The sequence below is a fragment of the Loxodonta africana genome, chromosome 1, assembly GCF_030014295.1.
Source record: "Loxodonta africana isolate mLoxAfr1 chromosome 1, mLoxAfr1.hap2, whole genome shotgun sequence".
Lineage (NCBI taxonomy): Eukaryota > Metazoa > Chordata > Mammalia > Proboscidea > Elephantidae > Loxodonta > Loxodonta africana.
The window spans coordinates 27,511,874-27,656,052 of record NC_087342.1 but is presented as its reverse complement, the minus strand read 5'-3'; positions in this window follow the sequence as shown (position 1 = coordinate 27,656,052).

Here is a 144,179-nt window from a genome sequence, read left to right as displayed (position 1 = left end):
ATCATAACCACCAAACCACTGAGAACCATGGCCCAGGCAAGTTGACACACAACTTTAACCATCACAGCTCCCAAGCTCAAACATCTGTTTTGTGTGTGTATGTATATGTCGGTGGGTGGGGGTTGGGGAATGATTCATGTAGTCAAAATCCACATTGAGCAGATTAAAAATTCTCAATTAAAAATGCAGTCATCACTGAGTGAGATTTTGTTTCCTTAAACAGGCTTACAGGGCAAACAATAACACACATGAGGAATGTACTTCGTAGTTCAGTCACGTATATGAGACTAAATGGGCACACCAGCCCAGAAGCAAAGATGAGAAGACAGGAAGGAACTGGAAAACTGGACAAATGGAAACAGGGAAACCAGGGTGGAGAAGGGGAGAGTGTTGACACACTGAGGAGTTGGCAATCAATGTCACAAAACAATTTGTGTATTAATTGTTCAATGAGGAACTAATTTGCTCTGTAAGCTTCCACCTAAAGCACAATATTAAAAAAAAAATGCTAAAATTAAAAAAAAAAAAAAAGGTTTTGTTTCTTTCCTACTCAGCCTAGGTCTCTGCTAGAATCATAAAAGAACAACATTAGCTTTTAACTGCTATTCTTTTTATTAGCTTGTTATCCAGAAAAGTGCCCCAGACTGTTAATTCAGTGGTCCCCACCACCAACCACACATACACACACACACACACTATACCTTTGATGGGATGTGCTGGCTCCCTCTTATAACCTGCACCCACCAGTAATGATTTTCCCCTGAAGATACAGACAAGGTCTAATTTATCTTTTATGAGACACTTCCGTGTATTTCAAGATAATTATCATGTCTTCCACAAGTCTTCTATTCTCTTAGCTAATGATTGAGACTAACTTAATAATATGTTATCTGACCAATGCCACTTGATTGAAGCAAAAAAAGGTAAGAAAACGTATTCGCCTTCACTCCTATCATTTTTATTCTAGATGTTTCAATAGTGAATCCAGAAGAAATCCAAATGATTGGACACAAGATACAGATAATGCATTGGATATGGAACATAGAATATTAAATCATTAATTCTGTTTCTATTTATTTTCTTCTGTGTCCAACACATGGTCAAAAAATACATGGAGGAAGGAAAACTGTAGAAACAGATACTATGTTCAGTCTAACAATTCTTTTCCCAAACTGGGCAAATTCTACAAACCCATTTGTTGTTGTTAGATGCTGCTGAATTGGTTCTGAGTCGTAGCGGGCCTATGTACAACAGAACAAAACCCTGCCTGGTCCTACGCCATCCTCACAATTGTTATGCTTGAGCCCATTGTTGCAGCCACTATGGCAATCCACCTCATGGAGGTTCTTCCTCTTTTTCGCTGACCCTCTACAATACCAAGCATGATATCCTTCTCCAGGGACTGATCCCTCCTGATAACATGTCCAAAGTATGTCAGACGAAGTCTCACCATCCTTGCTCCTAAGGAGCATTCTGGCTGTACATGACAGGTCTGTTTGTTCTTTTGGCAGTCTATGGTCAATATTCTTTGCCAACACCATAATTCAAAGGAATCAATTCTCCTTAGCAAATCCATTTATGAAGTATTAACAAAATTCGATAAGATTTATTAAACACTGTCAATCACTGTGCATCTAGCACCTCACCTTGAAAACTCTAAGCAAATGCATATTGAGTGAATACTTGGTACCACTTAAATTATACAGCCCCGTGATATAGAAATTATCCCCATTTTTTAGATGAGGAAACTGGAATTTGAGGAGGCTAAGTGATGGGGCTAAGTTCTTACAGGTCCTTTGACTCCAGACTCAGTACTTCTCCCAGATCATCCATCATTCAACTCAGTGAGTATGCTGTCCTGCACACTGAAGGATGTGGGACAGAGATGGTACAAGAGGCTTCTGTCTTTGTATCCAACTTTCTTTTCCTTCTCCTGGAGCAAAAAGCACGTGGGCTGGAGCCACCATAGGCCAAGCCCTCTCAGGAAAGCTGTCTAGAAATGCAAAGCATTTTCACAGTTCTCCCACCAAAAAAAAAAAAGAGAGAGAGAGCATCCCCTTCCAGGCTTAGCACGCTTGCAGTAATCTGCTTAGTATTTCTTTAGCTTATACCTCCAACCATATCATGTGTTGTACCAGCTCCCCTCAAAGTCTCATTAGAGTGTTTCTGAGATAATTTAACATGTTCTTATGTAACCTCTCTGGCCTCAGTTTTCTCATCTGTACCAAGAGACTGATACTTCTTTTTTGGAGGCAATATAAAAATTAAATGATACTACGTTACTAATTTGCTAAACATGATACCCAGCTCCTAGGTGGCACCAGTTACAGTGCTATTAGTTTTTTTATACTGGTCTCATATCATCACACCCAGGATTCCATGTATATATATGGAAACGCTGGTGGCATGGTGGTTAAATGCTATGGCTGTTAACCAAGATATCTCCAGTTCAAATCCGCCAGGTGCTCCTTGGAAACTCTATGGGACAGTTCTACTCTATCCTATAGAGTCACTATGAGTCAGAATCAACTCGACGGCAGTGGATTTGGTTTTTGGTTTTACATATATATATTTCAAATGACCTATTTTATAAGAAAAATTTGGTAAGAAATGGAGGGAGAAATTATTATTAATTACTAACATTTCCCCCCAGTCAGGGTTTAAGTTCTTTAGGTTATTCACCTCAAAAACTTAAGCTGGGAAGACGCTCAAGTGAGACGGTGCGTTGGAAAAAGCACTTTGAAAACTATTAAATACCCTTTACATTTGAGGGGTCATCTTAGGGCTGAGCAGTGCTTGCTCTGCTTGCTTTGGGAAAATGCTGGTGTCCCCAGGTCAGCACCACTGCGTGGAGAGGCCCTCGTTATCATTCCTGTGCACTTGTTAATGATGATCAGAGCAGTCTCGAAGAGGTTTTCCATCATCAAGCCTTCTTCCAACTCCAATTTGTGCAGCCTATGTGGCTAGACCCAGAGGCTGTTAACAGACAAGGTCAGCGGGGTGAATCTCCCTGTGTTTCCTGTCAGTGTTACTCCGACTTCCCAAGAGAAGATAAGTGAATGACAAGCCTGTGGAGAGGGGAGAGAGAAACTTCTAATTAACAGTCCAGGGCAGGCAACAGAGCAGAAGGCTGGGCAGAAAGGACGCAAATGGCACTGCTGGCCCTGCGGCTGCTGCCACTCTTTTTCCTGGCACTGTCATGGAACAGGTTGATGGCAGCTTATCTCACCGAGGACTTTTCTGAAGCTGTTTCTAGAGGTGCTTCTGGGAGGAGCAGAGGCAAATTCTGCCAGAACTTTCTGATACCAATTCCATCATATGCATCTTCTAGACTATGAACTGGTGCTACAGCACAAGCCATCATGGATTGAATTGTGTCCCCGCAAAATATGTGTCAGTTTAGCTAGGCCGTGAGTCCCAGTATCATGCGGTTGTCCCACATTTTGTGATCTGATGTAATTTTCCTATGTGTTGTAAATCCTAATCTCTGCCTCTGGTTAATGAGGCAAGATTAGGTCATGTTAAAGAGCATTTGGGTGGGATGTAACTCCCTAACTCAGGTCGTATCCCTGATCTGATGTAAAGGGAATTTTCCTGGGGTGTGGCCTGCATTGCCTTTTATCTTACAAGAGGTGCAAGGAAAGAGAAGTTAGCAAAGAGCTAGGGGACCTCATGCCACCGAGAAAGAAGCACTGGGAGCAGAGTGCGTCCTCTGGACCTGGAGTCCCTGCACTGAGAAGCTCCTGGAGCAGGGGAATATTGATGACAGGGACCTTACCCCAGAATCAACAGAGAGAGAAAGGCTTCCCTGGGTGCTGGTGCCCTGAATTCAGACTTCTAGGTTCCTAGACTGTGAGAGAATAAATTTCTGTTCGATAAAGCCATACGCTTGTGGTATTTCTGTTATAGCAGCAGTAGATAGCTAAGACAGAAGCTTTGACTTAAATTTGCACCTGGAGGAACCACCTGGAAATGGACTCATTTGAGCTTCTTATTTCTTACAAGATATACACACACACATATGTTGTCATTAGGTGCTGTCGAGTTGACCCCCGACTCATGGCAACCCCATGCACAGCTGGACGAAATGCTGCCAAGTCCTGGGCCATCCCCATGATTTGTTGTGTATCAGACTATTTGTGCCGTTGTGACTCTGAAGTAGATCTTCAGGCCTTTTTTCCTCATCCATCTTAGTCTGGAAGTTTCCCTGAACACATGTTCAGCACCACAGCAACATGCGTGCCTCCGCTGACAGATGGGTGGTGGCCGTGCACGAGGCGCATTAGATGGGAATTGAACCCCGGTCTCCCATATGGAAGGTAAGAATTCCACCACTGACCCACCAATGTCGTATACATCTATGTATTGTAACTATTATTCTTCTAGAGCATTGGATGATTTTGAAACATTAGTATGCATCAGAATCACCTGGAAGAACTATTAACATGTAGGGCCCCACCCAGAACCCAGACCTGTGAGGCTCAGGAGTATTTTAACTAGTTTTCCAAGTGATTCTAGTGTAGGTAATTCTCAAACCATACTTTGAGGAGCACTATTCTAGGGATTAAAAATTTAATACAAAATCTATTTCGGAAGGTGTTACAACTGAAAGAGATATCAGAGATGTCTAGAACAACCTTTCATTCTCCTAATGGAGCAGTACATTATAATGGAAAAAGGCACATTCTCCGTAGTCTGAGTTAAAATTCCGGCTCAGCCTCTCACAAACTGTATGATTTGGTGCAACTTACTTAAATTCTTTGTGCTGTTGTTTTTTCATCGATAGAATGGGGATGATATAAAGTGTGGATGATACCTGCTTCGCAAGCGATCTTATGAAATGTAAACGAGTTAATATAGCTAAATTATTGAGAAAGTGTCTAGCACGTGGAAACCATTCAATAAATATCATTTGTGTCGGTGAGTTTGGTCAGAGAAGCAGGCCTACTTTGAGTGGTATAGAATAAGGAATGTATTACAAGGATTAGAACATAAAGCAATTGTAAGTGCTGGTTCAGCTGGCTAATTAAGGCTTGTAGTCTCTGCATTTGATGCTGGATTTAAAGTCAGCAGGACTGGAAATGTAGAAGGAAAGATGGACTTAAGATAGGGATATCAAGGACAGGTTAGAGCCCGAAAGAACTCGCTGGAACTGCATCTGTCTCTCACCCCTTCAATCTCAATGATGCTGTTGACCTGCAAGATGAGCTGGTTCCTTGCACCATCACAGAGTAGCACCTGAACTTGGCCCAGGACTCTGAGAAGTTGAAGGAGGAGATCTGGTAGGAGCTGGAGGAACCGCAGGCCCAGCTGTGCCCTGCGCCAATCAAGTGAGCCGGCAGATCAGTGACAATGTGCATGAGCTGCTACAGTGTCTGCCTACGTCAGTCTTCGGAAAGTATTTAAAGCAAAAAAATGGCTTTCTTATACCTGGCACTTAATTAATATTTGTTGGATGGTTAAATGAAGAAATGAATGCAGTAGAAATACAAGCTAAGGGAAAAATAAATTCTACTTGGAAGAATGGATGAGGCTTTAGAGAAAGTGTGCTTGAAGAAGGAAGTAGATTCTTCTGGGAAGACAGAGAAGGGGATTATAGGAAGGCAGAACAGTGTGAGCAAAGGCACAGAAAGCACAGAAGAGCTAACTGTGCTTGAGAAGTGGCGAAAAGTCAATCAAGGCTGATATTCCGAGTACAATGGGAAATAAGAACAGGTGAGAAATGAACTCACAAACTCTTAGAATGCCATTGCTGGAAGAGTCCTTCGAAATAACCTAGCCAATCTCCTTATTTCCCAGGTGAAAGCCATGGAGCCCAGTAGGGTAATCAACCATCTTGGTTTGTCTATAACCGAGGGGTTTCCCAGGACATAAGACTTTCAGTGTTAAAACTAGGAAAGTCTCTGGCGAACCAGGACAAATTGGTAATCCTAAGACCTAGAGACATAGAGTGACTCACTCAAGGGAAAACAACAAGTTAAGTAAGCAAAGCCAGGTTTGGAACCAAGTACAATATTCTTTCAGCTATTAGGGCAGATTGTAAGTAAAACCATGAGCTGACCCTGCAGCTCTCAACTCAACAAGATCAAGTACCATTTGCAAGCAAGCCAATAAAAGGAAGTAAGACTTTTGTCAATAGTTTCTGACCTCCTATTCTCACTAAAAAACAACAACAAAAAAAACCAAACCCAGTGTTTCTGAAACCCTCTCAACTCTTGCCAATTTTCTCAGACGGTATCAAAGACCATTGGACTTGGTTTTTATGTTGGGCCTTTGTGGCTTTTGACTTTGGGTCTCTCAGGGACTTTGGCTTCACTGCTGCCCAAATACAAAAACCTTGAGGAGGTTACCCCTGCTCAAAGCACCCAGGCCTACCAAGACAGAAGAAGGACCTTAAACAAAAAAAAGAAAACACTAGACTCCATGCTGAGACAGCCACTTAAATCCTCTAGCTATATGGTCGCTATGAGTCGGAACAGATTGGACAGCACACAACAACAACAGCTCTTTGGACGGAAAGTTTGAAATAATCGTGGGCTCCCGTCAAGTCCTTTAGCTCTCACCATGCAAATATCGTATCAGATGAATCACCTTCCGGATCTACCAACCAGTGTCTTTGTTGGCTTGCACAACTAAAATTAGCAGCCCATTCACAGTCCATAATGGCTGGGGAATTATCTTATACACATGGGACAAAGGAGAGGGATCCGAAGAGGGGCCCCTTCACTAAGTCTCATCCATGAGATTCTTCTCATTAAAGAACTCTCAAGCACCCAATTTGCTGCAATTATAGCAATCAAAAAAGCATTCAGGCTCCTTCCGCACCTGACAAGCTAGCTCATGCATTCTCTCCAACAGTGATGGGGTAGATGCTAATGCATTTCTTGTCCCCCTGGTTCCAATTATAGCTGTCTATACCATCCTTCCCACCCCCACAGCTGGAGCTGGTCCACAGTCCAGAGAGACTCAGCATGCTGATATCCCATGCTAGACCTGTGGCTGGCCAGGTTCGCAAGGATTCACTGGTTCACCATAGAAAGGTGCTGATTAGCCTTTGGTGTTGGCTTAGACAGCCCCACTTTCAAAGACTGGAAGAGAGCTGATTATAGGCAGCCTCTTCCATTTTGTAAGTTTCTAAGGGCTGACAAAGAAGTTCCTGCTGTAATAAGAGGCGCAGGTGTAGTGCCAGGGAGAAACCGGGCCTGTCTGATTGCTGCATTGTATGAGCCTCCCTGGCACATGAATGGGTACTTTGTGAGTATACAGTCTCCCCAGATTGCAGGGACCGGCTGCTGCTGGTGGAAGAGTAGGAATCCATTGATTCAAGACCCATTAACAAAGTGCAAATAACTCTCAACTTCCTCTTCTCACCTGCTTCTTTAAGTCTAATGACTCGAGAGAGAGCTGGAAAATGTTATTGAATTATTTTTAACCACCATGCTGCTGCTACCTCGACTCCTTCTAGAGCATACTGTTTCCAGCAAGGCATCTCTGATCATTCTTATAAACTGCTCCAGGCTTACAAATAGATATAAGAAGTCTACAGCTACTCCAAATGGCCAGGCAGGCAGGGACCATCTACATGGATCACCTCTGGGCTGTTTTCATTATGTGCCATTGAGTCAACTGCAATTCATTGTGACCCTATATGACAGAGTAGGGTTTCTAGGCCTGTAATCTTCACAGGAGCAGATCACCAGGTCTTTTCTCCTGTGGAGCCGCTGGTGGGTGTGAACCGCTGACCTTACAGGTTAGTGCCAAGCACTTAAACTTTGTGTTCTGACTGCCCTTCCCATGACATGGGGTCTTCCATCTGTCACCGTGGCCAATCCACCATGAGTCTTAGAATAGTCCTCCCCACACTTTCTCTTGATCTCCTCTGACAGTCTTTGAGAAGCAACATGCAAATCTTTATTGTTACTAAGGACAGACACTTAGCCTCGTGGGAAATTCTCTCACCTTTTCTCAGTGTCCTCATCTGGAGTCCTGGTGGCACAATGGTTAAGAGCTAGACTGCTAACCAAAAGGTCAGCAGTTCAAATCCACCAGCTACTTCTTGGAAACCCTACGGGACAGTTCTACAATGAGTCGGAATTGACTCCACGACAACAGATTTGGTTTTTTATCAGTAAAATGAGGATAACCAGACCTTCCTCAATGGTTTATGGTGCGTCCCAAATGAGATAATGTCTGCAGACTATCTAATGCATAGTAGACTCTCAATGGAAAGTCACTATTATCCCATTACTCTTTCTCATATGTTGCTTGTTAGGTTATTTTTTAAAATAAGTTTTTCAAGAACGTTTTTCTATCTCCCAATGTGATGATAAGTTCTCCCAGAACGGGACACTTCTAGATTTTCTGATTTGTTCACACAATTCCTCAAGCGCCTATTCTGCTAGGCAGCTGGAACATGGAATGAGCAGGAGGCAGGAGGCTCAGGCTGGAGTGGGAAGATTGCCTGTTCTCACGGCATCCCTCTGCCTGGTTCTCCATTAGGTGTCCTTTTGCTTCCTCTCTGCCCTCTTTCCCTCTTCTTTCCATCCTTACATACTCACCCTCCTACCTTGGCCCTGGTGGTATAGTGGTTAAGAGCTATGGCAAGCTATGGCTGCTAATCATAAAGGTTGACAGTTTGGATCCACCAGGTGCTCTTTGGAAACACTGCGGAGCAGTTCTACTCTGTACCGTGGGGTCAAAATCAACTCAGTGGCAACTTTTTTTTTGCCTTGGCCCCAGCTGTTGAAACCCCACTCCTCCTTCACAACTCAAAACAAATGCCACACTTCCCATGAATCCCTTCCCTGGTTGTCCCACGTATACTGGCCTCTCTTTTCCCAGATTGCTGGTCTAAAAAAAAAAATTTTTTTTTTTGTGGCCAGCACCACCAAACCAAAACCAAAGCCACTGCCATCTAGTTGATTCCGACTGGGCCAGCACCACAAAACTTAGTAATTTCTTGTGTTTTAAATACCTTGCATTACTATAGAAAAAGAACCTTAAGGACAGGGACAATCTTTTTTACCTTTCTGCAAAACCTCCTTTCTTGCTGTGTTTTCCTCATTTATATAGCACTTTAGGGCAGGGATCAGCAAACAACAGCCCACAGGTCAAAACTGCCCCATTGCCCGTTTTTGTATGGCCAAGAGCTAAACAAAACGGATTTTACATTTTAAATGGTTGAAAACAAAACAAAACAAAAACAAAAGGGGATAGTATTTTGTGATATGTGAGAATTATATGAAATTCAAATTTCAACACCCATAAATTAAGTTCTATGGGAACAAAGGATCCCTGGTGGCACAGTGGTTAAGAGCTACAGCTGCTAACCAAAAGGTTGGCAGTCGAAATCCACCAGCCAGCCACTCCTTGGAAACCCTATGGGGCAGTTCTACTCTGTACTACAGGTTGCTATGAGTTGGAATTGACTTGAAGGCAATGTTTTTTTTGGAACACAGCCTCACTCATTCCATCATATATTTGCTATGACTCTTTTTGCTTGGCAATGACTGGGTTGAGTCACTGCACAGAGACTGTATGGCCCACAAGGCCTAAAATAGTTACTATCTGGCACTTTACAGAAAAAGTTCGCTTACCCTTGTTTTAGAATACAAAACCCCCTTCCCATTTACGCATTCATTTAATTCTTATGATGGGCCTATAAGACTGATGAATCAAGTTGTTTGCAACAGGTTTGGTGTTTTGGTTTTTGTAAGCCTGATATCTCCATTTTAAGAAGCTCGGAAAAGTGAAGTCATTTGTCCAAGATGAAACAGCTTCAAGGCAGCAGAGCTAGTGATCTTGAACTCACTGTCCTGATGCCCAGACCTGCACTGTTCTCCCAGGCATCTCTTTTGTCTTATAATCCATTCCCCATCACACACCTCACTTAGCCTCCCTGAAGGACTCCCTCAAGGAATCTGAGCATGCTGGAACAGGAGCTTACATCAGCTCTCCAGTCTCTCTGAAAAAAAAAAAAAAAGTGGGGGTGTAATTGTTGGCCCATGGAAGTCATCAATAACCAGTCAACGGCTCTGCTCTTGGAGGATGCTGGAGCTGGCTGGGCCACAAGGGCTGTGTCCTGCCCAACCATCAATCCTTCTTGGCTGACTTGGATCGGGCTTAATTAAGGGATGCTGACATGCTGCTGATAACCACTGGCTGCCAGCAAAATTTACAAATGAGCAGCAGCCAGTCCCTGGGAGGGACAGATGGTGATCACTGGCCTCTATCCAAGTCCCTCTTTACCAGTCTGGCCCATTCCCTGATCCACCACTACCCTTATTCTTATTCCAAACTCATAGTAGGTGTTCATTGGCTCTCCTTAGTTTCTCCGTTGTTCAGTCTTCAGCTGCACTCTTCCCCAGGGATCGCATTCCTTTCTCAGGGGCTGAGTGACTTTTGGTAAGCTACTTGACCTGACTGAGCTCAGTTTCCTCATTTGTTAAATGAGAACAATACCTCTAGTTTCAGCATAGTTGGTATGACCATTCGTGGTAATTGATGTAAAATGTATTTAGCCCAGTGCCTGGCACACCTTCAGGACTCAATAAGAGATGTTACAGTGTGTTCAGTGATACTTCTGCATCTTCATTGTGAGTCACAAAACGGAGGCACGAAGTTTTATCTTAGGGGGTTGTTTCTTCTCTCAGGGGCTCTAGGACTTGGCATAACCCTTTCTCTATCCGTACCCTCTTCTCAAGTTCCTCAACGCTTCCTCAGAGCCCATTTGTCAGGAAAGCCAGGAATATTTGTTGATATGCCTCCTGCCCTGAGGAAGCAGTGGTGGTCTGAATCAGAGCTGAGGTCCCTTTGTGGGGATGCCAGGCTCCAGGGAAATCACCCATGTCCTCTGGGGTCACTAACCAGGCTTTGCTTCCTCTCACAAATCAGATATCTCAGGCTTTTAGCAGAAGGTACCTTCCAGAAGCTGCATGGAGCGCCCAGAAGTGGAATGGAAACACCCACTGCTACCTCCATGGAGATTCTCATTAGATGAGGCATAAATACTCTTTCCATGGTCTCTCCCTACAATTTCTATTTTGCTGTCTTTCTAAACAAGCATATTTTAGGAAGTAAAAGAGCTAGAGAACCACATAATGTTTCTTTCTCTGTCCAGGGTGGTCACATAATAACCAAAACCCACTGCCATCGAGTCGATTCCTACCCATGGTAACCCTATAGGACACAGTAGAGCTGCCCATGGGGTTTCCCACATTGTAATTTTTTTTTTTTCTTCTAGTACACATATTGTTTTATGACATTGGTTAACAACCCCATGACATGTCAACGCTCTCCCTTCTCAACCTTGGGTTCCCTATTACCAGCTTTCCTGTCCTCTCCTGCCTTCTAGTCCTTGCCCCAGGCCTGGTGTGCCCCTTTCCAAGGCTACACATTTTTAAGGAAGCAGACTGCCACATCTTTCTCCTGCAGAGCAGCTGGCGGGTTCAAACTGTTAACCTTTTGGTTAGTGGCCGAGTGTTCACCAGAGCACCTTGGTCACATAATCCCAAATCAAAAAGCAAACTGATTCCCAACAAGTTGATTACAACTCATAGAGTAGAAATGCCCATAGGGTTTCCAAGGCTGTGTGTGATCTTTATGGAAGCTGACTGCCCCATCTTTCTCTCATGGAGCAGCTGGTGGATTCAAACCACTAACCTTTTGGTCAGCAGCCAAGCGCTAAATCACTGCACCACCAGGGATCCATAGTGTGAACAATAAAACCAAAAACCAAACCCACTGCCGTCCAGTCGATTCCGACTCATAGTGACCCTATAGGACAGAGTAGAACTGCCCCCATAGAGTTTCCAAGGAGCACCTGGCGGATTTGAACTGCCGACCTCTTGGTTAGCAGCAGTAGCACTTAACCACTATGCCACCATGGTTTCCTTGTGAACAATACATACACCTTATTTTCCCATGCTGTACTCTGTCCCACACCTCACTCAAAGCATAAATTTAAGCTCCTGTGAGCTTCTAAACATCATGGAGAGTAATAGCTAGCTCATTCTGTAAACTACTTCAGCGTTTACGATGTGCCTTCAATTTCATCATCTCCTCCGTTTGCTACAACCAGTCTGGACTGCAGCTATTCCCATTTCACAAATGGGGAAAATGATGGTGGGGGGAGTGGGGCATGTTTTCTCAAACCAAGGAGGCACAGCTAATCAGGGCAGAGCCTTGAGCTCAGGATGTCTCCTGTCCCTAAGTCTATGCTCACCTCCCCATCGAGCTTTGTCTTCTTTCTTAGTGAGAGATGCGGGGGTCTGGCTGCCAAGAACCAGTGGGAGAGCTGCTGCTTCAGAAAGAAAGGGCCAGGGATTTCGGATGCCATGGAAGTTTTAAGAAGTCACAGTTCCATCACCAGGGATGCTATTCAGCCCCCTTTTTCATTTTTCCTCTTGGGAACAAAAGCCCGTTTTACATTTTAATGGGTTTAATTACCGCATGGCGATCTGAACAGATAGCAGACTAACAGGCAGTGGTGACGCAGTGACGGTCTATTGAGCGGCATTTGAATTAATTAGGAGTTTCCATCCCTGTGATTAGTGTGGTTATTAGCGTTAATACTTGAAGTTTGTGTTAACAGCGTGTTACTGTGAATTTGAAGCATTAAAACAGCCCTGATTTCCTAGTATTTGTTTGTTTATTTATTAATCAGTCCGTTCCTAATTGTTAGAGTGCTGACGTATAAAACACCCCCTGCATTCAACTCCTCAGCTTGACTTAATAAAGAATAATATTAGGTCTCATTTAGCCAATGTTTAGCGGTAATTGGTTGTCCTCATCTATTTTGGTCTCTTCCCCTTTGAGGTCTAAACACAATGTGGACATTCTCTCTTTTGTCCTTGGACTACCCTTGAGAGGCAGAGTTTATGGAAATAACCTCACCTGGTTGTTTAGGTACCAGTGGTCTGTTAGCTTAAAAAGACTCCTAAAATGACCCTGGAAAAGCTGTGCCTCCTCTCTGGGTCTCATCCATTTCCCCGTCCCCTCCCCCCACATTGGTGCAGTGGTTAAGAACTTGGCTAATAACCAAACGGTCTGCAGTTCAAATCCATCAGCTGGTCCCTGGAAACCCTATGGGGCAATTCTACTCTGTCCTGTAGGGTCGCTATGAGTCCGAATCAACACAACGGCACTTAACAATCACAGCAACATAAAAGACTTACAGTAGATAATCCCTACTTGATTTTCATCTCTGTACTTCAGGGAACAAATCAAAATGAGAGATGACCAGATATCATAAAAATGCAAAGTTGTTACTGAGAGATTTTAAAACCAAACCAAACCCACTGTCGTCAAGCTGTCTCCGACCCACAGCAACCCTATAGGACAGAGATGGACTACCCCATAGGGTTTCTAAGGCTGTAATTTTTACGGAAGCAGACTGTCACATCTTTCTCCCGCAGAGCAGCTGGTGGGTTGGAACCATCAACCTTTCAGTTAGCAGCCAAGAGTTTAACCACTGCCCTAACAACCTACATTCTACAATAGAGGGCAATGAAATCCACAACAGGTAAGTGATGTCCAAGGTCAGATAGCGGGTTACGGTCAGAACCCGAACCTGAATCCAGGCTTCCTAATTCCTGATCTGGTGCTTTTTGGTTCTTTGTGTGTGTGTGTGTGTATATACAAAAACTCATTGCCATTGAGTTAATTCTGACTCAGCAATCCTATAGGACAGAGTAGAACTGTCCCATAGGGTTTCCAAGGAGTGCCTGGTGCTTTCGAACCGCTGACCTTTTGGTTAGTAGCCATATCACGTAACCACTGTGCCACAAGAGCTCCAACAGGAGAAGCAAATAAAGGACTTTCGGAGGTTAGGAGGGCTGGAATATGGATTGGATGGGGTGCCTGGAATGAGGCAAAATGCAGGAAGGCACTATACAGGGACATTCCAACACACACATTTTTACATTCATAGCCTTGGAAAGTAAAAACCAACAACCCCAAAACAATGCAAGTCGTTTCTGACAATGTCAGCATATTGCATTGTATTCTCAATTTCACAAGCACTTATCATAGACCTGCTATGTGTGGAGAATTAGTCTCACTAAAAGGAAAGCAACTTAACTGTGCAGCTAGCCCAATCTAGTGAAAGGAGCCCTATACTTGAGTCACCAAGAGACCTGGGTTCCAGGCCTAGTGTCCCCTTGGATAATTTGTTTTCCCTTCAGCCTTAGTTTCTTCTTGCACACGTTAAAACCGAAAACAAAACCAGTTGCTGTTGAGTTGATTTCAACTCGTCGCCACCTCATGTATGTCAGATTAGAACTGTGTTCCATAGAGTTTTCAGTGGCTAATTTTTTGGAAGTAGGTTGCCAGGTCTTTCTTCTAAGGCACCTCTGGGTGAACTTGAACTTCCAACCTTTCAGTTAGCAGCCATGCTCTTTACCCATTGCACCAACCGGCAACTAAATTTGCCTCCTCTTTCATTCTCCCCTCTCTTTTTCGTTGTCTTTTTTCCTTCTTTCTCTTTAGGGATGGCCCCTTTTCTTCCCTCCATGGTTATTCTCCTTCTCACGTCCTGTTCTGTGTCCACATCTTTTCTTTCTCATCACCTAAGTACATGTAAATTGTCCATGTTGCTGATTCGGAAGCAATTTTTTAAATTGGTTGAAATGTGCCAACGTCAAACATGACGAATTCTTCCACTTTTGGACTCCTCGTGATTTTAATCATTCAACATCAGCCAGTTAAGAAATGACAGCATGTGGACCAAATTTCCTTAGCATTTTTTTTTTTTTTTTGGTCCTTTGATCGTGTGTGTGAGTGTGTTGTGTTGTGTTCACCAAAATTGATAGTGGGTTTGGGCACTATTTAATTCATCAAATAGCACTGAGCACCTGCTGTGTGCCAGTCACTGGCTGGGTAGCTGGGGATGAGGGAGATAGAAAAAAGGGAACAATATCTAGTGTCTGTAGTCAGAAGAAGAGGGGGGCTTGAGGGTGAGGGAGATAGAAAAAAAGGAACAATATCTAGTGTCTGTAGTCAGAAGAAAAGGGGGACTTGGGAGCTTGGTGGATGAGAAGTAAGGAAGGAAGCTTTAGCTGTAGAATGATGGCATTTTGGCCCATGACCCAGGAACTCCTGGCTCGTGTCTTCAGCACTGGTTTCCTGGGTATCACTGAACACGCAGTAAATTGCAACAGCTTGGGATATGAGATTGCCACTTGGGATATGAGATCGAATATCAGCAGTATGGGAAAAAAACTGCCACTTTGCCACTGAGGCCCAGACCCATAATCCCTGATGAATGGTTTCCTAGAAAAAGCTGATTTGGAGACCATGACTTAGGCCTATTAACTCCCTCCCTAATCACCAGATCTCTATCTTGGGACTCACATACTCAGGCATGCCTGTGGGAACAGAAACGAAGAGAATTGGGGCCACAAAGAGACCTTGAATTTGCTCACTCAATCAGTCGTGAGTGGAAGTCAGAGTCCAACAAGTTGGCCAATCTGGCTCTGGGGCCAGGCTTTGCCAAAGAGCAAGAGCTGCTCATACAGGGTGCAGCAAGCCAGGAGGTCACAAGTAAACTGAGCTCAGTGGACTTCCTGGCTCTGGGCAATGAGTAAATTCTCCTGTCTCTGGCCCAGGAGTAGCTAGAAAAGGAATGTTTTTCCCATCCCACACTGTCATGGATTGAATTGTAACACCCTTGCTCAGGCCACGTCCCTGATCCGGGGAGTTTCCCTGGGGTGTGGCATGCACCACATTTTGTCTTACAAGAGATAAAAGGAAAGGGAAGCAAGCAGAAAGTGTTGGGGGCCTCAGACCACTAAGAAAGCAACGCCTGGAACAGAGTGCATCCTTTGGACCTGAGGTTTCTGGGCTGAGATCCAAGGGAAGACAAGGACCTTCTTCCAGAGTCGAGAGAGAGAGAAAGCCTTCCCCTGGAGCTGATACCCTGAATTTGGACTTCCAGCCTACTAGATTGTGAAAAAATAAATGTCTCTTTGATAAAGCCATCCACTTGTGATATTTCTGTTATAGCAGCACTAGATGACCAAGACACCTACCCTCGCACCATCAAGGCAGGTAGTGTTACTGAATGATGTAGCTTGCATGGATTGGTGAGAACAGCATCTCCTTCTCCAACAAGGGCCTAGAAACAAGACATTGATAACAAGGCTGACAGATGCAGGATGGAGGAGTGGAATCAGCCCCACTTCAGGTTGCATGAGAAAGTGAGAAAGTCAGGGAAATAGGCAAAAAAAAAAAAAAAAAAAAAATTGTATCATGAGAATATGGTGTATTCGTGTAACCTGATTCCTGAGTGAATGGTCAGATGGAGAAAGTGGCTTATCCAAGGTAAAGTGCAAAAGTGCAGGAACAAGGTACATCTTCTGGCTTCACTCTGGGATTTTTTCCATCTCATCACAGTTGTCAGGGTCACAGGTACCAGTCCAGACAATTGGCAGCAGTAGGTTGTCGTGGCAGGTGGGCTGAGAACAACGACAGGCATTCTGGGAAAGGCAAATATAAAGATTCACCTGGGGGTGAACATAGGATCTCTGTTCTTAGGGAGAGGGCAGGACAGAGAAAAATGGAACAAATACACAAGGACCAAATCAAGAGAAGACTGGGGGGCCAGGCTGATCTTCCAGAAAGGCCCAGAAACACAGAGATCAGAGTGAAGCCCAGGTGGGTCTGATTGCTGACCGAGGCAAGAGAGCAGTCATTGGGCCAGGGCCACACGCTGGAAGACCCCTGTAGCCAGCCCGCCTGGGCTGGGCTCTCCAAGCTACTCAGCCGGGGCTCAGGACAGCTACCGGTGTGCCCCGGGTTGTAACATTCATTTAAGAAAACAGGCTGCCTTGGAAGGAAAGCAACCCTCTGGAGGAGAGATGGACCCTTTCAGAAAACCCAAATGACTTGGGAGGCTGTGTGTCTCCAGTACTTCAGCAGGCACTCAGTAAATGTCTGTTTTGCTCAAATCGCACCAGAGAGTGAATGTAAACTTATTTTATATATGGGTACAAAGCTTAGGGGTTATTACAAAGTGTATTGGTAGTGATTTGAATATGAGCAATGCATGTCATATTGTGCCTTTGGAGTTAGAGGGTGGTTTGTATGCTGGGCTTGCCACTCACTGGCTCCATGGTTCTGGGCAAGTATTATTTAACATCTTTGACCCTCAGTTTCTTCATCTGTAAAACAAAGATAACAACACTTATTTCGAAGTGTTCGTCTAAGGAAAAGGTGAAACAATCTATGTCCATAGCATCTGGACACAGTGAGTGATTAGTTAAGGGTACCGTTACTCTTGTTTGTGCCATGTGTTATCCTCTCTGCCATAAAGTATACTAACTAGCTGCAATAGAACAGTAGTTCCTAAACTCTAATGTGCATAATAACTGCCTTGGGAGTTTATTAAAAATGTAGATTCTGGGTCTTAGCCCACACCAAGAGATTTTGAAATGGGGCCCTGAAATCTGCATTAATCAGCACCCCCAGATGGTTTTGATGCAGTGGTTCAATGACCACACTTTGAAAAATACTGCTATGGGATTACGTTTTAAGTCTACAGTCTGACTTCTCATGCTTCAGGGATCTCAAAACTGTCCAGGTTAGACCCATGTCTGAATAGATATCCAACTCCTTCCCCCACCACTCCTCCCCAGCCCATCACAATGGAGGTACCAAACCTAAATTCATTGTCATCGAGTTGATTCTGGCGCACAGCAACCTTATAGGACAGAGTAGATCTGGTCCATAGGGTTTCCAACGATGGATGACAGTACAGGGCTCCACAACGGAGGTAGCAGGCATTTAAAACAAGCTGCTACTGTGACTACACTCCCTTTTGGGTATTTCTTAGAACAGCATCTCTCAAGTTTGGCAGCATATTAGACTCACTGGGAGTTTTCAGCAATCTAAATGCTATGCTACATCCCAGACCAATTAAATCAGGATCTCTGGGTGGACCCAGGCATCAGGGGATTTGAAAGCTTGCCAGGTGATTCCATGGTACAGCCAAGTTGAGAGGAGCCCTGGAATCAAATGAGATGATGAAGTTGAAGATACGTTGTAAACGCTACAGTACTTTCCACAATGACCTATTACTCTCCATGATGTTCAGAAGCTCACAGGAGCTTAAATTTATTGTTTGAGTGAGATGTGGGGACAGAGTACAGCATGGGAAAACAAGGAGTAGGTATTGCTCACACTAAGGAGCCCTAGTGGCTCACTGGTTAAGGGCTCAGCTACTACTCAGCAGGTTGGCAGCTTGAATCCACCAGCTGCTCCTTGGAAACCCTATGGCGCAGCTCTACACTGTCCTATAGGGTGGCCGTGAGTTGGAATCAATGCAACCGCAACTGGTTCGTTTTTTTTTTTTTTTTTAGTTTTCTCTAATAGCAGAGTCCCCAGGTGTTGCAACAGTTAACACACTTGACTGTTAACCTAAAGGTTGGAAGTTCAAGTCCATCCAGAGGTGCCTTGGAAGAAAGACCTGTCGATCTACTTCTGAAAAATCAGCCATTGAAAATCCCGTGGAGCACAGTTCTACTCTGATACACGTGGGGTCCCCATGAGTCAGAGCCGACTTGACCCAGCAACTGGTTTGGAGAATGAACAAGCCTTTTCTCCTAAGGTCAAAGGGAGCAACACAGAATCCTTTTTGTCCAGGAATTCTTTTATGGTTATTTTGTGTCTGAATTTTCTTTCATTCACTACTTAGATGCCATTTACTTAGTTTCTCCAAACTCTGTTGCTCTAAATTTGATTAATTTGAGCTCAAAATGACATTTCCAAATTCCCGATTCCCAAACACATAGCTCATCAGAAACGCCTCTCACCACTTACAGTTTTGCTTCATTGAAATATGATGATGCCAGTCAGACAGCAATGTGTATTCAGTGGAATTCAATTTTCCTGATCACTGGCTCCATCGATCAGTCTGTTTGCGAAGGGCTGATGCAAGCTTCAACCCACCTCTTACAGACTGTGGGTGAGTTGCTTTTATTATTTCTGTAAGTGGAAAGGGTTGTTAGACTCCAGTGAGGGGATTCTCACTTTATTATTGTTGTTGGAAGTTTTATTGAGTTCCTATCATGGGCCAGGCGTTTTTTACTACGTGTTCATATTTGATCTTTACAATTGACATTTGTGGGTGAAGAATCTGAGGCTCAGAGAACTTGGAGGAATTGTCCAGAGTCACAGAACCAGTAACATGGACTGCCAAGAGTCCAGTGTAGTTCTTTTGATTCCAAAGCTGAGTACTATCCAGCAGGCTAGGTTCTCCTTTTGGAGGTTATCTTGGGGCTGAGGCAGGGAAGAGAGAGATAAGGAAGGAACTCAAGAATAGCTGAAAAGGGAGGAGAGTGTCTGTGGTTTATCATTTGATAAATTCACGACTTGTCAAACCTCACTGTGACCCCCATTGTACCTATATAGACCTTATCTCTGCACCTGAAGGCCGAGGTTGGCCATAGGCCTGTTTCTCCCATGGGTGTGAGCTCCTTGAGGGCAGAGCTTACTGAATATGGGTACTCAGTGCAGAGCCAAGACCCAGTGGGAACTTGTAATAGCATAATGAGTGTGTCTTAGTTATCTAGTGCTGCTGTAACAGAAATACCAAAAGTGGATGGCTTTAACAAAGAGACATTTGTTTCTTCACAGTAAAGTAGGCTAAAACCCCAAATTCAGGGTGTCAACTCCAGGGGAAGGCTTTCTCTCTCTGGCAGCCTTCTCATCAATCTTTCCCTGGACTAGGAGCTTCTCTGCTCAGGAACCCTGGGTCCAAAGGATATGCTCTGCTCTTGGCACTGCTTTCTTGGTGGTATGAGGTCCCTCCTCTCTGCTCACTTCCCTTTCCTTTTCTCTCTTGAGAGATAAAAGGTGGTGCTGGCCACACCCCAGGGAAACTCCCTTTACATTGGATCAGGGATGTGACCTTAGTAAGGGTGTTACAATCCTGCCCTGATCCTCTTTAACATAAAATTACAATCATAAAATGGAGGACAACCACACAATACTGGGAATCTTGGCCAGCCAAATTGATACACACATCTTTTGGGGGACATAATTCAATACATAACAGAGTGTCTTGGTCACCTACCACTGCTGTAACACAAATACCACAAGTGAATGGCTTTAAATAACAGAATTTTTTTTTTTCTCACAGTTCTGGAAGCCTAAAGTCAGAGTTCAGGGTGTGGCTTTAGAGGGAGTTCCTTCTTTGCTCCCAGACCAGAGGAATATTGATGACAAGGACCTTCCTCCAGAGTCGACAGAGGGAGAAAGCTTTCCCCTGGAGCTGGTACCCTGAATTTGAACTTCTAGCCTCTTAAACTGTGAGAGAATAAATTTTTCTTTATTAAAGCCATCCATTTGTGGTATTTCTGTGATAGCAGCAGTAGATAACTAAGACAACAGGTACAGGGATTAGAATTCCAACACGTATCCTGAGGGATACAATTCACTCTATAACAGTGTGTAAGTGGGGTGGTAGACATAAGGTGACTATTAGGGCAGAAGGCAGACAACAGAAGGCCAGGAAAGGAATCTTTGTGGATCATGCAATAAAGTGGCTTCCTTGTTGGGTTTACCAAAGGAAATTACCTTGGCATCCAACTCAGACAGAAGAGCCAAAAACGGGTCTAGAAATGACCCACCTAGAATGGCAATATAGCTTATAGCATTACCAACTCAAACTGGCTCAGGATACAACCTGCTCAGAGTGATTCCTTTTCTAATCCAGGCATAGTCAGGAAAGTATCTCTACAGGACCCACCCCAGCTCCATGAAAGACCAAGGACAATAACTGCTTCCTCTTTCAAGCTTCATGAAACATTCCTTGTTGCTTATAATTGTGTAAACAGACATCTGTTTTCTTGTAGCTACCCCTCGATGCATGAAATGCATGAAAAATCTCAAAGGGAATTGTGTCTTTGATCCAGAGGCAAAGTTTGAGAAAGATTGGGAAAATGTTTCTCTTTTTAGATAAGAATTATAGCTGGTATTAAGACCAAGTTGATCAAAATTGGCCTAAATTTCTCTAGAAGCTGCATCATGAATACTCCCTTCTCAAGAATTACTTTCCCAAAGACTTACATCTCAAAGCAATCATTTTCTTCATTAGAAAGTGTGGGTGCTTTTGTAAACATTTGAATTTAACAGCAGGGCCTGATTGATAGAGCATAGAATCTCATAGGACACTCACAGCAACCTGAAGTAGGCAAGGCAGATGCTATTATTTCCATTTCACAGATGAAGAAACTGAGTCTTGGAGAATATATGTGACTTATCTAAGTTCACACAGCTAAACAATTATGGCACTGGCATGAGACCTGGATATTCTGTTCTCCCGTTCAGGATCATGCTGCATATTCAGGCTTGTCTCGTGCCAACATCCCTGTATCATCACAGTCCTGTTTTTATCTTTCAACCATGAATCATATTCTCTCCTAGAAAAAGAAGCCAGGGTATGTGCAAAGTGCTGTGTTGAATATAATCTGACTCCACTATGAATAGAGAAACTCCAAGAACTCATCCTGGTGGACAGCAAAAGGTCATGGTAAATTTTATCCAAGGTTCAAAATTGCCTACCAGCATTTGGGTTTTTAAGCAGAGTCTTAGATAATCTTTCTAATCCTATTAGGGGCTAACTCCTATTCCCATCTTGGCTGATAAAGTCCGATTACATTGTAGGTCAGAATAAACATTCTAAGCCAAAAGATTTGCTCTCTCTCAGGCTAAGTATTTGACTCTTTTTGGACAACATGTATTGAAGCTTCTAAAGTGTGTATGTGTGTGTGTATCTATACTCTTTTCACGTCCTAGTAATTATATGGTAAATTTTAAAGCAATCTTTACTGGAAGCCATTTAAAAAGAACTAATATGCCCACTAGGTTGGATTTACGTTATAATCATGACAATACTAGAAAAGTTATCTAAAAAATAAAAAGAAAACTCTTGCTGTCAAGTTGATTCTGACTCACAGTGACCCTATAGAACAGGGTAGAACTTTCCCATAGTGTTTCCAAGAAGCGCTTAGTGGATTCAAACTGCTGACCCTTTGCTTAGCAGCCATAGCTCTTAACCACTGCACCACCAGGGCTCCAAGAAAAGTTGTCTAGATATTGGTTAATCACCTTGAGTTGAATATTTTGTGTTCCAATTGCTTAAAAAAAAGAGGAAAATGAGAGATAAAAAGGAATATTTGAAAAGAAATGAGCAGATGGGAGGGCATATGGACGCAGATACACACACATCAATAATAATTTCTAAAATGCGTGAAGTATACTACTGTTTATGAAGTGCTTTCTCTTACTAACATCTGCATTTTGACCCTCAACACTACTCTGTTTATGAAGCAAACACAGTAAGTATAAGTATCAGCATTTTTTAAAGAGGAAACTAAAAGGCAAAACTGGGCCTAGAGTCTAGTGTTGGGGCCTCTCATTTTGGAGATCTGGTGGTGCAGTGGTTAAAGCGGCTTGACTGCTAACCAAAAGGTCAGGGGTTGAAACCCACCAGACACTCCATTGGAGAAAGATGTGGCATTCTGCTTCTGTAAAGACGGCAGGATTGGAAATCCTACAGGGGCAGTTCTACTCTGTTATACAGGGTCGCTCTGAGTCAGAATCGACTTGATATAACGGGTTTAGTCCGGGGCTTTCCCCTATATTGTCATTTCCAGCTTCAACTCAGGCACCATTTATACTGGCCTTCACTTATCCAGTGCTTAACAGTACAAAACACCCTTACAAGTGCTTTACGTTGATTCATTTAATTTGTAAATGTACATACTATAACATGGATAAAACTTGAAACATGCTGAGTGAAATAAAAGGACAAATACTGTATAGTCTCATTTATATGAAATAGGCAAATGATAGAGGCCAAATCTTATTAGTAGATACCCGGGGTGAGACGGAAGAGAAAAGATGAAGTCATTGCTCAGAGAACATTGAGTTCCTATTAATGGCAGTGGAATAATTTGGAAATGAATAGTGGTGATGGTTGCACAACGTGAAAAATGTAATAAATGTCACTGAATTGTACACGTATAAACTGTTGAATTGGCAAAAGTTTTGTTATATATATTTACCACAATAATTGTTTTTAATATGCATACTCTGATTTGAAATGTAATTGACCTTTATTAGTTTTATGCAAACCCACTACATATAATACCTGGCAGAGGAGTCTTAATTACCAAAAAAATAAAAGTTAACCATTGGCTATGTAAGTGGTATACTTGTAAATGGTTTGTGCTACATTTGTAGAACACTGAGCATCTTGCAGAACTTTTGCACGCATGCTATCTCTTGGTATCCTCTCCAGAGCCCCATGGCGTGGCTGTTACTACCCACATTTGACAACGAAGAGAACCTGGGTGCTGCCTCTTGGAACTAAGTCATATTAGCAGTCTGGTGGGAGGTAGAGTGGGTGGTGGGTGTCGGGAGGGAAGGGGGAATGGGAAAAGCAAGGAGTGGGGACTAGGGAGAACCTGTGGGGGGGAGCGTAGAAGGTGGGGAGGCGGGAACTCAGAGGACAAAGCCTTGCAAAGCAAGGTGAAGACTTGCTTTAATGGCTGTGGGTTCAAGGGAGAGGCTTTCTTTCCCTTTGTGTTTCAGCCTTTACTGGCATCCATCCCCCTCACTTTCCAGATTTATACTTTTTCATGGGGAATACATTATGTGCTCAAAAGGCTGTGGACTGCAGATATTCTCCTAGCAGGGCCCTCATGATTCTATCTGTACCAACACTCTGGAGCCTGATAAGGAGAAGAAAGCAGGCAGGGAGGGAGCTGGGGACCACAGCCATTGTCTCCTGTTGGGATGGAATAATTTGCAGGGATGCGCAGACTGAAACATGTATGTGACCTCACAATTCATGATGATGGCTCTGCCACATCCACGTTGAGCACTGGGACTTCCTTACCCACCACAGTTCCTCTGATGCTGGTATCCTCGGTCAGGTGAGGTGGTAGACTGTGGGCTAAGACTTCAGGGTCAAGAATGCCCAGCCTTCTTGTTTAATTTTTCACTTTAACAATACATCAGACACTGAAAATGAGCACCTTGTCAAGAGCTGGGAAGCAAAGGTAAACTTTTACTTCTTTAACAAACACATAGGATTCACTATGCCCTAGGCAATGGTCTAATCACTTTGTTGACCAATTTATTTCTTATCCCAACAATACAAAACCAAACCCACTGCCTTGAGTCAATGCTGACTCATAGAGAACCCTATTGGACAGAGTAGAACTGCCCCATGGGGTTTTCAAGGAACGGCTGGTGGATTTGAACTGCAGACCTTTTGGTTAGCAGCTTAGCTTTTAACCACTATGCCACAAGGGCCCCACCCCATCAATAAGAGAGGTGTTATTATCCCCACTTTACAGGTGAGAAAACTGAGACATAGGGAGATTAATAAACTTGCCTGCGATCACACGCTGGTGAGTGTGGGTTCTGAATTTGAATCCATGCTGCATGAATCTTGTTGTTGTTAGTTACCACTGAGTTTGCGCCAACTCATGGTGATCTTATGTATTACATGACTGTTGAGGGTTGTGGCTATTGTGTTAATTCAGTTCTTGCCCAATCATATTTTGAGTGCCTTCCAAACTAGGGGGCTCATCTTCCAGCAGAACTGGATAATATTCTACTATGCTTCATAGGGTTTTCATTGGTTTGTTTTCAGAAGTCAATCACCAGGCCTTTCTTCCTACTTTTAGTTTGGAAGTGCTGCTGAAATCTGTTCACCATGGGTGATCCTGCTGGTATTTGAAATTGAGACATACAGCCTTGATGAATTATAGTGATTGCTGTCTTTTAGATATGTACAAAGTACTATGGAGAAGCAAGAGTTTGAACAAGTTGTACTGGTTGCCTGGGTCCCTCCTTTGCTACTTCCCCAGTCCTGGCAATGCTATGCTGGGTTCCCCCACACCTGTTTCCACAAGCTGCCTATTGAATCCACCCCATGTCTGACTCAGAGACCCATCCATCCTATCACTTCAGGGGGGAATTTAAGGCTTCCTGTGCCAGGAGGGGAAACCCTGGTGGCATAGTGGTTAAGTGCTATGGCTGCTAACCAAAAGGTTGGAAGCGTGAATCACCAGGCGCTCCTTGGAAACTCTAAGGGGCAGTTCTACTCTGTCCTCTATGGTTGCTATGAGTCAGAATTGACTCGACAGCAGTGGGTTTTGGTATGCCAGGAGGCGCAGTGGTTAAGAGCTTGGCCGCTAACCAAAAGACCAGCAGTTCAAATCCACCAGTTGCTTGTTGGAAAACCTATGGGGCAATTCTACTCTGTCCTATAGCGTCTCTATGAGTCAGAGTCAACTCAGTAGCATCAGGTTTGGTTTTTTGGTTATGCCAAGAGCAAAAGGAGCCTTGGTAGTGCAGTGGCTAAAGCACTCAGCTATGAACCGAAAGGTCAGCAGTTTGAGCCCACCAGCCGATCCACGGGAGAAAGATGTGACGGTGTACTTCTGTAAAGATTACAGCCTTGGGAACCATATGCGGCAGTTCTACTCTGTCCTATAGGACTGCTATGAGTCACAACTGACTCGATGGCAACAGGTGTTTTTTTTATGCCAGGAGTGCAGGTCGCTTGGCATCAAAACAAACTGGCTCCTGCTGCTGCTTAGGTCCATGTTCTCTAAGTGGGTGTTTTCTGCCTTAATCTTCTGACCAAATGCCCACTGGCTTCTCTTTGTCTCAGATGAACAAGAAGGAAATCTGGTTGTAACATCTGAGTCCTCATCTAAGACCAAGGCTCATTGCTGTCTTCTGGCTACTCAAGTATGTGGTTGCTTTGCCCCTCACTGCTTTGAGTGTGTCCCTCCGATGTTTGCACATGGGGAATGACCTTCTTTGGTGGAAAAGGGGCACTTCTCAGTTGCTGGAAACTGGGCACATTCCCACTGGAATTTCTAAACAAGCCCTTGAGGTCTTGAACTTCCTTAGGATTGAAGCTCCGTGTTCGCTCTGTAGTTCTGTCTCCAATTCTGTATCTGAGGGTCTGAGACCTGCTGACCAGCATCACGCCCATTGTCTGCCTATCCCATTCACCTCCCTTACCAGTCTCCTTTCCCAGTCACATGCCAGGACCACCATCTGTCTCCACACCCTGCACTCCTATGATCCATTTATCACAACTCTCTCATGTCCTCTGCAGTTGTTTCTGTAAGATTACGTTGATGTCTCCTGCAGCCACCTTGGCAGTGACAAGTGATTTGTCAGCAACCTTCATGCTCAGGGTGTTTATTTGTAACAAAGACTAGCTGTTGGTCTTACCTTGTTTTTTTTAAAATGTTTGTCTCACGTAAACCAAATATTGCTGACTCTCAAGACGCTGTCATTTTTTTGTTAGCTTTTTCTTCTGAGTCCATAAAACAAAGGCTCCCTCTGTGTAATCAAAGGGAGCGGGAGGCACGGTGCTGCAATAAATGTATTCATTTTCTCATCCATTCTTAAAAATAAATCAAAGCCCACTACTGTCTGATTCACAGCTACTCTGTAGGACAGAGTAGAACTACTCCATAGGGTTTCCAAGGCTATAGTCTTTAAGGAAGCAGGCTGCCACATCTTTCTCCCTTGAAGCAGCTGGTAGGTTCGAGCTGCTAACCTTTCGGTTAGCAACCGAGCACTTAACCACTGCACCACCAGGGCTAATTCTTCAGCTCAAAAAAAAAAAAAAATTCTTCAGCTCAAGAAGAAAGTAATTCCAACAGCTCAGGTCAGAGTTTAAGTTTGGGCGGGGTTTGTCTCCTTTGCCTACTGCTTCTTGCGCTTCTCTCTGGAGAGCGAGGAGCACCGTTTTCAAGTATAAAAGGTATAAAAGGGATCTGGCTCAATCTTGGAGGCCCAAAGGAACAGGCACCAGATGAAAGTTATATTTAATTCCACCATGACTTTCTAACAGTTGCAACAAATTTGATAACGTATACACAGTAAATTTTAGGAATGAGTTTAGAGTTTAGGATTTGGGAAACTTGTAGGCAAGAGTAATCTGAAGGTACTTACGCATCTAATTTAGAAATAATCTGGTTTAGAGTTAAGCTGAAGTTTTGAGGATGTTCTACGGCCAGGCCCATGGACCAAAAAAAAAAAAATTAGAGCAGGAAGAACTTTAGAGATCACATTGTCCAAAGCCTTCATTTTCCATATGAATGAACTGGGACCAAGGAAATATAAAGGGCTGCATGGTGACCTAGTCACAGGACTTCTGTCTTCCCATTGCCATACAGTGTCTTGAGCTGTGATTGTCATCTTGTGTTACAGTTGAAAGCACCAGCTCTATGTTTGATGGGTTCTTCTGAATTATTGCATTTCATACAAAAGGTGGAATAACTGAAATCTGAAGGGCAACACCACCTATTGCTCCATGAAGATTTAAGCAATCTTTGTCACTACACCCACTGGGTATGTCTTCCATTTGAACACTTCGCAGGAAAACTCTTCATTTCAAAGGCATTAATTCAGATGGCGCTACAGTTCTTTACAATTTCAACCTATGCCTTTGTTAATCTCCAGCACTTTGAAGAATATATTTAACAGTTTTAAACTCACTGAAGTTGCTCAGCTCCATCCAATAAACGGGATTGGCCATGATCAAAGTAGCATTTCATTGACTATTTTCAATACAATACAAGCTTGTTGAACAGGGATGACAGTATGTCTCAGAATTGATAATGCATTGAATTGCCCTTCAAATTCAAATTCAAATTCAACCATGCTTGAAAAGTGCAAATGGAAATGTGGGCTGACAAAACCAAGGCTCTCACTTCATCTTCATCCTGGGAGAGGGGTATCTTTAAAGTAATGAGAATGATTTGTTTCCACAGCAATTCTCAGAAAAAGTTGCAAAAGAGTCAGAATGACTCTCCCAAAGCTATATTTTGTGTATGATCTTTGCAATCTCACACCAAGGCCCCTGTGAGAAGGTAGTGATCAAGAGGATGCAGTCAGAACCAACCAGGACTATGAGAGCCTCAGTAGCTTGCAAGCTGACCCCCAAGTGCAGAGACTGTCTGTTCAAACTGCACCGTGCAGAGGAATGTAGGAACTCAGCTTGATGTAAGCTAATAAAGCCAAATAGAGCTCCAGCCTGACATGTGGGGCCTGAGGCAGGAGCTCCAGGGAATGGTGCTGTGGACTCAGGTAGATGCAACAACATAGTTCAGATAAACAGCTTGTTTGAGAAGGACCCTAAGACTAATTAGGGGATGAGGAGAAGAAACTGGTGTCCCAAGGAGAGGGGAATGACAAGACACAGAGAACGTGTCTAGGCCTAGTTAAAATGACTAGTATTTACAACTACTACAGTTTCAGCAGGAAATCGGAGTAGAAAAGTCTAGCTGTATTGACTGGACAACCATAGCAGAGTGCAGGTAAAAACTGTAGCTTGAGTGAGGGAGTGCACTGGGTCAGAGTCTACCCCAGGCACAGTGACTACCAAGCTCAGGAAGCAGAAATTATTCCCTATAGATACTTCCAGTGTACTCCAGGCTTAGTTCAGCAAAGAGGCAGAGGAGCATCAATGCCAACAAGACATGGTTAAGAAGGCAGGGACCAGAACTCATGATCTGAAGGCCACTACTCACCTACAGTGCAGTTATAGCATACTAGAAGTGCATGTGGATAACCTGCGGCAGATACAGTTCTCCTGGTTCGGTGTCTGGGCCCCTTTCTGTCACCTTCTAATGGGTTACCTGTCAGGTACTCCTAGAAACTCACCTATGCCAAAGTGGAGATGGTGGTAATCAGGTCAGTGTGTCGCCCCTCCTAGGTAACATGTTTGTATTTAGTAAGGACTTATCCAAGGCCAGGGCCCCTGGGTGGTACAGATGGTTAAGTGCTCAACTGCTAACCTAAAGGTTGGTGGTTCAAACCTACCCTGAGGAGCTGAGATCACAAAATAGTTGTTCCTAAATCCAAAATTGGTACTTTTTCCAAGATAATGTAAATTTGAGGCTTTCATGGTCAGCTTATAAGGAAGAAGAGGAGCAAAATAGATTGGAGAGATGGACATGAGAAACATTTTGTGTCTTGGGTAATTGTGAGTCACTGGTACTTCCTCTTTAAAGATTGTCCTGCTCTAAAAATTAATATTTTTCAGCACTTAAATATTTATAAAGCATTATCAGCTTTATGATCACAACAACCTAGAAGCTCAGAGTCCATTTTAGCATGCCTGCCTTGTAGTTACAAAATTAGAGCTTCAGACAATGGAAGTCATTTGTCCACAATTACGTCCATAAAAGAGGTTGAGCCAGGAGTTGCTCTTGTGTCTTCTGAGTCCCAGACATTGGGCTTGCCACCATCCCATGCAGCCTTTCCAAACCAGGGCTGGGTGAGATAGAGGTGAAACTTCTGGAGATGTGTTCCTTGTCCCAGCCTGAGAGAGAATCCCATTCTTGCCTTGGAATTCTAAAAACCCCAAGCCCTCATATAAGGACCATGACTGTTCTTGACTTTTTCCTACTTGGATTGAACCCGAAGGATTACTTTCTCTTAGGCTAAAAGATTGTCTGCCTCCTTTTCTGCCTTGGGTCTAAGGAGCACCATTGCCCTGTAGCTATTCAATAACTGCGGCCTTGCCACCCCAGAGAGAGCCAAACTTTCCAGTAAATCTACTCACGGTGGGTTCTGGAAACCTTGCTGAAAGGCTCATGGGGAAGCAAAGAAATTATTATTATTTTCCACTGTTTGATTCATGTAGCATTCATTAGATGATTATAGCTGTTGCTATTTGATGGATGGAGCAGTCTTTCTTGTCACTATATTTCTGAGCTTGTCTGTAGCTACTCAATAATTACCACGCAGCAAAGAGGGGCACGCTCAAGAATGCTAATGAATTATCCATTTTCTTTAAGCCTCATTAGATTTCTTGATAGCAAAACCTCCCATTGACAAGATTTCATCCAACGTGATTTTCCAAAGTCCCTTGTTGCTTGTCAGGCACAAGGCTTTCTCTGCATGTGTGAGGCCGTTTGGAAATCATGCTGATTCCCTGTAATGCCATTGCTTCTCTCATTTGTTTTTGTTACAGTTATTTGCGTATGTATCTATGATGTATGTGTGTTGGGGAGGTGGGAGAAGGTAGACTACTGTGTCTAGAGAAAGTAAAACAAAAGCAACAGAAAATTCTATTACAGAATTGAATTTTCTGATTGAAAATTATTTTAGACTCATCTTGAGCTATTGCCTTTTACCCCAAATCTGCTTTTCTCCCAGTCTTTCCCACAGTAGATTGCAAAAATGATCTATCCAGTTCTTCAGGCCAAAAGCCTACACACCATCCTTGACTCATCTGTCTCCCTTAGTCCTCACCTTCAATCCATCAGCAAATCCAGTTGGCTCTACCTCCAGAAGGTTTCCTAACTCCATCCACTTCTGTCTCCATTACCATACCTCTAAGCTAAGCCATCACCATGTCTCTCCTAGCCTTGTGCATCCACGTCATCCCTTGGTTTCCTGCTTCCCTTCTTGCTTACTTAAAATCCATTATGCCCAGAATGATGGTTGTAGAGAAGAAATGAGATTGTATGAATCACGCACGTGCTTTTAACTCTGCAATGGCATCTCACTTTAATGAGAATGAATTCAAACTCCTTTGCATGGTCTCCAAGGTCCCAAAGGAAGTGGGCCTTACCTACCCCTCAGACTTGATCTCCTGACAATCACCTCTTTATTCACCACCCTCTAGACAGGCCAAGTCATGCCCAGCTCAGAGCCTTTGCACTTCTCTTCTCTCTGCCTGCATCCCTTTTCCCCGTGAGCGGGGCATGGCTGGCTCCTTCCATTGCTTTGGCTTCTGCTCAAATATTATCTAAGAGAAATTCTCAGAGAACAGCCTCTTACCCTCAGACACTTTCCATAAGATAACTTTTTAAGATTTTCTTCATGGGATTTATCATTGCTTGGATTTTACTACATTTTTATATTTTTTTTGTTGTTTGCTTCCTACAACTAGAATATAAACATCCAGAGGGCAGGGGCCTTGTTTTTATTGTTCCCTGGTGGCACAATGGTTCAAGAGCCCAGCTGCTAATCAAAAGGTTGGCAGTTCAAATCCATCAGTTGCTCCTTGGAAACTTTACGGGGCAGCTCTACTCTGTCCTACAGGGTCACTATGAGTCTGAGTCAACTCAGTGGCAACCGATTTAGTTTTGTTTGTTTGTTTGTTTTTTGGTATATCCTTAGCCACCTAAAAGAGTGCCTGACACAGAGTAGGAAGTTAATAAAAATTGGTTGGGTTAATGAATGAGTCTAGTAAAACTCCTTTCTTTTTACAAATGAAACCAAAGCCCCAGATTAGAAGTGACTTGTCCAAAACTCCAAGGAGGCAGGCCTATAGTTCACCTGGTGCTCAGTGCTGTGATCATCTTCCCAACATATCAGACTGCCTTTGGAAGTAGTTCTCCACCCTGGGGTGATTTGCCTGCCAGGAACATTTGGCAATGCCTGGAGAGATTTTTGATAACTACAAACTGGGAGGGGATGCTATGTCATCTTGTAGATAGAGACAGATGTTATTACTTCTTGTAGATAGAGACCAGGAATGCTAAAGAAGGCAATGTCCTACAAGGCACAGAATAGCCCCCAACAACAAAGAATTATCCGGCCCCAAAATGTCAATAGTGCCGAAGTTGGGAAACTCTGACCCAACACTTGGAAAGGCAGGATACTCCTCTTGTGTGCTTTTCCACCAGGGAATCTGACATAAAGTCGTGTTCCTAGTCTGTTTCCCTCTCTGCATCTGAAATGTGCCACAGCCCTCCAAACAGGAAGGATGTTAGCTTTGATCACCCAATTCCTTGTCTCCCTCTCTAAAGTAAATCCTCCAACATCCAGTTAGCATAGGACATGCCACAGAATTGACATGGAATTAATACTGGCTGTGACAGTTCAAACCCACCCAACAGAACCACAGAAGAAAGGCCTGGCTGTCTGCTTCTGTAAGGGTTACAGCCAAGAAAACTCTATGGAGCACAGTTCTACTCTGTAATGCCTCGGATCAACATGAGTCAGAATTGACTCGATGGCATTGTTTTTCTTTGTTGTAGTTTATTAGGATGTTTCTTGGAAGAATTACTTGCCTGAACCATCTTTTCTGCTCGCTCACTTTCTACCTATCTTTCAACGCAGTATAGTCGACCACTTCCAGCAAGCCTTTCCTGAGTTGCAGGCAGAGTTCCTATCACCCTAAAGCCACATTCTCTTAGCACTCTGTTTATACTCATTAAAACACTGGTCTCAGCCTTACAGTTCTTCTTCCTGCTGGTCAGTGAGTTCCTTGAGAACAGGCACTGAGTCTTAAGGCAGAACTGGGCACAGACTAAGTGCTCAGTCCATTCTGGAAGGAAGACCCATGTCTCTGACAGGCTGCATAACTATTCAAAGCGACAACAAAGAAAACCTTGCAAAAAGGACACTACAAGAAAGAAGGGGAAATTTCCCTCAACGCAGCAAAAGAAGGTTGGGAGGCAGGCGCATTCGTTGATGTATCTTTTCAGAATATTGCCTCTCTTTTGTGAGCGAACATAAGCATTCATGAGGCATGCAAGTAGAGTCAGCTCCCCGCAACAGTGGAACACCCAGAATGAGTAATTACCTCTAAGTTGGTGGGGAAGGTCCCAGGAGCGGGAGAAACTGTGTAGTCTCTGCGAATCCCTAAGAGGATGACAGGGACAGGGCGGGCGGGCAGTCTGTGTTATCAGCAACCTGAAGGGAGATAAGGAAAACAAAGAAACAACTCAAATGCTGTTTTCTCCGGAAGCTGGTGGGCTTGCCTTAAGCCTGGCGTGCTGTTCAACACAGCTGCAAACAAACAGGATTAGAAACGAATGATAGATTTCCCTTTTTTAAATAGAACATGAAACAAAAGCATTTTTTTTTTGTCACTGTGGGCAAAGCAATGAATGTGTCTGCTTAATGGAAACAATTCCAACACACCAATTTTTCCCACATCAGTGTTAGTTACCTGTTTAAAACACAAAACAGTAAATGTAGAAAGGCTCTTAGGAAAATTGGCACGTCCCCATTTTGTGGATGAGGAAACTGAGACGTGGAGAGGAGAAGGGACTTAAGCAAAATCACACAACACACCAGTGGACGAGCCAGAATTTAGAATGGGAAATCTTGTCTCTTGGTTCTACTCTGTGCTTGTGTGTGTATGTGTGTGTGTGTGTGTGTGTGTGTGTGAGCATGTGCACACACATGTGCACTCACAGGGGTGTGTGTATGAGGTGGAGAGGGGAGAAGGTCAGTGGAGAATCTGAATACTTGAGCCCCAGATCTCATTTTATCAAATGACAAACTTTGTGACTTGGCATGTCACTTCCCCTTGCTGAGCTTTACCTTCCCCATCTGGGAAATAATAAGTTTGAACTAAATGACCTGTAAGGCTCCTCCCAGTTTCAAAGTTATACAATTATGACTTCAGTACGTGCTAATAATAATAATACATGCTAATAACAGTAATAATAATAAAAACCCAAGCCCCTTGCCGTAGACTCATTTCCAATTTATAGTGACCCTATAGGACAGAGTAGAACTGCCCCACAGGGTTTCCAAGGAGTGGGTGGTGAATTTGAACTACTGACCTTTTGGTTAGCAGCCTTTGGTTGAGCTCTTAACCACTGCACCAACAGGCCTCTAGTAATAGTAATACATAAATAAAATTTATGGAGTGCATACTATATACCACACATTTATGCTAAACATTTTTTTCCCATATGATATCTCATTTAATCTTTACAACCCTAGAAAGAAGGAATGTGTGTTACTGCTGCTTACATATGAGAAAGTTGGAGCTCAGGTTAAATAACTGGCCCAGGGTCACATGACTGGTATGTGGTGATAGTGGATTTGAACATCTTGTCTGGCTCCAGATCTGGAAATTACAAGGTAGATGAATGTTCAAATACTTTTTCTGTTCCAATTCTTCTGGAAACTGGGACCTCATGCCTATCAACGCAGAGACCACTTCTGTTTTGGACACTTCGACTGTGACAGAATAAAGCTTGCCTCTTTGTGGCTCGTACCCCTTGATGTTCTAAGACCACCAGGAAGAAGCCTAACACTTAAGTTCTTTAGATAAATGAGAATTGCTTTGATAATCCTTATTCTGAGTCTTCTTTAAATTCAGATTCCCAATTACTTCCATGCTTCTTCATGTGGCGCTGCTTTAATTCTCTCACTACCCCAGCAGAATGCCTCTGCCCACCCTCCGGTGTGTCTAACTCTTTCAACTCATAGTGTCATTACCAATACAAAAAAAAAAAAAGATCCGGTAATTGCGAAGACGGTAGGTGCAGGGATAATGATTTCCATGTAAATTATGGAACAGGAAAACTTTCGTTTGGGGCCATGATGGAGACACAGAAACTGAATTACCTTTAAACGGCTAAAAAGAAAAGACAAAATATATGAAACAACGGTTACAATAGCTCCCCAAGAAGAGGAAGGAAACTAATGAAGTGAGCCCTATGATTAACTCAGCTTAGTGCCTGGAGAAAGTAGATAGGATGAGGTTCAGAGATGGGGACCTCAAACAGAGCCCACTAGTCTCCCTAATTTGAAGAGACAGAATTCAGAGATTAAGGAAGCCAACGTGGCTAGAATTCCTGGAGCAGAATACTTGAAAGGACAGAGATACAGAAGGAGGGAAACAGAGACAGAGAGAAGGACAGGGAGAAAGAGAATGAGCAAGAGCACCTCAGAAATCTGCAGGTTCCCCCGGAGTCCTTAGCCAAGGTCTGATCAGTGTAAGGATGCAAGGGAACTACCTGATTCTGGGGAAAGAATCAATGGAAAGTAGCAGACAAAACAATTCCTGGGGTCAAACAAAGATGAAAATAGTTCCAGTTCTTCCAATCCATACTGGAAAGATCTAACACAGGGGGTATCCAGTAGGGTCCCCAGAAGCGTATTGCCTCAGTAATGGAGACAAATTACTCCTACTCTAAAAAAAAAAAAAAGGTCTAAAGGTCTAAACTCACCAAATACAATGTAAAAAGCAACCCTTAGAAGGATGTCTTAGGCTGGGTTCTCTAGAGAAGCAAAACCAGCAAAGCATGTAAATATACACATACATAGAGAGATTTATATCAAGGAAATGGGTCATGGCGGACAAGATGGCATGCAAGCTGCTAGCTCAAGTCCCAAGAACTGGAGGTCTGATGAATAGAAGCCAGCTGCAGAATCTGGTGTGAGCGAAAGCCCATGAAGCTTGCCAGAAAGTCCACTTATATTCAATGCAGGCCACAACCCCAAAGAAACTCCCTTTTAACTGATTGGCTACGCATAGCAGATCCCATCATGGAGGTGATCACATTAGGAAAGTGATCTCATCATCGGACAACTGCCAAACTATATTATAACTGCCAAACCACTGAGAATCATGGCCCAGCCAAGTTAACACACATTAACAATCACAAGGATCAACCTGTTGTCAATAAATACATTGTATTCCAAAACAAAGTGCAAAATATGTAACAGAATGAAAAGTAATCTGGCACTCAACAATGTAAAATCTAAAAGTTGAACAAAGAAACAGGATAGACCCGTAATAAGGGGATAAAAATCAATTAATAGAAATAGAATCATAAGTGATGAAGATGATAAATCAGAAGAAAAGGACATTGATTAAGATGGCTGTTATAAACCGCATCTGGAAAAGCCTACAGCTAACATCATACTTAATGATAAAAGACTAGGTATTTTCCCCCTAAGGTTGGGAACAAAGCAAGAATGTCTGATCTCAGCATCTCTATTCAATATAACTGGAATACCTACCCTGTGAAATAAGGCAAGGGAAAGAAATGAAAGGCACACCAATTTGAAAAGAAAATTATCTTTATTCACAGATGGCATGATTACCTATGTAGAAAAATCCCCAGTAGTGGACAAAAAAAGTCACTAAAACAAATAAGTGACTATAGAAAGGTTGCAAGATACAAGGTCAACATACAAAAATGAACTGCATTTCTATACACTTGTCATGAAAAATTGGAAGGCAAAATTTAAAAAAAAAGTATTTACAATAGCTCCAAAAAACATGAAATGCTCAGGTATAAGTTAATTAAACATGTATAGAATATTCATGATGAAAAGTACAAAACATTGAAGAAAGAAACCAAAGAAGAATTAGATAAATGGAGAGACCTATCATGTTCATTGATTGAAAGACTTGGTATTCATAAGATACCAATTCTCCCAAACTAAACTATACATTCAATACAATTTAAATTAAAATCTCAACAGGCTGCTTTTTACTAAAATGTATAGGGAAAAGTTGTCACTGAATTGTGGGTATAGAAACTGTTGAATTGGTGTATGTTTTGCTATGCATATTCTCAACAACAAAAATAAACTATTAAAAAATGTATAGGGAAAGGTAAAAGATCTAGACTATATAAAAAAAAATTGTGTGAAGGAGAACAGAGCTAGAGGATACACACTACTTATTTCCTGACTGACTTACTATAAATCCACAGTTGTAAAAATAGCATAATTGGAGAAAGGATAGGTGGATAGATGAGTGGAACAGAATAGGCAGTCCATGAATAAACCCTCAGATATGTGTCCAGTTGGTTTCTTAAAAAGGCTGCCAAGGCAAACCAATGGAAAAAGGATAGTATTCTCCACAATGATGCTGGGACAATTGGATATTCATATACAAAAAAAAAAATAAAGAAGAGCCTCAATCCATACCTCACATTCCATACAAAAATTGATCCAAAATGGGTCACAGACTTGAATGTAAAACTTAAACTTATAAAATTTCTAGAAGAAAACATCAGAGAAAATCTTTGTAAACTTCAACTAGGCAAATATTTCTTAGATGTGACACCAAAAGTATAACGTATGAAAGAAAAGCAATAAAAACATCATTCCAAATACTGACATGGATCCGGAACAACTGAAACTCTCATATACTACTGGTGGGAACATGAAATTGTACAACCACTTTGGAAAACAGTTTGGTAATTTCTTAAAAAGTTAAACATATATTTGCCATGAAGCCCAGTGAATTCATTCCTAAGTATTTATCCAAGAAAAATAAACGTGTGTGTCCACACTGAGAATTGCACATGAATGTTCATAAAAACTTTATTTGTATCAATCAAAAATTGGAGTCCATTAAAATGTCTACCAACAGGTAAATGGTAAACAAATTCTGTCAAATCCATACAATGAAATAGTATTCAGCAATAAAAAGATATAATAGGCCATTGATACATGCAGCAACATGGGATAAATTTCAAAATAATTAGACTGAGCACAAGAAGCCAGACCAAAAATACAGTACATACTGTATGACCTCATTTGCATAAAACTCTAGAAAATTAGAATTTTCTCACTCGTTAGCAAACTAATCGATAAAGACAGAAAGCAAATCAGTGGTTTCCTAGGATTAGTGGTAGAGAGAGGGAGATATCACACAATGGCCTGAGAAAACTCTCTGGGTTGACAAAAATGTGATTGGTGTGTGGTTTCAAGAGTGTATGCATGTGTTAAACTTGTCCAAATTTGCATGTTAAATATGTGCGGTTTATTGTACATCAATCAAACCTCAATGACATTGCAAACAATTTTGAAAACTGAAGAAAAGAGGAAGGGAAGGAACACTTAAAACTTTTTAACAGGGAGCTAGACAGACTTCTCCATGAGGAAAACATAGAAGAGAGAAATAATTGAAGAACTGGTGGAAAGAGAATTCAAGAAAAAAAATCCATCATCTCTTAGGCACAGGGCTTCGAATCAACAGCATTGTATTAACCATCTTTTAAGTCCTAGGCTGACTCAGGTGGGCTTTATGGAAGAAACATCTGAGAAGAGGCTTAAGCAGTGGTTTTAGAGTGTAGGCTGTAGGAGGACACCTGATCCATGTGCGAGTACAAGAAGAAAGAATATTAAATCATAGTCTTAATAACGTCACCTGTCACATCCTCTGTCTCCAAGCAGGGTTTATGTCAAGGACATTTGGAGAAGAGAACAGTTGCATGGCCTATTTCTCTAAAGTATGTTTATAACATCAAGAAATGTCTAGTCACCCAGCCAGGAGCCTTGGGCTCATCTTTGACTTCTATCCCTCTCACGCCTGTGGCAGCCATGGAAGAGAGCCTTCCAGATCTCCCCTCAAGAGGCAACCTGCTACAAGGAGAGCAGTCAGCTGACAGCCTCCAACTGCAGTGACTTAGGATCCATCTCAGTATTCAAGCCAAGGCCATTCTCTTCCCAGCAGCTTCTACTCAGTGAATGAACTTACCATTTTTGTCCAATGTGGGAGGCCTCTGCAATCTTTTTGTTAGAGCTTCCCCATGTGTTAGCTAAAATTTTCTTAGAATTTCACAACAATCTGAGAGTATTTATTCACCCTCCTTTCCCCTTCTTCTTTCACAGATATCAGATCTGTGTTGGGTCTGAAGGCTTTCCCTATCCACTCCTGTTTTGTTTTTCTCTATTTTTATAGGCACTAAACCCCACTGAGGTTAAGTCGATTCCGACTCATAGCATTACTACCAATAAATCTCTTGCGCTTGTAACTCCATCTTGACATCTACTTCCTGGAGGACCTGAATTGGCATGCACCCCCCACCCCCATCCCTTCTCATCATCTAAATCCTCAAGTTTTAGTAGGTCTCTTCTCAAACTCTCTCTTGAAGGTGTTTTCCTCTTCCAAATTCATGGCCACTGCCCTAGGACAGGCTGCCGTAGTGCGACTATCTAAGTACTTGCCTGTTATGGATTTAATTGTGTCCCCCAAAACTATGTGTCCTAAACTCTAACCTCTATGCCTGTGGTTGGCTTTCTGTTCTCAATCTGCTCTGGAGGAAGGTCCTTGTCTCTTTAACCCTGCTTCCTGGTTCCTTGGAGATCTCCACATGTATCTTCTCCCATCTCTCCTTCTTTCACCTGCTTGTTTAATCTCCTTTATATCTCAAAAGAGAGTGACTCAAGACATGCCTACACTAACCCTGCCTCATTAACATAACAAACACAACTCATTCCCAATAGGACTATAACCACAGGCATCCCATTTTTTTTTCCCCTAGCAAAGATTAAAATGAGGTAGGTGACAGAGTAAACTGCTCCCTAGGGTTTTCTAGGCTGTATTCTTTACAGAAGCAGATCGCCAGGTCTTTTTCCCGTGGAGCTGCTGGGTGAGTTCGAACAGCCAACCTTTTGGTTACCAGCCAAGTGCTTAACCTTTTGCCACCAGGGATGTGATAATTAGCAGGCATCTAATATTCCATGCTCATATGTTACCTTCTGAGAAAACTTATAGAGCCAGGGATGCTGGTGGAAATCTTTTCAGTAAATTTCTGAGAACTCCTTAGAAGCTCTGATAATTTCTATCAATGGATGAAATTGCCATTATTCCCACACATACCTTTCATTTTGACTCCAAACAAAGCCTGGATGCCTTAGTCTGGCATGTAAGGCCCTCTGATCTTGTCTCTCAATTCCTGCTCTCATTTAACATATGTTCCAGCCAAACAAAACCAATCACTTATCCCCAAGCACAGTCTGTGCTTTCTCACTTCAGTAGTTTTGCTCATTCTCTCTCTTCTGTCTAGAATCCTGTCCCGTCTCATTCCCAACACTGCATGTCCAAATTCTACCCATCATTTAAAGCCTGTCTGAAATGTGACATCCCCTAAGAATCCTGATAAGAATCTGTCTTGAAAGAAGTACAACCAGAATGCTCCTTGGAAGCAAGGATGGCGAAACAGCGTCTTACATATTTTGGCCATGTTGTCAGGAGGGATCAGTCCCTGGAGAAGGACATCATGCTTGGTAAAGCACCGGGTCAGGGGAAAAGAGGAAGAATCTCAATGAGATGGACGGACACAGTGGCTGCAACGATGGGCTCAAGCATAACAACAATTGTAAGGAAGGCGCAGGACCAGACGGTGTTTTGTTCTGTACGTACGGTCGCTATGAGTTGGAGCCAACTTGATGGCACCTAACAACAACAACAAGAATCCTGATACTCTCTCCCTCTGCCACCATTTCACACTATTTTTTTTTCTTGTGTATTTCTTATGGCACTAATTGTTTTCCACCTTGTCTTGCATTTATCAAGTCCATGTATTATAACCCCCTACTAGACTATAAGCTCCTTACCCGTTTCTCTGATCCCCACCTTCTTCCAGGGCCTGGCATCTAGGGGCCACTCAATCCCTTGGTTCTGAATCAGTACATTGTTTTTATAGGTGGTAATGGGTTCCTTAGTGTTCCATGCATTCTCCTATGGTGCCTCCCTAAGATTCAAGGCCAGAGTCTGGCATGACTTCTGGGCAGCTTTGCTAGGAAGCAAAGAATTTTCTTGAGCAAAACCCACTGTGAAAGCCTGTGAATCTTGCATTGTTAGCATGGGTTTCTGATCAAACTGGCTAAAAGGGTAAATAAACAGAATATCTCCGAGGCTTCAAGGACGTGAGTAGCCCTCATTGCTAAAACAGACTACCTCTCTCCAGTGCCTGAGCAAAGGGTTTCAGAAGGAGCTGTTGCTGGTGAGGAGGGACATCAGCATTAGTGACCTCTGTCCTGCCCCTGAGATCTACTCCGTCTGTGTTCTCTGTGTTTATCTCATTCTGATTCTCAGGCCTGACTCCTGGGCACCCAGCACTTACTCTTTACAGTCACAGCCAGCTCGGACAGAGTCCAGATGCATTTCTTAAGAGCTTTGCACTGGTCATGACTTTGCCCAGGTGTTTTCTCTTTCTGTTCTGTGTATCCAAACCATCTCCTGCAATCCCTTCCCAGGCCAGTAAACATTCAACAACAAGCATATCCCACCGTGTGCCAAGAACAGGGCTGAGCATACAGAGGAAATAAGACCCAGGTTCTGCACTCAAGAAGCATCCTTGGGTGGGCCAAAACATACTTTATTTTTAAGATACAAGTGTTTTGTTCTGGTTCAAACTTTTATGTCTTCCTTGGACTCTCCAACTCTGTCAATTCTCATTTTATGGTTCAGACCTAGCATGGTTTTTACAGAGGCAAACAAATCTTGATTTTGAGATTCGGCTCTGCCACCTGTCTACTGCAATGAGGCTCCAACCATCTCCCAGAGAAGAGGTTTCACAAAAGCCCTGATATAGATCATCAGCATAGCACATGCATTAATCCCTATGTATGAGAGTTCATCTCTTCTTTTATGAGTTAAGAGCAGGTCCCTGGGTGGTGCAAGCAGTTCGAGTTTGACTACCAGCCAAAATGTTGGTGGTTCGAACACTTCACCCAGCACCATGGAAGAAAAGTCTGGCTGCCTGCTTCTGTTAAGATTACAGCTTGGAAAACCCTCTGGAGCTCACTTCTACTATGTAACACATGGGGTCACCATTTGTTAAAATTGACTCAACAGCAACGGGCTTGGTTCTTGTTATGAGTTAAGACACACGCATAAAGAGGAAAGTTGCCCTCCTACACCTTAGTCTTCCTTGCAATGAGGAAATTCCTTGGGTTTTTTCCAAATAATAAAGACAGTGGAGCCCTGGTGGTGTAGTGGTTAAGAACTTGGCTGCCAACTGAAAGGCCAGCGGTTCAAATCCACCAGCCGCTCCTTGGAAACCCTATGGGCCAGTTCTACCCTATTCTATAGGGTTACTGTGAGTTGGAATCAACCTGAGGCTTGATGGCAACGTTTTTTTTTTTTTTTTCCAATAAAGATGGCTGAGAACAGGAAGTTCTAGAAAGTAGTTCAGAGAAGCCTCTGGCCAATCATCACCTCAGATGGCAATTTTCTTAGGTATGGCTAATTAAGTCTAGCTAAAAAGGCAAAAGTGTTTCCCTCAGCAGAGCAGGAACGAAGCTGGTGTTTGTTTTAATTTGCAAAAGATTTCTAACAGAAACATTTTTAATCGCCAGACCGAATATCCTACAGCTGCTACCCGGCCAGGCCCCGAGGCCGGGATGCAGCCCAACTATTAATGTCCTGAAAGCCTGGCAAAACAAACTTGGATTAGATGCCAGATTCTCAAGAAAAATATCCTCTTCTAATAACAAATCTTCTTCTAGCTTCTTAACATTTTCCCGAGGTCTCAGCCAAGATAAAAGAAACATAAAAGCATCACCTTGGATCCTATCACACCACCACTGAAAAACCTATCACCGCTTGCCAGCAGGACCAAAGCTGCTTCTTATCAGCAGCTCAAATGCCCTGGGATTTTCCATTCTTCTGATCGGTCGTTATCAAGACACACACACATTAATTAATTAATTGTTTCTAATTTTTAAAGAGCTGCTCCCGAAACAAGATTGAAAACTTAGAGGTTTTCAACTACGTGACCTGGGCCCTAGAATCAGTCAGGAGACCTGCATGGTGGACTTTGTTATGTGATGAACTGACTGTATCCTTGAGAAAATTATTCTCTCTGACACTGCTTCTCCACCAGAAATACAGGGTGAATTGTGACACTACAGGATGTTTGTGGCACTCCATGAGATAATGCATATGAATACACTTGTTAAAAGGAAAACAAATTATTGTACAAATGTAAAGAAGTAATATAGCTGTTGGTTAATCTGCTCATCTTGATGTATTGCTTATGCAGACCACATGGGCATAAATATTTAAAATAAAAAAAAACCAAACCCATTGCCGTCGAGTTGATTCCGACTCATAAATATTTAAAGCCTTTATTAAATAGCAAAAGAAAAAAGGGGAAATAAATGTTAGATTTAAGAATCAGCAGGCTTGTATAAAAAAATAATAAAAGATACCAAAAACCAAACCATCACCGTCGAGTCAATTCTGACTCATGGTGACCCTATAGGACAGAGTAGAACCGCCCCACAAAGTTTCCAAGGAGGGCCTGGTAGATTTGAACTGCTGACCTGTTGGTTAGCAGCCATACCACTTAAACAGGATTTCCAATATTTGAGTTTTAACACAGCCTGAGGTCCATGACTTTTTCTGAATAAAAATCTGTGTGTATGAGTGAGGGAATGAAATCTGGAAATCACCTCCAAATTCACTCCATGTTAGCCTGTGGAAAGCATCTAAACCAGGAGCCTACACCCCCAGAAGGCATAGCTAACTCCGGAAATCACCCTTGAAGAGGCTCGTACCAGGAGATTGGAGATCAGTGGAGGAAACCAACTGGGTATCACTCTACCTAAAAGCCTGTGACTTTTTCAAGTGGAGAAATTACATTTGAGAGAACAGATTAAAACTATGACCACATCTTACTCCTGATAGTCACCTCTGGGTGGTAGAAAATCTGGATAATGCCTCCTCTTGTTAAGGTTAGTTTTGGAGCCCAAGAGAAGCCCTGAGTTCCCACCTTTAATGTGGCAGGTTCTCAGCCTGTCTCTGATCATATGACTTTCTAGTAATCAAAAGAGGTGTTACTCTCACATATTAGTTCCTTGCGACTGGCATGTCCTACAGTGGATATTTCTGCTCCAAATACTATCTTTTTAAGCCTGGGTTGTGCAAGTGGTTTGTGATCAGCTGCAAACCTCAAGTTGGCAGTTCAAACCCACCCAGAGGCTCCACAAAACAAAGGCCTGGTTATCTGCTTCTGTAAAGATCATAGCCAAGAAAACCATATGCGCAGTTCCACTCTGTAACACATGGGACCGACTCAACACCAGATAGCAACAACTACATCTTTCTTGGCCATAGTTTCTTGGCCTATGGGGGCTGCCCCATTGCTGATTACCTTTGATATCTGGCCTCTTTGGCCTCTCTGACAGTCTCTACCAGTCGCCCATAGTCACCAGTTACGGGTCCACTTCTACCATGTCCTTCTGCTGTTCAGGCTTCCCAGAAAGTAGCCACAAGCAACGCCTTGGTAACAAGTGATGCTTGAGGAAGCTGCTCCACCACCACCACCACCTGGAGCTCAATCATTACTTATCTCCAGTATTCCAAGCTCTCATCTACAAGTCAGGGAAACATTTTCTCCTTTCTCCATCCCACTTGGATCCCAGGGATAGGGTTCTTTCTATTTTCACATGTAGTTCTCTCACCCAGTACATAGGTACCCAGAGAAAACTAGTTAGGGTGGATTAAAGTAGTGATTCAAGGGTAATCAAAGTCCCAGTTTTACCAGGAGTGTCCCACTTTTAGCTCTGAATGTTCCCCCACTTGAGAACCCATCAGTCCCCTACGACAGCTTCTCCAATTTTATGGGCATTTGAACTCCTGGGGGGTCTTGTTAACATGCAGATTCAGATACCATAGGTCTGGAGTGGGACCATATTCTGAGCAGCAAAAGTTTATAGTATAGTATCATTGATTCTTAGATATTGAATTCCTTCCCGTTTGGGCTTGCTTCTGAGTCTGAGCTTCCATGCTAGGCTCACTTACGGTGACTTTTCTTTACTTCACAGGCTCATTGTCCCTCACTGCAATCTGGCTTTTGCCAGAGACCTCTCCAACCTATCAGACATCCCATTTGCCATTCTTGGTAGAGGACATTGCTAATGTTAGTATCCAACATTGATTCTTTGCATCTTCCTTCCTACAGGGGCTAAGAGATGCATAAAAATGGATCCAAGAGCTCTTAGAAGCCTTGTTTGAAAGCTCTTATATCTGTAACGTGAGAGCACTGGCTTTTATTGCTCATCCCTGATCCTCACAATAAGAAGCATGGTTCCTTGCTAAGAGCAGCCATTCCATAAACACTTGTTGGTTCCTTCTCTAAGCTCCCTTCCCATTCCCTAGGGCCTAATTAATATTTGGAATCTTCTAGAAAATAGAAGATTTCAAATACTATTGCATTGGGCAACTCTGCTGCGAAAGACTTCTTTCCAGTGTTAAAAGGCAAAGATGTCTCGTTGAGGACTAAGATGTGCCTGATCCAAGCCATGGTACTTTCAGTGGCCTTATTTGCATATGAAAGCTGGGCAATGAATGAGAAAGACCAAAGAAGAATTGATGCATTTGAATTATGGTGTTGGCAAAGAATATTGAATATACCATGGACTGCCAAAAGAATGAAAAAATCTGTCTTGAAAGAAGTACAACCAGAATGTTCCTTGGAAACAAGGATGGCAAGACTTTGTCTCACGTACTTTGGGCATGTTATCAGGAGGGACCAGCTCCTGGAGAAGGACGTCATGCTTGGCAAAGTAGAAGGTCAGCGCAAAAGAGGAAGACACTCAATGAGATGACCTGACACAGTGGCTGCAACAATGGTCTCAAGCATAGCAATGATTGTGAGGATGGCACAGCGTTTCATGCTGTTGTACATGGGGTCTCCATGAGTTGGAACTGATTTGACAGCACCTAACAACAACAAAAACAGAAAATAGAAAAGTGATCATTGGGCATCTTGAAGTTGTAGGGCCATAAAATTTAGAACTGAGATTAAGAATGTCTTTGCCTTAAAAGTGTTTGTCCTAAACATCAAATGTCTGTTAGGGACATGACACAACATTATGAACTCAGTTATTGAGGTTAACAAACAAAAATATCTTGCAGGGTAAACACACATCAGTGAACACACAAAACATAGTCTTGATGTAGGACACTACATCAATTGAAAAACATGTGTAAAATAGATAATTCTGTCCAACACATTGCAAGTAAACTAAGACTGTATTATGATAAACACATTTTAATGTTCTGTCTTTTCCTTTATGGTGGCTTTGTTGGCAGAGAGGGGAACAAAAGGGAAAGAAAAAAGCTTTAAGGAAAAAGTTGAGCAGCAATACGGCAAGAAAGATGTTTAAGTAAACCTCTCGTGATATAACCCACCTAAAATATAAAAATCATACATTTTATTAATGTGTGAGTGAACTGTTGGGAAAGCAAAGAAGGCCAGAAAGAAAGGAAAGTATAAATCTCTGGGGTTAGTTTGCCCTTTCATGAGTGCTGATCACGGGTAGCCTAGTGTCTGGTTTCTAACTTGAGAAAGTCTGAGCCTGAACAGAGTGGGGGGTAGGATTAAAGACCAGGACATAAATCTGGATTCGCTGAAGGAGAGAAACCCCACATCATGTAGACGGAGATAATGCAACAACATGCTTGGCTTGACTTTGACTCTGGGTGGGACATAAAAAGAGAAAACAAAAGTTTCCTCTGAGAATTCCTAAGCCCAGACTGCATTCAAATGGGATTTTACCTGAACACCGAAGCAAAAACTTTAATGTGGTCCTGGGTGACAGCGCCTCTTGATGGCTGAAAGAAGCAAATACAAAATCTCTTTGGAGAAACACACTTTAAACCCAGACCTCGAAGCACTCAGCATGAACTCACATATAAACACCATGTGTATGAGAATCATCAAAACCCACAAACTATCCAAATGTTATACATGACTATGGCAGATACAGAATTAAGAGAAATAGAATATAAAATAAATATAGCTAAAATGGCTAAAGTAATAAAAGAGGGCATTGGGCTTTGCAATAAGTAAGCAAAGTTTTGTAAAAACTGACAAGGCAGAATTATAGCTATAGAATGTTAAAATATAAAAATCAGCATTAGAAGCTTAGTTAAATAGTACATTAGACCTAGCAGGAGGAAGAGTCAATAAACTCTATGATAAAGGTGAAGAAATTATATAGAGAGCAGAGCAGAGAGGCAAAAAGATGGACTTAAAAAAAAATCTAAGATACAGGAGGATAGAATAAGAATTGCTAATGTAGCCATTTGAATTTCAGAAGGAGGTAATAAAGGGGATGAGGGAGAAAAAATTCTTGAGGAGGTATGGCTGAGATTTTCTAGAATTGATGAAAGACTGTTATGAATTGAACTCCATCCCCCAAAAATGTGTGTCAGCTTGGCTAAGCCATGATTCCCAGTATTGTGTGGTTGTCCTCTATTTTGTGATATGATATGTAATTATCCTATGTGTTGTAAATTCTAACCTCTATGTTTTAATGAGGTAGGATTAGGGGCAGTTATGTTAAGGAGGCAGGACACAATCTACAGGATTTGGTTGTATCTTGAGTTAATCTCCTTTAAGATATAAAAGAGAGAAGTGAGCAGAGAGGAAAGGGACCTCATTAGCACCAAGCAAGAAGAGCCAGGAGCAGAGCACAACCTTTGGGCCTGGGGTACCTGGGCTGAGAAAACCCTAGACCCAGGGGAAGATTGATGACAAGGATGTTCACCACAGCTGACAAAGAGAGAAAGTCTTCTCCTGTAGCTGATGTCCTGAATTTGGACTTTTAGCCTCCTAAACTGTGAAAGAATAAATTTGTGTTTGTTAAAACCATGCAGTTGTGGTATTTCTGTTATAGCAGCACTAGATAGCTAAGACAGACACCAATGCTCAGATTCAGAAAGCCCAGGGAATCACAAGCAGAATAAATGAAGAGAAATCCACATTGAGATCCATTGCAGAGAGACTGTAGAATTCAGAACACAAAGAGAAATCTGAAAACAGTCAAGAAAAAGATTATCTACGAAGCTGATAATTTACCTTTCAACTTCAACAATCGAAGCCAGAAGACACACCTTCAAAATGCTAAGAGAAAACAACTGTCAAAATAATGTTATACATGTAGTGAAATCATCTAGCAAGAACAGTAGAGACATAAAAAATATTTCCAGACAAACAAAAACAGTTTACTTCCAACAAACTCCCAATAAAGGAAATTCTGGGTGATGTTGTTGGTGAAAGGAAAATAATCCCAGAAGAAAGATCTGAGAAATGAAAGGAATGCCAAACAAATAAACAAAAATAGTTGTGAACCTGTGCATAAAACTGAACAGGTAGCGACTGTAAAGGAAATTAGTGATATAGTCTGATACATGCTATTAAAAAAAAACCTAGATAAAGCTTATATCTTGGACAACAGTGGCATATGGAGTGAAGAGAGTGATTGTCTGAAGTCATTTTAATGTCCTTTTTTTGTCTGAAAGGATGATAAATCCGTCGTTTTACTTTGGACTTTGTTAAGCTAAAGGGACATGTTGAAATTTTAAGGGGAGCCACTACAAAAAGAGAAGTGGAAAGTAAAGCTTCTAAACTTGTGGAGGAAAATGAATAGAATGGGAAGGGGAGGGCATGATGGATGCAAAAGATGGAATGAAAAGAGAAGAAAAAAGGTGCATTAGAAAGGCCGAACAAATGGGAAGTATTAACTAAGTTAAAAGAAATTAGTCCACACACATCAGTTACCACAGTCAATATGGGTGAACTAAACTCTTCTTAAAAGAAATATTTTCATGGATTTAAAAACAAGTGAACAAACTCAACTATAGGGTATTTATAAAATATACAACTAAAACATAAAAGCATAGAGATGTTAACATAAACAGATGGGGAAAAAATTCTAGCGAAAAGTGGGACAGGACAGATTTTATGTTAAAATTGTTACTAGAGGGGAAGAGGTTTATTAAATAGTAACAAAAGTTTCAGTTCTCCAAAAAAATAGAGTAAAACCTGTGAGAGCTGGAATCTGTGTAAGGTGGAAACTTGTCAGAGAAGGAAAACGCAAATATTTTCCGTTAAAATGAGCGATAGAAAAGTGGTAAGACTGCACCCTGTTAAAGGCAGATAACTTGAGACCAGGAAAAACAAGGCAGTCCCATCAAGTTCTGGCTCTCACAGGTTTCACAGTAATTCTAGGTTTGTATGCTTAATAACATACATAGAACAATAAGCAACAGGGGAGTATACATCTTTTGAAGTTATATATGTAAAAAACCCTAACCCATTGTGGTAGAGTCGATTCTGACTCACAGCAACCCTATAGAAAGAGCGGAACTGCCCCATAGGGTTTCCAAGGACCTCCTGGTAAATTCAAACTGCCAACCTTCTGGTTAGCAGCTGTAGCTCTTAACCACTACACCACCAGGGTTTCCAAAAGCGACTATATATATATATATATATATATATATATATATATATATATATATATATACATACATATATATATATATATACATATTACATACCTGAATATATATATAATATACAGGTATGTATCTATAAAAAATATATATATATATAATTAAAAAATGTGTGCTGAAATGGCAAATATTTTATACATATGTATATATACAATTACCTTTTCAACATCTTTTACATGTACGATTCAGTGACATGAAGTACATTCATCATGTTCAACTATCACCATTAACCATTATCCATTTCCAAGTTTTTCCATCACAGAAGTTCAGTGCCCCCTAAGCAATGACTTCCTCTTTCCCCCTCCCTTCTAGCCCTGCTAACCATTAATGAACTTTGGTCTCTATAAAACAAAAATAACCAAACCCATTGCCCCCCAGTCAATTGCAATTCACAGCAACTCTATGAGACAGAGTAGAACTGCCCCATCGCGTTTCCAAAGAGCACCTGGGAGATTTAAACTGCAGACCTTTTGGTTAGCACCCTTAGCTCTTAATCACTACACCACAAGGGTTTCCTTGGCCTCTATACACTTGGCTATTCTAGATATTTTATATAAGTAGGATCATACAGTATTTGTCCTTTTATGATGGACTTGTTTCACTCAGCATAATGTTTTCAAGGTCCACTCATGTTGTAGGGTGTATCAAGACTTCATTTCTCTTCATGGTTGAGTAGATCGTTTTTGAACCCACATGGAATCTTTGCAGAAAATTTGCCCTGCTGGTAGATATTTTAAAGAATTTTAGAGTACATTCTCTGTTCATAACACAAATAAGCTAGAAATTAATACCAAAAAGAGATCAGGAAAATAGATTCCCAGAAGCAGGTGTTCTTTTAATAACAAGTTTATCTCAATTCTTTTAGGCTTTGCTGTTTGACAATTTTGATAAATTTGTGCCTTGTCGTTTTTGGGGGCTTTCTTTTTCTTTTTAATGTGCTAAAATGACTGGTAGAAGCATGAACATTTTGTAAATTAGTTCTCTAGTGTCATGCAAGGAGCCCTGGTGGCACAGTGGTTAAAGCGCTCAACCGCTAACTGAAAGGTTGGCAGTTCAAAACCACTAGCCACTCCAAAGGAGAAAGATGTGGCAGTCAGCTTCTGGAAATATTTACGGCCTTGGAAACCCTATGGGGCAGTTCTACTTTGTCCTACAGGGTCACTATGAGTCGGAACCAAGTCGGCAGGGGGTCTGTTTTTTTGTTCACAGTGTCTTGTAGCATGCATGTACACGCACTCTTTGATTCGCTGATAGAACTTGATTTTAAAAACAAGCTGAATTTTAAAAATTCACTTTTCCATGTGAGCTCAGCCATTAAGGACTCTGGCAATGACTGAAATTCACCTCCTGAAAAAAAACCCAAATACCCTTTGATGTAATTTTTTTTTTTTTAAAGATCAGTGGTGTGAGTACAGATTTTGTTATACTCTAAAAATTTTTAAAAACTACAGTAATTGATCCTTATGATAGAATTTTTTCACTTGGGCTTGTGATACTCCAAGATGTTCCCAGTGATCTCAAGGGTATAAATGTAATTTAATTTTAGTTAGTTTTAATAGAAATAATAATGCATGTAATTAGTTTGGAAAAGATATTATGGGGCAGTTCCACCCTGTCCTATAGGGTCGCTATGAGTCGGAATCGACTCGACGGCACTGGGTTACTGGGAGCATCCACGAAACTGAATATGATAAAAACATTTTTTATAATTGCTATGAAAGCAGGCACCGAGTCATTTTTTCCGTCAATATTTTATTTTTGGTGCTTAATACAGTCCAGCACATAGTAAATATTCAACAAATATTTTTTGAAGAAGAAAATGAAAATGTACATATAGGCTGATAATTGGCTAGTTAAGAGACAAGAAATAAGAGGCCTGCATCTAATATGAAGGGAAAGGCATGCATAATCATTAACTATTTTATTATATTCAGCCAACGTCTACTGAGTGCCTACTCTGTGCCAGAAAAATGTCTCAGGAGTCATGTGATATACTGGTGAATACCCGGCATAGTTTCTAACAGCATGGAGCTCACGGACCAGTTGAGGAGATACAGCTTGTTGGAAATATCTCCAGTGCCCATGAAGATTCAAGTTTTGAGCTTCTGAACAGCATGAGGAGGGAATGCGGGAATTTATTCCATCTCCTGTAATAGCCATCTTACAAGGGAGTTTTGATTTTACCCAAAATTTTGCCGTTTGTGACAATTCTTTAATAACCACAGACAATACTTTAATATTCATAATCTTTTTTGAAGGAGAAAGACTAGTGATTATCACTGTCCCTAATTTACAAATGAAGGAAATGAAATCCAGAGCAGATAAATGACAGGATTAAAACCCAGATTTTCTGAATCCAAATTATTGGAGAGGAAGGCTATGTCTCCTTATTGTTGTTATTGTTTTTTCTTTAGTTTGTTTTCAGCAAATATTTGAATAAAGAAGAAAAGCATAGTCTGTCATCTGCAATTTTTCAAAATATCGAGTCATCTGGGTTTAACAAATAAAAACTCTGGATGATTTTTAGAACTTTTTATCTGAGAATTAGTTATTAGCTGAAGAGGTACAGACAGAAAGTTCTAAGCTATATTAGCAGGAGTCCTGGAACCAAGGCTAGCTGGGCATTATATTTCTACACTGAGAACTTCCTTACGCTATAAAGCTTGATTACCATATTTTTCACAAATAGTGTGCCCCATAAATAATGTACTCACACATATAACACGCATATAATGCACACCCATGAAAATACTGTGCTGTGGGCTACCCGGTTGGCAAAACAACGTATCGCGTGTGCATTATTCGCATAAAAATAGGGCGTTCATTTCCGTGGTCTTGGTGTCTCACACTTAACAGTTTTGGCCAAGTGAAGATGGGGCAGAAACAAGAGCATCTCAGTCCTCTAGTCCATTGTGATGGCCACTGCTCAGGCCTTGTGACACTGCAGCCCGAATCATCTTCCAAAACCTGTTCTGTCAGTCCTCTGCTCAGAATCTTAGGTGACTTCCTATTGCCTACTAAATATTTATCAAATTCCTCAGTCTGTAATTCAAAGGTTCCCATAATTATTTTGAGGGTTATTGTGTTCGGCTACTCTCTCCTTCCCTTATTCAACACCTCTCCCTGAATCACAGACATCTTGGTTTCCAACCACTTGACAGTGGTATCAACAAAGCACATGTGGCTTTTTTGCAACTCCATGCTTTTGCTCAAGTTGTTTCTTCCGTCTGAAACACCCTCCCTGGTCATTACGTATCTGTCAAAATCTAGCATATCCTTAAGAACCTCCACTAAAATCTGACTTCTCCTTAAATCCATGACTCGTAATTAATCTTAATTTCCCATTCCACCATTATAAGCCCCTAGTTTGTATTGTCTCTATAACGCTTACCCTATTTTACCTTACATCAGAATTACTGGACTATGTCAGGAATTTAGGAACAACTTGTGAGTAGAGCCAATGTCTCATTCATCCTGTCCCTAACTCAGTTTCTGTCAAATAGTAGATGTTCTACAAACGTTTATTGAATTCAAGCCTGGTTGAATTGATCAATCATGCCACTTAAGTTGACCAGAAATGCCAGAACCTATCTCTGTATTGTCAATTTGACCTTGACAAAGTTTCTTCCACTGAAAAATGAGTGCAATGACATAGAGAAGTGGCAACATTGTCACAATCACAAAGCAAGTGACAAATATAACATGCTAGCTGGCATCTATTTTTAAAAATGAAGAAGGCTTAGAAACTCAAGGCAGGCATTGGGAATTAGAACTGTCTGTTTAAAATTTCCAGTAGTTACTAATGAAATTTCTGTAGTGATTCCAGAATTTGGCAGAGCCAGGGTAAAATGTTTTCCCAATTTTATACTTGTTTTTCCCCATATTGCAAAGGTAATTGTATCTAGCTCTCCTAAACTTTTATCTTGCTGGCTTTCAGGCTCCCAAATTAAAAAAAAAAAAAAATTGAATTGCTCCTGACATCTAGCTAGCTTTATCTTGAATGCATGCATAATTTAAGCTGATTGAATATTTTGCCACATTAGAGTGGAAAATATCTGAATCTCCAAAACAGTAAAAGAAAATGACAAGTTCAAATATCACTTGGCATCACCTTCAGTGACTTCTGCCAGGTAATTAAGGCTGCCTGTGAGGCTGAAATGGAAATCTGCCTTTAGCTACAGGATTCACTCATGAGCACTCAAGGCCCAGAAAGAGATGATGACTCCGGCTTCAACTTATGCAACAACTTCTTTCTTTGGATACAAGATAAAATAAACACATTTCTCAGCTTATTTTCCTTTATTATTTTTTTTTCAAGTTGCTTTTTTGGATTGATTTCCATTTTAACCAAAGAAAATGGGATCTGGAATACACTTTTATTATTAGAATTTACTTAAATTTGAAATATACAAAAAAAAAGCACCTTCCCAAAGCACTCAGATTTTGTTAGAAACAACTAAAGAAGCAGCCAGCTTTCCCTGAGGGTCATAGTGTTCTCAATTTCCCCTCCTCAGCCCAGCTCTCTGCCTCTTCTGACTCTATGTCACCCTCATACTCACAAAGGGCATGAAAATGTTTCCTATCCCTTTATGCTGACCACATTGGGCACATGGCCAGGATTCTAAAAGGCTGATGAAATCCACCTGTAATGAGAGTGGAGATATGGGCAGACTGGGTGCTTTCCAGAGTCACAGTTATAGCAATGTGACTATAGAATTGACAGAACCAAAGAGAAAACTACCAGGAGAGGGGATATGTCAAACTAGAAAATGAAGGTGGATGAACTTCCAGCATTGCCTGAGGGGAGAGAGACGTTGGATCTGGGAGACAAGCGTACTCCAGGTGGAGGTGGACAAATGCTCTCTGTTGTAGGACAGGGACATTTCATCAGGCTCACCAAGCCTGGGTATTCCTTGGGGCTCTCAATTTTCTTTTGTTCCCCTTTCACCCTTATCAATAGCAGTCTGGTCCTGCTTCTGAGATAACTACACCAGGGAACAGAGTGGAGAACATGAGTAATCTGGTCCCTGAGGAGGGATAGTTCAAAAATAAAAATAGCTGTAATTAAAATAATTCCAATCAAAAATAAAATCACAGGCTTTTGGTAAGTGTCAGCCTTTTGTTTGATCAATTTCTTAACCATTTACCAAGTGCAAGGAACTGGCTAAGTTCTGGGGATTCAGCAGGAAAATAAGACAAAGTCCATGTCCTCATGGAGCTTGTATTCTAGAAGAGGGTGACAAACAGAAAACATGTGAACGAGTAAATAAACAAGATCAAGTTATATAATGATGCCTGCTCCAAAGGAAACATTATAGGGTGATTTCACAGAGTGACTGGATGAGGAGAGTAACTACAATGGAATCAGCCTTGGCAGGCTTCCTTGCAATGGTGATAATTGACTTGAGCCTTGAGTGCTCAGTAGGAGGCAGCCAAGTGAAGATCTGGGAACAGAGTTTCCAGGCAGAGAGAACAGAAAAACAAAGGCCCTGAGACAAGAATGAGTTCAGGTCAGGAGCAGAAAGGAGGCCCATGTGCCTGGAACAGAGTGTGTACAGGGGAGAGTGGTGAGAGGTAAGGTCAGAGAAGTTCAACCTTATGCTCCCTGTTGATAGAAAATAAAGAGTGGGGACCTGAGAGATGGGGGAATCAATCAGACCTTGGACCAGAACAATTGTATAAGAATTTCTTCCAGCAGCAAGTGCTAGGCCATAACATCACCATTCAACATCCCTCTTCCCCCAAGAAAACCCTTCTGTCTTCTGAACTACCACTGCTCTTCTCTGAACCCACCCTATTAGTTCATGCTCTGGGCTTTTGCACATACTGTTCCTTTGCCAGAATGCCTTTCCTCAAGTCTCTCCCCAAGGAAATCTCAAGTTTATTCTTCCAAATTCATACCCTCCACTCAGTAAATAATTGAAATAAAGTGAATGCTCTTGTAGAAATTTGTCTAATTCTATTATATATATAAAAAAATTCTATTATAACACCTTTCAAATTGTATTGTTTTTTTCTTTTTCCATCTCTGGACAGAAAGCCCATGGAGGACAGAATATTCTTATTTATTTTTGCATTTTTAGTGCCTAACAGAGTGTGTGGATACATGTTATCAATAAATGTCTTGTAGGAAGGAAGGAAGAAGGGAAGAAAGGAGAAATGGAAACTGCAAAATGTGTAAGTAGATCCTTTATATCAGAAACATTTGTATTTAAAAGTGGGAAATAAATGCATCAGAAAGGATATTTTATAATAAAAGTTACACTCATCTGGGAAAATATTCTTTTGCTCTTCTAAGACAATCAAGGAATATAAAACGCTTCTCATGCTTCTTTTCAAATATATTTGCATGTGAGTTACAATTTCCACCAATTCTAAATTACCACTTTCAGGATTTGTGGGATATATGGTTTCCTACCCACTTTTTCTGGCTCTCAGGTTTCTTGGGACTCTACTTTCCTGCTGAAAGTATTTGCTGCCCTCCAGTGGGGACTCCTGTAAGGGTGAAACGTGAAAGAAAATTTAATCAAAGCAAAATAGCTGGGGTATCAGGATTAAATATGAGGTAGTGCATTCAGGAAGTGTGATTAGGTAAAACTTTTCTCTCCTTTGACTTTTATACAGCTAGATAAGTCTCATAAGCATATTTATGGTTTCCTGTGTGATAGTTAGGGAGCCCTAGTGGGTTTGGTTTCTTTGTGTATGTGTGTGTGCTGCAATACATCCTGCCAGCCATGACCAGGGGGACAGGTGGACACCCCCCAATCATGGCACCCAAGTTTTGTAGTAACCATGTATTCCCACATAATATTTTGCAAAATTCCTATTACCAATCAAAAATTTAAACATACCTCATGACTCAGTGTGCTTCCTTTAGTGAAAATACACTGTATCAAAAAAGAAAAATTCAAAGCAGAAACATTTGGATCTTGAAAGGTTTACATAGATCTGTGCAGAAGCAGTTAGGTACACAAACAGCTAGAGAAGAACTACAGTTGTTGAACTCTGTGGTTGACAGAAAACTGGTGCACAAGGGTTAAATGCTGAGTAGTTACAGAGACTCAATGGCACCTAACAACAACAACAGTTACAGAGAGATGGAGACTCTATAATCAACTTCCAGGAGGCAATCTTTCTGATGTGGATCATCAGGGAACACAGAATTGGACAATGCAGAAATGAGATGATTAAATAGAGGGAAGTATACTAGGCTTAGAGTGAAAGAAACTCCTAACTGTGGTATTTTACTTTTGTGAGGAGAATGGTAACAGAAGTGGGGAAAGGGCCAAGGACAAAGGGCATCTAGCCCAGTCCAAAAGTCCTCAGACTTTAAGCACATCCTGAGTGACAACAGACATTGCTGTCTGTCACAATGGTTCTCAACTCTGGCAACACATTCAAAGTTATCCAGGAGCTTTTAAAAGAAACAATAGTCCCTGGATTTCACCCAACACCATTTTGAATCAGAATCTCTGAAGATGAGATCCTGGCATCAAAATATTTAAAAAGCTCCCCAAGAGAATCTATCAGATACAGATGATTAAAATTTCTTTACTAAGCACCGTTCACAAAGCCTTTTCACATACATCACCTCATTTAATCTAACCAATAGAGAAAAATAGAACCAAGGCTCAGAGATGTGAAGAAAACTTGCCCAAGGTCACACAACTAGTGACAAAAGTTGAACTTGTACCTTCAGACTTCAAGTTCAATGATGTACTCAATAAGTCAGGCTATTTTTTGGAACTGGTACTGAAGAACATCCCGATAAAGACAAATTGGTCTTCAGTGACTCTGATCTCTATGTTTTATACACATTATCCTTCAATCAGCATCTCTCTTTTCTCAGTAGCTTTCTCTTCACACCCTTCTTATCCTCAGGTACTCATTCCTGCTCTTGTTCCTGCTGTGGTGATGTGAGCAATGACTAACCACTCAGTGGGGATCTATTTTGTGGGCAGCCTCCTTTACGGAAAAATGTTCTCTTTAAAAGAACATTGGCAAAAAGGTAAAATACAAACAATTGGTGAATTTAGGAAAACAGTATATGGGAGTTTCTTGTACTATTCTTGATACTTCCCCATATGTACAAGAGGAGGAAGAGGAGGAGGAAGAGGAGAAAGAGGAGGAAGATGACAAACATTGGCAGCATTTAGTATATGTTAAATGGCCTTGGTAAATAAGCCCATAGCCTGGAGGTCAGGAGGCCTGAGTCCTGGTCCTGACTCAACTACCACCCCACTGAGACCTTGGAAAAACCACTCCCTCTTCCATATTTTATTTTCATATCAATAAAATGAAAAGATTAGAATAGATCATCTTTTTCTGTTTATTGCTGCATAACAAACCATTATTCCAAGCTTAGTGGTTTAAAACAAAAATTTATTATTATCTCTCATGGTTTCTCTGGATTGACTAGGTTCAGCTGTGTGAGTCTCACTTGGCAGTCTCTCATGGGGTTGCACTAAGATAGGCTGGGGCTGGCATCACCTGGCTTGAATGGGCTAGACATCCAGATGGTTCACTCACATGACTGCAATTGATCCTGGGTGTTGGCTGGGAGATCATATGGAGCTGTCAACCCTGAGCCCCTACATGGTCATGTGGCTTATTCATGTGGCTTGGAAGCCTCATAACTTGGTGGCTAGGTTCCCAGAGCTGCCTGTCTCTTATAGCCTAAGCCAAAAAGTTAGCCACAGCATCATGTCTACCATATTCTATTTGTCAAGCTGCCAGAGAGCTCACCCAGATTCAAGGGGAGGGGACATGGATCCCACTTTCCAATAGCGGTAATGTCATACAGTTTGTGACCAGTCATCTTTAAATTACTCCAATCATTCAAAAACTTTTCCACTTTGTTGTCTCTCATTTTAAGGTGTTTCCAAGGATTTCTGCCTTTAAAAGAAGGTTTAACCAGCTAGTCTCTACGCTATTTTTTCCCAACTTAAGATTCTAAGAATCCCTAGACTAGTGCTACACAGAGTGGTCTCTCTGCAAACTGTTATAATGAGGTTGTGCCAGAATCTAAGTCAACCAGCCTCACAGTTGAGTTCAGCTGACAAAATTTTCATAGCAAAGGTTTCTCAATGAAGGAAGCAACATAGGCCACACTTTGAGTAACAATGCCCTAGAAATAACACTCTAAATACCCATGAACATCAAATTTTTTTTTAAGCCTAAATGTGACAGAAGGAAGCAAATGAGGCAGGCACCGTTGCCTACATTTCACAAGTGAAGACGCTGAGGACCGTAGTCACACAGTTATCAAGCAGCAACATTGGGATGCAAACCTACTTGCTCTGACTCCAGCTTTATCCGTTTCTTATTCCCAGATTGCCACTTTCTCACTGGCCTTCCGTCTCAGTGTTGGAGGTGACTGATACAGGCCCTCTCTATCCAGAACTTTGACAGGTAGTTATAGCGCACAACAATAAGATTGGGTGGTCTTAGTTGAACCTAAACAATCTGCTATGTTTCCAGAGGCGCCACTGCCACACATGCTGTTTGCTATGAGTTGGAAGGTGTCCGGAAAAGTCAATAAAACAGTCTTTGCCAGACAGGTCATTTCCTGAGTGTCTGTCCTCGGGCACTGGCAATTGTCTCTGCTTTTATAGAGGAGCACCTTGGTTTCCTTAGCTCCACAATCACCTAAAAAGAAGAATGGCAAGACTTTGTCTCATGTACTTTGGACATGTTATCAGGAGGGACCAGTCCCTGGAGAAGGACAACACGCTTAGTAAAGTGGAAGGTCATGGAAAAAGAGGAAGACCCTCAGCAAGATAGATTGACACAGTGGGGACAACAAAGGGCTCAAGCATTGCAACAATTGTGTTTCATTCAGTTGTGCATAGAATCCTTTTACGTACTGGAACCGACTGTACGGCACCTAACAACGACTCCTTTGGGAATGTCTATTTTATCTTCACACCTGATTCCCGGGTTGTCTGGGTATGATATTCTAGGTTGGAAATAATTTCATTCAAAATTTTGAAGTCTCCCCTCCATTATCTTCTAGCTTCTGATGTGACTGCTGAGAGAAACCTGAAACCATTCAGATTCATGATCCTTTGTATGCTACTGATTCTCTCACTCTCTCTCTGTCAGTTCTTCTTTCCTCTCGCTCTCTATTTCTTGCCTCTGCTGAGGCATTTTTATACATTGTGCTAGGTACTTAGCAGACTCTTTTAATTTGGAAATTGATGTCATTTAGTTTTGGGATTTTTTTTTTTAATTATTTGATGATTTTCTCTGTTCTGTTCTTTTGGGAATCCTATTATTTAGGTACTGGACTTTAAGAACTGGTCCTTTCATGTTCACATCTATTCTTTTTGTCGTTTTACTCTATACATCTTCAACTTTAACTTCTTCTACTGAATTTTTATATATCTGCTGTCATATTTTCCAATTTCCAAGTGCTCTTCTCTTCTGTTTTTTAACTGCATCCTGTTTTTTTTTCCTCATAGATGCAATTTTATCTCTTGATTTTCTAAAGATATAATATATATATATATATTTTAAGTTGTTTTCTCCATGTGTGGTATGTTTTTCTGTTTTCTCTAAGGTGTCTATTATGTTTGTTTTGTTCTCTCTATTTCAAGTTAGAGATAGATGGTGACCCTTGGGGCACCATAAAAACTAAATAGACAGGTGACAAGAAAAGTTTCTTAAAAGCTCTGCAACTGATAACTGTTGGATCTAATAGAGAGTTTGACCCGTTTTTTTAAATCAGCATCTGTTAATCTTTCTTCCTAGGCTGGTCATTTTTCCAGGAAGAATCCTTTGATCTTCCTCCGGAGGACCCAAGTCTGGCTGCTGGAGTTCTTGGATCTGTCTTGGCAGAGCCAGGAAGAGAGCCCAGCATTTTGGCACATACATTTTCTTATTGTCCTTGTTTTCAGTATGGTGCTGTACTCTCAATTGTGCCTAGGGTCACCTACTGCAGGAAGCATCTGTTTTATCCTATCCAGAGAATATATTTCCAGTCTTCCACCAGAGTGGGGGTGGGCATTGATCTGTCTGCAAGGTGTGGGGGAAGGGGATCTGGAAGTCTAACTCCAGCATAAACAGACTTTTAAGCAATCCTATTCACTCCCAATTCCTGAGCAGGTTCCAACTCATGACAACTGCATGTATGCCAGAGTAGAACTGTGCTACACAGAGTTCTCACTCGCTGATTTGTTAGAAACAGATCCTCAGGCCTTTCTTCTAAGGTGCCTCTGGGTAGACTCAAAGCTCCCACATTTCAGTTAGCAGCCAAGTGCATTAACTGTACTACCCAGGGGCGTATTCCCAAGGCACTTGGTGCAAATTTCTAAGCTTCCGAGGGTTTCTGCAAGGAAATAGGTTGCTTTGCAGCTTTTACCAGTGCGGATTTAAGATTCAGCTCTCTGTGGGCTGTTAAGTCAGTTACTCGTTCCCCATTCTTTATTCTTGTGAAATTTTGCCTTTTAAAATACATCTTTGCAAGTTTTCTGAATAAACTGAATGCTTCGAAGGTCAGCAAAGCAGGGGCAGGGGTTTGGGGACTATGGCTTCAGGGGACATCTAAGTCAATTGGCAAAATAAAATCTATTAAGAAAACATTCTGCATCGCACTTTGAAGAGTGGCGTCTGGGGTCTTAGACATTAGCAAGCAGCCATCTAAGATGCATCAATTGGTCTCAACCCACCTGGATCAAAGGAGAATGAAGAACACCAAGGGCACAAGGTGATTACGAGCCCAAGAGACAGAAAGGGCTACATGAACCAGAGACTTACATCATCTTGAGACCAGAAGAGCTAGACGGTGCCCGGCCACAACTGATGACTGCCCTGACAGGGAGCACAACAGAGAACCCCTGAGGGAGCAGGAGAACAGTGGGATGCAGACCCCAAATTCTCATAAAAACACCAGACTTAATGGTCTGACTGAGACTAGAAGGACCCCAGCGGTCAGAATCCCCAAACCTTCTATTGGCCCAGGACAGGAACCATTCCCGAAGCCAACTTGTCAGACATGGATTGGACTGGACAATGGGTTGGAGAGGGATGCTGATGAGGAGTGAACTACTTGTACCATGTGGACACTTGAGGCTATGTTGGCATCTCCTGTCTGGAGGCGAGATGGGAAGGTAGAGGGGGTTAGAAACTGGCAAAATGGTCACAAAAGGAGAGGCTGGAAGGAGAGAGCAGGCTAACTCATTAGAGGGAGAGTAAATGGGAGTATGTAGTAAGGTGTATACAAGTTTATGTGTGAAAGACTGACTTGATTTGTAAACTTTCACTTAAAGCACAACAGAAATTATTTAAAAAAAGATTTTAAAAAATACATCTTTGCTGCTGTTTTAATGAGGTTTCAGAAGGGCACAATAAAGGGTGCATATTTTCAGTTCACCATTTTGCCCAGTATTCCCATACCGATGACAGCTTGAATTAGGGAGATTAAGGGCAAGAACGGAAAGATTTAGATTGCAATATTTCCTCTAGCTTAAAGGGGTTGGATTTTGAGGTCAAATCCACTGTTCAATTTGCTTCCCTGGTTTGTGGACCTTGCAAAAGAGTGGAGGACCCCATTATTATCACTCTCACCCCTATCAGGATGATAATGGTGAAGATTCACTGCGTGGTTACTCCATGCCACTTTTAAGCCAAGCACTTTATGAAATTTATTTCATTTAATTTTCACTGTAACTGCATAAGGTAGGTGCTTTTTATTATTCTCATATAAAAGATGAGGAAAGTAATGCTTGGACAATTAAATTATTTGCCCAAGACCATAAAGCTATTAATTGGAGGAACCAGGGTTCAAGCTCAGATCTGTGCGGTTCATAATTGCTGTTTTATGGTGTTTGTGCTTATTTCAGACTTCAGCCACCTTGTCTGATGTAGCTTTGTGCTCCCATTATCACCCCCCCACCCCCGCCAGCATCACCACTGCTGCTTGGGCCTCCCACCAAAATCATCAAATTTTAATCGAATGCCTTTCCGTAATGGTCTCCTACAATGTTTACCCGTTTGTGACTGACTTATTTCGCTTTTGTTTCTTAAGCTGGGTGATAGGTACATGGGCGTTTCATTTATTTTTCAAATTATTATTTTTCAAAATGTACATAAATGCTACAGGCATTCTTTCCTGTATATTACATATACAAAAACATAGAGTAGATGAGAAGAAGAAAAAATGTGTCCAGTCTGATTTCCTTTTCATATTATAGCACTTGAAGTCATTGTCTCTTCTAAGTCTTTTCTTCCTGTTGTTTCATTATTCTTTACATGACTTGCAGACCAGTTATCTTCCCCAGTGCCTAGAATTAGGTCTGTAATATAGTGGGCCTTCAGTAAATAGCTTTTATTGTTGAATGAAGCAATGAACAAATCCAAGGAAAACAGGTTCTTTTGCCGATAATGTAAAAAAAAACCAAAAACTGCAAATCAAAACGAGATGTCATTTTTACCTCACAAATTGAAAAAATTTTTGAAAATGAAATCAAGTGCTCATATAAAGTTGGTAACCTGTTTGCCTCGAGTTCATTACTAACTGTCCCATAGGGTTTCTAAAGAGCGGCTGGTGCATTTGAACTGCCGACCTTTTGGTGGGCAGCTGTATCTCTTAACCACTACACTGCCAGGGTTTCCTTATTGTTGGTAAACCAACACCAAACCCACTGCTGTCCAGTCGATTCTGACTATAGGATAGAGTAGAACTGCCCCATAGAGTTTCTAAGGAGCGCCTGACAGATTCGAACTGATGGCCTCTTGGTTAGCAGCCATAGCACTTAACCACTACGCCACCAGGGTTTCCATATTGTTGGTAGGGATGTAAAATACAAGTGATGGCTAATTTGGCAATAAATTTGTTGTTGTTAGATGCCGGTGAGTCGGTTCTAACTCATAGGGACCCTATGTACCACAGAACAAAACACAGCCTGGTCCGGCGACATCCTTACAATCATTTTTATGCTTGAGCTCATTGTTGCAGCTGGTGGGTCAATCCATCTCGTTGAGAGTCTTCCTCTTTTCCACTGACAAGCATGATGTCCTTCTCCAGGGACTGATCCCACCTGACATGTCCAAAGTATGTAAGGCGTAGTCTCGCCATCCTTGCTTCTAAGGAACATTCTGGTTGCACTTCTTCCAAGACAGATTTTTTCGTTCTTTTGGCAGTCCATAGTATAGTCAGTATTCCTCCCCAAAGGCATCAATTCTTTTTCAGTCTTCCTTATTCATTGTCCAGCTTTCACATGCACACGATGTGACTGAAAACACCATGGCTTGGGTCAGGCACACCTTAGTCTTCAAGGTGATTTCTTTGCTTTGCAGCAGATTTGCCCAGTGCAATGCGTGTTTTGATTCCTTGACTACTACTTCCATGGGTGTTGATTGTGGATCCAACTAAAATTAAATCCTTGACAACTTCAATCTTTTCTCTGTTTATCATGATATGGCTTACTGGTCCAGTTGTGAGGATTTTTGTTTTCTTTATATTGAGGTATAATCCATACTGACGGTGGTGGTCTTTGATATTCATCTCTAAGTGCTTCAAGTCCTCTTCTCTTTCGGCAAGCAAGGTTCTGTCATCTGCATAACGCAAGTTGTTAATGAGTCTTCCTCCAATCCTGATGCCCCTTTCTTCTTCATATGGTCCAGTTCCTCAGATTATTTGCTCAATATACAGATTGAATAGGCTTGGTGAAAGGATACAACACTGACACACACCTTTCCTAACTTTAAACCACCCAGTATCCACTTCTTCTGTCCAAACAACTGCCTCTTGATCTATATACGGGTTCCTCATGAAATAAATTTGGGAAGCCCTAAAAAAAATTTTTTTTAATAAAATGCATTTAATAAGTGCACAAGTAAATAAAATTCAGAATATGGGTGCTAGGAGATCTTTATGTGTAAGAAACTTTCTAGGAATTTAGAGGGGTATACAGTGGAAGCAAGCATGTCTTTAAGGAGAGGATAGTACATTAACAGAAATAAGAAATTGCCTGGTTCTGGTGTTTTTGTATTTTTTAAACGTTTTCTCTACTTCTTTTTGGTAATTGGTCTGTTTAGGCTTTCTGTCCCTACTGAGATCAATTCTCATAAGCTATATTATATTAGCTATATTGTCAAAGTTTTCTAATTTATTTGCATAGAGTTTACATAAGTTTGCATACGTTTTTAAATTTCGTGTTTTGTTGATTATGTATCTCCTTTGTTAATTCTAATTTTATGTATTTATACTTTTCCTATTTTGTAAAAAATTGGATTAGCTAGTGGTTTAAGCATTTTGTTGATTTTTTCAAAGAGCCAGATTTTATGTTTAATTCTTGCTTCTACTGGTTTTCTATTTTGTTAATTTCTGCTTTGATTCTTTTGATTTACTTTTTTTAAAATTAATTCTTGAGTTAGTATTTAATTTATTAATTCATTCTTTAATTTTATTTTTTGGGGTATTTCACACAGTAAGATTTCCTCTTTTAATTTCTTTAGCTATATTTCTTAGATTCTTATTTGTGGTATGGTCACGTCTGTTACTTTTCAAGGCAGTTCTGCAATTTTGCTTTGTGTCTTTTCTTTGAACCATTCTTTAATAGCATTTTAAAGAACTCTAGGTAAAAGGGTGTTTTGTTTTTATTTACTTTTTATTTTTAGCATACTGCAGTAGACAGTTCTGTTTCTATTTTTCATTTTTTTTAATTTATTGAACATTTCTTTGTAGCCTAAGATAAAATCAGTTTTCATGACTGTTATCCATGCCCATCTTGTTAACAGACTAAAGACTTGACTTTTTTTTTTCTTTTAGCTGATTTTGATTATTAGGTTACCATTTGCAATTGTTTTGTTGACTTAACTTCATTGTCTATAGCAAGGGTTGGCAAAGTGTGACCAGCAGGCCAAATCCAGTTCACCACTTATTTTTGAAATAAAGTTTTGTTGGAACACCAAAACAAACAAACAGAAAAAAAAAAAAAAAAAAAACCTGTCGTGGTTGAGTCAATTCCAACTCATAGCAACCCCTTGTGAGTCATGCCTATTTGTTTACTCATTGTCTATGGCTGATTTTGCTCTCCATAGGCAGAGTTCAGTAGTTGTGAGAGAGACCAGATGGCCAGTAAAGTCTAAAACATTCACTATGCATGTAAAATATTTACTACCTTACAGATAAAAGTTTGCCACCTGCTGTTCTATAGGTACGTGGTTCTGTTCCTTATTCTCTTTTATGTTATAATAACTTTGTGTGGGATTTCACTACATTGATTTTTTTGTAGCTCATCTTTAAATTAGGTGGCCTGCATGGTCCAATAGATCTTTCTGCAGTGATGGAGATGCTCTGTATTTGCCTGCATAATACTATAGCCACTAACCACATATGGAAACCCTGGTGGCTAGTGGTTAAGTGCTACAGCTGCTAACCAAAGGGATGGCAGTTCAAATCTGCCAGGCTTACTCTATGGGGCAGTTCTACTCTGTCCTATAGGGTCACTATGAGCCAGACTCGACTTGACGGCACTGGGTTGGTTGGTTGGTTGGTTAACCACATGTGGTTTCTCAGAATTTAGAATGGTGGCTAATGTGACTGAGGAATTAAATTTTTAATTTTATTTAATTTCAATTAACATTAAAATAGGAACTCTGGTGGTACAGTGGTTAAGCGCTCAGCTTAAGTAGCAGTGGTCAGAACCCTCCAGCCGATCCAAGGGAGAAAGATGTGGCAGCCTGCTTCTGTAAAGATCACAGCTTTGGAAACATTATGAGGCAGTTCTACTCTATCCTATAGGGTTACTATGAGTCAGAATGGACTCAGCAGCAGAGAGTTTTAGGTTACCATTAAAATAGCCACATGTGACTAATGGCTACCATACTGGAAAGCACAGTGCTATTTACGAATCGACTCAATGGCAGTGGAGTGGGAAATACTCTTATGAAGGGAAGATGCTCAGAAGAGTCTTTCTAGCTTCCTAGCTCTAGCACACCCTCATATTTTGTTTTGGGGAAGTGAGAAGCGTTAGGGAAAAAAATTGCTTCTCTTTTCTGAGATCTGTTGACTTTCTTCCCCACCTCCTTTTTTTATCTGGACGTCCTCATTCCTTTGTCCCTATTGGCCCTGTCCTCTTTAATTTGGATACTACTCTCAGAATTTTCTCCTCTAGGCTTTTTCCTAGAAAGAATGTTTGGTTGATTGGTTTCAACAGTTTATAGGCCCTGGATCACTCAGCACTATCTGACTTTTCATGAACTCTACTCATCCATGGAGCCCTGGTGGAGCAGTGGTTAAGAGCTCAGGCTACTAAACAAAGAGTTGGCAGTTCAAATCCACCTTGGAAATTCTATGAGGCAGTTCTACTCTGTTCTATATGGTCACTATGAGTCTGAATTGACTCGATGACAACGGGTTTGGTTTGTTCCATTTTGTACTCACCCATGAATTTGATTCTGTGCAGAACCCACCCTCTCCCCCAGTTTCAACCACTGTGCTCAGACTGGTGGATTAAGCTTTCCAGTGAGTGGTTATTGGTAATCTGGAGGGCTTCTGGCTCTCAGGGCTGTCAGAAATTCCTTGGCATTCTCTTCACTTTCTCCCATACAGTTTTTGACACAACATAGTTCTTGCTGTGATAGATACATTTTGCTTATATTTGGGGGTCTGTCCAAATAGCTTATACTGGTTTCTGTAGGACTTTAGTTTTGTTATATTAGTCATTTGCATGTCTCTTTTGGCAAGGAATTGAGCAAGAATACAAAATTGGACCATCTTCCCCAAATTCTCTCTTATGATTCTTATGGGGATGCATTCTACCCACATCCCCATCTGAGAATCACTGATCTAGTCACGCCATTTTCATTCACAAGAGGAGAAATTGTAGTTTAGGGAGGAAAAGTGACTTGTCTCAGGTTACGGAGCCAGATAATTTTAAAACCAAAATAAAACTCACATTGCCAGACTTTCAATCCAGAATGTTTCTCTTACATCTCACAAGTAGAAAAAGTTTCTGTGGGTAGAACCATCTAACAACCTGGCTCTTGATATGGTTTAATAACTGGTTCTCTCTTCTATCTCCCTCCCAATCTCTTTCGCTCTCTCTGGAGAATGGTACTGCATTCTGTTTGGGTGGTACTTTTTCTTCTATGGGTCTCAAGGTCCCAGAGTGGGGATAAGGGAGAAGAAGGAGGAAGGAAATTATCCAGGGTCAGTTCTGGGTTGGGGGATCATGGAGCAGAGATGGGGAGAAGGTGGCAGAGTTTATGGAAAGATTCTGGCCTCTTCCCCTTACTGGCCACGTAAGTTTTGGAAAAATGACTGATTCTCAGTTCTAGTTGGTGTGGAAATGAGAAAATGAGAAAGTGCCTAAGATATTATTTGGCTCATAGACATTGTCTACTAACTATTAACACTTTCCTCCTTTTAGTTCTTCTAAGCTCCCTTCAGTCTAGAAGCAAGACAGGCATTCTTCAGAGCTGCTCTATCCCATATTAAAAATTGGGCAATAAGCTGGAGTTTATCTCGTGGTATGTGTGTTGGAATCTTGAGATTGGAAAACTGGAGATGGCAGGATAGTAATGAGGAGAAGGAATCTTAATAACTCCATATTCCCCAAAGTTTTTTAGCTGAAATATTTGAGTCAGGAGCTCTCACTGGATCTATCCTAATGGCACCAGTGGTAAAGCCCTCGTGGCCTCAGGCTAGATTACCATGACAGCATTCATCTCATTGGCCTTTAGTGCCAATCAAGTCTTCCAGGATACCAGAAACCAGCATGACCACTGATCTCTGGAGTATAGCCACGTCTCTGAAAAGTAACATTCTTGGAAAAGGAGATAGAAATCAGAGGAAAACCGTAGCTTGTAGAGAAGAGGATAAAATATGGCACAAGTCAGGGCAAACCTGTCCATGTCAGATTGCTTCTTCCTGAAGTGTGGTCTCAATTATCCCGCAGCACGCACAACAAATTGATATCTGTCTCTGGGTAAGCAGACACTCCAATTGAGGCTGTGAAACTGAGCCGTCACTATGGCAACAAGTTTCTTCATTTTTTTCTGAATGAAAGTTATAATTGTCACATGAAATCAGATACTGTATCTGACATCATTACCAGGACGCTCTGATCCTAGCTCATGGTAGCAGGAAGCACCATGGGGCTCCTTGGCTAAGTGGGTGTCTCTGGATCAGGGCAGGCAACTCCAGGCTGAGAGTCCACATAGGCAGCTTCTCATTAAGGCAGCCAGACTCTAATTGGATGCTGCCCCATGTCCACACACAGGAGAGAAATCAGGCTCTGCAGAAGGAACCATGTGTATTATGAGGTGATTGACAGGAAAATATAATTGGTTCCTTTCTCCAAGGGTGAGGAACATCAAAAGTTAAGTTCTAAATGTTAGTATAGGTCAACTTTGGTATAAGCAGGGGTATGTTGATTTTACCTGATCTGCATCCCATTCTGGAAAAGCAAGGCCAGGGGTATAAAACTAATTTCCTGCACTGCCTGTGATGTACCAGACATTCTGTTAAGCCGTGTTGCAAACACATTCCCTATTAAAGTTTTACTGATAACTTAATTTTTTAAGGGTGAGGCAGAGCCACTGGAGGTTCACTGGTAGAATTCTTGCCTCCCATGTAGGAGACCCGGGTTTGATTCCCAGACAAAACACCTCATGCACAGCCACCACCCACCTGTCAGTGGAGGCTTGCACGTTACTATGATGTTGAACAGGTTTCAGCAGAGCTTCCAGACTATGATAGACAAGGAAGAAAGCGCTGGCCATCTACTTCTGAAAATCAGCCAGTGAAAATCCTATAGATCACAACAGTCCAATCCACAGCCAATCAGGGGGGTGGTTCAGGATGGGGCAGCATTTTGTTCTGTTGTACATAGGATAACCATGAGTGGGTGGGTGGGTGGGGTGACTCAATGGTAGCTAAGAAGAACAAGGTTGAGGCAAACAAAGAATCAATGGAGACTAAGAAGGGCACATTATAGCCCCATTTTATTGATGAAGAAACTGTGGCTCAGAAATACTTCCCAGTTGACAGCATACTACAGAAATCAAAAAAAAAGAGGCGGGGGGGGTGAGCAGAAAAAAACAGGAATAATTGGGATTTCCTTCATTTGTGTAATTTTCAGGAGTCTACTAACCATTTAATCATCCACCCAGCACTGATGGTAGTGAGGTAGAATCTGCAAATCAGGAAGGGAGGAAACAAGCAGGTAGTTGCTGCACTGATAGGATATGAATGGTCAACCTTAGATTACAACATTAGTAATGCTGAAGGGATGTTGAAATCATGTGGTTCTACTCCCTATTTCACAGAATAGAGAACTGAGCCCTGTTGGTTGTGTGGCGCCCTGGTGGCGCAGTGGTTAAGAGCTATAGCTGCTAATCAAGAGGTTGGTAGTTCAAATCCACCAGCCGCTCTTTGGAAACCCTATGGGGCATTTCTATTTTGTCCTATAGGGTCGCTATGAATCGGAATTGACTTGACGGCAACGGACTTTTGGTTTGGTTGTTTGTATTGCAAGAGTCATTTGCCCAATTCATAGAAAAAGTGATCAACAAAGGGGAAATGAGACCTCAAATACCTGACTCCCTGGCCAGAAAGCTTTCCCTCCATCACATAGTTTCCTTTGGGGTGTTTATAGCAGCAATTTCCCATAAGAAGTCTCTGCCCGAAGGAATTATGGATTAGAATCCCTCATAGTGGAATTTCAGGCAATGTTTTAAGTAAAAATATTTATACAGAGACATCTTTTGAGGCCCTTTCTAAAGACACCACACAGAAGGCCACTTAATCCATCTATGCTAATCTAACTCGACTGCAAAAATATAAATATTCTGTATCCAAATCAGGAGACAAAGTCATAATTATTACCCATTTTATCATTATTATTATCCATTTCAGTCCAGTGTACTGGTTAAAGATCCTGTGACGGCATATCAATTTTCCTGGTCGACTCTCAGGCCTATGAAATGCTTGCAGATAAAGACTGAATCATATGAGAGTTACTGTTTGTCTCTTCTCAGAGTTACATTCCATTTTGATAGGTTTCACAGATAAGCATTGGAAATAAATGTTCCTCTGTTTCCAAAGTGTTACACTCCTTCTTTCTTACTGTTCACTGGAGAAATGTGTAACAAAGACAGTGTCACCTTCCTTTTAACGAACTTGATAAATATCACACTCGACAGAGTAAGGAAGCTGCGTAGTTATTCTCCGTCTATTTTTAGGCTTGTGCATTTTCCTCAACTGGAATGAGAACCTGGGCTTGAGTACCATTCCTGACACTAATTTGACCTTAAAAAGGCTATTTAAAGTTTCTGAACCCTACCTTCTTTATCTTTTAGTTGCAGATAATAATACACACTTCTTGGGGGCTGGGAAGTTTTGACATGATTAAATCAGATCACATTTACGAAAGGGCACTGCAACTTGTCTGATACATTGCAAGTGATAGTGGCTGCTTATAAAGTGTTGAGTGATTAATACATGTCAGACTATATGGTAGCTGTACTAGAGCTAGAAGAATTAATAATGACATCAAATCAATAATTAATAGCTACCATTTATTTAACAAACTTTTTTGGCCACCCAACAATGTATGAGTACCATGTTAAGCAATGGGTTGTCCTTGATCTCAAGGAGCTTATCGCCTCCTTTGAGGAAGTTGTCAAAAATAAACAACTCAGAACACCATGAACAGGTTGCAGGTTTAATAGACAATTCTAAACTCAGGCAGCATATCATTACTGAGTAAATCAATGCTCCTATTAATTAAGATTTTTAAAGTGCTACATACACAATTTTATGAAGAACTTAGGACAAAATTTTTTTGATTGGTTGACTATTGTGTCAGAATATGAAAATTTTATAGGAGAACAGTATGTGTCCAAACATTAGAAGAAGAGAAAAATAGAAACCTTCTTAAGACAACCACAAGACCAGTAAGCCATGCTTGTCAGACCTTTGGGGTCTTGAAAACAGGGCATGTTCGTTAATCTTCGATTGTTTTCTGAAAGAATAAGTTCCTAGTGTTTCAGTGAGCCTGATCGCCTAAATATGATTATACGAAGTAAGAAAAGCTGCTTCTAAAGATTAGTTATAGTTTAAGGTGTAACTATAAGCTTTAAAAATTATATATATATATATATATGAGATTACACAGCACATGGGTTTCTAACATTTAATAAGATGACCTTTATGTCATGGGCAAGAGAACTGTCTGTTTTCATAAAGCAAAACTTATAGTTTTATTTCTCAAGGTAAACAAGTGAGCACACAGTTATGGGATAGTGTTATCAGTACTCCTATAGGATGAGAAACTAGACTTCAGTGCTGCAGAGGGTAAAGGGGGTAGGAGCACTTAATCCAGGCATGAGAGATTAGGAAGGGCGCTTCACTAGAAGGATGATGCCAAATGAAGGGAGAAACAGCCCTTGGTGTTAAATGAAGGAAGACGCAGTCACTTCTGCAAAGTCCTGGTGTCTTACGCTGGGTTATCTAGAGAAGCAAAACCTGTAAAGTATATAAATATATACAAATAGAGAGAGAGATTCATATCAAGGAAATGGTTCAAGTGGTTTTAAAGGCTGGAACATCCCAAGTCTGTGGGTCAGTTTAGAGGCTTCTACTGATTCACATAGCCACAGGAGCTGAAGAACCCAAGGTCTGTAGGTCAAGAGAGCAGGGCTCTTGCTCACAGTCTGGGAAGATCAACGAATCCCAAGATCAGCAGGCAAGACTGCAGGTAAGCTGCTAGCTCAAGTCCCAAGAACTGGAGGTTAGATGAACAGGAGCCAGCTGCAGGATTCAGAGCGAGCAAAAGCCCACAAGCCTTGCCAGAATGCCCACTTATATTTGATGCAGGCCACATGCCCAAGGAAACTCCCTTTCAGCTGAATGGCTACTCACAGTAGATCTTGTCATGGAATTGACCACAATATATCAAATCTCTTCACAGAAGTGATCACATCATACGACTGCCAAACCACTGAGAATCATGGCCCAGCCGATTTGACACACAACCTTAACCTTCACACCTGGAAATAAAAGAGAACACAGCACTTTCAAGGACTGTTAGTTGTTTGATGGTTAAAATGAGAAATTGGAGGCAGAAAATAATAAAAGATGAGACTGCAGCAATAAAGAAAGACCATATTATTAAAAATTTTAAGATGCTTAAGATGTTTAGACTTTATCTAATGAGAATGAAGAGATACTAACTGGGGAATGACATTATCAGAATTTAATTTTAGAAAAGGCATTCTAGCTTCAGTGTGGGCAATGGGTTGAGTGAGCATGGATGGACCATGGCCACTACTAGTGTCCAGAAGAGGAATGGCAGGGGCTAAGACTAGAGTGGCTGGCAATAAGGAAGGCGATACATTGACAGACTCAAGAGAAATTTGAAAAACTAAGCCAAGATAGCCTGTGTAGGATGATGAAAACCAAAACAAAACCAAACCCACTGCCATAGAGTCTATTCTTACTCATAGCAGCCCTATAAGATAGAGTAGAACTGCCCCATAGACTTTCCAAGGAGCACCTGGAGGATTTGAACTGCTGACCTCTCTCTTGGTTAGCAGATGTAGCACTTAACCACTATGCCAGTAGGATGATGAAGCAGTCCATAAACTGTATTAATTCATCTAGAACAGGTTCAGAGGCAGAGATAGCCAGCAATAGCGTAAATCCTATCCCTCCCATGCCAGAATCTCTTGATAAGGTGGATTGTGCGAATCCCAATACACGTGATGTGGGGCCTCTCCATTTGACTACCAAAGGCAGAGACAATCAGTTGGAAGAAAGAGATGAGTTGGAAAAAGGAGGAAATAAGGACCTTGAGGAGGAAATAGAGTTACAGAATTCAGGTCTAGGAGAGGACTGTTGAACTGGCCTCATGAAGACTATTATTGCTAAAAGGAGCCTTAAGCAAATATAAAATAAAATTAGTGAAAATTTGATGGAAGGCCTTCTGAGTTAAAGAAGCAGCTTAAGAAAATGCACAGAAAGGTATCTGAGGTAGAGTCAGAGAATGAGAGGCAGGTGAGTTTATCCCACATCTCAAGTATAATGAAAGAGAGTTTTGGGACAGTATTGTCAAAGCCTTGACTTGGAAAATGAGAAGTTTACACTTCATTCATAAGAAATGGAGAATCTTGAAAGGACTCAAGTGAGCATCTTTACTCTTAATTAAATCAACATCTTCCAAGGGAGAAGAAAAGGGAAGAGAAATAATATTTTAATCAGATGACCATTTTGACATCAAACGAAAAGGCTCTTTTCTTCTAGGAAGCTATATACCTGTCCCTTAATAAAACTGAGCTAAATAATGCCAATACTTATTCTCGCATAGCAATGTACTTTGCATATCACCTTTGCATCTTCCAGCTCGTTTGACCTTTACAAAAACCACTGGACTGGGGTTCTCAAACATTTAAATATGAGAAAACGGAGGCTCAGAGCAAAGTGTTTGTCTAAGATCGGGTGTCTAACTCCCTATCTATGCCCTAGATATATTGTTAGTCCTAAAATCATACCTAGCTTATTACTATCCCATACATCTCCTCCTATCTTTTCAGTTCAGCAAAAATAAAAAAAGGAAAATGGTGTGATGAGTTTTAGAGATGTTGGGACTATTACTTTTATCATAGGGCGTAAAACAAACTCTATTTCAACTGTAGGAGAAGTTACTAAGTCCTAAGAGGAAAATTGTTTATTGTGAAGATCTTTTTTTAAAAATCTTCATGGCCTGAACTCTGCCATGTCCATTCTCATCCAACGAGACTTCCATGATGAGACACTGACTGAAGGGAGTGTGTTGTGGCCTCTTTACCCTACATCCGCCCCATCTCTGTCTGAAAAGGAGCATTAAAAAGAGGTATCAAAAGAAACTTTTTCTCCTGCAGTGCTTAAGAGAAAAGGAAAGAAGAGGAAACTGAATGTATCAGGCTTGGCGCTCAGTCGGGCAGAAATAACCCTTGGCTTAATTAACTTTCTCTCTGGGGTATGACCTTTCAATGCTGCCTTTCTAAGGACCAGGCTTAAATGAAATAGTCACATAGTGCCCATCCAGTCTAAACACATATCTATACCTACATCCAGAAGGCTCTTTAAACTGGGACTTTATGAAGACAAAGGAAAATTTAATCAAGATTGATCAAACTGACTCAAAGAAATAAAGAGTATGTAGTTTTTTTCTATGCGGTTAAATGACATGCAAATTTGGATACTATGTGTTTCTGACACTCATTTTTGACGTCCTCATCACCGAGAAATTGATAACAGCGTGACTAAGAGAAAGACTTGGTTTATCTCGATTCTGCCACTTCAGGAATAATTCCTGTTGTACCCCAGATGGCTTACACGTTCTGCAACAAAATAACAGATTTCTTCATGAGAAGGACCTTTACTGAGATTAACAGAAATATGTCTAAGTTTTGTTCATGGACTTGCTCAAAAGTGTTATATAGGAAGCTCTGATTCTCTCTGAGTTTTTTTCCCTAAAATTTACAATGCTTAGGAGCCCAGTGGCACAAAAGTTAAGGGTTCAGCTGCTAACCAAAAGGTTGGCAGTTCAAATCCACGCAGCAGCTCCGCAGGAGAAAGATGTAGCGATTTGCTTTTGTAAAGATTACAGTCTAGAAAACCTATGGGGCAGTTATACTCTGTCACATGGGGTCACTGTGAGTAAAAAATTGATTTGAAGACACATACCAAGAACAATAACAAAAACAGTTTTTTTTTTAAAGCATAAAAATGACTTTTCAAAGCACAGTGGCTCGGTGCCCCCTGTCCAAAGAACTGAGGCTGCATGTCTGTGTGCTGGTGCTATTCCTGCATGCTATGCCCAGTTGCTGTTTAAAAAGTTTTGAATTTTCACCTTTTTAGTGGACATTGTGATCTGTTATCACAGGGCCTCTGCTTCGCCATCAAATGCTCTCTGACCACAGTAGGTAGGGATAAGTGCTGTCTCATGTGATCCACGATGTCACAGTACCTCATTTAACCCTCACAGTCCCCATTTTCACATAGGCAAGAATGAAATTGGGAAATATTAAACAAGACCAAAACTATGTATTTTTCTTTGTCTTTGGTAAAATTGAATTCAAACCCAATTTTGCCCAAGTCTGAAATCATGGTTCTTCCCTTTCTACCCTGGTTGTGCAGTTGTTAAGCGCTAGGCTGCTAAAAAAAGGTCTTCAGTTTGAACCCATCAGCTACTTTGTGGGAGAAAGATGTGGTAGTCTGCTTCCATAAATATTTACAACCTTAGAAACCCTGCGGGGCAGCTCTACTCTGTCCTATAGGGTTGCTATGAATAGGAAACAACCAGACGGGAATGGCTTTGGTTTTTTATTTTTAGTAGCTGAAGAAAAAATGGAATATAAACCTCTTGCTGTCGAGTCAATTCCAACTCAAAGCAACCCTGTAGGACAGAAGAGGGCTGCCCTATAGGGTTTCCAAGGAGTGCCTGGTGGATTCAAACTGCCGACTTCTTGGTTAGCAGCCATAGCTCTTAACGACTGTGCCACCAGGGTTTCCAATGGATTACAGGGTATGATATAACAGGAAGTGCACTGGAGTGAGTAATTAGAAGATCTAAGACCAAGTCTTGCTCTGAAATTCACTCCTATGAGCTGGCTAGTGAATTCTCACTTTTAAGCCAATTCAAGCATTTATAAAATGAGAATATTTGTTGTCAGTTTTTTGTATCAAATGATATAATGGATGAAAAAAGTATAAATTGTAAACCTATATAAATGTAAGAGCAATTTTTATAATTCAGTACTATTACGACTTCATCACCAGTATCTCTGACATGGTTTTGGATGATATATTTTCCATTCAAATGTAAGCAAACATTATGAAAAAGAAAAAAGTTGTCTGTAAAGAGAAGGAAGTATTGTGGGAGAGACAGGCCTACAAGGTAAAATTCTTTGAGTGTGCTTTATTTGCAGACTTGACTTTGGAGCTGTATAAATATTTTACATAATTTAAAAATAAAATTTAATTTAAAAAGTAATTGCTTATTGAAAAAGAAAAATTTTAATGAACCTAATTCTAACCAGCTGATGACCTAATCATAAACTATTTCATGAGACTTTAAAGCACAGAAATTTGATTGTACATCCCTAATGGCATATAATCTAAGGACAAAATTAACTTTAAAAAATGTTTCTAACTGCTTTTGATAATTGTATTGGTAATGGCACTATTGGTGTTGTGATTCTAATGATGCTTTATCTATAATGAGGGATAAAGCAAATGAACAACTATGTGACCGAACACTACTACCCCTGGTATTCTAAGAACTAAAATTCTCTTCGATGGGGAAAGGAGATATAGATGTAAAATTGAAGAGGGTAAATTAAAAAAAAAAATTCTGTAGTACTGAATCTGAATTGGAACTGTTATTATGGACTCATGAGGCATTTCATCTTTTTAAAAAGACACATAGTCCTGTCTACTAACAAGGCCTACAAACCAGCAGTAACGGTCATCTCTGGTGTCCAGATTGTTATTTCTACATCTGGCGCAGGAAGTATAATGATGAGCCTGGAACTGCATGCCCTACCTAATAGCAAAAAAAAAAAAAAAAATAGCAAGGAAGAGATAAAAACCTACTGTCATGGATTGAATTATGTCCCCTCAAAAACGTGTGTATCAACTTGGTTAGGCCATGATTCCCAGTATTGAGTGGTGGTCCTCCATTTTGTGATTGTAATTTTATGTTAGAGAGAATTAGGGTGGGATTGTAACACGCTAACCAGTTCACATCCGTGATCCAATATAAAGGGAGTTTCCCTGGGGTGTGGCCTGCACCACCTTTTTTTTTTTTTAATAATTTTTATTGAGCTTTAAGTGAACGTTTACAAATCAAGTCAGTCTGTCACATATAAACTTATATACACCTTACTCCATACTCCCACTTACCCCCTAATGAGTCAGCCCTTCTGGTCTATCCTTTCGTGACAATTTTGCCAGTTTCTAACCCTCTCTACCCTCCTATCTCCCCTCCAGACAGGAGATGCCAACACAGTCTCAAGCGTCCACCTGATACAAGTAGCTCACTCTTCATCAGCATCTCTCTCCAATCCATTGTCCAGTCCCTTCCCTGTCTGATGAGTTGTCTTCGGGAATGGTTCCTATCCTGGGCCAACAAAAGGTTTGGAGACCATGACCGCCGGGATTCCTCTAGTCTCAGTCAGACCATTAAGTCTGGTCTTTTTATGAGAATTTGGGGTCTGCATCCCACTGATCTCCTGCTCCCTCAGGGGTTCTCTGTTGTGCTCCCTGTCAGGGCAGTCATCTGTTGTGGCTGTGCACCAACTAGTTCTTCAGGTCTCAGGATGATGTAAGTCTCTGGTTCATGTGGCCCTTTCTATCTCTTGGGCTCATAGTTGTTGTGTGACCTTGGTGTTCTTGTTCTTCATTCTCCTTTGATCCAGGTGGGTTGGGACCCACTGATGCATCTAGATGGCCACTTGTTAGCATTTAAGACCCCAGACGCCACATTTCAAAGTGGGATACAGAATGTTTTCATAATAGTATTATTTTGCCAATTGACTTAGAAGTCCCCTTAAGCCATAGTCCCCAAACCCCCACCCTTGCTCTGCTGACCCTTGAAGCATTCAGTTTATCCAGGAAACTTCTTTGCTTTTGGTCCATTCCATTTCAGCTGACCTTCCGTGTATTGAGTATTGTCCTTCCCTTCACCTAAAGTAGTTCTTATCTACTAACTAATCAGTAAATAACCCTTTCCCACCCTCCCTCCCTCCCCACCTCGTAACCACAAAAGTATGTGTTCTTCTCAGTTTATACTATTTCTCAAGATCTTATAATAGTGGTCTTATACAATATTTGTCCTGTTGCTTCTGACTAATTTCACTCAGCGTAATGCCTTCTGGGTTCCTCCATGTTAAGAAATGTTTCACAGATTCGTCACTGTTCTTTATCGATGTGTAGTATTCCATTGTGTGATTATACCACAATTTATTTAACGATTCATCCATTGATGGACACCTTGGTTGCTTCCAGCTTTTTGCTATTGTAAACAGAGCTGCAATAAACATGGGCTGCACCACCTTTTATCTTACAAGAGATAAAAGGAAAGGGAAGCAAGCAGAAGATGGGAACCTCACACCACCAAGAAAGGAGTGCAGGGACCAGAGCACGTTCTTTGGACCTGAGGTTCCTGTGCTGAGATGCTCCCAGACCAAGGGAACACTGATGACAAGGACCTTCTTCCAGAGCCAACAGAGAGAGAAAGCCTTCTCCTGAAGCTGACACCCTGAATTTGGACTTGTAACCTACTAGACAGTGAGAGAATAAATTTCTCTTTGTTAAAGCAATCCACTTGTGGTATTTCTGTTATAGCAGCACTAGATGACCAAGACACCTCCTAAGGTTGTGTCAAAAAATTCATGTGCCAACATGAATAGTCTTCCATTGACAAAAAATGGGGGCTGTTTGATAGTCCATAAAGGTAATAACTGCAATGGACTGAAAACATCAAATATGCTTAAATCCATGCATTCATAATACTTATAAAAAGAAACACTAATTGTTTACCATTGGAGGATGGTAGGGAAAAAATTCATTATTTTTGAGACTGGTAAAGGGAAAGATTCAAGGATTTATCTTGCCTCTCTTGAGTAAACTCTGGGTAGCCAGAGAGTAGAAGAAGAAAAATTTCTTTTTATGGCAGCATTTCAGATAATAAATGAGGAAAGAATGATAGATTATTACCATTGTGCAACCGTTGATGAATTAAATAATCTATTCCTACTAAGATTCAGCATTATGTGCCCCCTGATAGAACACAATACCACTTATGAAGTAGTTTCATCAAAAAAAGGAGAAGGAGGAGACTCTTATTATGATAAGGTGTCTAGACCCAATTACCAATGTACAGGAAACACAGAAGACAGAAGAACGTGTTAAATTATACCACAAGACTATGACCAGCAAAATCCAGACTATGCAGAACTCTGTAGGAGAAACACCTTAGTATCTTCAACAAATAAATTGCAAAGACACAAAAAGAGAAAGAGAGACTAAATCTATAGTGTAAAAACAGACTCATAAATCAATACATTGTGTAGACTGAGGGAAAAAAATAAGACATTCATGAGACAATTAGAAATTTGAGCTCTAATTGGATATATGATGACGTAAAAGAATTTAAAATTCAAGCCTTGAGTTGCAATATTGAAGGATTCTACTGGGAAAACATATATACATGTATATGAGCCGGTGGGGGAGAGGGGAGGGTCACTGGTTAAGCATGTATACATACATATACATAAAAGCCCTGGTGGCTCAGTGGTTAAGTGCTCAGCTGCTAATCAAAAGGTAGGTGGTTCAAATCCGCCAGCAGCTCCGTAGGAGAAGGATGTGGCAGTCTGCTTTCATAAAGATTTACAGCCTTGGAAACCCTTTGGGGCAGTTCTACTCTGTCCTACAGAGTCACCATGGGTCAGGATCAACTCAAAGGCAATGGGTACAGGTATATCATGAATAAGCAGTGCTTTCATATACATAAGTGCGGAACGAGTAGTTAAGTTCTTTAAGTGCAGAGTCCTGCATGAAAGGAGAGTGCCAAGGAACATGATAGAGAAAAAGTCAAGTTTAGGAAATATAGGAAACAAACCAAATGCCCAATAATAGGGAACTAATTGAATACATATGGTACATCCATGGAATAAAACATTATAGAATCATTATATGACTCCATACGACGCTGCAGGGATACGCACACATACACAAACACAAACACGACATGTGTGCATTTGTGCATAGGTGTGTTTTTATAATTGCATTGTTGAGAGAAAACAACCAAGTTATAGCATATTAAGTATAAACCTATTTTGATTAACATCCAAGAAAAATTTCCGGAAAAGTATACAACAAATAAAAACAATGAAAAATAAATAAATAAATAAAACAATGATTTTTTTTTTTTCTAGGTGGTGGAAATATGAGTAAACATTATTTATTCTCCTCTTGGTACACCTGAATATTCTGATATCTCTACAGTGAATAGATGTTGCTCACATTATCAGAATAGCAATAAAAAAAAGGGGGTTTTAATTTGTTTTTATACAAACAAAACCGGTGCTTTACAAAAAAGACTCCTTATCTTTCAGAAACACATACTAGAATATTAATGCGTAAAATAGCATGATGTCTGGAATCTATTTAAAAATAATATAGAAGAGGTGGAAATGGAAGAGAGGTATTAAAAAAAAAAAAACGGACAAAATTGGCCTTGAGCAGAGTTGTTGAAGCTAGAGAACGGGTACATTCTATTCATCATACCCTTCTGTCTTCTTTGTATCTGCTTAAAATTCTCCATAGTGAAAAGATTTTAAAAGGAAAGCAGGCTGGATAAAGAGTTTTCTTGAAGTGATCAGGGCTTACAACACCAAAGCCTAGCTAATTTAGAGACGTTACAATGTGGTGACATCTCTGCTCAGACACCTCTTTCCAAGATAATGTCAGACAATCAACAGGCCATCCCCTGAACCCTGAGCATTATCATTACATCTGGACTCTGGGCCATGCTCATCCATATACCTGGGGTGGCAGGACATCTGTCAGCCACAGTATCTTCTTCAAGACTCAAGTGCCACTTCCTCTGGGAAGCCCTTTCCTGGCTGCACCACTGCCCCAAGCTGAAACAACCATTCCTCTCCTTGTTCCCCTGGGACAGCATGTTTACTTAGGGCACGTCTTTGCTTGGGTTGGTTTATCACCATACTTGACTCTTTAGTCTCAACTCTAAGCTCACGTGCATTACTTGTCTATGTTTGTCTAGGACTGAACCCTTATGGTTGCTAAATGAACATTTGTGGAATAAGTTTCTTTCTCAGATCCACACCCTTGTATGATCCTTTTAGGTCTCTGAAAGGCTGTTGCTTCAGAATTGCCTTGGCTCCCAGCAAAAGAATGGATCATACCAAACCTCTTGCATAGGTGGACAACATGATTCTTTTATCTCCTACAGGAGGAATAGAAGCCTGAAAATTTATCAGACATCCTAGAGATCTAATATAAACAGGTAGAAAAATATAGAACTATAACAAAATATATCCAAACCCATTGCCATGGAGTGGATTCTGACTCATAGTGATCCTACAAGACAGTAGAATTGCCCCATAGTGTTTCTGAGGCTGTAGTCTTTATAGGTGCAGAACACCAGGTCTTTTCTTCTGTGGAGTGGCTGGTGAATTCGAAACACCAACCATTTGATTAGCAGCCAAGTGAGTAACTATTTTACCACCATGGTTCCTTTCTTTTCCACTACTTTACCCTTATTCCAAATTGTGCTTCTTCACTTGGTGGGGCCAGGGTTTCTGTTCAATTCTACATACTACTCTTCTTCTCCTCCTTTCTCTTCCCCTAAATGTCCCCAGTCACATGTCATTTGTTAAGGAATATATTACCAAAGAGTTACCTACATGAGTCTAAACTTGCATCCACCCACTGGGGGAAATAGGTATGAGAGGTGGGGAGGAAGCAATCATTTCTCAGTAAATTAGTTCTGTTCAGAAGGCGTGGCACCAAAGCATGGTGACAGGTGCCAAGAAGGACCCAGGCAAAAATTGGCATCTGAGAGACTCAACAACAGGTCATGGATTTCCCCAAAGGTTGGCTGGGGCATGACGATGAGAGACCAACCTGGGATCTGGTAAAGACTGGAGATCTGGATAGGTACAGGATTCAGGGAAGTATCTGTAAGTGGGTATCAGAGTCTTAGCCATTTGTTTAGGGTTTGTGATAAATCTAGAGGCAGGTGGGGATTGACAAGAGGAAGCCAAGCTCCAAGCCTAGCAGGCCTGGTTCCTGAGGAATAACCCAGGCAGGGCCTCTTACTGGCATAAGGGAACAGGGCAAGAGAAGAGAAATTTCCCAAGAGGAAAACAATGAAAGGGCTTGGTTATAGAAACAAGGGATGAGCCTGACTCCCAAAACTGAGGCAGCCCACAGGCAGAGCAGGGCAAGCCCTAGCTGCTGACCTGTTGTTGTTGGCAGCCACCGAGTCAGCCCCAGACTTATGGTGACTCCATGAACAAGGGATCTGTGCCATCTCCATAACTGGTTGCCATCAGACCATTGTGATCCCCAGGGTTTTTATTGGCTTATTTTCAGAAGTAGATTGCCAAGTCTTTCTTTCTAGTCTTTCTTAACCTGGAAGTTCTGCTGAAACCTGTGCCACATCCTAACAACATGCAAGCATCCACTGACAGACTCCAACGAGTATGAGCTGCATAGGCCCAGAATTGAACCCCGGTCTCCCGCACGGCAAATCTGCTGCAAAAGACTTCTTTAAAGAGTTCAAAAGCAAAGATGTTACTTTGAGGACATCAAGGTACATGTGACCCAATCCATGGTATTTTCAATCACCTCATGTGCGTGCGAAAGGTGGACAATGAATAAGGAAGACTGAAGAAAAATTGCTGCATTTGAGTTATGGTGTCGGCAAAGAATATTGAAAATACCATGGACTGTCAGAAGAACAAACAAATCTGTCTTAGAAAATGTACAGCCAAAATGTTCATTAGAAGCGACAATGACAAGTCTTCATCTCATGTACTTTGCACATGTTACGAGGTGAGACCAGTTCCCGGAGAAAGACATAATGCTTGCTAAATTAGAAGGTCAGTGAAAAAGAGGAAGACTCTCAAAGAGATGGACTGACACAGTGGCTGCAACAATGGGTTCAAATAGCAACAATTGTGAGGATGTTGGAGAACCGGGCAATGTTTTTTTCTGTTGTACACAGCGTCGCCACGGGTCGGAGCCGACCCAATGGCACCTAACAACAACAACAATTCCCGTAATGAACCACTGCCAAAAGAGAAGACCAAACCCATTGCCGCTGAGTCAATTCCAACTCATAGCGACCCTATAGGACAGAGTAGAACTGCCCCAGAGAGTTTCCAAGGCTGAAATCTTTACAAAAGCAGATTGCCACATCTTTCTCCCATGGAGTGGATGGTGAGTTTGAACCAACGACCTTTTGATTAGTAGCAGAGCCCCACCAGGGCTCCTTGAACTACCACACTCCTTCTTAAAACAAGCAAAAAGGAACAGGGTTGGTTCTAGAAACTGGAGAAAGGACTATGCTCCAAAAAAGGCTGGTTAGCTCTGGGTCATTCTATCATCAATTGAAAATCAAGGCAGCGTTCTCAGTGGTAATGATCATAAACTCCACAGTCAGATCTGCTTGGGCTCAAATTTCAAGTACAAGAGGTGAGAGATGTTAGGAAAGTAATTTAATCTGTTTTTGCTCCGTTTTCTCATCCATAAAATGGAAAAAGATAGTACCAATGTCATGTATTAAATGAATTCATATTTATAAAAAGCCTAATATAGACCTGGAACATAGGATTTGTAATATGAATGAATGAGAAAGATAACTTTTCTCCAGAGTCACATTTTCAGCCAAAGGAGTTTGTTTAAGGTCCCTCTATCTTCCCAGGGAGCCCTGGTGGCACAGTGGTTTAGAGCTATGGCTGCTAATCAAAAGGTCGGCAGTTCAAATCCACCAGCTGCTCCTTGGAAAGCCTACATGGGGCAGTTCTACTCTGACTTATAGGGTTGCTATGAGTCCAAATCAACTCAAAGGGAATGGGTATCTATCCAAATCAACCAAATTAAAACTAATAGTATGGTTAGTTTTTCAGGGAACCTGATCTTTCACGAAGCCTAGACTACCTGAACTTGGCCCCAAGCTAGCTTCAACACATTAAAAACTGAGCACAGGGGTTGTTCTGCCTGTGTTTTCTATCCCAGCTAATGTACCACCATTGTTTTAATCACCTTCACTCAAAACCTCAGCTATGGCTTCATGCCTCATTTTTGTAACTCCCAATATCCAAGGAACAGCCTGGCATCATGGTTGAAATGATGGGCTTTGGAGCTAGGCATAACCGGATATGAATTCTAGCCCTTTTTTAGCTTGGTAAAGCTACTTATTCATTCTGAGCTTCAATTTTCTCATTCAAAATGAGGATAATAACATTCACGTCACAGAATCTTTGCGAGGATTAAATGAGATTTTGCAAGTAAAGGACTTAGCACACAGCCTACCCACAGTAAATGTTTAATACATTCTAGCCTAAAATCACCCCCACACTTCAGTCAGTTTGTCATACTGTAGGGGCTTGTGTGTTGCTGTGATGCTGGAAGCTATGCCACCAATATTGAAATGCCAGCAGGGTCACCCATGGCAGACTGGTTTCAGCTGAGCTTCCAGACTAAGACAGACTATGAAGAAGGGCATGGTGGTCTATCTCTAAAAGAATTAGCCAGTGAAAACCTTATGAATACCAGTGGAACACTGCCTGACATAGTGCCAGAAGATGAGCCCCTCAGGTTGGAAAGTACTCAAAATACAACTGGGGAAGAGCTGCCTCCTCAGAGTAGAGTTGACCTTAATGAAGTGAATAGAGTTAAGCTTTTGGGACTTTCATTTGCTGATGTGGCATGACTCAAAATAAGAAGAAACAGCTGCAAACATCCATTAATAATCAGAACATGGAATGTATGAAGTATGAATCTGGGAAAATTGGAAGTTGTCAAAAATGAAATGGAATTGATAAACATCGATATCCTAGGCATTAGTGAGCTGAATTCGACTGGTATTGGCCATTTTGAATTGGACAGGCATATGGTCTACTATGCCAGGAATAACAACTTGAAGAGGAATGACATTGCATTCATTGTCAAAAAAACATCTCAAGATCTATCCTGAAGTACAATGCCGTCAGTGACAGAATAATATCCGCACCCCTACAAGGAAGACCAGGTAATACGACTAATATTCAAATATATGCACTAATCACTAAGGCCAAGAAGAGGAAATTGAAGATTTTTACCAACTTTTGCAGTCTGAAGTTGATCAAGCATTCAATCAGGGTGCATTGATAATTGCTGGTGACTGGAATGCAAAAGTTGGAAACAAAGAAGGAGGAGCGGTAGTTGGAAAATATGGCCTTGGTGGTAGAAACAATGCTGAAGTTTGCATGACAGAATTGTTTATTTTTAATTTTTTATTGTACTTTAGATGAAGGTTTACAGAACAAACTAGTTTCTCATTAAACTGTCAGTACACACATTGTCCTATGGCATTGGTTAACAACCCCATGATATAACAACGCTCTCCCTTTTCAACCTTGGTTCCCTATTGCCAGCTTCTATGTTCCCTCCTGCCTCCTAGTTCCTGCCTCTAGGCTGGCCTGTCCCTTTAGTCTCATTTTGTTTAATGGGCCTGTCCAATCTTTGGCTGAAGGGTGTAACTTCATCACTGAGCTGAAAGGGTATTCAGGGGCTATACTCTCAAGGTTTCTCAAGTCTCTGTCATGCCAACAAGTCTGCTCTTTCTTTTTGAGTTAGAATTTTGTTCTACATTTTTCTACCACTCTATGCAGTTTTTTTTTTTTTTTTTTTTTTTTTATTCAGGACCCTCTATTGTCATCCTTGTCAGAGCAGTCAGTGGTGGTAGCTGGGCACCATCTAGTTGTTCTGGACTCAGCCTGGTGTTGGTAGATCTGGTTCGTTAGTTCTTCAGGCTAATCTTTCCCTTGTGTCTTTAGTTTTCTTCATTCTTCCTTGCTTCCAAAAGGGTGAGACCAGTGGAGTATCCTAGATGGCCACTCACAGGCTTTTAAGACCCCAAATGCTACTCACCAATGTAGGATATAGAAAATTTTCTTTATAAACTATGTTATGCCAATTGAGATAGATGCTCACCAAGACTATGATCCCCCACAACCCTCAGCCCAGCAATTTGGTCCCTCAGGGAGTTTTGAGGTGTGTTTCTTTTTTTTTTTACTATGGAGCTTCCATGACCTTGCCTTGTACAAGTTGTGATGGCTTCCCCAGTATTGTGTACTGTCTTACCCTTCACCAAAGTTACCACTTATCTATTATATATTTAGTGTTTTTCTGGCCCCACCTCTCCCCTCCCTCATAACCATCAAAGATTGTTTCCTTTGGTGCATAAACCTTCTCATGAGTTTTTACAGTAATGGTCTCATACAATATTTGTCCTTTTGTGATTGACTTACTTCACTCAGCATAATGTCCTCCAGATTCATCCATGTTATGAGATGCTTCACAGATTCATACATGATAGAATTTTGCAAGACCAGTGACTTCTTCATTGAATATACCTTTTTTCACCAACATAAATGGTGACTACACACATGGACCTTACCAGATGGAATACACAGGAATCAAGTTAACTACATATGTGGAAAGAGATCATGGAAAAGCTCAATATCATCAGTCAGAACAAGGCTGGGGCCGACTGTGAAACAGGCCATCAATTGCTCATATGCAAGTTCAAGATGAAACAGAAGAAAATTAGAACAAGCCCACAAGAGCCAAAGTAAGACCTTGAGTTTATCCCACTAGAAGTTAGAGACTATCTCAAGAATACATCTGACTCATGAACACTAATGACTGAAGATGAGACAAGTTCTGGAATGACATCAAGGACATTATACATGAAGAAAGCCAGAGGTCATTAAAAAGACAAGAGAGAAAGAAAAGACCAAAACAGATGTCAGAAAAGACTCTGAAACTTGCTCTTGAAAGTCGAGTAGCTAAAGCGAAAGAAAGAAACGGTGAAGTAGAAGAGCTGACTAGAAGATTTCATAGGATGGCTCGAGAAGACAAAGTATTATAATGGCGTGTGGAAAGACCTGGAGACAGAAAACCAAAAGGGAAGAACACACTTGGTATTTCTCAAGCTGAAAGAACTGAAGAAAAAATTCAAGTCTCGAGTTGCAATATGGAAGGATTCTACAGGTAAAATATTAAACAATGCAGGAGTCACTATACCAAAAAGAATTGGTTGAAGTTCAACCATTTCAGGAAGCAGCATATGATCAGAAACCAATGGTACTGAAGAAAGAAGTCCAAGCTGCACTGAAGGCATTGGCAAAAAAAAGGTTTCAGGAATTAACAGAACACCAATTAAGATGTTTCAATGAACGGATGCAGTACCGGTATTGCTCACTCATCTATGCCAAGGAACCTCGAAGACAGCTACCTGGCCAACCGAGTGGAAGAGATCCATATTTATGCCTATTCCCAAGAAAGGTGATCCAGCCAAATGTGGAAATTATCAAACAATTCATTAATATCACATGCAAGCAAAATTTTGTTGAAGATCATTCAAAAGTGGCTGCAGCAGTATATGGAAAAGTGGAGAAAATATTGAAGTTGTTAAGGATTTCATTTTACTTGGATCCACGGTCAACACCCATGGAAGCAGCAGTGAAGAAATCAAAAGACGCATTGCTTTGGGCAAATTTGCTGCAAAAGACCTCTTTAAAGTGTTGAAAAGCAAAGGTGTCACCTTGAAGACTAAGGTCTTCAAGGCCTTCGTGTTTTCAATTGCCTCATACGCATGTGAACGCTGGACAATGAATAAGGAAGACTAAAGAAGGACTGATGCCTTTGAATTGTGGTGTTGGAGGAGAATATGGAATATACCATGTACTGCCAAAAGAACTAAAAAAATTGTTTTTGAAGAAGTGTGATAAGAATGCTCCTTAGAAGAAAGGATGGCGAGACTAAGTGTCATATACTTTGGACATTTTAACAGGTATGATCAGTCCTTGGAGAAGGACATCATGCTTGGTGTCTTAGTCATCTAGTGCTGCTATAACAGAAATACCACAAGTGCATGGCTTTAGCAAAGAAAAATTTATTTTCTCACAGTTTTATTTAGTGTTTTTTTTTTTTAGTAGGCTAGAAGTTCAAATTTAGGGCTTCAGCTCCAGGGGAAGTCTTTCTCTCTCTGTTGGTCTTCTCATCAATCTTCCCCTGGACTAGGAGCTTCTCTGGGCAGGGACCCCTGGTCCAAAGGACATGCTCTGCTCCCAGCACTGTTTTCTTTGTGGTATGAGGGTCCCGACTCTCTGCTTGCTTTCCTTTGCTTTTATCTCTTGAAAGATAAAAGGTGGTACAGCCCACACCCCAGGGAAACCCTCTTTACATTGAATCAAGGATATGACCTGGATAAGGGTGTTATAATCCCACCCTAATCTTCGTTAACATAAAATTACAACCACAAAGTGGAGGACAACCACAAAATACTGGGAAGAATCATTGCCTAACCAAGTTGACACATATTTTGGGGGGACACAATTCAACCCATAACACTTAGTAAAGTAGAAGGTCAGTTTCAAAGAGGAAGACCCTCAATGAGATGGACTGACACGGTGGTTGCAACAACGGATGTAAGCGTAACAAGGATTGTGAAGATGGCAGGACTGGGCAGTGTCTCGTTCTGTTGTGCGTAGGGTCACCATGATTCTGAACCAACTCGATGGCACCTAACAAGAACCCAGCCTAAAATCAAAGATCTTAATCCAGTTTGATCTATCTTTTCAAATGGCTCCTAACCCTGTCTCCTCTGGCCCATCCTTCCTAACCCTATCCTAGATTCTCTGAGTCAGGGATAATGTGTGTTTATCTCTCTTACTGGACTGTAAGGTCCTTGCACAGAGATTGGGTTCAGTTTATCTTTGCTTCCTGTCCCACCTTATCTTGAATGGTGCTGGGCTCATACAGATGTTCAACAAATGTTTATCAAATAGACTTTCTGCAGACCTTGACATTGTCCTACTATTTGGTGCAATGTGTAAAAGAAATAATACTTTGAAAATTTCAAGTTTCTTGAGTGCTGCGATAATGCTTTATGGACATTTGATAAGTAAAACAGTTTGGTAACTTAGAGTCAATTTAAGCCATCCACACATGAACCCCATGCCAATACTGAGCTATTATCTGAGAATCTGACTGCCCTTTCCACAGAAAGGCTTGTCAAAAGCAGGTCTATTTGAAGGAAAAATGACAAGCTTCTTAGGCAATAGATAGCAATATTCATCTGCAGGAGACAGAAGAGGTTAACAGGCTGGAAATTAAAAAGAAAAAATGAAGCCACAAGTGAAAACTCCCAGCTTCAGACTTATCATTGTACGTATTTGTTTCGCTTCTTATTAGTGATGTATATTTTTAAACTCAGCACCAGTTAAGTCCAGCAGCTCAACTGACAACTGGTGAAAAGTACCACCTTATGGCTCAGTGACGTCTCATTGATCTTGCTACTCGATCCCTTTTTTCCAGTGTTGCAAGCAACTTGGCAACCTCGTTACTGACAGTGTAAACTGCTCAGACTTTATTGAGAGATGCCTTAGGAAGGAAGAATATGACATCGTGGTCCAAACTAATACTGTTGAAAAAGACAGCAGTTCTTGATAGATAACTGGGAATGGTGTGGGCTATAAAACAACCATTCGCTGCCTTACGGGGCAGGGCTGGACACATAAATGGTGGTGCGTCAAAGAGGGAATTCTTACATCTTTGACTATACTAAGCAAAACTGTCTGCTTAATCAACTTTATTGGTCCACAGAGGTTTGTGATAGCATTGTGTAAAAATGCGACAGGCATCTGATATTGGTGACCTTATTCATGAAAACATAAAAGAATGTTCTGTTCAAAATAATGTCATCAGCTTTTCCAGCGCTGGACATTCCATCATTCTTGTCATACCTTATAGTCTTTATTACCAGAAAAGGCAACGTTTCGTTAACCAACAACCTGGCAAAGCTTGGAAAAATGAAAGGAAATTCATTGCTTCTTAGGAGAGAACAGAATGGGGGAGGTATGAGAATGGGGTTATGGGTTTTAAAAGTTTGGGAAGATGAGGTACTCTCAGTTTAAAGTCAACAACTTTAGGTTAGTGATTGGGGGCATAGAGGTGGAAGCGAATTCTGTTAATTCAGCCAACAACCAAAAAAGAAAAAACCCAAAACCAAACCCATTGCCATGGAGTCAATTTCAACTCATTGAGCTGACCAATCTATCGCTTCCTGCCTATCACTCTTGCTACTGCTTTCAATTGAGCCCTCACTATATCCCTGCAAGACCACTTAAAAGTTTTTACTTTTGCTCCCTCCAAACAATTTTCCACACTTCTGCTTGAGCTATTCTTCTAAAATTCAGCCCGATCATACCAACTTTCTGCTTTAAAATCTTTCATGGGGCCTCATTTCACCCTCTACTAGCTCTGCTGTAGGTTGGTCTTTTCCCTCCCAAGAGTCTCTTTCTCCAGGCTTTCTGTTCCCTCCTCTGCTCTGTGTGTCTAAACATGCCATGTTCTTTCAAGGTCCTTGGTTTTGGCTAATGGTCTTCTCTCCATTTGGAATTTTCTTCCCCATCTCCTTTGCTAGGTGACCTCCCAGGTGTTCTTCAGGGCTCAGATTAAAGTCAACCTTTAAATTATGCTTCACTGGACGCACCCAGCCAGAATTACCACTCCTTCCTCTGTGACACCATAGAGCCTACATACTACTGTATGATTATCTCGATAAATGATTAATGGTTGTCTATCTCTTCCTTTGTGTTGGATTGTGAGGGCAGAGACTGAGGCCATAATGTTTTGTTATCAGGAAACCATTTCATTGCAATACAGAAAGATCGCATTTCCCAATTGCAGTATGTCTAGATGTGGTCTCAAAGCAACATCTGACCAAAGGAATGTGAGCAAAAGTGATCTATACCAATTCCAACTGGCCCCTAACATATCTTACATGATCTGTATTTTTTATCTTGTGGATAACTCAGGTAGAAGTTGTGGAATTCAAGAAGGTACTCAATATCCACCTGGAGGATATCCACCCGACTAGAACATCAGCACCAGACCTTTTATGAACAAAAAATATATCTTTATTATACTGAGACATTGGGATTTAGGGTGTTGTTACAACAGCTAGACTTACTTATTCTACTTTCTCTATTTAATTTCTAGTCATTCACTCCTCTTTCTCCACCCAATCAAGTTCTGGACTCACTTTCCTCCCATTTAGCCTGGACCCCTTGGCTCAGCCATTTAATGATGCTATTGGCACCACCCTAGAACCTTTCTCCAGTGTTTTATTTTTATGAGTTGTAGGTATGATAGTAGTAGCAGTAACTGTTGTTACTCATTAAGACCAGTTGCTGTGGAGTTGATTCTGACTCATGGTGACACCATGTATGTCAGAGTAGAACTGTGCTCCATAGGGTTTCAATGGCTATTTTTTCAGAAGTAGATTGCCAGGCCTTTATTCTGAGATGCCTCTGGGTTGCTACTTGTTAAGAACATGCAATGCTTTAAAGATTATATAACATTTTTGCATTAGTTATCTCACTTTGATTTTGACTTTCGTGGTTTCTATTTTACCTCAAAGTCATTACTGCCTACTCTTTCCACTTCTGAATCTCAGCTGCTGGAGAAAGTTATAAAAACCTGATTTTTTGGCTCTAAAATGAATTCTTGCCACTTCCGCACTGCCACCAAGCAGTTGTCTCTTGGACCCCTTGTTCAAATTTCCATAGACTTTTATCTAAACTTTTTCTAACTCTCCAAAAACCACACACCTTCTTTCCAAGGGCTTGACCCCTGCCCAGTGCACTTAATCCCTCCCTCCAATAGTTATCCTTTCTCTCATTTTTACCTTAGAAGGTCATTGGTCTAAAACTGTGTCTTATTTATCCCTCATTTAACCTCTTTTCTCATCATGTCCCAATGCAGCCCACATTCCAGACCCATCCAATTTGTTAGTTCTGCAAATACAGCTCATACACTCACACTTTTATGTGGCTTTATACATGATGCTCTCTGTTGCTGAAATGCCTAATACCCATCTTCTTAACCTGGAAAACTCTTACTATCTTTCCAGAAACAGATAAATGCCTTTCATAAAGTCTTCCTTGGCTTTCCCAAGCCAACTTATTGACCCTCTCCTATGTCCTTCTCTAATACTTCAAATACCTTTGACAGTATGTCTTATTACATTATCCTTATCTCTTTGCAGGTCTGCCCCTCCTAGACTGTGAGCCTTTCTGAGGGCAGGACCAATCTGATTCCTCTTTATTTTTAGCATTAGGAATGATGCCTCACACAAGCAGGAGTTTTTCAAGTAAGGAAGACAGACAATTGAGTCTGTTCCCCAGAGATATTGCTCAAGCTTCCTAAGCATTAACATTTAGGACCCAGAGTTAACGAGGTTGAAGCAGGAAGAAAGGAGTTGGTATTTGTGTGGGACAATAAATCTAACTCTATTCTGCAATCTTAACCTGGCCAAGTATCTTAGATATGTCCTAAATGACTTCAGAAAACAGAACTATGACCAACAGGCAAAAGTCACAAACATACAGATGGTCAGTCAGCATAAGGAGGTCAGTCAGAGATGTACAATATGAGAGAAGCTACCTTGGAAGGTAGTAAAACTCCTTGGTATTAGAGGTATTCAAGCAGATTCTAGGCGATTACCTGTAGGTAAGTTGCTGCATAGATTCCTGCAACATGTAGGATCCATGTGCCATTGTATATGATATTCATCAGTATGGATCCAGCCAAAGTCCAGCTTGCATGGGGCAAATACACACAAGTTGTAAGCAAAGGTCAAGCTATATGGATTTTATATGACCATGCTTCTGAAAGTTTTTAGTTCGTATCTCTCCAACAAGATATTCTGGGTGAAAAATATTTCTGGAGTCAAATAAGTTTGGGAAATACTTCATACAATATTATCCCTATTGATTATACAAATTATATTTGCGTAAAGACTACGAAAATTCTTGTGATAAAGGGATCCTTTTAACTTTGTTTATCTCATCATATCCCAAAAGCTTTGCTCACAGAAACTTTTTAATTATGTTAAATGTTTATGGATATTCCATGGAAGAATTTAGCCGGATTCTGCTTTCACCTGGGTAAAGATGCCTTTCTATGGAAACAGGTAAACACAGCATTTTCTCTGTTGCTGATTTCAAATTGCACCAGGTCTAAGATACAGAGGAAGGATGTAGGCATTGCAAGAGAGAACTTAATTCCAGGAGAAAAGCAAAGATATTTATCAAACCCACATGCATTTATTTTAATTTAGTACCAACCTCAACCTTGCAATAAAAATGTTAGCTTTTTTTTTTTTTACACATGAGGAACCAGAAGTAGGAGAGAGAGAATAACTTGTTCAAGATCACACACCTAGTAAGAAGATGATTCAGAATTCTAAAATCCATGGTCTTCCCATTTCTGTACTCAGCTGGCATTGGGCTGGAAGTTCGGAGATGGGAGAATTTTCAATAAGAGTTTGTCAAGACTCTTTCCAGCTTAATGGTCGATGATTCTTAATTTCATTATTTGAGAATTGGCAGTCTCCAGAAGCATAAAAGTCACCTTAATAATAACTATTGGAGCCCATTAAGTCCAGAAATTTAGATATTCACAGTTAACACGAGAATAGGAATGCCAGAGAATATGATCATTACTCAATGGCAATATGAAAATCAATAGCCCATTACCTTTGTCAGCCAAGTCTCTGGACTGAGCCACCTTCTGAAGGATAGACCGATGAGTTACCTCCTTTGTGTGAGTCACTTCTCTTGTTTATGTCTTTATAGTTAAGACACAAATATAGCAAGTTAGATATGTCCAGGGTTGCTGGGCCAGGCAGCAGCTGATAGTCGTAAGTTCTGGATCTTTTTACCTTCAAGGATACCTTTTATTATCTTCATATGAGCTCACACTTTGCTAACAAACTATTAATTATGTAATAATTAAATTTTCCCCCTAAAGGATGTCATGGTTAGTCAAGTAGAGGGTTGGTGAGCAGGGACGGATTACCCAATAAGCTAAGTATGCATGGGCTTAATTGTTCTTACTTACTAATCTGTAGTCCACCATTTCACCTAAATGTGGTGAAACCCATGGAAACTGTGCACTACAGATTAGTAAGTAAACACAGTTAAGCCCGTGAGTACTTTGCTTATTATTGTAAGCAGGTGCATACTGTGCTTACTGGGTAATCCACTCTGTCAGCGAGGGAAACCCTCAATGAGATGGATTGACACAACAGCCTCAACAATGGACTGAAACATACTAACAACCATAAAGATAGCACAGGACCAGGTCACATTACATTCTGTTGTACACAAGGTGGCCATGAATCAAAGCTAACTCAGTGGCAACTAACAACAACAACAAGTTTTCTCATTTTTATTCACCAACAGCATGCAGAACTGTCAATCAGAACTTTGGGTCCGTATCTGCCTAGGCAGTGTAGCTGCATCGGTTTGATATAATTTCAGTCAAAAACAAAGAAGCTTAATTCAGACAGCTTTTGCCTCCTCGTTGCAGTAAGTACACAGTTTCTCTAAGGCTATTTAAAATACAGAAAATAGTTTGAGATTATCGTGAGAATGGTATGAAGGAAATGATGAACGTTTTCTTCAGATATTTTGCATTGTGTCATGGGTACAATTATCTTCTATTATTTTTATAATTGAAAGAATGAATAAAGAAGAAAATAACCTAGGAACCCTTACTACTGCCTTTGTGGTCTTTTAAGGGTCCAAAAATTTAGAAAGGAAACTAGGCTTGATAGATCACTCCAAGGACTCTTTTGGCTCAAAAATGTCAAGAAAAAAAAAATCCTATGGTTTTATGTTTTGTTTTGTTTTTAGGGAGCAATAATTGCCCTCCCTCCAGTAGTGTTTCCATTAGCTATAGTAAATATTCTGCAAGGCTCTTTAATACTCCTGATAATGAGGCATCCCTAGGCTTCTGCTTTCGATTCATTCAGTGTCTTGCTGTGAAGGCAGAGTGGTAAAAAAAAAAAAAAAAAAAAAATTTAATAAGAAAATAAAAAAAGCCTTCTTATTTCTACATCGCAAGTCATAGCTAGAAGCAAAAAAAAAAAAAAAAATTTTTTTTTTTTTAAATTCCCTAAAAACTGCATATCCTGCTACCTAAGCATTTAAATAATTAGTTTCCTGAAGTTTGGCTCCCAGACTTGTAAACAGCCAAGGTCTTAGTGTTTATTTTACAACATCTCCCTAAACTCGGTGCAAACAGCCTACAGGTTGGCTGTTAATTGGGTCTCTTATTAATTTATTTATTTTTGATTGGAGGAGAGGTTGCTAGGGAAAAGAAAAACAGAGAAACAAACTTTATCATTATTCTTTCACTAAGTTCTCCTTAATGTCCTCTACAGTGAAGGGAAAAATCTCGGGGAGTGGGTGTCTTTACAGCAGCCCCTTTCTTGCTAAACTCCCATTTAAGATGTTACTTTTCACTGCTTCCTTTAATGGCCATATTATTTTGATTTTACTAGTTTGGCTTCTTTCTAACTTCCACTAATGGATGAGTTAACACATGACTCACACTTCTGGTGATTTCTTTTGATCTACCGGGCTGTGGGAATGCTTTTAAAAAATTCCATCTCTGTAAGTGTTTGGACCACTTTGCCTCGAAGGCCACATTTTATTGTCCATAAGAGAAAGAGGCTACACCAAGGAGACCAGTCTCACAGGTAAATTGATGGCACTTTTGCCTTCTTAAGGGTATAAAGGACACTGGGCAGAAATATGTCATCTCCTTAAATTATTCCCAAGGAGAAAGTGAGATGCCCGAGGTGTTGCTTATGGATATTTGGGTTCCAGTTTGCTTTAATCAGTGCTGTATGATAGACCAAGCCATTTCCTAAAGATAAGACATCAAGGACAACAGAAACCCTTATCTGTTAAGGAAAAGAGTACTAAAGTAGGAAGGAAATTCAAGTCAAACTTTTTTTTTAAGCACATATTTTGTGCCAAACTTTGTGCTAGGATGCTAAACCAAAACCAAATCCATTGCCATTGAGTAGATTCCAACTCATCTGCTAGGGATGTGCAAATAAGTACCCACTCTCACAAACTCATATCTTATCAGTATTCTAAGAGAGGATGCGAGTCCCTGGAGGGTGCAAATGGGTAATGCACTAGACTGCTAACCAAAAGGTTAGAGGTTGGAGTCCACCCAAAGTCCCCTCGGAAGAAAGGCTTAGTGATTTACTTCCTAAAAATCAGCCATGGAAAACCCCATGCAGTGCAATTCTGCTCTGACACACATGGAGTCACCATGAATCGGAGTCAACTCTACAGCAACTGGCTTAGGAGAAGCACACTCCCTCTGCCTTTCCCTTTGTCTTAACTAAGAATAGTGGACTACATGCATGGAGCATCCATTCGAAAAGTGAACGCTAGCAGGCAGATTTGGGAACTGGAAGTACCACTGAAGGTGCTTCAGCTGAAAGCTGATAAGTGTACACCGGTGCAGAGAGAAAGAAATCTTGGAGGATCCCTCCCTTTCTGGTCCCAGGAGCAAGACATTGGGTCTCTGCAGGACAGAGGAAGTGGGGGAATTCCCGTCTTATTTTCTGTTGTTGTTTTGCTTTGTTTTCTTTTCCCTGCTTACCCAGACCCTAGGCAATCCTACAGTGGCAGCAGTGGCCCTGACAGTAGTGCCAATGTCAACAGTGATGACAGTGATGGTGCAGTAGATGCCTGGAACTCTGAGCCAGGAGCATGGGAGGGATCCTCGTCGCTTTCCTTTCCCCTCCCCCAGGAAAAAGTACACAGCCAACCCAGTGCCGTCGAGTTGATTCCGACTCATAGCAACCCTGTAGGACAGAGAAGAACTGCCCCATAGGGTTTCCAAGGCTGTAATCTTTATGGAAGCAGATTGCCACATATTTTACAGAGCAAGTGGTCGGCTCAAACTGCTGATGTGAAGCACAGGATAAAACTAATTTCAGTGAGCATCACACTCAACCAGTGCACCACCAGGTCTCCTTATACCTAGCGTAGTGCCTGGCAAATAGTAAGTATCCAGAAATCAATTACTTTTCCCCTTTTGTGGTACCTCAGGTAAGGTGTCTCCTTACTGTAGTCCTCAAGAGGTGCATCACACGGTCCCTAACCTCTGGTTCCTCCTGGCAACCCATGGACACTTGAAGATAGGACAGCTTTAGGAAGGGAGGGATGGCTAGAGGCTGGTAAACACTTCATGTGTCTGAAAACCAAAGATAAAAAGCTATTGGAAAGTCTCCTTTCTCTGCATTCTATTGCTTGAAGCAGTGTGGTGTAGGGTGTTGAGAACATTGGAGTTGAGTCCTGGCCTGACGACTTTCAAGCTTCGTAACCTCAGGAAGAAAACATCTCTCTGAGTATCACTTTCTTCATATACAGTAGAGAGGTAAGTCTTGCCCCACAAACCTCACTGGGTCTTGGTTACCTTGGAAAGTACCTGCCCCTGGTGAGGACAGGGGCCGCGTCTGTCTTGGTCGGCCTGGGTTAGCACCATGCCTACACACAATCAACCATAGGTCCTCAACTCTGGCTGAAATTTAGAATCACTGGGAAGTTTAACTACTCACTAAAAACAGAGCCCTGTCCCAGACCAACTGAAGTAGAATCCCTGGGAACGGACCTGGACATCAAGTTTTTAGCTTTGTGAACTCTCCAGACAATTCTAATATTCAGCCAGGATTAAGAGCCATTGTTGTAGAAGTCTCAATAAATATTTGTTGAAGGAATGAAGTGAAGCTGTTCTCAGAGGCATTTTTTGCCTCTGTACTTTCAGATACTCACTGATTTTTCTGCATTAAGGGCCAAATGTACTGTTCCTCACCCACTGATCGAATTGTGCTCTCTGGTTCACAGAGTTCTGATTGCAACCTTCTTCATTCCTCACTGACTTGAGGGCTGATAGTTCTCTTGTTATTTATCTGACCCTTTTGTAGTTCCTTGCTTTTGTTTGCTGCTGTCTTTTTTATCAGCTCCTTGTCAGTTTTCCCCGTTTGTCTGTGATCTTCTTAGTCTTTTTTCCCCTTTCTGTTATTAAGTTCACCAGCAGCAGTTGCTTGTTGCTGATCACACCGTGTACTTCCAACTCTTCCCATTTTTTATTTACTGCTAAATTAGTTTCACCCTGGGCTTCACATCAGAAAATAAATCTCTAGGCTCTCCTTTCCATCCTCTCTAAATTACTGCCTCTGGGAATAAGGTATTCTCAGAAGCTTTGAGCTGGGTGATAAATCAGGAAATCTAGCCTTTCCATTTACAGGGGAGGAAACTGAGGCCCAGCGAGAGGAAACAGCCTGCTGGGACCACAGAATGAGCTCATGGCCCAGCTGGGACTGGACCACAGGTTTCTCACGCCCATTCTCACTTCCTGCAGGCCATCACACAGCCCTGAGGGCTAAGCCCAGGCTTTCTCAACAACTCACTGTTTCCATCTCTAGAGTTGGCACCTTCCCAAAGCTTACCTTGCCAGACCCTGTTAATTTTATCACTTAAGGGAGAAGGGAGTGTTGCTGGTGGCAGCTACATGTTGGTGTGCAGACAGCCTGGCTAACCACCTCATGTGTTGTTACATCTCCAAGGAACCCGCGGCGCAGGTCTCAGCCTTCTGGGATACAGTCCCGGAGAATGAGGTGACGACAGATGCCTGGCAGGGGTAGCTGGGCAGCAGGAGAGCTCTTCTTCCTAACCACCTCTAGCTGTCCTCCAAACTGGCGGTGATCGTGAAGAGCTATCCACTTTCCAGCCTGCAGACCTGCATCGTCCAATACAGCAGCCACTATTGGCTACTTGAATTTAAAATTACATAAAATTAAAACTTTATTTCCTGCCACATTTCAAGTGCTCAGTAGCTACATGTGACTAGGCGGTGACGGTATCAGATAGCACGGACATAGAATATTTCCAACATTGCCAAAAAAATCAGAGCTGCTGTTGTCTGCTTGGACTTACTGGGACTCCACGTATGTCAGAGTAGAACTGGGCTCCGTAGGGTTTTCAATGGCTGGTTTTTTGGAAGTAGATCACCAGCCTTTCTTCTAAGCACCACTGGGTGGACTTAAACCCCAACCTTTTGGTTAGCAATCAAGCATCATTTGCACCACCCAGGGACGACTCCAACATTACAGAAAGTTCTATTAGAAAACACAGCTCCAGAAACTTGGGGAGGATACCTTAGTGAACAGAATGAACACTACACCTGACAAAGATTAAAGAGAGGCCAACCCATGCCTGCCTTCCTCAAGTTCCTGAGAGGAATTCTGAGGCTGGCTGGTGAAGCCATTTAGTACTGTGCCCTTCTTCTGCCACCCCCATGGATGTCATCTTTCCTACTGAACTGTGAGCTCCTTGGAAGCAATGTTAACTGGTTAACTTTGTGTTCCCCAGAAAATTGAGCATGAGACCTGATACACAATAGGCTTCAGTGAGTGTGTGACTAAATAAAAAGGCAATTTAATGTTCCTTATCCATTCAGCGTTACTCCGTGTTACCAAGAAAGCAGCTGTATTGTTTTCAGTGGTAAAAATCAGTCTCGTTCGTGAAGAGGAAGGAAAGCTAAAATTGGCTGCTGGCTAAGTGAGAATCAATGTTAAGTTCCCCTAGACCTAAGGGAGGAGTCTCTGATTCTGGTGGGGGTGAAGGTGGGGTGACGGTAGCGGAGTCGGGGAGCAAGGGGTGTGTTGTGAGCCTGAGGCCCCAGCAAACACAGGTTCACAGATACTGCACTGCCACGGGGTTAGTTCTGCCTCTTCACAGTTTCCTGGGCTGGAGCCTGAAAGTGCTAAGTCTGGGCCGGAAGGCAATGCGCGATGTGGTGGACAGGAGAAGGCCAGAGGTTCAGGTCTAAGTTCTGGCTTACAAACTAATGAGCGGCTTTGTGAGTTGCAGTGTCGTCATGACAGTTAGGCCTGGTAATGACAACCCCTGTCCTCTCCACGCACAGACAGGGCCAAATGACATAGAAGAGATAAAGTCCAACCAGAACCTTGTAACCTGCGCCATGTGACATCTGTGTGAGGGATGGTGGTCGAGGTGGGTACTCTTAACATGTTTTGATAGGTTACAGACCTACCTGTTAGAATGCCTTCCTGGAAATGCCATTCTTTGCACTTGCCAACTGACGTTTAAACTTGCCAACCAGATGCCTGGTTGAACCCCAGAAAGCCAAACCTGTTGCCACCAAGTTTGTAGTACTAGTTACAGCACCTTAGGGAAATAAAATACAGCACTCTGGCCACCAAATAAAAACAAAAACAAAACTCAGTGTCGTAGAGCCGATTCCGACTCATAGCAACCCAACAGGACAGAGTAGAACTGCCTGTAGGGTTTCCAGGGAACAGCTGGTGGATTTGAACTGCCAGCCTGTTGCTTGGTAGTTAAGCTCTTAACTACTGCGCCAAATAATAGAACAGCCACAAAAATCCCAGACAAGTCAGTGAAAAGTGTTCAGTAACAGGATCTTTGTTTTAACTTGGCAAACTACTTCTCTTTTAGAGTGCCTCAAGAGATATCACTTCCATTTTTCCCTGAAATCATCACAAAAAACTTTGTGAAGGTAGAGAGGGAGGGGTCAGAGAGAAAAAAGAAGACAAAGGGATCAACTCATATTAAAAGCACTTGTGTGGCAGGCATTTAATACGCATTATCTTGCTTTAATCCTTCTAACAAGTATTGAGGTAGGTGTTTTTATGCCCATTTCATACAAGAAGAAACTGAGATTCAGAGAGTCTATATATATATATATTTTTTTTTTACCAAGGTGACATAGCTAGTGGTGACGCATAGAATAAAAGCACTAGTTTGGCCTAAAAAGCCCCAGCAATTCCCACTGCACAGGTTGCCTCCAAAGAACCAGAAAGTGGTGGAGCAAGGAGGGCAGAATGCGGATCCATCCATGGTGTCTGGCTGCAAACCTTACACTTTTTCTGGGGCCCTGGATGCCTGGACATTCCTTTATGCTTTACAACTCATCTGGAACTCATTGCTTCAAGTAATGACTCCAATCAGTTCTCTACCAGGCATGCAATAATATGTGTATTTCGATGAGGCTGAAAATTCCTTGTTGTCTTTAGAAAAATCTAGGTAGTTTTGCAAGATTTTATGGCCTGAGATAATTTCATTCAAGTATCTTGATCTTATTTGGGATTGGAGAAACTGTGCTGATAATGCTGTGTAGTTATGGCAACCCAGAATGTTCACGTTCCCAAAGAGTACAGCTAACCTTTTCATTATCTAGTTAACCTTGCAGGACCCTTATCCGGTGCCATTTCCTCGGTGTTTGGAGACTGACAACACACAGATCTGGTAATATTTTGATTTCCTTTGCAGGTTAAAATCTCTTCCAGGTATGCTAATCCAGTTGAAGAATCTTACTAATTCAATCTCTTTTTCTCTCAACAGGCATTTGTCCAGGAGCATTTATTTGGGCTCCTGCTTGACCTTCACTGACTCTGCATCCTGGACATTGATGAGATTCTGTGAGCCTTAATGCAGCCCAGAGGCCCAGATATTAAAGCTGAGTGGTGGGCGGAGGAGCCCTGGTAGCGTAGTAGGTAAGAGTTCAGCTGCCAGCCAGAAAGGATGGCAGTTGACTCCACCAGCCGCTCCTCTGAAACCCTACAGGGCAGTTCTATTCTGTCCTGTAGTTTTACTATGAGTCAAAATCAACTCGACGGCAACAGGTTTGGTTTTTTTGTTTGTTTGGTGGGGTGGAATGAGGCCAGGGGAAGCTCTGTCATTGAATCTGTGGCCATGGACAGCTCACTTCACCTTGATAATTCTAACCCTCATCTGTTAAATGGGAATAACCTCGGTTTCGCTCGCCTCGCAGGATGGTAAAATGACAGAGTTAAGAGGCATTGACGTTGGTTTGCGTGACTGAGCAGAAAGAACCAAGTGAAAAGGGGAGGTGGGCGGTGTCTAGTGCCATTAACAAATGTTGGCCTAGTGACTTCTGCCAAGTCAGTTAACCTCTCCGGACCTCAGGTTCTTCTGGGAAGCAGGAGTTTCATAGTGTTTATGTTACATTGCTTTTGGGGATTTAGTGGGATAATGCATTTGAAAGCATTCTTTAAACTGTATAATTTTATACAACTATACACTATTTGGAGCCCTGGTGGCATAGTGGTTAAGAGTTTGGCTGCTGACCAAAAGGTCAGCAGCTCAAATCTACCGGTTGCTTCTTGGAAACCCTATGGGGCAGTTCTACTCTGTCCTACAGGGTCTCTAGAAGTCAGAAGCAGTCTTATTATTTAGAAGGGGTCCATTTCTGATTTGGTGGTGGCAGGGGGGAGGGGATGCCTAAATTCAGGATTCAGATACTCATTCCACATTTAGGGAAAACCACATAAAATATCTGAGTGATTCTGTGATGACCACGAAATGTCACCGTCAGCCAGAGAGGTCATCTTCGATTCACTTCTCTTCATGTGATTTGGCACATGGAGCCAAGGAGCAGAATTAGGGGAGGCCTGCTTGGCCAGCCTGCCCTGGCGCCACCAGCCTGCTCCTGGCCGAAGCCTCCAGTCTGCCCCACCCAGCTTCCACCCTAGTTGTTCTCTCATGCCAAAGGAAGGAATCAAGATGCTTTTCTGATGCCTGATTTAGCCCCCTCCATCACAGACAGGCCTCAGAGTCTTCTAAAGCAAGCTGACAGGGAGTTTGTTTAGCTTGCCTCTACCTTTCTTTGAAAAAAAATTGCTGCATTTCCTAAACTGCCTTATCAATCCTATGCTTCTCTCTGTTATAGATGCCAGTTCCTGCTTCATGCAGAGGCTGTCAGTCATTTCAGAGAAGCCTTCTATTACCTGTGAGTGTCTTCATAAATGCCCCCAGATGGCACAAACAATTTGGGCTTGGCTGCTAATCAAAGGAAACCCTGGTGGTGTAGTGGTTCAGTGCTATGGCTGCTAACCAAAAGGTCAGCAGTTTGAATCAGCGCTTTGAATCTGCCAGGCGCTCCTTGGAAACTCTATGGGGTAGTTCTACCTCTGTCCTATAGGGTCACTATGAGTCGGAATCGACTCGATGGCACTGGGTTTGGTTTTGGTTTGGTTTGGCTAATCAAAAAGTCAGTTCAAACCCACTCAGCAGCTCTGTGGAAGAAAGACCTGGTGATCTGCTCCCAAAAAGATGACAGCCAAGAGCACCATGTGGAGCAGTTCCAATCTGTAACCCATGAGTCAAGGGCCAACTCAACGGCAGGTGACAAAAACAAAAAATGAGATAAAGGGCAGATAACCCTTTGCTGTTGAGTCGATTCCAACTCATAGCGACCCTATAAGACAGAGTAGAACTGCCCCATAGAGTTTCCAAGGAGCGCCTGGTGGATTCAAACTGCTGACCTTTTGGTTAGCAGCCCTTGCACTACTTCACCAGGGTTTCCATTAAAGGGCAGGTTTTTTTTTTTTAGTATTGATCAATCTGAGAGGTTATAAAATGAAAGACAGAGAATGGAGCAAGGAAGGCAGAAGCTCCACTCTTCACCAAAGAGGAGCCCAGAGGCTAGGAGGGCTTGCGTCCTGCAACCTTTGTTTTCTTTGGAAATATGTGTAGCTGCATTGCTTTCTGCAGGATCTGATGGAGGTGTCCCATATGGTTTAAATGTGCCACCTCCCCAGGTCCTGGCTGGGGTGGGGCTGGCACACACATTCTTAGGGGGCGGTCTATGAGTAGGAAGTAGATTTTAAAAAACAGGGCCCGCCGATAGGGAGGAGAGTGCGCTGAGGGCAGAAACAGTAGGCAGCTCCCTGTCTCCTAGCCTTGGGGTGAAAGACATGGAGCTGTCTGTGTGGGTGTTCCCTTGAGTGACACTATCCTAATTAGTACAGCCACCCTCCGGCACTGGGGCTTCGTTTATTAATACCCTCATTAAACGCTCTCCCCTAATCAGTGAGCTGTGCAGCTTGCTTACAAAAAAGAACGTTCTTTGGGTTCCCAGACAGGAGCCCTAATGGCGCAGTGTTTAAAGTGTATGGCTCCTAACTGAAAGAAAGATTGGTGGTTCAAACCCACCGGACACTCCATGGGAGAAAAATGTGGCAGTCTGTTTCTGTAGCTTTACAGTCTTGGAAACACTATGGGGCAGTTCTACTCTGCCCTACAGGGTTGCTATGAGTCGGGATCGACTCAATGACAGCAAGGGGGTTTTGGGCTCCCAGACAGGCCTTGTGCCCAAGAAAAAAGAGAGTATCAGACCACCTGTGCATCAGGTAGGACTCGTGACCCACAGGGCCAGTGGGTGTCCTTGAAATATTCTTGCAGAAACAGCTTGTCTTTAAGCAGTCCTTCCCACTCACCTTGCATTTCTCCTCCCACTCTGCAAGCATTTTATGTGACACATAAAAATTAATATTTTTTTAATTTGTGGTGCCTACACTTTATTCTCTAAGTTAAGCAATATTTTGTAAAAGTTTTTAGCCAACTTGGTAATTAGCTCATTTGGGACAGTAACTTTATAGCCGATGCTCTTTTGCTGTAATAATAACAGCAGCATTCATTAATCATCTAATGATTTCCAACCACATTCACGTTCATTACCTGCCCAGCACCTATTCAACGCCAGTTACTTGAACTTGGTACTGGGGAACAACAATGGATAAAATATGACTCTACTTTCAAGGAGCTCATGAGAAATGGATGTTAAGACATGACAATGGCAAGAGGCTCTGTGGCTTGATCTAGGAGGGGATAAACAACTGGCTGGAGAATAAGAAAAGTTCTTTAGAGGAAATGCAATTGACCTAGGTGCTCTAGAAGAGAAAAAAATATATACGCATTTAGGAAATTACATATATAATTAATTATGATTAGGAAAAACTTCATGATCTTCCTTTCTTTCCCTAGAATCCCAAGAAAGGTCCTTCTTGCAGCACAGAAGAGGAAAGCTGGTAATGTGGAACCCAAGGTAGAGAAGGGGAGAGTGTTGACATGTCTTGGGATTGGCAACCAATGTCACATGTGTATTAACTGTTCAATGAGAAACTAGTTTGCTCTGTAAACCTTCATCTAAAATACAAAAAAAAAAAAAAGTCCTTTTTCTGAGACACGAGGTTTTAGAACAGAGACGTGTTGTGTTGTGATGAACTGTGATACACAGCACAGCTGGGGCCGTGGAGCTCCAGGGGTTTTGCTGTGGGGCCTGGGCTAATAGACAACTGTAGCAGAGACAGCCCTGAATCGGGGGCATGAGGCCTGGTGCAAACTCAACATGTGATCTTGGGCAAGTCAATTCCCTTTCTGGACTTCAGTTTCCTTGTTCATAAAATCAGTTCTTTGTGTGTATGTGTCTGTTTACTATTGAAATTGTCTTTCCACGTAAAAGAGCATAGGCAGAAATCTACTAACGTGTGAAATAAATAGAGGCAGAGCCATTTTCGTTGATGCAAGAACAGATTCGGGCCACAGCAGCTGCACCTGTCTTCCCTTGCCCTCCACTGGAACCACAGAAGCATCTCTTCATGGCTCTTGGTCTCCGAGTAGCGGTTTGAAAAGCACAGGAATAAGTGGTCTCAGAAGTCCCCTGCTCTCGGAGCCAATGTGTCTGTGAAATTCACCAAGTGATCCAATTTTATTTTTTAATTTTTAAATGGTATCAGCTAACAGCTCACACCTCTTGAGTGCTATTCATCAGGCTTTGTGTCAGGAGCTTTTTACAGCTACCCTGTGAGATAGGCACTGTTGTTATGACCATTTTAGACGTAGAGAAACTGAAACATGAAAGGGTGCAGCTCAGCCAAGGTTGTGGAATTATTAAGCAGCAGAAGCAAGAATCAAGCCCAGACACTATGACTCCAAAGCCCATACCAATAACCATTATGCTATACAGCTTATAGCCAAAAAAATGAAAAACCCATCGACTCACCGTCAACTCCATTCCAACTCATAGCCACCCTATAGGACAAAGTAGAACTGCCCCATAGTGTTTCCAAGGAGCAGCTGGTAGATTGAAACTCCTGACCTTTTGGTTAATAGCTGAGCTCTTAACCACTGCGTCACCAACCCCTACAAATGTGTTCTTTGACATTTGCTTAAATAGTTGAAGCTTCAGCTTCAGTTCATTTATTCCTCAGCATATAGCAGAAATAACCAAATGAAAATTTCAGTATGTCCCACTATAATGTAATTTTTGTCCTAGAGAACAAACTTATAATAGGGAAGGCATTTATTTTCTTGAATCTGGCTGGGCAATATTTTTTTCTGTTCTACTGAATTTCATTTCTTCTTGGTCTCTGCATGTATCATTGTTGTTGTTAGCTGCCATTGAGTCAATTCTGATTCCTAGTGACTCTATGTACAACAGAGCAAAACACTGCCTGGTCCCACACTGTCCTCACAATTGTTGTTATGCTTGGGCCCATTGTTGAAGCCACTGTGTCAATCCAACTCATTGAAGGTCTTCCTCTTTTTCACTGACCCTCTATTTTACCAAGCATGATGTCCTTCTCCAGGGACTGGTCCCTTCTGATAACATGTCCAAAGTACATGAGACGAAGTCTCACCATCCTTGCTTCTAATGAGTATTTTGGCTGTAATTCTTCCAAGACAGATTTGTTCATTATTCTGGCAGTCCATGGTATATTCAATATTCTTCACCAATGCCATAATTCAAAGGAATCAATTCTTCTTTAGTCTTCCTTATTCGTTGTCCTCCTTTCATGTACCATAAGCCTTATTTTTTCTTTCCCGAAGAGGAAGAGAATCTGGTTGCCATCTTTATAATACTCTCCATTTGGCCACCATTAACTAATTTCTTAGCCTCCTGAAGTCTAAGAGATAACGGTAGGAAAGTTTTAAGTGCTCAAGATTCCACAAGGCTGAGAGGGGTCTGCTCTGGCCTGCTGGCTCCTGGTCAGAGAAGGTCTGAGAGAAGGAGTTGAGTGAGCTTGCTGCAAAATCACAGGGCCCAACCTCAGCTGAGCCTTCACCACTCATCCCCAGTCCTTTCTTTCCTGCTCCTTAATGCAAATCCACTCTATGGTATTTTCAATTGCCTCATAGACATGCAAAAGCTGGACAATGAAAAAGGAAGACTGAAGAAGGACTGATGCATTCAAATTCTGGAGTTGGCAAAGAGTATTTAATATACCATTGTCTTAGTTATCTAGTGCTGCTATAACAGAAATGCCACAGCTTTTACAAAGAGAAATTTATTCTTTCACGGTTCAGTAGGCTAGAAGTCTGAATTCAAGGGCGCCAGCTCCAAGGGAAGGCTTTTTCTCTCTGTCAGCTCTGGAGGAAAGTCCTTGCTATCAATCTTTCCCTGGTCTAGGAACTTCTCATTGCAGGGACCCTGGGTCTAAAGGGCATGTTCTGCTCCTGGCACTACTTTCTCGGTGGTCTGAGGCCACCCTGTCTCTCTGCTCACTTCTCTCTTATATCTCAAAAGAGATTGACTCAAGATACAACCTAATCTTGTAGACTGAGTCCTGACCATTAACATAACTGTCTCTAATTCTGCCTCATTAACATCACAGAGGTAGGATTTACAACACATAGGAAAATCACATCAGAGGACAAAATGGTGGGCAATCACACATTGCTTGGAATCATGGCCTAGCCAAGTCGGCACACATTTTGGGGAGGCACAATTCAATCCATAACAACCATGAACTGCCAGAAGAATGAACAAATCAGTCTTGGAGAAAGTACAGTCAGAACGCTCCTTAGAAGCAAGGGTGGCAAGACTTCTACTCTCTTACTTTGGACACATCATCAGGAGGAACTAATTGCTGGAGAAGGGCATCATGCTTGGTAAAGTAGAGGGTCGATGAAAAACAGGGAGACCCTCACTGAGTTGGATTGACACAATGGTTGCAGCAATGGGCTTAAACATAGCAAGATGGTGAAGATGGAGCAGGACCCTGCAATGTTTCATTCTGTTATAGATAAGGCCCCCTCATGAATCAGAGCTGACCCATTGGCACCTAACAACAATTGCCAACTGTCAAGTAAGCCCTTTTCCTCTGAGTCTTTCCAGGGTGCTGCTTGTCTTTGGGCTTGCAGCGAGGAGGGTTCTCTGCCCTGATGTTTCTCAGCTTCCTGCCTCTCCCCAGGAATATCTCCTAGGGCTTTTCCCTATTCTCTTCTCCTTTTCTTTTCCTTTTCATGAAGAAGCGACCTGTCTCCATTCCCACATATTCCTGGCTCCACCCCATCCAGCTCCCTCCAAGGTCTTGATTTCATCCACTCTCTCCTGATTTCCTGCTCCCTCAACTACTTCATGTTCTCCAGCTATTTCCCTGCAAACTGTAAATACTGCAAGTCTCAGTCATTTCAGACAGCCCTTCCCTTGAACCAGCTTCCCAGGATTGACATCATTTTACGGTTCCCTTCCTCTAACAAAATCATTTATTTATTCTTTCAACATTTTTATCTCTCTCCATTCTTCCTTGCAAACCTCAATCACTGACAAGGCTTCAACTTTCCTCCTACTAGGGAATCACTTCTAAGACCTCAGCATCTTCTCTAGCCACCAGCATGAAGGATCCATCTTCCACCAACCCATACCCTCTGCCCCACTCTGCCACCCTGCTCTTTGCCACTAAGTTGCTCTGTGACCCGGGACATGTCCTGCCTCCTTCTGGACCTCAGTGTCTCTAAATACAAGTTTTCAAGTTTTTTTTTTCTTTTCTTCAAAGCTTTATTCAAAAAAAGCATTTTCAGAATCCTAATATATAAGACAGATATAAGACAGAGTGGTTAAGCGTGTGAATGATTCTGTATTTAAGTGTGTATTTGTCTATGAAAGGAACCCTGGTAATGCAGTGCTTATGTGCTCAGCTGCTCACTGAAAGCTCAGCTGTTCAAACGTGCCATCCATACTGAGGAAGAAAGATGTGGCAGTCTGCCTCTGTAAGGATTACTGCCTTGGAAATCCTATGGGACTTCTACTTTGTCCTATAGGGTCACTATGAGCTGGAATCGACTTGATGGCAATAGGTTTTGTTGTTGTTGTTGCTGTTTGGTGCTAGGTGCTAAAGACACAAAGACGAAAGGAAGTCACAGTTTTCAAGGATTACATAGAAGGAAACAAGTGCAATATGACTTGATTATGAGTGTTCTAGAGCAGAGGTTAGCAAACTTACCAAATAGTAAATGTTTTCATCTTTGCTGGCCTCTGTTACAACTACTCAAGCCTGTCATTTTAGGGCAAAAGCAGCCATAGACAATACACAAATAAAAAAGCATGGCTGTCTTTCCATAAAACTTTATTTACAGATACTGAAGTCTATAATTTCCATGTGTCATGAAACACTGTTATTCTTGATTTTTTTTTCAACCACATAAGAAGGATTCTCGGCTTGCAGACTGTACAAAAACAGGCAGAAGGCTGAGTTTGGTCCATGGACTACAGTTTGCCAACCTCCTGTTCTAGAGTTAGCATGTTGTTGTTGTTGTTAGGTGCCGTCAAGTTGGTTCTGACTCATAGCGACCCTGTGTACCACAGCGAAACACTGCCTGGTCCTGCGCCACGCTTACAATTGTTGTTATGCTTGAGCCCCTTGTTGCAGCCACTGTGTCAGTCCATCACATTGAGGGTCTTCCTCTCTTTCACTGACCTCTACTTTACCAAGCATGATGTCCTTCTCCAGGGACTGATCCTTCCTGACAACATGTCCAAAGTATTTAAGATGCAGCCTGGCCATCCTTGCTTCTAAGGAGCATTCTGGTTGTACTTCTTCCAAGACAGATTTGTTCATCCTTTTGGCAGTATATTCAATATTCTTCACCAACACCACAATTCAGAGGCATCAATTCTTCTTTGGTCTTCCTTATTCATTGTTCAGCTTTCACATGCATATGGTGTGATTGAAAATACCATGGCTCGGGTCAGGCGTTCCTTAGTCTTCAAGGTGACAGTGAACACAGGGGAAGTAACCACCACTTCTACCAAGGCCAGGAGGTCCAGGGAGGTTTTTCAGAGGAGGTGACACTCTCACTTCTCACAATTCAATTGGCTGCCCTTCAGCTAGCCGGTGGTTATTTTCCTACCTGGAATATAAATTCAAATGATCTATAAACTGACTCAAATGCTGGCTTTACATTCTAGGGCAGAACCAAATTCAGTTATTTTTTAGCAATCATTGGACATCCATTGCACATTGGAATATAGAGATGAGAAGTTCTTCCAAGACAAGGGGAAAATGGCCCCTGCTTTGGTAGATGTTAAAAGAGGCAGGCATGGGAAACAACATTTATTTTGAATTTTCTGTCTGTCAGAGACCACTTAAAGCATGTAATTTAAGTGTTAATTAATTTAACCTTAAAATTTTTTAGTTTAAATAATTTAACTAATTATTTAATCCTCACAATTACCCTGCATGTTATATATTACTAGCTTCATTTTACAGATGAGGAAACTAAGGCTCAGAGATGTTAACAGTCTCAAGATCACAAAATTAGTAAGTGGTAGAGTAGGGGATTGAACTCAGGTCATCAGATTTTAAGACACAATTCCCCTTATAATTCTTTCTTTCCTTCTAAAATGATCATACCTAATGAACACAGGTATGCCAACAGAATTCAAATAGTGCAGAAGTTTCTAGAAAAAATAATTACAAAATAGGAAAGTTTCTTGGGAAACTAATCTTCAGTTAAGATGTACTCAGGAAATATTAACTATCAGCCTTACTTGCTCATCGGCCTGCATTAAAATTTTATCCAATTAAAGAAATAGCTGGGATGGTAGGAAGAGCAAAAGCCAGTCTTTATGAGGACTGTTAATATTTTATTGACGTCTAAAAGATTTATATTTCTGAGGACAGCTCGTATGAGGCAGTTTAGGAATCAAAACCTTTATATTAAAAAGTTCATTCCAGTAATAAAATTCATGTTGTTACTTTATTAATACTCTCCTTGTACTTCTTCTGGACTCGTGGTGGTGCAGTGGGTAAGAGCTATGGCTGCTAACCAAAGGGTTGGCAGTTCGAATCCACCAGTGGCTCCTTGGAAACTCTGTGGGGCAATTCTACTCTGCCCTACAGGGTTGCTATGAGTTGGAATCGACTCGACACAACAGGTTTGTTTTTTTTTTTTGTACTTCTTTGGGGAGGGGGCAGGTAATACCACTTCAGGCTTTGAGGCCACTTTCGATTTCATAATTGTCAAGACCAGTCTGCATCAAACACTCCCTTCTCCTAAAATCAGAGTCACCTCATACCCGCAGGAAAGCTCAGGGAAGGGAAACGAACACTTAACCAGAGCCAGCCTTGCCCCAGACGGGAGCTGCAATCTGCTCTGGAGAGCCAGTCAGCAACCCTGGCTTGTATCGGTGATACTCAGTGGCTCTGGCCTTTGTCAGATTTGTGTAAGGAACATTTGGTATTTAAATCGCTAGTACCCATTTCTACTACTACCTGTCTGTCAGTTTGTCATGCTGTAGTGGCTTGTGTGTTGCTATGATGCTGGAAGCTATGCCACCAGTTTTTCAAATACCAGCAGGGCCACCATGGTGAACAGGTTCAAAGGAGGTTCCAGATTAAGACAGACCAGGAAGAAAGGTCTGATGATCTACTCCCAAAAATTCACCAATGAAAACTCTGGATCACAACAGAATATTGTCTCATATAACTGGAAGATAAGACCCTAGCTTGGCATGCACTCAAAATACACAGTGGCTGCAACAATGGACTTGAGCACACCAACAATCATGAAGATGGTTCAGGACCAGGCAACATTTTCTTCTGTTGTACATTAGGTCGCCGTGAGTCAGAGCTGACTCGACAGCTCCTAACAAAGACAACAATCCATTTCTAACTCTTCTGGCTATAGCTCTACTCTTCTTTAGAGATCCAGTCCTTCCTGACCTTTAGTCCCTGCATTTTGGGGTGGAATACGTGGCCGAGGTATAAACCAAACATGCAGACATCCCCTACAAAATTAGTGTGACTAGTTCAGTGGTGGGCACATAACTGAAGCTACTCCACTCAGACTGAATCTTGGAAATTTTACAATAATAAAATACAGGAAATTTTACAGAAAAAAAAAGGATGTTTCTTCTTTCCACTTGGCTCTTATTTGACTGCCATATTACAGCTTCAAAGGGAGAGTCTTCGGAGAATGGAGTTGAAATAAGGGAAGAGGAGCAGAGAAATGGAGAAGAAGCCAGTCATGGTGACATTGGTGAACTTTGCAACAAATCACAACTGCCACTTCTATAAGATGAGCCAATAAATTCCTTTTTTTTCTTTTTGCTTTAATTTGAATTTGGTTTCTGTTGCTTACAACCAAAAGACTTGTAACTGAAATTTTTATCTCCACTTTCTAACCCAGATGTAAACAGAGTCCCTATTTGAATTCCTGTCCTGTGTCTCTGCCCTGATCACCCAGTTAGTGTCCTGGTCCTCCTGTTGCCAGGACCCTACCTTTTTCTGGTCAGTTCCACCTTATTCCTACCCTGGATATTGAACATTCACCAGTATCTGCTCAAGACTAACAGTGGAAAGGACCATATTTTTTTTTCTTTGTTTTACACTGATTACATAAGACCCAAAAAACCAAACCCATTGCTCTCGAGTTGATTCCAACTCATAGCAACCCTCTAGGACAGAGTAGAACTGCCCCATAGAGTTCCCAAGGAGCTGCTGGCGAATTTGAACGGCTGACCTTTTAGTTAGCAGCCATAACACTTAACCACTGTGGCACTAGGGGTCTAATTACACAAGAAACATGTGTCAATCACAGAACATTTATTTAAGACATGATTGACTGGAAGGAAAGTTTTATTATTTATGATCTTCCTTTAAATTATGAGAAGAGTGGGTCGGGTAACTAGAGAATCTTTTGTTTGCCTTAGACATATTTAAAGAAGATATGGAATAATAAGAAAGAGGATACAAGTGGGGAATAGTTCTGCCTAAGAAAAGGAGAGATTAAGAGACCCCCCAAAGAATCATTACACAGTGGAGGCAGGAGACAGAAGCCAAGAGGCTGGATTAAGAAGGTGCAAAACCACTCTAAGTACGGGAGGGAGGTGTGGAAGAAGAGACGAGTTTCACAGGAATGTTTGAGGTGAAAGCCTGTGCATTGTGAAATGTCAGTCTTCTCCTCTGCCTCCCCTGTGAATTTCATCTACAGTGTTCTGCGTTGCTCATTATTCCTTGTGAGTGAAGCTGCTTTGGAGGGAGCTTGAAAGAAAGAGAAGAGGGTGATAGGAGTGAGCAGCAAGCATGGGCTTACATGCATTTAGCGTTTTAAACCTAGCTGCAAGCAAATTGGGACGCAGATGCTATTGGGGAGAGGAATAGATACCACCTCTATAAATTCCGTTTATATTCCCGCTGAACCGAAGCCCCAGTTGAGGCCTGGAGGCTTCTGGAGGGAAATGGTCTGTGTCCTTGTACCTATTTGCATCTACTTATTTACACGGTAAAATGTTTCCGCTGTCATTAAATATGTGCCTGTTGTTAGGTGCTGTCAAGTCGGTTCCAACTCATACCCACCCTATGTACAACACAATGAAACACTACCCAGCTCTGTGCCATCCTCACAATTGTTGCTATGCTTGAGCCCATTGTTGCAGCCACTGTGTGAATCCATCTCACTGAGGATCTTCCTCTCTTTTGCTGACCCTCTGCTTTACCAGCAGGGACTGGTCCTTTCTGATAACATGTCCAAAGTTCGTGAGGCATTCTTTCTGTACTTCTTCCAAGATGGGTCGTTGAGTATACATCTCCCATAACATTTTCAGTAACTTCATAATATCCATTTTATGGTTGCACAAAAATGTATTTAGCCAGCATCTTTGTTTGTCATTAAGATTGTAAACATGATTTATTTAGATAAACCACACAAGGGTGTTGTGGATGTGTTCTTCAACATCTTCCTGATATTTTCATGAGGAGAAATTCCTAAAAGTAGACTCTGTGGGTCAGAAAGAATACGCATTTTTAAGAATGTTTAAGACATATGAAAGCAATCTTTTAGTTGTGTGTCTCATTTTACCTTGTGTTAAATGATATTTCTATGAGAAATCTTTTATTTTCCATAATCAGGGACTTGATAGTTATTTGTAAAGTTAAGGCCCAAATTTAATGAAAAACGGCTTAAATCCACAAATTTACTCTTGGGAAAACCCTACAACCAAGGTTCAAAGGCCCATATTTTCTTCACAAAAGACCTTACCTCATTAGAAGGAGTGGGCAGAGCAACTTTTCTGTAAATCTAAAACCATTCTAAAATAAAAAGTATTAGGAAAAAAAAAATTGTATAGGATTAGTAATAAGTCCCAGAAACAAATGCTAAACCCTAACCCAGGATTCATGATATTTCCATAGATGAAGCCCTACGGAAGGTGGTCTCAAAATCTAAAATTATACAAACGCAAGGAAATTAACCATCTTGAGAGGGGAGATAGCAGGAACAAGAAACAGCAGGCTAAAATGAACCAGCGACTACATCATTCTGAGACCAGAAGAACTAGATGGTGCTCGGCTACAACCGACAACTGCCCTGATAGGGAACACAACAGAGAACCCCTGAGGGAGCAGGAGAGCAGTGGAATGAACACCACAAATTCTCATAAGACCAGACTTAATGGTCTGACTGAGACTGGAAGGACCCCAGTGGTCATGGCCCCCAGACCTTCTGTTGGCCCGGGACAGGAATCATTCCCGAAGTCAATTCTTCAGACATGGATTGGACTGGACAATGGGTTGGAGAGGGATGCTGGTGAGGAGAGAGCTTCTTGGATCAGGTGGACACTTGAGACTATGTTGGCATCTCCTGCCTGGAGGGGAGACGAGAGGGTGGAGGGGGCTAGAAGCTGACAAAAAGGACACAAAAAGAGAGTAGAGGGAGAGAGCAGGCTGTCTCATTAGGGGGAGAGTAATTGGGAGTGTGTAGCAAGGTGTACGTGGGTTTTTGTGTGAGAGACTGACTTGATTTGTAAACTTTCACTTGAAGCACAATAAAAACGATTTTTAAAAAATTAAAAAAAAAAAAAAGAAACAGCAGGCTAAAGGCTCCCAAGAATTTGAGATAACAGATTTATCTGCTACAGACTATAAAAGTTGTTTTTGAATAATTAAAAGTTCAAAAGAAGGAATTAGTAACATGGAGAAATAATTAGAAATAGCAGTTGCATTATGTATTTTCTTCATTCATAGGAACAGTAATGGGACTAAAAAGACAAAAATAGGAGTGATCTTTCATTAACCAACAAATAGCCATAATCAGGAGAATTTTCTCCGTGGCATGAACACCCATGCATCTTGTTCCCGTGGTGAATAGTCATTATCAGAGAAATCAAGTCTTCAGTATCAGCTTTAAAGATATATATTACAACACCTACAAGGTCACACATTCAGAGTAGCCTGAACAAAAAAATACAAGAGAACACCAGTGCTGGATAACGTTACATGAACTTGGGAAATAGGTATCACAGAAGGTAAGATTTTCCAACTACATCGGCGTTTCATTTTGTTTTTGTATTTTTTTCTCTAAGGGGGAAATTTACATTTTCAGGACAAAACTGCAACTCTGGGTTCCTTAATAAGGAGTTTGCACAAAATCATTAATTCATCTACAGTCCGAGTAAACGATTTTGCAGGCTCAAAACTCCCACGTAGGAAAGGGTAAATTGTAATCCTAGTTTGCCTTCTAGTTTACCAGAAACTCTAATCTCATGACCTCTGGGGCCTAGAATTGCTCACTTAGACTTAAGCTTATTGAAATGACAGCTGACATCACACAGATTATGAAATCACACCTCACGTGCATTTTTGAGCTTCTTGTCTCCATCATGGGTCAAGTCAGGAAAAGACAGAAGATCCTTCCTTTAACAAAGAGAGGAAGCATTGTCTCAATGTAAAAAAAAAAAAAAACTGCTTAGAGTTGTTTGCATATTCAGTTGTCTACACAGCTATGACTCAATTAAATGATATTAACCACCTCAATTCAAGACTGATTTTATTTCCCTCCTTTGTCTAAAATATAACTCGCCCGCATGGGAAACAGTGGGTTATCATCAGTGTAAAAGGGCAAGGAAATAAGTTACAACTTGATTAAATCCAAATGTCCAGGAAGTATCTCTCGGCCAGAAGAGCATCTTGTGTTCCTGTGAGAATTTTGTTACGGAGGATATTGTCACATTAATCACCACCCACCAGTTTTCTTAGGTAAGAGATGGACGCCATTTTCATTTTCTTATGAAAATTAAAGAGCAAAAAGTGGTTTGTCTAGGCAACTGAAAGAGCAGGTAAAAGGAAACAGCAACAAGCTTCCTGAACCCCTGCCTAGACCCTAAGACGTTCTCTTTTAGAGACGCCTGGGATTGAATAAGATAATGAAAGTAAAGCTAATGTATTAAATGTAAGAGGCAATTAGAATTCCTCACTTTCTTCCCCCACTTCACAACAATCCTTCAGCAAGTCCAGGCCATAGAATCTCCAAAATACTCATCAGACCCATCTTTCATTCATTTCTTCTGTTTCCTCCATATTCCAAACTCACTATCATCCTATCTTGGATTATGAAAAAAAGCATCCCCACCACTCCCGCTATTCTGTCCCTCTTCAATCCATTCTCATCAAAACAGCCAGAGTTTGCTTTAAAAAAAAATGGAAAAGAAAGTTACTCTCCTATTTTGAACTTCCTAGTTGCTTTCTATAACATGTTGAATAAAACTAAATCTCCTTAGCATAGCCTACAAGATGTTGTATGATCTGGCTCCCTGCCAACATGTCTGAAGTCAACGCCTATCACACCTTCCACTTAAAACTCTCCAGCCGCACTTGCCTTCTATCTGGCTCACAGTTTAAGTCAAACCCATTCCCACCTCAGGACGTTTGCGCTGGCCATTCTCTGAAAATTTCTTACCCAAGATCTCAGAATGGCTAGTTCCTTCTTGTCATCCAAGTCTCATCTTAAATTCCACCTTTCCAAAGAGGGCATGCCTAATCTCCCAAAGTAAAGAGCTGTCAATCATTCTTTTTCTCATCACAGTGTTTTATTTTCATTGTATTACTTATCACTACCTGATATTTTCTTATCTATTTACTGTCTGTGCCACTCCTGTTTTCCATTAGAATCCTAGGCCCACATGAGCTGGAAACTTATCTGCCTTATTCATTAATATATCCCAATATTTTTATATAATGTTTAGATGGGTAATCATTAACTGTTTTTTGAATAAACTAATGAATGAAAGAATGGGTGGATGCTATCAGATCGATGTAAAAGTATCTGCTTAGTGTTGTCTGAATGTTCATGTGTTGTCTATACAGCTATGACTCAGTTAAATGATTATAGACAGAATGACCAAATAAAAGCTGAATTGGTATGTAGAATGGTAACTATTTGCTTAAACAAAATAGAATGAATGAAAATTATTTAAGGAAGCCCTGTCTAAGTAAACTGACACATGCATTGACAGCATTCTGTTTGACTCAAATCCAAAGCTATTGATGAAATACGTGTCATGGATTGAATTGTGTCCCTCCAAAATATCTGTCAGCTTAGCTGGGCCAGGAATCCCAGTATTGTGTGATTGTCCACCATTTTATGCGATTTCCCTATGTGTTGTAGCTCCTATCACTATGACGAAATGAGATGGATTAGTGGCAGTTATATTGATGAGGTCTACAAGATTAGGTAGTGTCTTAAGCCAATCTCTTGAGATATAAAAGAGAAAAGAGCAGAGAGACACGGGGATCTCATACCACCAAGAAAGCAGCACCAGGAGCAGAGCATGTCCTTTGGACCTGAGGTTCCTGCCCTGAAATGCTCCCAGACCAAGGGAAGACCGATGCATCACAAGGACCTTCCTTCAGAGTCAACAGAGAGAGAAAGCCTTTCCCTGGAGCTGGTGCCCTGAATTCGGACTCGTAGCCTACTAGACTGTGAGAGACTAAACTTCTCTTTGTTAAAGCCACCCACTTGTGGTATTTCTGTTTCGGCAGCACTAGATGACTAAAACAATACCCATTTGGCAAAGATGGATAACTGTCTACCCAAGTTCATCACCTCCAATCCTTAGTGTTTTTCCCCAGAACATCCCAAAAGCTTATATTACAATAGCCATGAGTCATGTTCCCTTTATGTCTTCTCTTGTTGAATAGCGCCAGTTCATCCCATCTCTGGGAAATGGTTGCATCCCTTCGTCATTCCAGGCCACTGGTCACAGTCCTCAATTGTATTGTCCAGAAAAAAAAGTAATCACTGCATAACAGAACAAACCAAAATGCTCTAAACTTTCAGAGGACAGAGAATAGCTCAGTACTAGTAGCAGTGCGAGTGGGCAAAACCACCCTTCAACACGCACACACCAAAACACACACCTCTGTAGTATCTCTGAAGTTCGTCGGAGGAAGAGATGAGGCTGTGTGCTCCCCAAGTGTTTCTGAAGGTTCACACAGTCCGTGGGGCAGCATTCGCCTTAGCAAAGGTCACCTCATGCTGCTGTTGTGGGGTGTAGAGGAAACTAATTTGTGAGAATGACGTAGTCAATGTTCCTGACACTGCACAGAATTTGCACATTACGAGAGCCTTGTAATAAAGAAGAACTGAGGCTGCTCTATTATCTCCAAAGAGAGGTCATTCAGGCAGAGATCGAGGATGAGCTTTGGATGGCAGGGGGTAGCAGAGCAACAAGCTCTTATGGACAGGCAGGAGGGCCTCGATGATCCTGACTCTGACTATGCCTCTTCAGGCACAATTAATATCATTAATATGGACCAGGGATTTTGTTGTTGTTGTTGTTCAGAGACCACCAAGGGAGAAACTTTTCACTCTCCATCCTAGCCCAAAATACCATCCCATAGACCTCTCAGTATCCTCCTGCAGATTTGTTTCTCTGGGCTATCAAAGCCCAAAGCATTGAATAGCCCTAGTGATTAATCCATTCTGTTCAATACCGTATCCAAACAGGAAACAATGTTCATTCTAACATCTCTCAAGACTCTGCCTCCTTCTACAAAGAAAGCGTTCAAATCTGACATGGTAGTTCTCATAACTAGCTCATGATAAGTAATGGATGGACCAGGCTAGAAGCTAGACTTCCTGATTGCCAGGAGAGTACACTTTTGAATAAACTGTCCTCCTTCAGAAGAACATGAGCCCTGGTGGTGCAGTGGTTCAAAGCTTGACTGCTAACCAAAAGGTCGGCAGTTCAAACCCACCAGCCACTCCTTGGAAACCCTATGGGGGCAGTTCTACTCTGTCCTGGGGTCACTATGAGTTGGAATCTACTCAAGGGCAGCAGGTTTGGTTTTTGGTTGTTTAATGTCTTCAGATTCCATCTATATTTTTGCATGTATCAAGACTTCATTTCTCTCACTAGCTGAGTAGTATCCATTGTATATATGTACCACATATTGTTTATCCATTCATCTGCTGATGGACTTTTAGGTTGTTTCCTTCTTTTGGCTATTATGAATAGTGCTGCAGTGAACACTGATGTACAAATCTGAGCCTCTGCTTTCAAGTCTTTTGGGTATATATTTAAGAGTGCAATTACCAGTCACACCGTAGTTCTATTTTTGGATTTTTAAGGAACCACCACACTGTTTTTCACAACAGCTATACCATTTTGCCCCACCAGCAATGGATAAGGGTTCTAGTTTTCCCACATCCTCGCCAGCATTTGTTATGTTCTGTTTTTTTTTTTTTTTTTTCATCTTAGCCAGACTGTTGTTGTTGTTTAAGGTGCCGTTGAGTCGGTTCTGACTCATAGTAAGCTTATGTACAACAGAAGGAAACACTGCCCAGTCCTGCACCATCCTCACAATCCTTGTTATGCTTGAGCCCATGGTTGCAGTCGCTGTGTCAATCCTTCTTGTTGTGAGTCTTATTCTTTTTTGTTGACCCTCTACTTTACCAAACGTGATGTCCTTCTCCAGGGACTGAACTCTCCTGATAATATGTCCAAAGTATGTGAGGCGTAGTCTCCCCATCCTTGCTTCTATACATCCTAAATCCCATTGCCATTGCCACTGAGTCAATTCCAACACATAGCAACCCTATAGTGGGAGTGAAATGGTATCTCATTGTGATTTTGATTTGTATCTCTGGTGGCCAATGACATTAAGTATCTTTTCATGTGTTTGGTGGCCATTTGAATGTCCTTTTTGGTGAAATGTTTGTTCAAGTCCTTTGCTCATTTTATGATTGGGTATTTGTCTTTTTGCTGTTAAGTTGTTGTAAGTTTTACAGATATTTTGATTATTAGATTCATATAGGATATATGGTTTTCGAAGATATTCCCTCAGTCAGTAGCTTGCCTTTTCATTTTTTGGTAAAGTCTTTTGATGAACAAAAGTTTTTAATTTTCATGGTGTCCCATTTATTTTGTCTTTTGCTGTTTGTGCTTTTGTTATTATATAAGATAATTCATTGTTGAAAGCTAGGCTCAAGAGCATTGCCTCTGCATTTTCTTCAAAGTATTTTGTGGTTTTCATTTGCACATTAGGTCCTTAATCTGTTTTGAATTTGTGTATGGTATGTCTTGAACCTTATTTTTAATCATTTCCTTCCCCACCTCATTTTTTTCTGTTTACTTTCTGAAATTCCCAGTCGTCATATGGGGATTAACTATTATTTCCTATTTTCCATGCCTCTATCTTTTCTATTTCTGATAAATGCTTTTGATTTTATCTTTTGATTCTTTTATTGTTTTATTTCAGATATAATGATTTTTCAATTCCAAAGGCTCTTTCTCATCTTGGGAGTGTTCCTTTTTTATATTTCCAATTCTTATTCCAGCTCTCTTAGTTCCCTGAGGATGTTATTATAAGTTTTTACATTTTAATTTTCTTCTGGTTCTGTGTTGTCTCATTGTCCTCTGAATTTGCTTTTTTACCTGTTTGTTTGTTGTAATCTTTTTATTCATGTTTGAAGTTTTTTCCAAATGTCTGATGATGTCCTTGGATAGTCATTCATACCTAAACCCTGTGAGTGTGGCCAGCTGTCTGTCTTTCCCATGGAGTTCTCAGGCATCAAGCCAGGCTTTTCATTGGAAGAGCCCTCAGATATTAACAGCCATAGGTCTTCCTTGTGAATCTCTTTAGTTTCCCCAGAGAAGAAAGTTCTACATTCTGCCTTGAAAGTATGGCCTCAGCTACTGAAATTCTAAGAGCAGGGCTTGGGAAGGTGGGATTAGAATCTCTTGGTTCACCGTGTAGGCTTTCCCTTTACTGTCTCTTGGCAGCATGTCTCATACGAGGTCTGCAGTGTCTGCTGTCCGAAACTTAGGAACATAAATGATTCAGCTTTTCCAGAGAACAATTATCAGGTCCCCAGTGCTGTGGGGCTGGTAGTCTGAAGTAAAGAACAGAACTGGAGGTCCAACTATTCTCTGTCAGACTTCCAACTAATCTCCCTGCCTTCATCCCCATCAACCCTGCACTCGCTTTCTCTGCCGGAGCACAAACTCTTACAGGTTCTGTGGGTCAGGTTGGCTCACTTCTCACTAGAATTCCATTTTGCAGGCACTTAAGTTGTAACTGTCTTTACCCTGCTTTCAGTCCTCCAAAAATTTGCTGGCACCTCCTATTTGCTGTGGACTTCTCTCCTATTCTCCCTGGCCTTGGGAAAAGAACATATCTATGATAAATCCATTATTTTTAAGGGGAAGTCCAGCTTTCTCAAGGTGTTATTTGAAACTCTATTTCATTTCTAAGACTCTACTTTGGAAACTTTTGGAAATGTCAGCATTTCCTGACAGAGGCTATTTCCACAGTCTTCTGAGTCTTTGTGGCACCAAAAACCTCAAGGAACATCTAGGATCTTGTGCATAAAAGCGGCTTCAGTAAAGAAGTATAGAAAATTGGAAGCTCCTCTTGGAATGAAGAGCACCAATTGGAAATTGGAGTCCTCCAAAGTTTGACAAATCATCTCAAGGTGGCTGTAAACATCAAACTGATACAAGAGCCTTTTGAACTCCCCACCTCATCCAGGGACATTCTATTTGTTTTTGTTTTGTTTTATATTGTCTTAAGGACTTGCAGGAGAGCTTATTTGTTTTCTGGTCCCATCTTTTAGAGTCTGATGAGACTTCAAGTGCAGCCATTTGGCTCCTCCTCAAGGAGGTGCTGAAGCAGCTCTGATGCTCACAGATCAAGGAGAAAAAATCTTCCACGTGAGCAAACACACACTTGTAATTACTTAAAATCCTGAAGACTCCGAAGTTAAACAAATTCTTTCCGGGGAAAGCAGACTCCATATTCTTTTCTCCATTCCACTCCCGGACTTTGACTCTTACCTACACAGAACATCAAGGACACAGTCTTAAACTGGGTTGAAATCAAGAAGCTTCCTCCATCCAAAACTGATAGAGAACCACTAAAACCATGAAGCTTTTCTCCAGCGGGGCAGAGAATCTCTGATCCTCTCTGCTCTACCCTGATTAATAGCACAATTTTACTTCCTTGGGCAAAATGGAGCATAGCTGTCAGTTATCCATGACAGAGAAATCATATTATTTTATTTTATCTTCAGCATCCCCCCAACTTTCAGTGAATTATTTTTGGTGCAAATCAGGTTATTTTTGGAGCTTGAATGGATTAATCTTCATGAAAAGAAGAGACGGTATACAGCAGCGTTCAGCATCTCAGTGTCAGGCACACCTGGACTGAAATTCTGACTTCCTCACTAACTAGCCCTGACATGTGGAGCATATTATTTAACCTAAAATACTTGTATATAATCTATAAAATGCATAAATAATAGCACTTTTTCAATAGGACACTGATAAGGATTAAATGAAAAAATATATATAAAGAGCTGAATATATATGGCTTATAAATTTAAGTTGTTATTGGAAAGATAAAGAAAAGTATAGTTATGTTGCTATTTGTCAGATGCCTTCAAGTTGGCCCCATGACAACCCCACCCACAACAAGATCAAACAATTGTGATCCATAGGGTTTTCGTTGACTAATTTTTGGAAGTAGATCTCCAGGGCTTTCTTCCTACTCTGCCTTACTCTAGAAGCTTGTTAAATCTTGTCCAGCCTCATAGCAGCATGTAAGCCTCCACTGACAAACTGGTAGTGGCTGCATACGAAGCACATTGGCAAAGAATCAAACCCTGGTCTCCCACATGTTGTATGTGTTTGTTAGGTGCAGTCGAGTTGGTTCTGACTCATAGTGACCCTATGTACTACAGAAGGAAACACTGCCTGGTCCTGTGCCATGCTCGCAATCATTTTTGTGCTTGAGCCCATTGTTGCAGCCACTGTGTCAACCCATCTTGTTGAGGGTCTTCCTATTTTTGGCTTACCCTGTAACTTTCCAAGCATGATGTCCTTTTCCAGGGAGTCATCCCTCCTGACAACATGTCCAAAGAATGAATGATGCGGTCTTGCCATCCTTGCTTCCAAGGAGCATTCTGGTTGTACTTGTTCCAAGACAGATTTGTTCCTTCTTTTGGCAGTCCGTGGTATATTCATCATTCTTCGTCAACACCACAATTCTTCTTTGGTCTTCCTTATTTATTGTCCAGCTTTCACATGCATATGATGCAATTCAAAATACTGTGGGTTGGGCCAGGTGCACCTTAGTCTTCAAGGTAACATCTTTGCTTTGCAACATTTTAAAGAGGTCCTTTGCAGCAGATTTGCTCAATAAGGCATCTTTTGATTTCTTGACTGCTGCTTCCTGGGTGTTGATCGTGGATCCAAGTAAAATGAAATCCTTGACAACTTCAATATTTTCTCCATTTATCATGATGTTGCTTATTGGTCCAAGTTGTGAGGATTTTTGTTTTATGTTGAAGTGTAATCCATACTGAAGGCTGTGGTCTTTGACCTTCATCAGTAAGTGCTTCAAGTCCTCCTCACTTTCAGCAAGCAAGGTTATATCATCCGCATAATGCAGGTTGTTAATGAGCCTTCTCCAATCCTGATGTCCCATTCTTCTTCGCATAGTCCAGCTTCTTGGATTATTTGCTCAGCACACAGACTGAATAGGTATGGTGAAAGGATACAACCCTGATGCCCATCTTTCCTGACTTTAAACCACGCAATACCACCTTGTTTTCTCTGCACAAATGCCTCTTGATATATCTACAGGTTCCTCATGAGCACATTTAAGTTTTCTGGAATTCCCATTCTTCACTATGTTGTCCGTAATTTGTTATGATCCACACAGACAAATGCCTTTGCATAGTCAATAAAACACAGGTAAACATCTTTCTGGTATTCTCTGCTTTCAGCCAGGATCCATCTGACATCAGCGATGATATCCCTAGTTTCACATCCTCTTCTGAATCTGGCCTGAATTTCTGGAATTTCCCTGTTGATATACTGTTGCAGCTGCTTTTAAATGATCTTCAGCAAAATTTTGTTTGCGTGTGATATTAATGATATTGTCAATAATTTCCGCATTTGGTTGGATCACTTTTCTTGGGAATAGGCATAAATATAGATCTCTTCCAGTCAGTTGGCCAGGTAGCTGTCTTCCAAATTTCTGGGCGTAGGCAAGTGAGCACTTCTAGCGCTGCATCCATTTGTTGAAACACCTCAATTCATATTCCGTCAATTCCTGAAGCCTTTTTTTTCGCCAGTGCCTTCAGTGCAGGTTGGACTTCTTCCTCAGTCTTCTGCATGGAAAGCAAGAATTCTACCACTGCCCTCTGTAATTATATTGTTGTTAGATACCATCGAGTTGGTTTCAACTCATAGTGACCCTATGTACAACAGAACAAAACACTGCCGGATCCTGTGCCATCTTCACAGTTGTTGCTATATTTGAGCCCATTGTTGCAGCCACTATGTCAATCAATCTTGTTGAGGGCCTTCCTCTTTTTCACTGACTCTCTGCTTTACCAGTCATGATATCCTTCTCCAGGGACTGGTCCTCCCTAATAGCTTGTCCAAAGTACATAAGAAGAAATCTCTCTATCCTCCCTTCTAAGGCTCATTCTCGCCGTACTTCTTCTAAGACAAAGTTGTTTGATCTTCTAGTAGTCCATGGTATACTCAATATCTTCGCCAACACCATAATTCAAAAGCATCAATTCTTCTTCAGTCTTCCTTATTCATTGTCCAGCTCTCACGTATGTATTAGGCAATTGAAAATACCACAGCTTGAGCCAGGTGCACCTTAGTCCTCAAAGTGACATCTTTGCTTTTTAACACTTTAAAGAAGTCTTTTGTAGCAAATTTGTTCAGTGCAATACATTGTTTGATTTCTTGACCGCTACTTCCATGAGTGTTGATTGTGGATCCAAGTAAAATGAAATCCTTCACAACTTCATTATTTTCTTTGTTTTTCATGACGCTGCTTATTGGTCCAGTTGTAAGGATTTTTGTTTTCTTTATGTTGAAGTGTAATCCATACTGAAGGCTATATTTTTTTTTAATAATTTTTATCGTGCTTTAAGTCAAAGTTTACAAATCAAGTCAGTCTCTCACACAAAAACCCACGTACACCTTGCTACACACTCCCAATTACTCTCCCCCTAATGAGACAGCCTGCTCTCTCCCTCCACTCTCTTTTTGTGTCCTTTTTGTCAGCTTCTAGCCTCCTCCACCTTCTCGTCTCCTCTCCAGGCAGGAGATGCCAACATAGTCTCAAGTGTCCACTTGATCCAAGAAGCTCACTCCTCACCAGCATCCCTCTCCAACCCATTGTCCAGTCCAATCCTGAAGGCTGTATTTTTTGATCTTCATCTTCATCAAAGGAAGTGCTTCAAGTCTGCTTTACTTTCAGCAAGCAAGGTTGTGTCATCTGCATATCACAGGTTCTTGATGAGTCTTCCTCCAATCCTGATGCCCCATTCTTCTTCATATAGTTCAGCTTCTCAGATTATTTGCTCAGCATATAAATTGAATAGGTATGGTAAAAGGATTCAACCCCAACGCATGCCTTTCCTGATTTCGAACCACTCAGTATCCCTTTGTTCTGTTCAAATGACTGCCTCTTGGTCTATGCACAGGTTCCACATGAGCACAATTAAGTGTTCTGGAATTCCTATTCTTTGTAATGTTATCCATAATTTGTTATGACCCACAAAGTCTAATGTCTTTGCATAGTCAATAGAACACAGGTAAGCATCTTTCTGGTATTCCCTGCTTTCAGCCAGGATCCATCTGACATCAGCAATGATATTCCTTGTTCCACCTTCTATTTCTGCTTGACTTTCTGGCAGTTCCCTGTCAATTTTACTAGATTATCTTCAGCAAAATTCTACTTGCATAAAAAATTTCTTGCATATGATATATTGTTCGATAATTTCCACATTTGGTTGGATCACGTTTCTTGGGAACGGGCACAAATATGGATCTCTTCCAGTCAGTTGGCCAGGTAGCTGTCTTCCAAATTTCTTAGCATAGACAAGTAAACACCTTCTGCACTGCATTCATTTGTTGAAACATCTCAATTGGTATTCCATCAATTCCTGGAGCCTTGTTTTTTGCCAATGCCTTCAGTGCAGCTTGGACTTCTTCCTTCAGTACCATCATTTCTTGATTGTATGCTACCTCATGAAATGGCTGAATATCAACTGATTCTTTTCAGTACAGTGACTCTGTGTGTTCCTTCCATCTTCTTTTGATGCTTCCTGCATCATTCAATATTTTGCCCATAGAATCCTTCAATATTGCAACTTGAGGCTTGAATTTTTTCTTCAGTTCTTTCAGCTTAAGAGGTGTCGAGCGTGTTCTTCCCTTTAGTTTTCTAATTCCAGGTCATTGCACCTTTCATTGTAATACTTTACTTTTTCTTCTTGAGCCGCCCCTTGAAATTTTGTTTTTATTTCATCATTTCTGTCATTTGCTTTAGCTACTCTACCTTCAAGAACAACTTTCAGAGTTGTGTTTGGCATTTGATATTGAACTGAAGGGGTTTTGAACACTTAAACTAATGGATTTTAACATCTCTGTTTTAGAATATAGCCTTCTGATGGCTCCAGTTCAACTCCCATGAGAACTTCTCCATGACTCTTCTGGTGAGGAGGGATCACACTACCTCCCAGAACAAAGCTCACTCTAAGTCCAAAAGTGATGTGTCATCTTCAAAAAACTCAGCTGTTACAAAATTGTTTTTAATTTTCTTTTCAATTTTAGTTTTCAGATAGGGCTGCCTATTACTTTTGTCCATTGGTAGAGCAGCCCCTTGGGACCACATGAAGCAAGTCTAATCTGATCCCTACTTCATAGTCCTTGAGGAATTTGAACACTGCTATCAAGTACCCACATGAGCTTTCTCTTGGCTCTTTTGCTTCCACGGTTTGTCTTACACCTTGGTCTCTGGCCCCTCCCCATTCTGGGCTCTCTTCTGTGTTACCATGAATGGTACCTCTTCACATATGGTGCCTCTCCATGAATGGCACCTCTCTGTGACTGGTATTTCTCCCTGAATGGTGCCCAGGCCTGAAAACACTATTGTAGGAGTGCTCTCACCAAGGCCAAGCACAGCTCATCCCTTTCTCAATGAATTTTAAACCTCCTGATTTGCACACACTTGGATTCAATACATCCTGGGGACACTAAAGGGATCCAGGGGGTGATATGAACTTTCTGGCTCCATGGTGATTCCCAAAAGGCCATGTGAGCAGAATCAGTATGCCAGAGAAAGAAAACTAAAATCCAGGATCCGGTAAATTTGAATCCATTAAAACACATTCCTTGGGGTTAAGCCAAGAGCTGGTTATTTTACGTGGTTGGTTCCTATGCCTTGTTTATCACAACATGTGTTGAAATTATATGACTGACTTGGGGGGTTAAGGACACTGGGGTTTCTAGATTCCCTCCTCAACTCTACCTTGAGAACAAGTCCAGTGACTAAATCCAGATTTGGGTTCAAATTCGGGCTCTGTCCTTCATCAAAACAAACTTTACAGGCTATGTGACCTTGTTTACCTTCCCGAACTTCAGTTTCCTCATCTTTGAAATTGGGCTGTCATAGTTTATTAGTGATGCTATAACAGAAATACCACAAGTACGTGACTTTAATGAACAGAAATTTATTTTCTCACAGTTTAGGAGGCTAGAAGCCTGAATTCAGAGTGCCGGCTCTAGGGGAAGCCTCTCTGTCTGCTCTGGGGGAAGATCCTTGTCTCTTTCAGCCTCTCTTCCTCAATTTCTTGGCGATCTCCACGTGGCATCAATCTTTCCCCATTTGTCCTTCCTTGCTTCTGTACCTAATCTCCTTTTATATCTCAAAATGGGTAAAACACAGGCTACACTGATATGATCTCATTAACATAACAAAGCAAACTCTATTCCCAAATGGGATTACCTACACAGGTATAAGGGTTAGGATTTATACCACCTATTTTGGGGGAACACAATTCAATCCATAACAGGCCAATAAATCTTCCCTCATACGACTGAGGCAAGAGTCCCGTGGGTCAGTGCTTGCAAAGCTCCCTCTACAGGACAAGTAACAGGAAGTGGTTGGGAGTTCTACCTGCTGCCCACTTGGATTCAATACCTCCTCAAGATTATCCAGGTTGTATGAACTCTTTTTGTTCTCCATTTTAAAGCAAGATGATTAAGGGAACTGACTCTTTGGATGAAAATAACTGTGGAACAGGATCAGGAGTCCTGGAATCTGGCTCCACCCAGCTCAGGTGACCTTGCCAAGTCTCCACCCTGGTCAGGGTTTCAGTTTCCTTATTTGTAAATGGTGATCCCAGTTAAGATTGTAAGATTCCTCCCAAATCTGATTGGCTTAGTGGTTAAGTGCTACAGCTGCTAACCAAGAGGTAGGCAGTTCAAATCCAGCAGGTGCTCCTTGGAAACTCTATGGGGCAGTTCTACTCTGTCCTATGAGTCAGAATCGGCTCGACAGCAGTGGGTTTGGCTTTTTGGTTTTTGGATGGTTCTAATTTGTGCTCTCCTCTTCTAAATTACACCATCGTTTGAATCTTTCTAGAAGTATACTTCAGAAACCTAAATTTTATTTTAACTATGGAAATAAATCTGAGAGAATAGACTTCCTGGAAGCATTCAAGCTTATGTCCCAAAGTCTAATTTAAATTATTCCCTGTTACTCCATTTGTGACTGTCAGAATTCTGGGGCTACTCAGTCTCAGTGTCATTTCTTCTCCTAGGACAGTGAGGAGTTATTCTCAGAAGGATAAAGGGACAGGTCATTTATCATTTGGGGTCCCTGAGCATGTCCAGGTGTCTTTCTTGGGAGTTGCTGAGAGAAAGGATGCTCTGCACAGCTGGCAGGCACCAGTGGGCTGAGTCTCCTAACTGGCAAGCTTGCCTTGCATGTTGCCTGGGTAATGGCCTCACCATAATATCCACACATCCCTGCCAAGTGACATATGGTAAATGTGGAAAAATAAGAACCCACATTCCTATAACATCGTACCCTTTTTATTGTGCTCACATCCATTACAACAACATTGACTCTAATATTCTGCTTTACAATTTGAAAAGTAAGTTTACTCGCAATAGCTCACATAACAAAAATCCTGCAGTACAGGTGGAGCATGGCAGGGAAGAGCAGGGCTGAGGTTATTATCATTTTGTCAAGGTAGAAAAAATGAGGCTTAGTGAACACGGAAGGTCCCTCCATGGCACCGTTTGCGTTTGACTACTAATCTAAAGTTTGGTGGTTCAAACTCACACAGTGGTGTCACAGAAGAAAGACCTGGTGATCGGCCTCTGTAAAAGATTATGGCTAAGAAAACCCTGTGCAGCAACTCTACTCTGCAACACACTGGGTTGCCATGAGTCGAAGCTGACTTCACAGCCGCGGGTTTGGTTTTGGTTTTAAGTGAAGATACAGTATTCGCCAAGGTTTCACAAAGACCAAAAGAGGCAAAATCAAGACTTGGATTTAGGTCATGTGACTCCAAATCCTTCATCCTGTCCAGTACACCATGTTGCTCTTCACTGTCATCAGTCTGGCTCCCACAGACATGCTGAAAGCTGAGAAGGACTAACGGAGAAGGACAACTAGACACATCATGGTGAAAGCTGATAACACCTACGACACACGGAAAATCTAGAAATCAGAGGGCAGGGAGGGGGTCGCTTGCGAAGGCACAAGACTTAGGATAATAGCTAGACTTCTTACCAGCATCTCTTAGGTATCGGAAAACAATGAAAATGTTTCATATTTTAGAGGGAAAGGATTTGGAGCACAGAACTCTATACCCAGTCAAACCACCAAGCAAATGGAAAAGCAAAATGAAAACCCTTTGGATGTGCAAAAAGTCAAGAATTTTCTGCCCTTAGACTCTGATTGTGGGGGTGTTGGAGGTTCAGTTGTAGAATCCTCACCTTCCATGCTGGACACCTGGGCTGAATTCCCGGCCAATGTCCTTCACGCGAGGCCACCGCCTCTGTCTGTCGGTGGAGGCTTGCACGTTGCTATAGTGCTGAACAGGTTTCAGTGGAGGCTCCAGACTAAGACGGGCAAGGAAGAAAGGGAGGTGGCAGGGGAGAAACACTGGAGAGTAATTTAAGCGAGTAAACCCCTCAGCCTCCATATCCAGGAAACAAGAGCTTCTATCCGGAGTTGATACATCCAAAAAGTAGAGACTTAAATACGTTATATAAATTTGCAGCAATAATTACTAGTAAAACTAAAAGACGAAATATTGACAGTGGCTGTCTCCAGGGAGAGGGGTTGGCCATGGAGTGGAGAATGATTCTACTTTTTATTTTTTGTTCTTCTGCACTGCTTGAATATTTAAAAATTCTGCACATGCATTAATTCTATATTTAAGCAAGAAAACGTTCAGTTTATTTGGACATCTAATAACATGCAGATAAAAAAAATCTGGATGATGGTTTGACTAGATGCTGGCAGACACTTCAAATCCTACAAAGAAAGGAAAAGGAAGACTCTTAGAAATCAGGGTTGACCCTTTATTTTTAAAATGTAGTATCATAATCCAGGGGAAAGAAAGTAACTCCCTCAAGGACACTTTACAGTCCCGACCATAAAACTCAGATCCATGTTTTGTTCTGGAATATTCTGCTCAAGAATTCAGATAAAAAAAAGAAAAAGAAGCCAACATTGGTCCAACTTTGACACCATACTCAGTGTCACGATCTGGTAGATTCTGGCACGATTATATAACCCTCTTGATCACCCGTTTTAAAAAGGAGACCTGAGTTTTATTTCTTTCTCTGTCACTTTCATTTCCTTGGTTACCTTAGCTATAAAAATGGGATAATATGAATGCTAACTTTAATAAAGAATGTATTTCCAAGAGTTTGTAAACCACAAAGTCTTCAGTAAATGTTATCAACACCATTTTTACGCCCTGCTGATGTTTTGCTTTTACAGGGAACAAACCACACAGACTTTGGATGGATCTTCACACCAGCAAATATGTTTTGTTGTCTCTCATGAGGCTTGTAAAAGTGACTCAGGCAGAGATTCCAGGCACCTCTGATCCACCAAATCTTCAAGTCAGATGTTTCTGTGGCATGCCATGGTCCTCTCAAAGGCAGTTCCCCATTTGTTCCTTGACCCTGGACAGGTGCTAAACAGGAACATGGATGCCCCAAACTTAACCTTTTTCTTTTCTTTTTTAATAGATCAACCTCAACAGGGAGCTTAACTTTGTAAAGCTGTTTTTGTGCCAAGTTCAGTAAACACTTTTCGACCTCATACTCAAGACCATCCATAATATGGCCACCATCTACCTTTCTAGCTTCAGCTTTCCCTACCACCGCACTACCCACCTACAGCCTGCATATGCCAGGTTAGCAGGGAGCCTCATCTGTGTCCATGGTACAAGGTGATTTACCACCTTCTTAGTTTAATCCCATGCTTCACTCTGCCTCCACTTCCTTCCCCACTCATGCTCATTGCCACAAGCTCAAATCGTATCCCTCTAAGTACCAGCTCTTAGTTCAACTTCCCTCATTAAACCTTCCTTGATCCCCCACAAACCAAAGTGATCCTTCCCTCCTCTGCTTGCTTTAGCTTTTTTTCTGTCCTGTCTGATGGCCCAAGTCTCTATATCCTCATATTGGAGTGATTTATGCCTGTGCCCTATCATCTGACCGTCCTGCTTTCCTGTTACACAAGGCCTAGCACAGAGTAGGTGCTCAATAAGTATATATTAGGTTGTATTGGTTTGCCAAGGTTTACATAACTGGGAAAAGAAAAAGTCAGGAGTAGAGCCCAGGCTTCTGACTGTTGCTCCAGTGTATTTCCATGACACCACGTGGTCTTCTATGTTGTACCCCACCTTTAAGGAGCTCATCTGCCACAGTAGGTAGGGAATCAGGATACAGTCAGAACCTCTCCCAGCCTGATATGAATGCAAGCTGACAAGGTAAAACATAAGGTATGAAAGTGTACTTGGATGAAGCAAGCATTAAGATTTGCCATTTTGATGTTTCATACATAGTGAAGACATGTCAGACCCTATTAGATACTTTCAACATCCCTTAAAGAAGGGACTAAAGATGTTTTGTGAAGCGTCATGGCTGCTACAGACTTTTTAATCTATTGCCCTCAGGTGAAGGAAATAAACTGTGGTTCCCATTACAAAAAAACTTCAGAAAGCATTAGGCTTGCAGAGGCCAACATGGGTCCTTACAGCAAGAGGTGATTTAAGAACTTAAAAGCTGGAAGGCTACATTATTTAATAAACCTGTTATTCTAGGACAAGATTGCAAAAAAAAGAGCAAATTTTGATTTATTATAGATGATCATAATTTAGCCAAGAAACTTCTACATCATTTTCCTATTTAAATTGTTGTTACGTTTCCTTTTCTGCTTCATCCTGGGCAAGTATTAAACAATGGCCCATAGGCCTAAATAGAATGTGAACCACTGAAGACAATTTAGCTAAATACATATTTTCCCTTTTATATTCTGTACCAAAGAAAACATTTAAAAAGCCCAGCCAACCCATTGCTGTCAAGTTGATTCGGACTCATAGTGATCCTGTAAGACAAACTAGAACAGCCCCCATAGGCTTTCCAAGGTGTGGCTGGTGGGTTTGAACTGCTGACCTTTTGGTTAGCTGCCGAGATCTTACATAAAATGTTCTCAATCAAACCATAATTGTCTGAATCTATACTTGCCACAATGCCCAAACAAGCCCATATCCTAGTTACCTATTGTCTTAGTCTAGTGCTGCTATAGCAGAAATACCACAAGTGGATGGCTTTAACAAAGAAAAATTTATTTTCTCACTGTACAGTAGGCTAGAAGTTCAAATTCAGGGTGTCAGCTCCAGGGGAAGGCTTCCTCTCTCTGTCGGCTCTGGAGAAACGTTCTTCTTGTCAGTCTTCCACTGGACTAGAAGCTTCTTTGTGCAGGAACCCCAGGTCCAAAGGACACGCTCTGCTCCTGGTGCTGGTTTCTTGGTGGTATGAGGTCCCCATCTCTCTGCTTTCTTTCCTTTCCTTTTATCTCTTGAGAGATAAAACGTGGTGCAGGCCATACCCCAGGGAAACTCCATTTACATTGGATCAGGAAGCTGACCAGAGCAAGAGTGTTACATCCCACCTGTCTTAGGCTGGGTTCTCTAGAGAAGCAAAACCAGTAATGCATATAAATATATAGAGATTTATATTAAGGAAACAACTCACAGGATTGTAGGGGTTGGAATGTCCGAAGTCCTTGGATCAGGATAGAATCCTTTCCCAATTCACAGAGTCACAGAAGCTAGTAAACCCAAGATGAGCAGGTTGGGGAGCAGGGATCCCGCTCACAGATTGTGACGGTGGAGGAATCCCCAAGGCCATCAGGCAAGACCGCAAGGTTTCTCCTGAGTCACTTAGCTGCAGGGGCTGGCGAACCCAAGACAGGCAGGTTAAGGAGCAGAACTCTTCCTCACAGGCTGTGAAGATCAGTGAATCCCAAGATGGACAGGTAAGCTGCTAGTTCAAGTCTGAAGAACCAGAGGTCAGGCAAAAGATAGCTGCTGGATTCGGAACAAGTTAACAACTTTTGCAAGGTGAGCAGAAAGGAAGTAGGTGGCAGAGGTGGAGAGATGAAGGCCCAGGGGGCGGTGAGGCGCCACAGGCCCCACCTTCACCAGTACCACTCAGCAGATTCCATCATGGGGATGATCACATATCAAATTTCAGCAGGGAAGTGATCACAATGCTATATAACAGACAAAACACTGAGAATCACGGCCCAGGCAAGATGACACACAAACTTAACCATCACGCCACCCTAACCCCTTTAACCACAGCAGAGATTATGATTTATAACACATAGGAAAATCACAAAATGCAGGACAATCACACATGGGCTAAGCAAATTGACACATATTTTGGGGGGACACAATTCAATCTGTTACACCTATCTTCTTCCTCCTTATACACAGCCTCCTTTCATGAAATTTCTGTTACCCAATATAATTCAAGTTCTATTAGGAAAATTGAGGCTTGAAGGAACACTTTGTCTGAAATACTCATTGGTTTTCACAGTGTAACAAAAAATCCTTTATCTAAGACTTCTTAAGAAAAATAAATCCACGTACTTGATATGCAAGTAATCCTGAGTCTTTGCGTAATAGGTAATATCTAGACATTTGTAACTGCATTATTTTCCTAGGAGTTCAGAAGGAATCCACCTGAATATCCTTTAAAATGCTGATCCACGTGAAGCATTGTGATGTGTTTCTCAGCCACCTCTTCTTGTTTATTCAGCTAAGACACTTTTCTATTCTTTTATAGGAAATGTCACCCTCTTTGAAATGAATAACTACTCCATAAAGTCACTGCTACAAGTAATGTAGATGTTCATTGGAAAACAGAAATCTTCTCAAAGCAAAGGTGAGAAGCAAAATCCCATGTGGATATAGAGATGAATCCCCAAACAAATTATTGACTCATCAGGGGATAAAAAAACCTACGTATGTGTATGTGTGCATCTGTGTGTGTTTGTGCACACACATATCTATATAAGTTGCAAATTATTACTGTGATAATAGAGCTAGTTCATTTCAAGAGTGGTTGCTGAGAGTAGTGTTCAATAAATATTCTATGAATTAATAGATGACTTCATTAGAAAACTAGCCATGTGTGTGCAGTATAGCTATGGATTAGCAACAGCTACAGATGTATATGGAGCCTTGGTGATGCAGTGATTAAGAGCTTGGCTGCTAACCAATAGGTGGTCAGTTTGAATCCACTAGCCACTCCCTAGACACCATATGGGGTGGTTCTACTCTGTACTGTAGGGTCACTATGAGTCGGAATCAACTCGAGGGCATTTTTTTTTTAAATAGATGGGTATAAGTCAGTTACACATCTTCCTGAGGTTGGAGGAAGTAAAGAGATTGCTCAGTGACATTTTCCCCCAGTCTCCACATCTCTATTGGGGATGTTGAGAAGAAAAAGCCAAAAAACTCCTCTACCCAAAGGCTCTCCACATTCTTCCTCCCCCGGCCAACTGGAAGGAGTTCCTTTCATCTCTGAACTTTCACAGCTTTTCTTTACTGTCATTCATTATAGTCATTTGTGTATACACATTTGTGTATATAAGGACTCTCACATATCAAACCAAGCAAGTAGAGGGCAATTCTGTATGCTGGAAAGTGGCTGAATTAGAAATCAGGGCACATAAATGTTCTCCCACTGTGACTCAGAGCAACCTACTTCCTCTCTGTGCCCCTGCTCTTCTGCAAAATAGGAATAAAAATCCTCGTCAAACATCCCTCACAATCTTTCTGGGAGTTGCAAATAAAGTACTTTGAGTGAAAGTATAGCCAGAAAGAGCCCACAACAGAAAGAGTATAAACAAGAAAAACAGTAAGCATTAAAAGCAAAGGATTGCTTGTCTTTGCATCCTTTCCAACACAGCTTACACAGGGCCCTGCACGCAGAAGGTCCCAGTAAAAGTCAGTGACATGAAAGGGAAGTGTCCTGGTGAACCATTGCCCTTGTTCAGATGGGAACCATAAAGCTTCAGAGCAGACTTGTCAAAGGCCCCTGAAAACAAACAAATGAAGAATCCAGACAACCAGACTCATCCTACCTCCACAAAAGATACTCTGAGGATGACATAAACCAGTACTACCATTTACAAAGCCGGGTGAGCAGCTCCAGGCTACCTGATCCATGTACAAATAGACTCCCCAAAGTCATAGTCAGCCTGGCCACAAGGCCAAGAGACCCCCTCCTCCTTCTCTGGGTTTTAGACTCTAAGATCTATCAGCATTTGACATTTTCTCATTTTGCAGAATCATAATGAAGCACTCTACTTCTTTTTTTGGGTAACTGCTAAATGGGTTCTAAATTGATGTAGGATTCTAGACTTTTTATTTCTACCATCAAAATCCTTATTTTTACTCTATTACAGACCCCTGCCAAAACATCTTTTTTCTTGCAACGTTATGATTCAGTTGGTTTATGGAACACCTGGATAGTGATTCTTCAGAAGTTATCAGACAAGCTTAGGAGATTTTGCTGAATCACAGACAAAACAGGAATGAACCTTCTAGATATTGTCACAGGTTGAATTGTGTTCCCCCAAAAATGTATTGGAATCCTAACCCCTATCCTGTAGAGTAATCCCATTTGGGAATAGGGTTTTCTTTGTTACGTTAGTGAATTCATATTAGTGTAGATTGTGTCTTAAACCTAAGGACTTCTGAAATATAAAAAGCACAGATAAGACACAGAGAGAAGCAAGCACAAATGGGAGAAAGATTGATGCCACATGGAGGTCACCACACAGAGTGGTTGGAGACAGCCTTCTCCTAGAGGTGGTGCCCTGAATTTGAACTTCTAGCCTCCTAAACCGTGAGAAATTAAATTTCTGTTGTTTAAAACCACCCACCAGAGCCCTGGTGACTCAGCAGTTAAGAGCTCAGGCTGCTAAGGAAAAGGTCAGCAGTTCAAATCCACCAGCTCCTTCTTGGGAACCCTATGGGGCAGTTCTACTCTGTCCTATAGGGTTGCTATGAGTTGGAATCTGCTCGACAGTAATGAGTTTTGTTTTTGGTGGTATTTCTGTTATAGCAGCACTAACTCACTAAGACAGATAGGGATTCTTATCAGGAATCCATGGACCCCTAAGAGTCATGTAGGGGTTTTAAGAATGTTATAAACTTTCAAAACTGTTTGAAATTTACATGTGTATGTGCATTTCAGGGTGAGGTGGGGTGCTTCCAGTAGATTCAGGTCAGGTTAAGAACCATTGATCCACTGTAATACACTATTGCTACAATTACTATTTATCACAGTGATGACTTCTTCCTTGTGTTGCTGATTTCTGGGTGGAATTTAAAGTCATCCTTTGGTCCCAGTTTACCCACTGTAAGCTGGGTCAGCATTCTGTCTTCTTCTGTTCCTAGTTGTCATAGATCTTTAACACTGGAATGGTGGTCAGTGTAGAAGAGGAGAGGGGGCATACTGCTCTGAGAAGCACACCAGACCCATGAAAGTAGGTATGATTGCAGCTGTGTGGAGAAACGCAAGAGCAGACTCTTGGTCTAGTCTTATAAATGAGGACAGTTCTATAAAAAAGGATACTGAAACACTAACTAGACTAGAGTATAATGTAATGGACTGAAACATACCAATGATCATGAAGATTGTGTAGGACCAGGCAATGTTTTGTTCTGTTATACATGAGGTCACCATGAGTCAGAGCCAACTTGTCAGCAATGACAACAAAGTAATGGAAGTTGCAAAAGACTGGAAGACAAAGACCCAGGTTCTAATCCAGGCTCTACCTGTTGGGTGACTTCAGGAAATTCTTCTTGCTTCTCTGCTCCTCATCTAAACATCTAAAAAATGAGGATATTGGATGAGCTAATTTCAAAGTCAACTTACACTTCACTATATTGGGAATGTCTGACCCAAGCTTCATTTTTGGCATGTTTTGAATGTACATTGCAAAAGTGTAAAGTATTTAGAAAAATAAATCAGATCTCACATGGTTTTCAAGGTCACAAACAGAGTCTGGGAGGGTGTTTTTATTTATACATCATCTTTTAAAAAAAAAAAAGGAACATAGGAAGTTAATAGAAGTCATTATTTGTGAAATCATCAGAAAAAATGTCAGGACACGATCAAGAGTAGGCAATTTAAGATAATGGATTATCATCTAGCTTGTCTCCCGTCAATTCAAAAAGCTTTCTGACTGCTCGCTTTCCATTTCCAGAGCTTCAACCTCAAATAGCTCTTTGGTAAAATGATTGAGCTAGACAAACGCATATAACTCTTCATGAAGTCTAGTATCTACCACCACCTACTTCCTGGTCTCCCAACTGTATCTAACATTGCTAGAAAGAAAAGGAATGGCTATTTATGGTTCAGTGGTTAAGGCCTTGGCTGCTAACCAAAAAGTTGGCAGTTCAAATCCACCATCCTCTCCTGGAAAACCCTATGGGCTGCTCTACTCTGTTCTATAGGGTCACTATGAGTCAGAATTTACTCAGTGGCAATGGGTTTTGTTGGTTTACATGTGCCAGGCACTATGTGAGGCACTGATCATACACCATCTCATTTAATACTCTCAACAACTTTCTTAGAAGGTCTTTAATATTCCTAATTCATTCATGAGAAAACTGACACTCAGAAAGTTTGAGTGGATCACAGAGATAGTGAAACCAGAACTAGAAATTTAGACTGTAACCTCTAGGTTCACCAGAAACTAACCGGAGGTAAAGCTCAGACTTATGTCTTCAGACGGAGGGTAAGCTATTTCCTCCAGTTGTTTGGATATGAAAAGGCTGGTACAAGTTTCATAAGCACAAATAATCATAGCAATGGCAGTCCTTCACGTTCAGTGCAAAGCTCTTCCACATCCATTTGTTCATTAGTCACTCACCGCAGCTCCAAGAGTGAATGGGGATGTCAGGTATTATTTCCCTCACTTGACAGATAAGTCATCAGACTCAAGAAATTAGTTTGGCCTCTACCACCAGCTTCTTTACCAAGTGACAGAACCAAAACTTGGATCCAAGGACTTCTGCCTCTAGGTTCAGTGTGAATTTCACTGTACCATGCTAACTGTAGGATTTATGAATCTAGGAAAATTAGAAATCATCAAAAATGAAATAGAACACATAAACATTGACATCCTAGGCATTAATGAGCTGAAATGGGCTGGCATTGGTCATGTTGAATCAGGCAATCATATGGTCTACTATGCCGGGAATGACAACTTGAAGAGAAATGGCGTTGCATTCATCATCATCAAAAAGAACATTTCAAGATCTATCCTGAAGTACAGTGCTGTCAGTGATAGGATAATATCCACACCCCTACAAGGAAGATCAGTTAATAAGACTATTATTCAAATTTACCTACCAACCACTAAGGCCAAAGATGAAAAAATTGAAGATTTTTACCGACCTCTGCAACCTGAAGTTGGTCGAACATGCAATCAGGATGCATTGATAATTATCGGTGATTGGAATGAGAAAGTTGGAAACAAAGGATCTGTAGTTGGAAAACATGGCACTGGTGACATAAACAATGCCAGAGATGGCATGATAGAATTTTCCGAGCCAATGACTTCTTCATTGTAAATACTTTTTTTTACTGAGATAAATGATGACTATACACATGGACCTTGCCAAATAGAATACACAGGAATCAAATCGACTACATCTGTGGAAAGAGACAACAGAAAACTCAATATCATCAGTCAGAACAAGGCCAAGGGCTGACTGCAGAACAGACCATCAATTGCTCGAATGTAACTTCAAGTTGAAACTGAGGAAAATTAGAACAAGTTCATGAGAGCCAAAACACGACCTTGAGTATTTCCCACCTGAATTTAGAGATCATCTCAAGAATAGATTTGACACATTGAACACTAATGACTGAAGACCAGAAGAATTGTGGAATGACTTTGAGGACATCATACATTAAAAAGACAGGAAAGGAAGAAAAGATCAAAATAAATGTCAGAAGAGACTCTGAAGCTTGCTCTTAAACATCGAGTAGCTAAAGCAAAAGGAAGAAATGACGAAGTAAAAGAACCGAACAGTAGATTTCAAAGGGCGGCTTGGGAAGACAAATAAAGTATTATAATGAAAGGTGCAAAGACCTGGAGATAGAAAACCAAAAGGAAAAAATGTGCTAGACATTTCTCAAGCTGAAAGAATTGAAGAAAAAATTCAAGCCTCGAGTTGCAATATATCGAAGGATTCTGCAGGAAAAAAAACATTGAAAGATTCAGGAAGCATCAAAAGAAGATGGAAGGAATAGAGTCATTATACCAAAAAGAACAGGTTGACGTTCAACCATTTCAGGAGGTAGCATATGATCAAAAACCAATGGTTGTATTCTTTCACAATACCTATTCAATATGTACGCTAAGCAAATAATCTGACAAGCTGGTCTCTATGAAGAAAAACAGGGCATCAAGATTGGAGGAAGACGCATTAACAACCTGCGTTATGCGGATAACACAACCTTGCTTGCTGAAAATGAAGAGGACTTGAAGCACTTACTGACGAAGATCGAAGACCACAGCCTTCAGTATGGATTACATATCAACATAAAGAAAATAAAAATCCTAACAGCTGGACCCATGAAACAGAAAAAGATTGAAATTGTCAAGGATTTCATTTTACCTGGATCAGCAATCAACACTCATGGAAGCAGCAGTCAGGAAATCAAAAGATGCATCGCATTGCGCAAATCTGCTGCAAAAGACCTCTTTAAGTTGCTGAAAAGCAAAAATGTCACCTTAAAGACTAAGGTCTTTTCAATCACCTCATAAGCATACAAAAGCTGGACAATGAATAAGGAAGACTGGAGAAGAATTGATGCCTTTGAATTGTGGTGTTGGCAAAGAATATTGAATATACCTTGTAGTGCCAGAAGAACAAATAATCTGTCTTGGGAGAAGTACACCCAGAATGCTCCTTAGAAGCAAGAATGGTGAGACTACGTCTCACATACTTTGGACATGTTATCAGGAGGGATCAGTCCCTGGAGAAGGACATCATGCTTGGTAAAGTGGAGGGTCAGTGAAAAAGAGGCAGACCCTCAGTGAGGTGGATTGACACAGTGACTGCAACAATGGCCTCAAGCATAACAACTATTGTGAGGATGGTGCAGCACCAGGCAGTGTTTCATTCTGTCGTACATAGGGTCACTATGAGTCAGGACTGACTGGAGGGCACCTAACAACAACAACAATAACATGCTAACTCCCTGGGGCAGTCTGAGAGATCACTGAACAGGGCAGTGTTCCCTGAAATATCAGTATCACTGCCCATCTTTCTATCTTTATAACTTTCACCTTTATGGTTTCCATCATTATAACTTGAAGGCTTTCCCTGAGTACCAGTTGCCATCAAGTCAGTTCCAGCTCCTGTCGATCCCATGTGTGTCAGAGCAGAACTATGCTCCCTAGGGTTTTCAATGGCTGATTCTGTGGAAGTATATCACCAGGCTTTTCTTCCAAAGCACTTTTAGGTAGGCTTGAACCTCTAACCTTTCAGTTACCAATCCAGCATGTTAACCATTTGCACCACCCAGGATCTCCCTGAGGGAGAGTAATACAGAGAAATTTTAATGACTGTCTCATTTTTCAGAAGACTTCCCCTAGAATTACCGTTTTTGGATGGAGACTTTGTATTTTGACCTTGCCAAGGACAACATTAAAAGTGGTGAGCTCAAAGCAGCTACTCTCAATGCAATACACATTTATTGACTGCCTACCATGCTCCTACCACTGTGCTGGACCTTTGAAAGATGCCCAATGTCTCAAAGCTTGGGGAGAAAATTTCACGGTTGCTCTGGGAATACCTAGAGGTGCACTTAGCCCAGCCTGAAGGTTCATAGAGGGTCCCAAGAAGACCTGATGACCAGACAGAGTGCCTCCTTCAGCTCTTTCAAGTCCTCTAAAAATCACACAGCCCCCTGGGAGAACAAAAGCTTCCAGAACGCCTCAGGACACTCACCATCCACCATATCATCTTAAAAAATAAAACCAAAAATCTGCCTTCTAAATTTTATAACTTCTTCCTTCCTCTTAAGAAAAAAAAATCTGGTTCCACCCTCCACTCCAGTGATGGTGGAAGAAGAATCAAAATTTATTTTCCCTGAAAGTGGAGTATATTTTACATCATATTAATCTTTCCAATACTCACTTGTATTCTGGATGAATGTACTGGTTGACACTTTCTGAGCACTTACTATGCGCCAGGCACTTTGCTAAGAATTTTGAAACTTGACCTCATTTAATTTCCATTTTATAGCTGAGTAAACTAAAAAAAAATAATAATTAATTAATTTACTTATTAATTTACCAAAAATTAAATTATAAAAGTTAATTAAAAAATTAATTTACAAAAGTGGCAGAGAATGAAAGTTCCATATCCAATATCAACTCTACCCTTCTTCTTTTCTAAAAGAACCCAATTTTATTCAGGGCTGCAGAATATCCAATTAAAAATTACATTTCCCAGCCTCCCTTACAACTAGGGTGATCACATGACGAAGTCACTTGGTGGGTGTAGATCCGAAGAAGCTCTTTAAAGGAGTCTGAACCAGCAGCCACTTGCTATTGTGCCCCTTGCCTTTGTCCATGTTTCCTAGTTAGAATAATAATTCGATGGCTGGTGCTCTTGCAGCCATCTTGAGACCAAGAAGGGTCAGGCACACGCTAAGGATGGCTAAGCAGCATAGGAAAAGCTCAAGTCACCATTGACATTTATGGATGAAGTGCCAACTATGGACCGCCAACCTCTAGGTTTTTCACTGTTTGATAGGAAAAAATTAATTTCTTTATGTTATTTATGTCACTTTAATTTGATTGCCTCTTACTTGCAATTGAATTCATTCCCTAAACACATGAAACTGGTTAGTGGTAAAATATTCCTTGAAGGCATCTCCCTGTCTCCAAAATTTATAGTTATCAAGGACTTTCCGTGAGAAGCTGAGAGTGAGGAAAGAGGAGGACACTGGTATGTTCCTAATGCAGAATTAAAGAGTGAGTAACCTGGAAATGTAGTCCCTGGGTGGTGCAAATGGTTAGCAATCTCGGCTGCTAACCGAAATGTTGGTGGTTCAAGTCCACGCAGGGCTACATCAGAATACAGGCCTGGCAATCTACTTTTAAGAAATCAGCCATTGAAAACCCTGTGGAGCACAGTTCTACTCTGAGACACATGGGGGTGCAATGAGTCAGAATCCAGCTGAAGGCCAGTTTAACATAGAAACTAACAGAAGTGTCAGGTATGGAACTCAGGAAGAAGAACCATGCTCAGAGCCCAGTGATCAGGACTCTAACCTGGCTTGGCCACTAAATGATTGTGACCTTTTGGAAGTCAGTCCCATCTTTGGGCTTCAGCTTTTTCATCTTTACATTGGTCCCAACACAGAATCTACCAGTCTATAAATGCCATAAGGCAGGAAGCCCTACCTTCTCGGTAGAAATGAAGTTTCTGTGAACCCTCTCCCTGGGTTCCTTCATGTTCACAGATTCACTGATATTTCTCCAGCTCCATCTGCTCCTCCCATATCTCCATCAAACCGATGAGACCTACACAAAGTTCTGCCTGTTTTGTATTCCATCTTCATAATTTGTTCCCCTCATAGTCACACAAGAGTTCACCCACATCTAGCAGACAAAATAATTCCACTCACATAGGAGTATAAGACAGCATTTTTATCTAAAGAGTTCAAAGAACTTCACAAAACTGCATTTTCTTTCTCAAATGTTCCCAGAAATTTACGGCTATTTCTCTTTCATATATAGAAATTTATTGCCAACAGATAACATGGACATTTTTTATCTGAACTCCCTCTGTGGAATGAGGCTTATATGATACAGATTAAAAAAATACAAAAGTATAAAACAATAGTTGAACAGGCTGTAGGAAACAAAAAAAAAGGAAATAAAATTTGAAAGCCAGAGATTCTCGGATGAACACAGCTAATACATGCCATGTGATCTTATACTGTTTCCAGAAGAAGCCGTGAATTTAGTTCTGAGCTTCCTAGCTGCTAAGGCAAAAGCACAGTCACAGTTTCAGAGACATGAACTTCCTAAAGGTCACACAGCAAATCTATAGCCAAATCAAACCAGGAAACCTAGGGGCAAAGTCTGAACCCTTTGACTTCTTCCCAGCGTTAAACCCCTATATACAACAGAATGAAACACTGCCCGGCCTTGCACCATCCTCACAATTGTTGCTGTTTGAGCCCATTGTTGCAGCCACTGTATCAATCCATCTCATTGAGGGTCTTCCTCTTTTCCGCTGACCCTCTACTTTGCCAAACATAATGTCCTTCACCAGGGACTGGTCTCTCCTGATAACATGTCCAAAGTCATGAGACAAAGTCTCACCATCCTCGCTTCTAAGGAGCATTCTGGCTGTACTTCTACCAAAACAGATTTGTTTGTTCTTCTGGCAGTCCACGGTATATTCAATATTCTTCACTAACACCACAACTCGAATGTGTCAGCTCTTCTCCATTCTTCCTTATTCATCGTCCAGCTTTCGCATGCATACGAGGCGACTGAAAATACCATGGCTTGGAACAGGCTTACATTAGTCCTCAAGGTGACTTCTTTCCTTTTTAATGCTTTAAAGAGATCTTTTGCAGATTTGCCAAGTGCAATATATCATTTGATTTCTTGACTGCTGCTTCCATGAACATTGATTGTGGATCCAAGTAAAATGAAATCTTTGGCAACTTCAATATTTTCTCCATTCATCATAATGTTGTTTATTGATCCAGTTTGTGAGGTAGTCTGATGTTACTACCATTTGATTTGTGAAAATCCTCTTACTATGAATCCACTCTCAACAAGCAAGCTTCTGATTGCAAGAGGCTGTTCTGTCCTACAGGTTAGGAGTGGTCTGGTCCCTGTAACCATGGTCCTTTATTGAAAATTCTTAGTTGCGTGCA